This window comes from Tachypleus tridentatus, chromosome 13, assembly GCF_004210375.1.
Source record: "Tachypleus tridentatus isolate NWPU-2018 chromosome 13, ASM421037v1, whole genome shotgun sequence".
Lineage (NCBI taxonomy): Eukaryota > Metazoa > Arthropoda > Merostomata > Xiphosura > Limulidae > Tachypleus > Tachypleus tridentatus.
The window spans coordinates 135,974,426-136,083,361 of NC_134837.1; the positions used below are offsets into that span (position 1 = coordinate 135,974,426).

General features: G+C 32.4%; 1 protein-coding gene and 1 long non-coding RNA gene across 20 annotated transcripts; both read left to right on the forward strand.

Moving 5' to 3' along the window:
• The first annotated feature begins 7,151 nt into the window (after window positions 1-7,151).
• Window positions 7,152-107,598, forward strand: LOC143240284 (uncharacterized). 19 transcript variants are annotated; one of them, XR_013021693.1, is made up of 7 exons: window positions 7,152-7,377; window positions 8,266-9,126; window positions 9,227-9,413; window positions 9,531-9,713; window positions 63,692-64,015; window positions 73,824-74,029; window positions 76,992-78,394. XR_013021693.1 is itself a non-coding variant. In XM_076482482.1 (7 exons), exons 2-6 carry the CDS (start codon window positions 8,293-8,295, stop codon window positions 39,840-39,842), a joined length of 1,572 nt encoding a protein of 523 aa, XP_076338597.1. In that variant the 5' UTR covers window positions 7,152-7,377; window positions 8,266-8,292; the 3' UTR covers window positions 39,843-39,876; window positions 42,117-42,243. The 19 variants fall into 19 exon arrangements, 14 of the variants coding, with proteins under 14 accessions (XP_076338597.1, XP_076338608.1, XP_076338600.1 ...); XM_076482482.1 differs by lacking the exons at window positions 63,692-64,015; window positions 73,824-74,029; window positions 76,992-78,394 and adding exons at window positions 37,286-37,546; window positions 39,736-39,876; window positions 42,117-42,243; XR_013021692.1 differs by lacking the exons at window positions 73,824-74,029; window positions 76,992-78,394 and adding an exon at window positions 81,432-86,459.
• Window positions 20,941-32,945, forward strand: LOC143240286 (uncharacterized). Its single transcript, XR_013021697.1, has 2 exons — window positions 20,941-21,496; window positions 32,600-32,945. It is a non-coding gene; the product is annotated as an uncharacterized LOC143240286 (long non-coding RNA).
• Window positions 107,599-108,936: the final 1,338 nt, after the last annotated feature.

The window sequence follows — 108,936 nt, forward strand, 5'->3', positions numbered from 1 at the left end:
TGTGTTAGCCGTCCCTAATTTAGCAGTGTAAGACTAGAGGGAAGGCAGCTAGTCATCACCACCCACCGCCAACTCTTGGGCTACTCTTTTACCAACGAATAGTGGGATTGACCATCACATTATAACGCCCCCACGGCTGGGAGGGCGAGCATGTTTGGCGCGACACGGGCACGAACCCGCGACCCTCAGATTACGAAGCGCACGCCTTAACGCGCTAGGCCATGCCAGGCCCTACAGAATGTCATATTATAGGTCAATTTATAGTTACTTAGTCGCAATGTTTTCAACTTTCTAGAGTTGCTGTGCATTTTGTTTGTGTTGTGTTAATAATAACACGGAAATAACTCAATCATGTATTCATCATTTTTTACACTTCGCTGCGAACTAACAATTCTGAATTTTCTGGCCAATGTGACTCATAAACATTCAGAGGGGAATTAACGTTTAACAAGAGATATAAAAAAATAAAAAATAACAGTATTAGACGATAATCCGCTTTTATGTTGAAAGTTTTCTTGTTTTTTCTGTTGTATTCTATCTTCTTAAGTAACTAATTGTAATCCAACAAAGGTAAAACCTTGGGGCAGCCCAGACACGACACACAGGTCATTTTTTCTTTTGATAAACATCCCCCGCTGGAACAGCGGTAAGTCTTCGGATTTACAACACTAAAATTAGGAGTTCGATTCCCCTAGGTGGAACAGCAGATAGCCCGATGTGACTTTGTATTAAGAAACACATACCCTTTTGATAAAAAAAAGTACGTTCTGTTTTTGCTGTTGTTAATGCGTTGGACTATATTTCGAAAGATCCAGGGTTCGAGACATGATGCCCTGAACAAGTTCCTTAGCTAAATCTGTGGGTGCGAAACAAAAGTAACTCTCATTCCCTTTATTTGGTTCAAGACTTCACACAAAGCCATTATGGTGGTGAATCCTGCTATGTGGCAACCTTTCCTTAGGTCTTTAATTTTTAACTAGTGACCTGAGGAAAGATTGCCAGATAGCAGGACTCATCCATAGTGGTCTTTGGCTTGGCCATGTATTGTCTCGATCATAGACATGCTTACTATCTCTTTCGTATAAGTTCTTAGTGTCTCAGTCTTAAACTTGTTTACTGTCTAGATCCCAAATGTATTTACCGCCTCTTTTCCAAACTGTCGAACCAATTACCGTTTCAATCCTAGACTTATGTATCGTTTCTTTTCCAAACTTGTTTACTGTCTCGATCCCAGGGGTATTTACTGCTTTGATCCCAGACGTGAAGATTCTCTTTCTCTGATCCGGCATGGTTAGAGAGCTCGACTTGCAATATTAAGGTCGTAGGTTTAAATCCCTGTCCTATCAAATATCCCCACCCTTTCAGTTGTACGGATATTATAAAGCAGCGGTCAATCCTACAATTCGTTGAAAAAATAGTAGTTCAAGAGTCAGCAGTGAGTGTGATGACTAGCTGTCTTCCCTCTAGTCTTTCACTACTTAATTACGGATGGCTAGCACATAAAACTCTCGTGTAACTTTGCGCGAAATTCAAAACAAATCAAACCTCTCTTTCCCATGCTTGTTTACTGTTTCGATCACTGACTTGGTTACTGTCTCTTTGTCAAGTGTGTTTGATGTCTCTATGAAATTGACGTCTGGTGCGAAAAGTGTACTAGGATATTATAAAAACCCTTTAGTGAAAAGAAAGAAAAACATTTTATAACATGTCAACCACACTGCCATGTCTAGTGCTGAAAATGTGTTTCACCCAACAGTAGGACTCATTCTTTTTCTAATTCTTTATTACAAATCCTCCATATTTCATCAAGATAAATCTTAAACAAATAGGAAACCACAAAAACACGAAAGTGTCATGCAGAAATAAATTACAAATAAAACTTAAATTAAAACACACATGGAATTCGTAAATTTATGATGAAGGACGTATGACGTGTGGAAGAATGATGAACGAGAAATATAATAAATTAAAAACATGCTTCTTTGTCAAAAACACTCTTCGAATAGTTATGATATAATATTCGGCTTTAGTAACAAAATAACATATACTGCAACATTTTTATCTTGAGGCAAGCTATGAACATGGTCTTGTACAATAATTCACTTTTCCTTATCAAGTGATAATGTGCTTTGGTAGTAAAAACAATGTCTAAAACGGCTGAACCATTAGATAAAGACAATACAAGTGTCTTACGATTTCAGCTTCCTCATCACTTAAGTATATAAACCAGTGACATAAGGGAAAGTTTGTTATTATCATAATAAATCAATAATCGACATCAGCGAAAACAGAACCTTTAAATGAGTGGTAAATATATTTACACAAAACTTCCCAGTTTATTTTAATTAAAACATCCTTCCAAGCATTACTATATCTGGTAATAGAAGTTATTTAAAAAATAACGGAATTGGTTGTATTAACTTCTACTGTGAACTACATACTACGCTCTTAAACTTTTTTAAATTATTTCCACATGTTCCATTGAGTATCATTTTTAATGTATTTTAGTACATTTTAATTTTTCCCCATAAAATAAATAAAAAATGTAAACTGTTTGAATATTATCCACACTTTATTTACTAAATAAGGTAGGACTCATTGAACTATCTTGGGAAGCAGCCACACATGTTGATGTGCAAGTATTTTCAACTATTATATGAAGCATTAAAAGCTATGCGAAATTTGAGGGTTTGAACTTGCAGTAATAAAAATAATATATATTTCTCATCTGACCGTTATATCAGTTGACTTGTTGTGGTGACCTTTGGAAGCTTATCAGCATTCAGCCTGACAGTGTGTAATAAATCAAAGTTCATTGAAGTAAGATATACGTACATCTTCAAAAGTTAGAAGACTGACGGGATGGCAACAAGCAACAAAAATTAAGTCTTGAAAAAATAAAGAAAAACAAGGATATCACTAATCTTGTAAAATAACAAAAAAGGATAATAAACCTGAATTCTTTATTATTTTTTTTAAAGAGGGATTATAGTCGTTATTTTTGTAATGAGATGATAGATGTCCACCGCTAGGTCAGCGGTTTTGTTTGCTTGTTTTTGAATTTCACACAAAGCTACTAGAGGGCTTGTATCTCATCTTCACCCGGATATTTGTTTTTTATGTTTTTTATTGCTTCAAGAAGTCCATGAATGGATATTTCTTTCGTTAGTATCGTGTCTTCATAGTTTGTGAGATAGGATCTTCGAAGTTTCTGTTTGTTTGTTTTGAATTTCACGGAAAGCTACATGACGGCCATCTGCGCTAGCCGTTCCTAATTTAGCAGTGTAAGACTAGAGGGAAGGCAACTAGTAATCACCACCCACCGCCAACTTTTGGGCCACTGTTTTACCAACGAATAGTGGGATTGACCGTCACATTATAACGCCTCCACGGCATGTTTGGCGCACGGCTTAAAGGCTATACATACCAGTAGACGTAACCTTTAGATGTTTGATGCGACCGAGATTCGAATCAGGGACCCTCAGATTACGCGTCGAACGCATTAACCCATCTGGCTATGCCGGGGTAGGACAGCGGTAAGTCTACGGATTTACAACCCTAAAATCAGAGGTTCGATTCCCCTCGGTGAACATAGTAGATAATTCGATATGGCATTGTTATAAAAAGCACATACAGATGATAGATATTGCCTTGCGTTCTACTGCAACTTTAATTTTTGTACACTTTCTGATGAAAACACAGGTTAGAATTGCAAATTGGACTAATAAATAATGTTAACTTGGTATATCGGTCTAACTAGATCTAACTTGGGCAACGTTATAAAACCAAAATTTATAATGACTAAAAGCTGTTGATTCACCAGACGGATACGTACTTCACTGTTATCCATATTTCTGACCTATAAATATGAGATTTTAAGATTTCATGTTTATTCATGAAATGTAAAATAGTATTCTATTCCCCAACCAGTATCAGTTGTTCGCATAATATTCCACTTATAAATTCGACCTAGCTCAATACACACTATTTACTGAAAAGTGGACAGTATTTTCTTTTCGTTTAGTTTAAGAATAAAGAGAAACATTTCCTTACTGGCAAGAGAATCAATAGTTCACAATAAAATAATTTATTCTATGTCTGAAGTCTGTCAGCAGGATCTCTACTGAAAAATTCAAGTCAGTCAAAACAGAATATTCGACACGTTTAGGCACAACAATCAAATACATTAATGATGAAGCTGAGACCAATATGCATTAATACTTAGCGAAAGATGCGAAAATTCAACAGTTGTAGGTTATTGAAACCGCAACAAAGCAAGGTTAATAATTTTCCATCTTTAGCGCACAAACTTAAACACAATGATAAAGTTTGGCAGCCTGAAATACCTCATACGTTAGCGGTGTATTATTCATATTTGACGTAAGTAAAGCTGATGGTTTTTAGTTCATACTCGCTAAAATATCAATAGGAGAATTAAGTTGGATATGAGAAACTGTATAAGTAAGTGGTATATTACTGTGATTGTTTTTCTAATATCTAATGGACAAAATAAAATAAAATGGAGATGAACTGTTCAAAATTTATTTATTTGTTGTATTTCGCACGAACCTACATGAAGACTATCTGCATTAGCAGACCCTAATTTAGCAGCGTAAAATTAGAGGAAAGTCAGGTAGTCTTCACCACCAACCACGAACTTTTGGGCTACTCTTTTAGTGAGATTGACCGTAAATTATATAACACTCCAAGGCTGAAAGAGCGAGCATATTTTGGTGTAACGAGAATTCGAACCCGCGCCCCTCACATTACGAGTCGAGCGCCCTAAGCACCTGGCTTACTGTTGAAGGGAATTTAAAGTGGTTGAGTTGAGGTTTCCAACTAAATCACCTTTTTTGTTTCTGTTTGTTTTTTGGAATTTGGCGCAAAGCTACTCTAGAGCTATCTGCGCTAGTCGTCCCTAATTTAGCAGTGTAAGACAGCTAGTCATCACCACCCACCTTTTTTACCAACGAATAGTGGGATTGATTGTACATTATAATGCCACCACAGCTGAAAGGGCGAGCATGTTTGGTGCGACCGGGATTCGAACCCGCGACCCTCGGATTATGAGTCGAACGTCTTAACACACTTGGCCACACCGGGCCTTTTTTGTTTCTTATTCCTAGTATATAACAGCTTTTGGTATTTTTTAGTTTTAAAATTTCACAAGTGCAAAAAAAACGTTTTTTGTATAGACAACAATGAATTTTAAAACAAGAAAGTACGTCTATCTATGTTGTAAAACAATTTTTAAACAAATTAAGACAAAATATTTGAAATCAGTTTAAGCACTACCCCACGAATAATAATTTTCACTTCACTGCTTACATTATATACTAATAAGGTATTTTCTGCATCTATTTATATTGAAAAATATGGCGTCTTTCATAGTTCTTTGTAAACTATACTTCACTCTGGAAACAGACTCCTTTACAGAACGAATGCTGTTCACGTTCCCGCCACTGCAGCTGTAGGTTATTAACAGTCACAGTCTGTTCGAAAGCGTACTTGCCGCATGCTGGTTGAGTAAGTGTAAACCGGGCGTCAAGAGACTGGGCTATTCTTATTTTAAACGAATAGGGGGGCTGCGAAAGAAAATGTACGTTTTGATTGAAGAAAAACAGTTGTTTCTGTTCACTGTCTTTCAGCAAGTTATTGATATTAAGAAATTGTATGTAATCAAACTATTATTAGATAAATTATCAATAAAAAATATGGTGTTTGGAACTTTGATTTACAGTTTTTAATATTTGAAAGAAACCCCCTTTAAAATTGGCGTTTCCGTCTACTTATAGAAGGAACCAAACAACATGATACAGTAAAACGGCTAGTATTTTTTGGCGCATTTAGGTATCCTCTGTAATAAAATGGAAAAAAAAATATGGTTACGTGGTTGAAGCAAAATGATATTCGTTTAAATGGTTTACTTTTGACAAAAAATTGTACGTGTGTCATTGCAATTATGTTATCAAATACGATGATAAAAATATAGTAGGAAAACTAAAATGTTCAATATAAATACCTAATTTAATGCCCTTCGTTACTCTAGTAATAGTATTGAATATATCGATGACTGTAGTAGAATAACTTGTTCGCTGTATTATGGGCGTGTTAAAGTACATACAATGAAACAGCAAGATATGTACGCTTTATAGGATTTGATGTAAAGTCTCATTCGCCATTAATAATCAAATAGTTTAGTCTCAATGTCATTCATGGATTCTTTTCTTCACTGAAATTACGTATTTTGGTAAAGAAAGGAAAAAATCATAAGTGTTTACATTTTATTACATAATTAAAATTAAGTCGTTTTATTTTCCACTAAAATTAATTTTCAAGTGCTTAAATACACATGTGATAAGAATTCTAGAAAATATTCAAAATTCAGAAAGAGATCCTTAGCGTTTTAGCGCGTTTTGCATGGTACTAAACCAACTTCAGTGTTAGATTTGAGTAAGTTCCGTGCCGTACATAGCTGTTGTAGGATAGTTTATTCTTATTCAAAAAACATTTGTAAAATTTCCTCATTTATTACTCTGAGCTTGTGAGCATAGTTATTTTCATCTAATTCACAAAGAGATGTAATTACTAGTACAATAGATAATATGTAAAGAAGTCAGTATCATGAAGTAAAGTTTCACCACACTTTTGCCTGGGATACTATCCTTTTTCCCAGTCTACTCTGCGCATTCGACGCCATGTTTCCTTGCAAAGGCAGTTTCCGCGGCGAGATAAGAAAATATTAACTTTGATTGGACAGAGTAACGTTGTCGCCATTAATACTATAAGAGGCGATTAAAAATATAACTTCTGGGGTTAAAAATCAAATATATGTTATAAGTTCTTGTGATCGTGTTTAATTTTTATGTGTTAAGTAACATGAATATGAAAAAAGAAGATAATATGCTACTATTGCAAATGCAATAAATAAATCCACATGTGTTTTCTTACACACTTTATTTTTAATTTACAAAACTTGGTAGGACAGCTTTATAGTTGGAGTTTTTTATAACGTATATTACATTTGTAGAACTGATACTTCGTATTTTCTAGAATCTGCACACTGCAGCTAAAAGATATCCCTCTGGGGAAAAGGAAACTGGGGGGAGGGGATACTACTGCGAACAGAATCGCATATGCGTACTTGGGTTCTGTTGATAATAGGGCGTCGGCTGCGGGAACTGTAAGCTTTATGATTGGTTCATAAAGTGGACAGATTGCCCCTGTTAGAAGTACTGTAAACCCCTCTACTCAACCTGTGTAGGAAAACTACGAAGCGGTTGGCGTCTTGTCTTTGTTTCGGGGTAACGCTAGTGGAGAGGAGCGGTTGCTAAATCTCTTGTCAGTCAATTTGGCGTAATAACGCATAGTACGTAGGTAAGAGAAATATTTGAATATTTCCTCTGGCGCACTATTTATGTAAATTGTAACTAAGAGCTGTAATAATTTTACGAGTGTAATCTTGGCACAAGTTTTACAAAAGCTAAGCTTGTGCAACGATTGTTTTTTTGCCTATTCGTCTTGACGGCCATTATGGCTGTTGGTAGAAAGACAACGAACGCCGGATAACGCTATAACGCAAGTTATGCTGTGGTAGTTATTTTTATGCCGCCATCTTTAACAGTATTTATGACTGGGTCAATCGTAAAGCAATTTTAAATTAATAGTAACAAATTTTGATTTTCCTTTAGAACAATATTTATCTGATAAGTATTTTTTGAAAATAATTATGAGAAGACTAAACTTCAAAGGTAATTTTGTATTTTAAATAAATATCTTATTTCTCTGATCTGACATTAAAATGTGAATTGCGAAGTTAGGTGATGTTAAACCGACACTTCATAGTATCTGTTGTATCAAAAATTATACTTTTGTACGACCTTTGTTTTTCAGGGTATTGGTATAACCTGTCAACTCTAATTTTAAAAGAATTTGTGTAATGATATAATTATTAATTGGTTCAGAATAACTGCATATGTAACCTAAAAGCTGCGTGAATTCCAGTGCTTTGTTGATAAAGGTGATGCATTCAAATTGTTAACGGATGTTGCCTGCTACAGTTAACTTATCGAGAATAATGTTATTCAGCTAAACTGTCATTAGTCATAGCACTTTTCTTGATTAAATAAGTTATTCTACCTTTTTGAAACTGAAGTTTTTTTAACTACAAAGTGTATATCTATCAGTAAGTACACCCCCGTCATCTTTATATAATTGTGAAATTTCTTTATAAATCAATAAAGTTTGTTTTTTACTTTTACACAGCTCGAATTTTCCACAAAGTTAGTCAAAATGGGAACACAACAGTTTTGTTTGAAGTGGAACAACCACCACTCCAATATGCTGTCAGTATTTGAACAATTGCTGTCAAACGAGGCCCTAGTTGATGTGACTTTGGCCTGTGAAGGTGTCAGTATAAAGGCTCACAAAGTGGTTTTATCTGCGTGTAGCCCTTTCTTCCAAACTCTCTTTGTAGATAATCCTTGCAAACATCCCATTGTTATTATGAAAGATATGAGGTACGTTGACTTGAAGGCTATCATAGATTTCATATATCATGGTGAAGTGAATGTGTCTCAAGACCAGCTGTCTGCGTTACTAAAGACTGCAGAAACGTTGAAAGTGAAAGGACTTGCCGAAGTGGGGGGCGAGAAACAAGGAGATAAAGGTGGGTCGCAAGAGGTCGTTCAGCAGCCTATAAACAATTCCTCGGTACTACCATCGAGTAATCAACATCGAGCGGAAACGCCGCCAATTCATAAAAGAAAAAGAGGGAGGCCAAGGCGGCGATCGGGCTCCAGTCATAACAGTGACGTAGAAGACCAGGTGCCATCCAAGATAAAGCAGCCAGATTCTCCAGAAATTATTAGTGATATCAGTAGGGACGGTGTTGGGGACGTACCACAGGAAGTCAGTCAGAGGTTGTCTGTGACCCAATCCCGTGTTCCTCCCATCTCGTCAAGCCAAAGTGTTCACTCATCACACAAGTCATCCCATTCTATGTATTCTTCAGTTCCTTCTCAGCAGGATTCGGGTGCTACGATCGAGGAGCCAGCTGTCACCGATGCAAATTTTGATTTGGAGCCTTCCAGACTAATGGAGCAGTCCATGACAGCAGGCAGTGGTGTAAGTAATTGAGTCTTTTTGAGTATTCCGAATTGGTGTAGAGTTTTACCACTAGTGCTTTTAGAAGCTAAGTGCTAAGTTTGGAATCTTTCTTTGCTAGGTTTCTATGTACGAACCTTCAGCATTACCGTCGTCATCACCAGCATTAGCTCTTCCATCATCATCAGCTGTAAGAGAAGCACAGTCATCCAATTCTTTAGTTAGTAGTCAAGCAATCATTCCCACCTCATTACATTCTGCCTCAGACTCATCTGCCTCAGGACTTGGAACTCAGGACACACTAGAAGGTGAGGGTATTCTCCTGTTTAGGGGGTCAGAGGGCTACTTACCATCATTGAAGTAGGCTATTTTTCCTTGGCTCTGGATCCTGTTCTATAAACTGTATACATATTGTTTTCCCCCAGATATCAAGCCTTTTGTATCATTTGAAGAGCCTCCAGTCACAGCATCCGTCCAATCCCATGACAACAGTAATGCTATGATTCCGTATATGGACACATCGGGTGTTGCAGCGATACCAGGACCCAGTAGTTACCAGCCCGATATGAGTTTAACACAATCTCAAGTGTCCCAGCAGCCTTCTCAAGGTAGGTTCAGGTTTCAAACCTAGGATTCCTTGGATCCAAACTGGACGAAAGCCCCCCCCCTCCTGCATGAAACGTTAAGTAAATACTGTAATATAACAATAATGTAAGGGGGACATGTTTCTACTTTTATTATTGTAATTTTTGGTCTGTTATCTGTGGCTATCTGTATGGATTTCATAGGGAATTATGGGAAATTAATATTAAAAGTACGTTGGTAAAGATGTTTAACAGATTTAAACATTGTCAGTTATCCTTTCCTCCAGTTTGGTGTTTGCAAGTAATATGTTAGGTTTTTTTGTTTTTTTTAAATCCTTCCTGTTGATGTAGAGTAATGGGAGGGGAATATTTTTGGATGTTGTCAGCTGTTAATTGTATTTTTCAACAAGGAAGGCAGAGAAGATTTTGTCTTTGTTACAATTTGTTGTAGTGCACAGAAGCTGACCATGTCTGAAATATAAGCCCAAAGGCAGAAGTGTTTTAAACCCTTGATTTTGTAAGCTTCTGGACATATTAATATTTAGTATTAGGTAGTCCAGAAAGGTAAGTGTTTGAGATGTTTTAGGGAAGACATCAGCTTCTCTGGAAAATGTTTTTAAAAAACAAAGCTTTTCTCTTGCGGGGTAGACATGATGGAACATGGGGTTGGAAAAGATAAAAGCTTTTGTTATTAGTTCTATGTTGTCTTAACACAATGAAAGAAGTGAATTAAAATTTTTGAAGTTTTAAGATTGGATAGACTTCTGTGATAATCTCAGGACAAATTTAAAGTTTACTTCTTTCATTTTATTTTTTGTTAATATGGACTGGAATTTCAACATGGTGATTCAGATGTTTGTTGCTTGTGTAATGGTTTTTTTACACTTTTCAGTTGTATAAATATGTCCATTTGTTGTTAAAGTATTTTAAGTAGTGTTTGTAATTAACCAGTGAATAAAATAATTCTGATTTGTGTGTGAATTTTTTGAGATCTACCAAAAAAAGCAGCGAAGGTACGTACTTATTTGCGCGCAATGAAGAGTTGGCATTCGTTTTTGAAGGATGAAAGAAAGGGGGAAACAGGAGATTGTTATGGTAAATGTCTTTTTTTTCATGGTAAGTATGTAGGTAGGTAACTACAGTTTCAAGTGTGTAAATTATGATTAAGATCTGTTTATTTTGTGGTATTAATGATGTCCTAGTGGAATTGTTAAGGTGGGTATAAAAGTTAAGGTTGGCTTGGAGAACTAACCCAGAAAAGTAAGTATTTTATATTCTGGCTTAACCAGGAACTTCCTAGGCAACTTTCAGAATAGCCTATGGCTAGGGTATGGTAACACAAAAGGTGAGTGTGAAAGTTGTCTAGGTTTTTTTTTTTACATAATACCTTCCAGTTTTTTCCCTCTTCCCTGCCAAGAGTGAACATGGTATGTATTTAAAGGTAGTTTAAAACTGGTTTAATCTTTAGCATCCTGTAGTAAGTTCTGTCAGTTTTGAGAGATCCTGGCATAACCAGGAAGTTGTGTAGTAGTCCAGATTAGCCTAAAGGCTAAAGGTACAAGGTAATGTGGTAAGTATGGATTACCACACAACTGTTCTGCTTAACAGTCCCAGGTGAGTTTTGAGTTTTTTTTATATGCACTGTTGGATTGCCTTTTAAAAAAAAAAGGGGGGGTAGGTAATTTATGATTTGGAAGGTCCTCTATGCTCCGGTCTTACTCACTAGCCTTAGCTAAAGAGTGGACGAAGAATAGCTTCTCCAGCTATGCTATGGTCAAGGTAATAGGTATGTTTCTGGCATTGAGGATTTTCCAAAACTCGTTCTCTTATTTTCCATATTTATTACATTAATTTCATTTAGTTTATACTGGTGGAATTTAGCTAAATTTAAGATGATGTACCTGTACCCTAAAAGAATTTAGTTTTATTTAAAACATCAAATACTTGTATATTTTCTTTAATGTAAGCTAATAGTTTAAATTTTTGTATACACAATTCAGATGTATAGTTTTGTTTTTCATGTCACATTTTTAAGAAGATAGGTATTTAATTGGACGTGTGAATACAGAATTCTAAGAAACAACGGTACTTGACTCGGTTGAAAAGAAATTTGCAAAAAAAAAAAATAGTAATTGTCTCTTTAAAAATCAGTTCCCATACTTGATAGCTGTGTACAAATGCTACAGATGTGTGTGAATATGGACAAATTTTCATGTGGAATTAGCTTTGGAACAGAATTTAATGGAATAATTGGGACTATACTTTAGGCAAATATTCTCACTAAGTTATTAATGTTGTGAAAAAGAATATTACGTAACCTGAACAAAATTGCTTTCCCGCACATTTGAAGAAAGGGTGGATTGGACGGCTGTAAGGGGCGGAAGGAGGCCGTTAAATTGTACACTCTTGCTCAAAAAAAGGTTGTTACACGTTCGAAAAATGCGAGTTTTGGTTATTTCTATAATTTTATAACTAAACTAACTCTGTGTATTGCCCTTAAGTTTTATTTCTCTACTATTATCCCTTAAACATGGGAATATTTTGAGACTTGTCACAAACGCAGTGTCTGGGGTGAGGTATAAAAGCCAGGGACTTTGGTGTTATTTTTGTGCCCTACCTGTTGGCGAAGCGTTTTCAACTGTAAATATTTTAGACATTAGGTCAGGTCCTACAACTTAGGTTTGAGAAATCAGATGGTTACCTACGACGACGCTGGGCTGAAACAAGGCGATATTGTAAGATGACTAGGTGTATTCAGGCTGATCGTCAAATAGAGTTCGTAGAAGAAGAGCTGCAACCATAAGTCCCAGCAAAACCTACGGGCCGTCCATTTACCACTACAACACGCGATGATCGTCACCATTGCTCGTTGAAACCGTGCGCAACAACTGACCTGGATTTTGTGCCAAACGGGCTGTTGCTAGCTGGATACAGAGCAAGACGGGATTGTTAAGAAACCTAAACTGACAGCTAGACATAGCAACAAGCTGCAGTGGGCTCAGCGATACCACCATAATCTAAAGATCGCACATTGGAATCATGTAGATTTTGGTTACGAATCCAGATTTCTGCTCTACCCCATTGATGGACGGATACGAGTGCGCAGGCTTTCTGGAGAACAGCGGAATGATGAAAATGTCGTAGGAGGAGGAGGTTCAATGCACGTCTCGGGTGCAATTTGTTCTACAGTTGTCAGCCAGTTGGTCATTCTGGATCAAAACATCTGGTTCTGTGTATTAGGACATCCCGGATGCCCAGTGTATTTCCCAGGACAGCTTTTGGCTGCAGCTGGACAATGCACCGGTTCATAATGCTCGCAATGTTCAAGTTTTCTTTCAACAACGTAGTGCGTTGGCTCTTGAGCAACCACGTGTAAGCCCAGATACCAAACCGATAGAGCATCTCTGGGATGAATTTGGCCGTTTAGTAAGGAATAAGAACGATCCCCCAACAGCAGTTAACGCCAAGCATTGAAGAGTGGAACAGAATTCCAACTTAAAGACTTGGAACGTTGGTTGAGAGTATGTCACGTCATCTAGCTGATATTATTGCAGTCTAAGGGGGGGGCACACATTTTTTAGTTAATTATTATGTGTATATAGTTGTTGCTCGTATACTGGAAGAGTCAGACTGGTAATAAATATTTTCACAAAATGAAGGTCTTATTTGTTTTGACTTAGAAGCGGAGGGGAAACGTCCATTTCTAGTGGTACAGATCTAAGTTCTACAGAAATTTCCGTAAAAAAGACAAAAAACCACAGCACGCATTAAAAGCAACGCGGAGAAAAAATAAAGGGACAAACAAGCTCAAAATGTCACATGTAACAACCTTTTTGAGTAATAGTGTATATAATTGTCACAAAAAACTGAAAGGAAAAGCTATAATATTTAGGCGGCTACAATGAAATACTCCTTTTTAGTTGCAGAAAAACATGGTGGGAGAATGAATACCAAATCGCCAGGAAGACTCCAGAGCATCCAGTAGTTTAATTATGAAAGTGGGTTCAATTATGATTGTAAAAAGTAGATGACTTCAGAAAATTGGAGGGTACGATAAACATGGGCAATCATTTCAAATTACTTTGAAAACAAACTATTGTGTGTTAAAAATTTGTGGAACAGACGAGCATAATTTACAAAATATATCGAAGACTGGAAAACCAAGGAGCAACAGGTGGATTTTATTTATAGTACTTTGGAATCATTTTCAAAGTTTTAAAGGTAATGGATGATGTAAAAAGCATTAAACCTGAAAGTTAAATTTCCTGCTAAGACAGTTGCTTTCTGAAATAACGGATAATGTGAAATGATGTTAACATGCACTAACAGTGAATTTTTTTTAATGTATTGAAGTAGTGTGGTATTTGTTAGGCCTTTACGGAAAAAAAAGAAAAGTACCAAGTTATCAGTAGCCAAAACTTTGAGGCTCTTTTTATTTTGTTCGAGTAGTTCTCTTTTTACAAGGTCTCGAGATTTGAAGCTGTGTCAACGTAGACATAAAGTTGTTATTGAACACCTGGATGCTAGTATTGAATAAATTGCTTTGTAAACTGATTACAGGACGCTTCTTGATAAAAAAAAAAAAAAATCTGGTGAAAGTGGGTAGTATTAAAAGAATTTTTCGCGGGGTATGAGGTACAAGTCTGAGGAAAACGATGTAATAGCAGTTGTCATCGAAGGATGCTGTGTGTTGGATAGAGATCTTCGAGGAATGTTCTATGTACCAAAAAGATAATAAAATGTTTATTCTTAGTATTCTAATATATATAGATGTGTGTGAATATTGTAAAAATATTGGTTTTCAAAAGTTTTATTCGTACAATTACGCAACATACGTAACTTGCTTCATGTGGTTAATTACAACAACACTTAAGTTCCGAACGATAAATGATCGATTTGTTTTGGAGGGCGGACTGTTAACTAAACGTTTAATGATAGGGAGAATAATTAAAAAATAGCGTGTTAAGTGGGTGTTGACATTCCAATCAAAATGTCAAGATACATTTTTGTGTAATACGCTCTAGGAAAATTAGTGTTAGTGGATGATTTTTTCAGTTTGAAGTTGCCAGTATATGCATTTGATCTAGATAATGTTTAGCTTTAAATGAATAGCATGAGTCGTCTGTTTACACCCTTAAACTTGCGATTTAGGAATTCGCAGTAAAAATAGCTCAAATTTAATATCTACAAAAGTATACCATATGTGCTGAACTATTGTGTATACATATCGATCAATATAAAACAGATTTGTTTCACGAGTACAGTAGTGATTTATATAATACTAGCTTTCACTGTTTTATTAAGTGAATACGGAAATGCATCATCATTTAAGGCACAAAATTCCAATTATCGAGACTTTTTTCACGATTACACATGCATTCGTAAAGGGTTAAAGTAGTGTTCTAAGTTACCGGAATTAACCGTTCAGGTAAACTTGTTCGCAATTGTTTGGGACAGATGGCAGAAATTTGGAATGCAACGTTTGTGATTTCGTCAACATGTTAGTGATGTGCAGAACTAATACATAGTGCGAACACACAACATAAGATCCAAAGATAGAATTGTTAAGAATAGAGAATAAATGATTGCAAAAAATTTAGTATATAGTTTTCTGTCAGATGTAGTTCACGAGTGCTTGTGATATTGATGTTTGGTGGAATATCTGATGTATGCAATCGGATGCGTGTTCCTTGCGAGCTACGAGTGTAGAACAATTTGCTTTGGGAGCAAAATTGGTTAATTTTTGCCCTGAATCATAGCAAAGTTTATTTTAAAAAAGTGGGTAATACATTAGCACTGAATGATTGGACACTATCGATATAATATCAGAAAAAAGGTTTTAGGAGCCGGAAGTATAGTTTACTGAATTTGATTGTGCTTCAAGTGATCAATTACTTCACACCGAAACAGCTCTTCATGAGAGGTAGTGTAACTTAGGGCATCGTAAATATGTTTGTTTTGCTCGGCCTGATGAAGCTTGTTATTGGGCGAAAAACCTTGTTATCATTGAGTGCAGAGTACGTAATAACATACCTATAAAATCGTTTCTCTACCTTAAATCGTAATGATTACAATAACGTACACATATCGGGAGACAATTGCTCAGCGCAAAGAAATGATATAACGTGTAAATTTCAAAGAGAGTTTTCGTGATACGAGTTAAAATACACTCGTATGAAGTCAGTATCATATAGACTTTTCATATCTGAATATTATCATAATCATTCTGGTGTTGAGACCAATGTGCGTAATCGAGGCTGAAATGAAGGTTTTTTTTTTTTTTTAAATTTCACACAAATCTGCTAGCTGTTCTTAATTTAGGAGTGTAAGACTAGAGTGAAGGCAGCTGGTCATCACCGCCAACTCTTGGGCTTTTCTTTTTTACCAAGGAATAGTGGGATTGGCTGTGATATTATAACACCCCCATGGCTGAAAGGGCGACGGGGATGCAAACCCGCGACTCTTGAATTAGGAAATGCCGGGCCGCATGAAATGAAGGGGTAACATGCTTTATATTAAGAAAATATAGGTAAAATAATCGAGAAGATACTCTGTATTTTGAAAACTTATTAAGTTGTGTGTGTGTAGGATATGCAGGAAATACCAGAGTTCTTATAAAGAACCATTAATTTATGTCATAACGATGTAAACAGGTCATTTCTAATTTTGAATCAGTTACAACTTACAAAAAAGGAGGCCCAGCAAAGCCAGGTAATTAAGGTACCCGACTTGTAATCTTAGATTCGCGATTTCGAATCCCCGTCCCACCAAACATGCCCTTTCAGCAAGAGGGGGTGCTATAAGTTTTTGTCAATATTACTATTCGTTGCTAAAAGGGTATCCTAGGAATTGGCGGTGGGTGGTCACGATTAATTGTTTCCCTCCAGTCTTGCACTGCTAAATCAGAGAAGGATATCGCAGATAGCCCTCGAATAGCTTTACGCGAAATTCGAAACGTTAAGAAGAACGAATTATAAAAGTATTAGGAAAGTATACCATACAAGCGTATGTTAAGATATCTAAAATGTTTTTCTTTACAAAAACAAATAGTGTTGATTCATAATAATTTTTTTCTCCATATTTTAAGGATGAGAATGGTAGAAATAGGGAATGCAAGTATAAATTTTGGCAAAGTGGGAGGTACGTTTAGCTATTAGTGTTATTTTTCTAACAAGGTGATGAATTTTTAGAATGGGCTGCCATCAGATGTGGGGGAAATTGAATTCAAAGAAAGTCTATATAAATATTTAAATGATGAATTTAATTTAAGGTATGAAAACTTCATAGTTTTGTATTAATTTAAAGTAAAATATTTTTTTATACGTATGAAACAGGCAATGTAAATCTATAAATAATAAATTCAATAAAGAAATAAGGGTAGTGTTCTGTAATTCATAACTTGAATGAATTTTATATTGTGTGTAGTTATATTGGAAACATTTAAATCACAGCGAGGAAAAACTTTCTTTAATCACAACATAAAAAACTGCGTAGACGAGAGGACGATCACTTCTACTACTAGTGAATATGTTGCCAGCTGTGTTACTTGACCAAGTCTGCCAAACAAGTCACAATGAAAACAAAGTAACACTGAACGAAGAAATGTACCTGGATTTCGAGCATCACCTCGCTTTATTTATCTAGTGGAGGACATTATTCTGTACTTCTTTTTCCGGAAAACCTTGGCCATGTTTCAATTACTTGACATTGTAAATCGGTCAGCAATGGGTATTTCAGTTTTAATTGTTTAACTTTTATTCAAATACAACACTAAAATATTTGTGCGTAAAGAACATAATGTAACTATAACACACAAACATAAAGAGTTGAAATGGCTAGAACTAGGTAGCGATAACGCATCGTGAATCACTTATTGCTCTTGAACTTAGTGTATTATTTTAACAAATGCTGTACGACAGTCTCAAGAAAAGTATTTGCTTGAAATAATTTAGTAATTGTTTTAAAATTTTAGTTTAACAAAAGTTTTATTTTCATCTTTAATGGTTTATTTCCTTTTTTCTAATTAATATTATTTTAAGATTTTAAAAAATTAAATCGAGGTTTTTCAGGTGCTGGTCCTCCCTTTAGCTTGGGTAGGCCTCGTTGGAAAGTTCTGTCCCAAACAGCTTTTCATATGAGATATTAGAATTAGTCTTTTAAGATTCTGAAGAATTCCCGGCATTGTTAACTTTTCTGGAGGTGTGATATGAAGGTTTATAAAATGTATTCTACTTGGTTTAATAATATAAGGATTTTAAAATTCTCAAACAGCCGAGGCATATATTAATACTATATGTTTGGAATCGAAAGAAATATCTCTGAGGAGAGAAACTCATGGTGTGAATTTAAAACGATATCGGACCACCGCAAAGCTGTGCAAAGAGAATTTGATGTAATTTCGAGTTTTCGAAGTAGATAAAAAAATATATACAGGTTTTTTATGGACAAAAATTATTTTTATATTTAATAACACTTGACCACTCTTCTGCTTTCCCATCCCCCAACTAATTATCTGCCACCTTCTTTCCAAACAACAGATAAAGAATTCTAGACAGGACATTGGTTGTCCTTAGTGCTCTTGTTTCTGATTATTATTATTTTACTTTTTTAAAGGAGTACCACATATATCTAAAACATTAATTTTTTAATTGTCTTGGTTACCATTAATTCTGGCTCAGGTTTTGTATAACTTGAAAAAGCTCTCATTGATCGAGTTTTTAGGTTTCCACTGATTTAGTAAACAACTTTCATAAATTTAAGACTTTGTTTAATATTTTATATAACGTAGGTTGATCTAAGAAATTTCAACCTTTAAAAAAAAACTTGGTTACCAGAATCTGCGACTTCTCGTCATGGTTATGGTATGTTAATTTAAACGCATGAGTTTCGGCGACTTAAATCATTCATGCGATAAATTATTAAATTTGAGTTTATTGTGAATTGTTATTTTAGCGCAAAGCTACACAATAAACTATCTGTTCTCTTTAGATAACGAAAAATAGAACCACGTATTTTTTGTTTATTTGTGTGAATTTTGCACAAAGGTGTTTTTCTGTGTGTTTTTTCTTACAGCAAAGCCATATGTAGCTATTTGCTGAGCCCACCGAGGGGAATCGAACCCCTGATTTTAGCGTTGTAAATCCGTAGACATACCGTTGTACTAGCGGGGGCTGCACAAAGCAACACGAGGACTATCTGTACTAGCCATCTCTAATTTAATAGTGTAGGACTAAAGAGAAGGCAGTTAGTCATCACCACCGACCGCCAACTCTTGGACTGTTCTTTTACAAGCGAATATCAGGATCGGCCGTTACATATAACTCTCTCTGGCTGAACGGGTGAGCATGTTTGGTAGAACTGGGATTTGAATCCACGACTCTCATATTGCTAGTAGAACGTCCAAACAGCAGTAACTAACACCTTCAAACACTGCATGACTACGTAAGTGAAGGAAGGAGGACGAGGTCAAAGAACTCCTATCCTTCCAGGATACATATGATATCCAAACCCGAGAGACAGAGAGAGTAGAACGCCCATGGCGGGCCATTTAAAGCTTTAAGTCCATAGAGTTAACTGCCGATCCATCAAACATCAATTAGAAAACACATTTAAAACACATGCGATATCACACAATGATACCGACATGAACAGCTACTACTACAATAAAATAAACAACCACGTAACAGATAACATAATTATATAAACCACACTTTTCAGTCAACATTAAAACCAGCAACACTAACAAAACAAATGACCACAATACCCAACTACTCACCAAAAGAATCAAACTAAATGAACTTGAACAAGCAATAAAAAATGCAAAAAACAAAGCACCCGGAAATGATGGAATGCAAGCAATACTTCTCAAAAAAGGCACTTCAAAATTATTTGACCACCTATAAGCAATATTTAATCTATCTCTACACTCTGGATACATCCCAGTTTCTTGGAAGCAAGCAAATATCTTAATGTTCCACAAAGAAGGAAAACCAGCAAATAAACCAAACAGTTATCGACCGTCAGCCTGACCAGCTGTGTAGGCAAAATTCTCAAAATTACCAGAAGAACAAAACGGATTTAGAAAATATAGACAAACAACAGATCACTTAATTAGGTTAACTGAAACAATATTAAACAGCTTTAACAATAAAGAATGTACTGTTGCCGGCTTCCTCGATTTCGAGAAAGCATTTGACACTATATGGCACAATGGTCTTCGGTTCCGTATATATGAAATGGGACTATTCGCTGGTTATCAAACTTTTTGGAAAATACAAAATGTAGAGTAAACGTAGAGGGAACTTTCTCGGAGTTCTTCACTCCAGAAGCTGGAGTCCCTCAAGGAGGGGTGGTTAGCCCTATTCTCTTCATCATGTATGTAAGACGATTGTAAGTAATATGCCACTAAATGACCCAAGTAATGGATACGCGTCTCAGTTCGCTGATGATGTAGCAATTTGGAAAAGTGCCCCTACAGCAGAAATAGCAGCCACTAACTTACAACCACAACTAAATAGATTATGTGAATATTGTGAAAAATATAGAATCAAGATAAATACAGCGAAGACGCAACTAGTAATATTTTCAAAATGTACGAAATATCAAAAAGTTCGACCCCAAATCTACATGAATGGGGAACGCCTCCAGACTGCTACATTTGCAAAATTTTTAGGATTAACATATGATTCGAAGCTTACATGGGTAAAACATGTAAATAACATAAAATCTAATATTTGGCGAAGAATAAACTATGCTAGGAGTGTAACTGGTAAAAACTACGGAACAACACCAGAAAACATCATTAAAATATACAAGTCATACATTAGACCTGTAATAGACTATGTAGCTCCTGCATGGATCAATGTAAGTGTAAAACAAATTCAAACCAAACTTCAAACATTACAGAATACACTAATTACATCAGCATACAGAGTACCTAAAACCACTTCATCAAAGTTCATGCATAATTACTCAAACACACAAACAATACCAGATAGACTTCTACAGAGTACAATAAAATATTTTGATAAAAATTGGCGAAAAAATGAGTTGCTATGTGAACTAAACACGTATTGCATATATGATGAAGAGCGACCTAAACACCTTTCCCCGTTAAATCTATACATTAGATCATTAAGACAAAATCATGTAAAATAATAATAATAATAATAGTGGTATTAGAATATAGATAAAATAAAACAGGCCACCTACGTTCTAGACTTATTAAATAATATTAATAATTAAAAAAAAATCAAAGAAGAATATAAATGGACATTGCCCTGAAAAGGACTAGACTAAATTTATGATATCACTCCAGCCATTCTGTATTTAAATCGAAGTATATATTAATCTGGCCACTCCAACAAAGTCCTGGAAGGAGGAAGAGGTCGAGTGTACCTGACCTTCTTGGGTATACACATAAATATATCCAAACGCCAGAGAAACTAGACTAGACTAACTGCCGACCCTCTGGAGGAGTTCAATGTAAAACTGAAATTTATTGGGAATTTGTGTTTTCATTTTAATGTATTATTTTCTAAATGTTGTGTTTCAGGTATATACTATTAGGTTTAATTAAAATTTTCTAGTCCATATATCTACCGTTATAATACCTTATATTGTTACTTGAAGGTAGTGACAATGAAAATAGCTTCGAGAACAATAATCAGCGTCGTTGGAATGTTTAAAAAACAAAAGAATAATTACCATATTGCTGAAAAATTGTAAAGATTTACGCCATTTATCGGGTAGTAGTTTCACGCCACTTGCAAAATGCGTCGGCTGTAGGATTTTTGTATGGTGTTCAAGTAGGTTTACAGTTTTATCTTTTAAAAATAACAGTACTGCTATTGTGTATTAATGATTAAAACTTCTTAATATGAGTTTAGAAAATGGTTTCTTATAACACTAATTTCTTGGAATTATTTGAAAAGATCCTTGTGTATCTTGCTAAAAGCGACATTTGTACTCAACGTTTTCCATAATTTCTCGAGTGATAAGTTAGAGAAAAGCTGAGTGTTTTCGGCATTCTGGTTGTAAGTGTAACAATGTTACAACTTGTACACTTATAAAGTCGTAACAGCTATAGTACTATTAATAGTACTTTGCCGATACACAACAAAATTACTAAACATTTATAGTATACAACTTTAAAGTTATGAAAATAATATTTTGCAAGCAGTTGTTTCTTTTATCAGTTTATCAATACTAGTTTATAAGTATAGTCTATGTATAAGTTGTAAGTATCAATGTATATGATGAGTTTAAATTATACATGATCCAATTCAATAATTACAAAACTCTTTTTGAATGAGACCTTAAAAGAAATTAGAAGTTAAGAATTAATGAATATCATTATTTATAAACTTAGAAGTGGGAAGTTATATGCGTTTAAATATTTATTATTACTATAAGAAAGTAATACTATATCAACTGTACTGTTTCTGTTGTATCCAGTAACAGTGAGAAATTTTACCCAAATACTAAGGTTTATTAGGCTAGTTGGAATAGAACAGACACAGTAGAAGCTTATATGCTATTTATATTATTAATATTGTTAGCAAATCGTTTCAATAACTGTTACAATGTGAAATAGATAAAAATGGTGAAGTATAATTATTATGAATTTTATGTGTTGCTTAAAAATTAAAATTTGTTTGTTAGTTAGCCTGGCCTTAAGTTTTTATGTTCTTCTACAGTTACTTCATAGACTGATTATAACTTTTTTACAGTTATAAACATTGCTTTCTAAACATTTGTACAGTAAATGTCTATTTTAGTAATTATATTTATAAGTTTTACAAGTGTGCAATTTGTCAATTATTTCAAATTGAACTCTGAACTAATTGGTTTTCAAGTGTGGAGAATATAGTGGGAACTATTCACATTTTACATCAAGATGTATTTAGTGAACAATTTTTGTTGTTTTTCAATATCATGGTCTTATTTTATTTCATATATTTACAATCGATTGTACTTAGTAATTTATAGGTTGTCAAATTCAAGACTTCAGACCTGGTTCTACCACGTTGTTTACAAAACTTCATTGCTTGTGTTAATAGTATAACAAATATATCTAATTAACAATATATCTTTTAGAATTAACCAAATAAACTGTATGATATACATAACAACTCAATACATTCTGCAGATCATAAACCACCAGAAATATTGATACCAATATACTGTTTCATTCACCAACTACATATAATGAAGAAGAGGCTGTTTCAAAAGGGATTGAAGCTCCTCACTTAATGAGATTTATTATAAAACCTTGAAGAAGTTTACTAGTTAGTTAACTCTCAAATTACCTACTAGTTTTTATACTGTTCACTGCCAATGGAGGTATTTATAACATAAAACTTGTTTTTTTTGGTTTTTTTTCAGAATACAACACAATTAAGTTTGAGGTTTATATTTAGCTGATCCTCCATATCATATTGTTAACATAACTAAGATAAAATTTAACATTGTGATAAGCTCTGCTACAGTTTTTTTAAGCAGTTAAAATAGGACAGTATTAGTCATTAGGCTTATTATGAACAGTGATTAAAAATCTAGTTTCAAGTGATTTTGAATGGTTTTTGTAGCAACTCACAGACAAAAAAAAAACACCATTTTGTCCTTCCCTGCATACCCATCCTTGAACAAATAAAAACATAAACAGACCACCTTTATTTTCAACAAAGTCATTGATTTATCCCCTAAATCCTTTATCTTGCTATCAACTCCGAGGAGGACGTGATTAGTAATGTGCAAGAAACTGAGTATCAGTGATCATAATATCATTACTTTTGCTGTTCATTTTGAGAATTGAATCAAATTTCATGAAAACTTCTTAAGATGATTCAGTATTTAAGAATCTTAGAACCTAATTCTTAAGTTTCTGTGCAGAGCTCTTAGAAATTCCTTGGATAATAATTTAAGAGGTATATTGTGAAACAGTGTATTAGAAGCACATGGATCTTTTAAATGGAATCAAATGATCATTTATGTCATATTGAATTTGCAGAAAATGTATTAATTTTCTATTAATCATTTTCTTATTATTCATAACTGTAGTGTAATCTTATTCATTCTAATAGTATATATACATTTCTTCATTTAATTACAAAACATGATGATCTGAAACATTACATATTTTTATGAACCACAATTTTTTTGAATTTCAGTTCTATTTAACATTGAACAATTATGGAGGCATTTCATATAAGAATACATTCATGATGCACATTTAGGAAATAAAACTTTTGTTACGTTTTAAGGATGACTTCTTAAAATACTTTCATGAAATTGGCTCCAAGTGTACGTCTAGATTATATGATACACATATGCCCCTAATTTTAGAAGAGTTAATTTCAGAAGCTGACTAGTGTTATTAGAAAACTGGGAAAAGTCCTTATGTGGGATAAATGCGAGTATTTTTCTTATAAATTTCTGAATTCAATCCATAGTTGAAAAGAAATATTAAGTTCTTTGATACACAATACATTAATGTTTTTGAGAAATATGAAAATCACTGGAAGAACTTATTGAAAGGTAGGTAGTATAATATTTAATTTTGGCTTCAGTATAATATAATGGCTCTGAGTTTTTCAAGTACAACTTTTTAGTTTGTAGTTCTGTCATTTCACAACTGAGTTGAGATCTGATTATAATTTTGGTCTTTGGAGGTCAAATCCTTACAATTAATATATTTGACCATGCCAAAGGTTGCTTAGATGAATTTATTCTAATCCTGCATAGGTATGCAGGGTAGGCTGACAGAGATCTTTATGAATAATAAAACTGAATTGGGTGTACACGAGCCCCATTCATTGTATTGCTGGTGCACAAAAATATAGCTAAGAAAAAAAGATCTTATAGAATAATTTACTCTAATCCTATCTAAAAGAGTTTCAAGTGCCACAGCTGATAAGGAATACGTCTTGTTAAAATGAAGAGTTATAGGAAAAATCCAGGATGTTAAGTAAATAAGCTTGGTTTCTGTTTTTGGTAAGCCAGTGGAATCGCATGTAAAGGTGTCTTAAAGGTTAGAATTTTATTATAAATTCTAAATATGATCCCATGGGCTCAGGATCACTCTGCCCTCTCTTTACAAGGTGGACTGTCCATTGCTGAACCTACAATTGTTGGGTTCAGTTTTGCCTGTTTGAGGGGGGTGGGACTGAAACCTCCCATTTATCTTACCACTGTCCAGTATTCCAATCTTTTACTTACTCTGACAACTTTTCCAGTACTTCTCCTTGATCCATCTCCTGTCTGAGGCTCTTCACAGGAACCCTGAGGGGTGTTCTGGGGACATCCTCTTTTCCTACCTTCCACATTGGTGGCCTACCTGTCATTTTCAGCTCTTGCCCTATAAATGTATATTTTGTTCTTGGGACCTCTTAGGTTGTGATGCTATGTTGTCACAGATTCATCTCCTAGCTCCTTATTTATGGAATCTTCAGATGGCCCTGTTTTTAAAGGGATTCATTGGATCTTTGGAGTTGGGACTATCTTCAGTTTAACAACTATTTATCTTTTCTTGTCCAATGGCCCATTTGTCCCAGTCTAAGCTGAGTACAGAACTGATTCTTGTCTTTCAACTATCCCCTTCTCAGTCCTTGCATGTTCCTCCTTCCTTTGGTGCCACTGTTTGTGGTTTTTTCAATGTTGCATAGAATGCCAAAATGAGTTTTGGTGACTATCTAGTGGGAGCTTGCCTGGTGACTTTCATTTATTGGTGGAGCCACTTCATCTTTGATGTTTGGGTTCACCAAGTTTTGTCAGAAGGATTCATCATATTTTTTCTTACTTTCTTGTCATTGCTTCTATATCCAAGTTTTTACATGACTTTTTGAGATTTGATTTCCTTCAGTGCACTCAGCAGATAGCCCAATGTGGCTTTGCTATAAGAAACACACACTTTTTAAGAAGGGGTCTTTGGTGTTCTCAATATCAGGTTATTGGTCACCCCTATCCCATACTTTTTATTTTTCTAGTTACTGTAGGATTTTTCTTTTCCTTTTATTTAGCATTTTGATATGTTCTTTCTGGATAAATTGGCCTCCTGGGAGTCTGGTACTTCTGGATTTGGACATTACTTTAGAGTTCCAAATTTGTAATTGTATGATTATTTATTTTCAGGCACTCTTATACCCTGTACAATACTTATTTGGGACTTTATGATTATTAGGTTTTGACCAACAAGATAGAGAAATGTGCCTGTATTGCTTACTTGAGAGAAATCTTGGCCACTTTGCATTCCTGGTGAATCAACAGATGAGTACTGCTCACTTTAGTTATTCCATACTGCATGTCAAGCAAGTGCAGGTTAGGCCATCTAATCACAGCACTCCGTAACCTGTTGAGAGCTATGTTGTAAAGTACTCTATATGTTTTGATACTATTCAAATCTCAAGTATTTCCATTGATTGTAATCAATCTATAACTAGCCAGTTTACATAGATGGTTAATAAAATTAACCCCCTTGGTGTGGATTCATGTATGTGGTGAGAGGACCTCCCAGGGAAGGTTCTGTCCTTTCAGTTTACCTCCTCTGGGGTCAAGACATCCACCCACATGTTTGCCATGCATGGTGACCCATGAAAAGGAAGAGAGGATCCTGGTGGTTGAGGGGTCCAACCCTAACACATCACTTTGGCCTTGAATTCCTGTAGGCGGGCAGCCTTGGGGTGGCCCCCTTGGGTCAGTCAGCTGGTCCACTTGGGCTAGGATCAACCACGTACCAGTGTTGGATGTTCTCAACAGGTGTTGTGGACATTATATCTGATTTTGGTGTTTGGGTATAGTACTCACAAGATCCTGGCATTGCTGCAGTGTCCTTGTTTGACAGTGTAGTACATTCCCTTGTAGGGCTCCATGGTTGAGTGATGTCAGTGGGCACCAAAATTTCCTTTTTTTATTATGGACCATCCAAATAAAAACTTAAATAAAATAGTGAAAAAACAGTTCATAGGTAAACAACCATACCTTGAAGATTCTGAGCAGCAATCTTCAACATCTTTAACACCTCTTACACCACATTTACTTATCCTACATTCACTTTCAGAGAAACCTTTAGGGGGAATGTATTCCTTTTTTTATTCAGAAGAAACTAGAGGGACTTGCTGACTCTCCAGAGTCAGTAAAGAAGCTTTGATCTGGTGACATTGGTGAAAACATCCACATCTCAACACAGTGAACTCCTCTTGCATTCAAAGGCAATTGCAGACATGCCTATTGAGGTTACACCTCATGCTACTTTGAATTCATAACGAAGAGTTATTGTTGAGAGGGATTTAAAGAATATCTCCGAGTCAGAGATCTCGCTGGTTTCTCCATCGAAAGAGTTTCTGCAGTGAGGCGTGTCTACACTCGCAGAGATGGAATTATGATGCCGACTAATGTCTTCATTCTGACATTTACATCGCTACGTCCACCTGCCACCATCAAGGTAGGTTAACTTAATTGCATGGTACGGCCATACATTCCAAACTCTTTCCAATGTTTTCAGTATCAGTGGTTAGGTCACTCAAAGACGTCATATCATGGTTCCTTGATGTGTGTTCATTACGATGGCAAGGTTCATGATGCCTATGAGTGTGAAACAGACCCTCATTGCATCAGTTGCAATGGCTCTCACCCATCCTACATTTGTTCTTGTCCTAAATGGTTGGAAGAAAAAGAGGTGCAGCATTTGAAAACGATTCATAGCATTACTTATCCTGAGGCTCGAAAGTTGCTGTCCACCACTTCATCTCAGACTATGCTGTTGCACTTTATTCCACTACTACAGTGGGAGTGCAGACAGATCTCTCTCTGCTTCCAAAAGAATTGTTCTCAAAACAAATGAAAAGTATTTTGACCTTTATGGTTAAAAAAGTTAATGAATCAACTTCAACACCCATCTCTGTCCCTTTCATGCATTTCAACAAATCCCAAGATCCACTTCCTTTGTTTCAGGGTAGAAGAATTTCTTCAGATACCTTTTCTCCCACCCCAAGATGCAAAATGATTATTAGTTTATGTTCTCAGTCACTGGAATCCTCTTCCAACAGCAAAGACCTACTCAGTCAACCCAGGGAAAGATCTACGGAGGTCGATAGACCTCCCTCGAATAAAGACAGTAAAGAAATAAGACGTGGTCATAAACATAAGGGTTCTCCACCCAATTTGCCTACACATAAATAAAAATGGCCACCTTGATACAATGGAACTGTTGAGGTTTACGTTCTAATCTGGATGGCATCAAAACACTGATTGCTTCCTACCATCCTGTATTTCTTTCCTCACAGGAAACATTTCTGAAACCTGCCAATATACATTTTGGTAGTTTTTCTTTGTACAGAACTGACAGGCTGTGTGATGGACTAGTGCATGGAGGGGTGGTGCTGTTGCTGGATCAGCATGTGCCCACTCTGTCTTTGCCGCTTGACACATGCTTGGAACCTGTAGCCATCTGCTGTGTTTGTTTCATACATGGACTGTGGTCCTGTACTCAAGGCGTGGCTCTGTGCAAGTTGGCAGTCGACTTGGAGTGAGCAATGTGAAAACAAGCTTTTCCAAATAAAACCCTCTATTGGACTTTGGCTGCCTTGCTTCCATAAGGATCAGAAAGAGGAAGTTCTAACTGGACTACACATTAGTCACAGTTTTTTAACTCATTGTTTCCTTTTATCTGGGACTAACACACAGTGTGTTGTCTGTGTAACATTGAGGTCACAATAAGCCATATTTTACTGTCTTGCTGTCATTACGACTCTCAATGATGGCAGCATTTTAAACATGTTTTGCCCCAATGTTTGTCTATAACATTAGACATTGTTATTGGTGATGGTGACACTATCCACTTTAGGAATGTTTTTAGTTTTTTAAAGGCCATTAATATTTTTAATGCTATATAAGTTTGTTTTTTTTAATTTATACATTAGACCTTTTTATAATGATTCCCTTTTAAGAATCAAAGTACATCTAGTTCAATTTGAAATTAGAAAATGGCCGTAACATCAAATAACTAAAAACCAGGACTGGAAAAGTGAACATCGGGTGTTAAACAATGATGTTTGAACTACTTAATAGTCATCCTGGCAAGTTATAATAATTAAACTTATGCTGCAGAAAGTCTTTTAAAACTTGTATTACTTTACATTCTGAAAGTGGCCATGATGTCAAATAACTCAAAACCAGAACTGGAAAAGCCAACTTCAGGTGGCTAATGCTGATTTTTGAACTTACCCATTAATCATCCTTGCAATTTTGGTGATTACAGTTGTGTTATAGAAAGTTCTTTACAACTTGTATTACTGTTGTTTTTCTCTTTCCACTGTAGACTAGATGTAAAAATTGGATTTAATGCTATATGTGTTTTTAATTCAAAACTTAAACTTTGTTTTGTTTTACCTTAATTTCCTTTTATGAAGTTTAATAATTTTACTTTTTACTGGGTGTTTGGTGCAGATAGCCTAGTTGCTTTGCACCATAAAACACCAAACCAACCAACCTTTATCAGAGAAGATTCAGTTTAAAAAGTTTGTGCATGATTTTTATTCCCTTATATTTTGATAGCCAACTACTTGGTAGATCACAACATGAAGTATAGAGGATTTGCTTTGCAATTTGTCCATTCTGTACAATTATTGGTGGACCCTACTATTATTTGGAACTATATAGCATTGTGATACTCCATTCCCTTACTTTATCTCTGTTTGAACCCATTGCCTCATGCTCCTTATTTTACCTATCCCTTTAGGTATATATTCTTCTCCTCTTAACCTTTAGTCATTGTTGGTCAGATCTTGTTGCTCTCAACATCACTCACACATTGTACTACCAAACCTATATTGTTCTTTATCGGATCATTCCTGCCCTCTCTAGACCTCAGCAGTTTGTGAGGGTAACTCCTCCTTTTTGCCTATTTCTCTTTGTCATTTTTATCCTTGTTCTGATCCAGACAGACTTGTATGCCCAATGTGTGACCTTCTTTGTTATATTCCCTGTTGTGCTTCCTTCAGGGGTTCCCATTTCTCTATCCATTACAACCCTCTTCCTCTCAGGATCTCTCTTTACCCTTATTAATTAGTTTTGTTGCTTAATTCATTTGGATTATTCCTCCTTGTCTCCTTCCTAACATGCTTAGTTCTGCATTACTTCTCATAAAATCCTACACCTCACCTTTTCCTTTGCTTCTAATTTTTGGGGGAGATTCTTTGGCATGTGGTCTAACCCTTAGATGTTCATCTTCCACTTCTTGCATTATGTCTAAATTTCTTCTGCCTCGGGATATTGCCCACAATCTTTGGCCATACTTGAGGCTTCCATATGGCTATGAAACTAGGTAAGTCTGTTTTAATGCTTTATTTTTTTTTAAGGGGCTATTGCTTTGAATTTCTTCTCTTGGATCCCACTCTGTGGCAGTGGTTCCTGACCAGGTATTCTTTACAAACACAAATGTATCTGCACTGCATGGCAAGTTGAATCTCTTGCTCTTACCATGGCTCATGTTTGTTTCACAAGATCACTGGATGGTTAATAATGTTTAATATATAGGCCCAGACCATATCACCCACAGAGGGCAGGGGTAAAGCAAAGGGGATAGATGCCCATCCTCTGCCATGCCTCGATTAAGTAAATTAGTAGGTTCTGCTTTTTAAAATATGGTTTTGTGATCACTCATTGTACTGTATTGGGTGTAACCTTTCCTTCAGACTCTCCAATGCTCTCTCCCCCTTTCTTCAAGTGGATGGGAGTCCATACCACTTGCCAGTTGCAAGCCACTGTGTGGTTGACCATGGAGGTGTCCTGCTGGATGTATTCCACGTAAATGGCTATAACCATTTCATTTAGAGTAAGGTAATGGTGTTCTGCCAGTGTTAAAGGTGTACCATCCTCTGGACTGAATGACACATACACATGCCATGGAGTGAGGTGTTTCAATGCCATTCATCCCTTTGATTGAGCGTCCTCATTCTAACCTCACTGGTTTTTGACAGAGAGTAAACCAATTAATTTAAGTCCTCACATAGGTTTGGGATTGTTCATCTTCCTCCCTTGATTCTTCCTTCTGTGTAGCGGGTCACAGAGGGTATACATGGGGTTTCCATTTCTTTCCTGGGCATTTCCTTGTTCACTTTTGCAGTGGGAATGCTATTGATCTTTGAACATTTTACACTAGTCTTATGGTCATGGGAATTGATACTGGATGACATATTTCTGAATCTCTGGCTCAGTACTAATCCTCTGTCATGCTCTGGAGTCAGTGATTTCTTCATGCCCATGATTTAAGAGTTTGAGGTTAAGCCAGTATGATAATAATCTTGCTCTTGCATGGATGTCAGTACCCAGCAGGGAAGGAATTTATTATACATACTGAGTCATTTTACACTATGGGACACACTTCTGTGGGATTGAGTTTCCATATTTATCAGGTGGGGTACACTTTCCAGACTTATCCTTTTTCTCACTCAGATGTGCTCCCTTCTTTTTCTGCCATGTTTGCTCTTAGCTGGTCTTGGTAAGAAAACCCACCTGCTTCAGAAGTGGTGTAGTGTCCTTTCTTTGATCATCTGATTTGTTTCTCTCCTCTACAAAAATATTCTTCAGATACTTTCTGTTCTTCCCTTACACTGGTCCCTCCTCCAATTTGATGTGGGATACCTGTTAATCTGTTGGGCTGAGGGAAGTACTGTATTAGAAGTTATAACTTTCATATATTGAGAAATCTGTTTCTGATAAGTACTTCCCTCTTCTCAAACTTTCTGCCCCTTTCTTCACAATTTTGCAGTGCTTATATCTTCTGCCATACTTAGAAGTGATGGTTTGGTAGTGGCACAGTCACATGCATAATGTGATAGTAGTACTAACCTATTGGTGGAAAGATTATGTACGATGATTTGCATGAGAGACATGATGGCATCTTTGGTTCCAATAGGGGCGTGGGTGGGGTGGAAGAAATGTAGCATGCTTTATTTAAAAAAAAAAAGTTCTCATATAGAAGGCAGCACAAAATGGGAAAATCTAAGCTTGTGGGCAGGAGCAACTATTTACTGGAAACATATTTTCATTACAGAAAAATGAAAACTTTCTTATAAAGAGAAAGCTAGAGAAATTTGGTATTACAATCATAGTACTTTAGAATATATACAGGGTGTTTAGAAAGGCACTGTGCAGTTTTGTAATCATATACATATATAAGTGCACAGTGACTTTCCGAACACCCTGTAGAATTTCCACGTTTGCAGTAATTTGTGAAATGTTATGTTAATAATGTTTATAGTAGAAAGACAACTAGAAAATGAAATATCCTTATGGTTCTGAAATAGATCTTTACCATCACACTCCACAACTTATAAAGAGAGGATTATCTTTGGCTGTTATTGGATTTTATTTACAATAATCAATTCTAAACACAGAAGAATTGATGGTCTTGTGGAAAATGTGTCTACAGGAAGCTAACAAGCTTAGATATTTTATATTGGCTGTAATATAGTAGAATCACCTGATTTATCCTCATACCATTTTAATCATCTTTTTTTTTTTTTTTTTTTTTCTTGAAAAGTCAGCCTTTCAACTGCTGTACAAACTAGAGACATTAATAAAAGAAGATTGCATAGGTTCTTTTATAATTCTTTAACAGTTGAATTATTTTGTGACGACAAGAAACCCACTTGAAGTCAAAATATATCTAAGGACAGTTGGTATGGGTATTAATACTTTTACTAATGAAGCAGGGAACAACATTTCAATCCTTTCAGGTCATCTTTAGGTTAACAAAAAAATCTGAAGATGACTTGAGAAGGTCAAAACATTGCTCTCTGCTTTATTACTGAAAGTGTTAATACCCATACCAGCCATCTTGAGGTACAATTGAATTCTTTATGGAAATATTTTCAGAATTGTGGTTTAAACTATATCATATTCTTTTACAGGCGTGGATTTCATATCTGATCCATCTACCATAACAGAAAATATTTTAATGTAAAGAACTTGTTTCTTTGAAATTCTTTAAATTTGGTTATATCAAAACAATGGAGTATTTTCATTCCAGGGAAGTGTGTCCATGTGTTTTGACCATATTGTTTTGAGTATATCTGTAACTTTTAGAGATAAACTGTAATAAGATTTCTTTATTATGAAACGTGAAAAGTTTGTTTCAAAATTTTTGAAAGTGAAGAAATACATTGTAATTGTTCTATTCTTGATGTTCTATAAAATTGGAAGTTGTGTATTATGTTTGTATAAATATAACATGCATATTAAAATGTTTCATGTGTACATGATCTTGTGTGAATTTTATATTCATTAAATACATCTGAGTGATTACTGTAATGTGCTAATTAAGTTAATTACCCAGTTATACATTAAATATATTTTATAGACATATCTAAAACTGTAATAATTTTTTTTTGCTTTATATTAGCAACAACAACAAAAACTTAATCATATCTAACATTTCAGAGAATGACCAAACACATTTCATATTTTTAGGCAACTACATCACTTAAAGTGACCAATCATGTGTTGAGTGTAGTTAACACTGTAAGAGTGACCAATATTTGTTGTTAAGTAACTGTAACACTTTAATTGGATACAATATATAATAGTTTCTCTAGTTTATATGCTGCTTAAATGTTATATAATTTAAAAAAAGGATTCTTCAACATAGTTCATAACTTTCTCATTTCTTTGAATTATTTTAAGTAAGTTTTATTAAATTTTATCTGAAATCAGATCATTTATGACAAAAATAACTTGAGTTCTTAATTTTTACCATGCTGATGTAACTGGTAATCAAGGTTTCAAAGAAGAGCTGTCAAATGAGGGGAAGAACCCATGGGATGTGGGTGATGTTTTCATAAAAACAAATTTATGTATAGTAAGAGTACATCAGATAATTTATATTATCGAAACCTCAGACATGCCTCTAGCTAAGGCAGCATTATTCAGAGTAGGTGACTCATGGAATTGTTTTGTCTTCAGATGTGGTAGAAGTTGCAACACTGAAGGGGATTAAGTGAAGATTTGAGTATTTGATTCATGGATAAAAGAAAAATTTTTTTTGTAGTTTGACGTATAATGGTTACTAGAAAATAGGATGGCTTAGGTGGGCCAGATGTCCATGTTGTTACCCATTGAAAGTGAAACCAAATATCACTGTACTGTTCCTTACATCATAATTAGTTGTATGGTGAGTCTTGCTTAGTTTTCATTACTTTTTATTCACAGCATAATTGGCTGTTTAATGAGATATTGCAAAATATGCTCTACTATATACAAAATAGCAACTAAGTTAATATAACTGTGTATTTTAATTCTAATATGCACATAAAAATCATTGTTCAGCATATGAGATTAAAAAACAAATTGCAAGATCGTATGTGCACGTTAACAGAATTTAAGGGAAAAAAGACAATTGTATGTTTTACAACAACTTATGCAAGACCATGATTTTGTCAGTAAATGCAACATCAGTTACCTTTGTACTTTTCTTCACTTTTGTAATTATGGAGTTTTACCAAGTATCAATTATTTATGTTACCACACATACAAGTGGACTCAAAACAGCATAAAAATTGCATAATCATTTTATAGAAGATGCTAATAATATTATCTATGTACATTTTAAAATTAGAAACATATAGTTTTTGTGTTAAAACGTTTAATGATAAAGATGAAAATACTAATTTATATTCCTTGGTAAGTATGATCTCCACAGAGAGAAATGTAGAAGAAATCCATATCAGTATGTTTTTATTCAGTCCACAAAGAAGTCACAGAACATATCCTGGTCAGTTGATGGGTTTTTATGTCACTATTTAGAGAGAGACAAAAAATGGAAAGTATGCTGGTCAGCTCATGGTTGTTTGTGTCAGTATTCAAGAATAATGACACAGAACATATGCTAGTCAGTTCATGGTTGTTTATGTCAGTATTTATAAACAAAAACACCTAACATAATGTAGTTAGTGTTTTTTTCGTATCAGAAATGTGTCTTGGAAAAGTTTTGATAAAATGAACTATTTTTGTAATTCTAAATTTTTAAGGCTTTACTAATTATTTGTTTAAATACAGATGTTTAGCCATAAGAACACTATGCAAGGATTCTAATAATCGTGTATTTTTTATGAACATTTTATTTTTTCTGTTTGAAATTACTCTGAATGTTTCTGATACTATTTGGGAACATTCATTATTTTGCTAGCCCATGTAGGTCAAGTTAGTCAGTGCAAGTTTCCTTTCTTCGGGTGTATCTAAGTTGCATTACAATGCCAGCTTATAGTCAAATTGCTTATGAATATTAATGATGTTTTAGATATTTTAATATTTGCATAATGAAACAACTGATTTTGTATATGTGTGTGTACTTTCCAGGACGTACTTCAAGAAATTTCAACCCACTGTTTGAAGAAACCTCTTTTGCATTGGGTATCAAGGAGAATGAATGTCCAGTGTGCTTGAAGACATTTTTCAATAAATCCAATATGAAAAGACACATGGAAATGCACAAGCCTGCTCGTCACACATACCAGTGTTCCATTTGCCTAAGGTCATTTTCCTGGAAAGGAAACTTAAAAACCCACAAGCAGACAGTCCATGCAAACATAGAGCTACTTGGATTGCAGCTCACCGAGAAATGCCAGAAAAGATGATAGACTGTTTTTTATTATATACTCTTTTGTACATGCTATCCATGTTTGTGTGTCAAATACATCATTTAATTTTTTAATATTATTCAGCTGTAAGAGTGTTTTGCATTACTGCTATTTAATTGAAACTTTTAAGTGTTCTTGTAAATTTTAAACCAATTGGTTGAATAACTTCAAATTGTTATAAGGCCCATTCAAACATACTTTTGAGTTCTGTATGAAGTTCTTTCAATTTATTTAACTTTGACAGTCATTTGTTTTTTATCACAGGACATGTATAGTTCTTTTTATTTATTGAGAACAAAGTTTATATCTTATTTGTTTGAAATTTTCCTTGTTGCAGTTTTTGTATTTTGTTTTATGTGTTTTTGTGTAATTAATGATAAAATCAGATATTTAGTAGTCTTATTATAATTAACAACAGTCTGTTCTGTTTCAGTTATTAAGTCATATAAATCAACTAAAGATATATGTGACATAGGAAAACCCAAAGTCTATGGAAGAAAGTAGCCTTTATTCTGTAAAATCCATCTTCTCTGTTTTAATAGTAAAAACTGATTATTTTTGTTCCTTTTTAGATTTCTGTATCTTGTAATGATTTTTGCTTCATGTGTACAAATGTTGATAGGTGTTTAATGAAATGAACTCTGTATATTTCCAGGTTCATCTTAAAGATGTGTAGAATGTAAAGGCCTGTTAATAATTAAATAGATAATGAACCTTTATATGAAATTATGTTGCAGTGTTTTCTAATCATGAATGAAGGCCATAAACTGCAAAGTGTGGTTTTTTTGTCATACATGCTTACTCTAAAGTTGTTGTATTTTTTTACATTTTTCATGGAACTTGTTTAATTTCTGAATGATTTGTCTAACTGTTAGTACTTTCAAATATCTCAAGATTGTTACACAACATTAATTATTATTAACACTTAATTCTAGACATTTATTTTGGTTTACAAAAGTGTCTATATTTTTCTATGTATATTATGCACTGTGTTGTCCTGAATTTTGAGTTTCATATTATGAAGTGGGAGAGGTGAAGAGAAATTATTGTAACATTGGCCATATCAAGTTAAACCTTCAGCTCTGATATGATTATATTCTGTCAAGTAGCAGAAAAGTTTTCTATGAAGATTTTTGTCATGTTGCAAAGAGAAAATTAGCAGTCTGAGTTAGCATTAACTCTTCAAATACAATCTTAACAATATTTGATTCTGGTTTTCATTATTGAGTTTATGCTTTGTAAAAGAGTAAAGTCAAACAGATTTGTTACTTAGTGATATAAGTCACACAATCTGATTGAAAGAAATTGTGTAAAGGGTTTAATAAATTCTCTCCATTAGAAATGGATGAGTTGAGTACATACTTGTGCATGAAATTCATGGTTAATTTTGTTATTGAATGTAATTTCTTTAACCAAGTTTTTGTCAGCAACACTAACCTTATGAAATGACATAGTTTATGATTTGAGCATGACTTATTGCATAAATCATTATAGCAAGATGAAAGTGGATGTTATGTACAAAGCTATGTACTATACATATAAACAGAAGCAACAATCATACTTGAAATCACCTACAACATTATAGTATGAAAATAAACATGTCTGCGTAAAACATTTTCTCATTACTTTTGACTGTTCAATTATTTCAAATACTATGACTAGGGGCATCCATTTTCATTCTATTGCCAATAATTATTTGTCATTATTATCAACAAGATAATTATTTCATTTACAAGAACCACTGGCATATTCTGTGTATTTAGTTTTACATAATTGTGAATTAGAAATCTGTTTAGAGTAAGTTTAGTGTGTTACCCAAGTGTGTAAGTAAGAGTTTGAGACAACCAACTTTTCTTGTTTAACACTGAGAAAACTTGCCTGTTTGATAAAATAAATTTCGTGAGTACTGAATATGTTTTGGATATATATGCTGAAATCATTGTTTTTAACTTCTTCAAACAGGAAGCACATTGGCATATTGTTGGAAGGAAACTCATCTCAATAGTGAGAGAAGAAATCCACAGGAACTATCTTTTCTTTCTATAGCATGTCGTAAAAATCACACTGCAAACTTCAAGTGTGAAGTGTGTAGTAAACGTTTTACACGAAAATTTACTTTGCAAAGGCATAAGTTAATACATGGTCCAAACGCCCAAAGATTTCAATGTGATCTGTGTCATCGGAGTTTCAACTGGTATGACAATCTTCGGGCTCATGTTCAAGGTGTTCATCTGCTTCCTTTTCCATTAAAAAAGTGAAATTTGAAACATAAATATTCACACATTGAAGTCATTTTAGGAGGTGTATATATATACATAGTATACATGTGTGTGTAATCACCATGTAGTCTTTCATAAGGTATTGTTTTTGTATATTTAAAAGCTTCTTACTCACAGTGTAATTATTATTTGTTTTCTTCTTGAAGAATAAAGGAAATTGAAAAACAAAAATAGGAGTATGAAGACATTAATTAGTATTTCACAACAATGAGACACCATTTATATAACTTCCGACATATATGTGTATAATATGGTTTTATAGGAAGTAAATGCAGAGGGCCTATTTTTTGTAGTTACGACACTGGTGCTAGTCAAATGTTTCATTTGACTTTCAAAAAACGTTTATGTATGTTGTTGTTTTTGAAACTTGAAATTTATAATAAGCTCTTTTTCAATGTGTGAATAGTTTGTATTGTTTCACTGTTATTTGCATTTGTAACTTTTTTCACTCATTTTAATAAAAATGCTAACAATACATGAGTGGATGATATTTGTCACTCAGTCTCCTATGTGCGAGAGATTTGGTGGAAAGAAATGTGTAAAAGATTCAGTTATGAAAGTGTAAAATAATTTAAACAAAGAACATATGATTTACTCTTAGTGGAAGTTAATATTAAATAAATATTTATATATGTAATGTGTATTTGTTGAGACATTCTTTATCATACAAATAAAATACTTTATATGTGTTGAGAATAAAAAAAAACATTTTTTTTTACTATGTAAACTTTTATTTTTATTTCATTTCAAAGAGGCAACTTGGTACAGCTACTAACCTAGACTGCTACTATCAATCTTCAACACTACATGTTAAACCCACTTTTCTGACATCCATCCTTGGTATGTAAAAATTAGTTTCCCCATAAACTCCTCTAATATTGCAGAGTGTGTCACACTTAAAGGCAAACTATTTCATAGGTTGACCACCCTAATGGAAGTGTAATGCTGATTTAACCTTTTTTTTCTGATATCTACATTTGTGTCTTCTAATTTCAGTGCCTTTTGTCTTGTTGCAGGTGTTTTTTATTTAGTTAACTTATTCTGTAAAGAGAAATTGAAAAGTCATTAATTAGCATCAACCTCTTTGTTTTAGGCAAAGTTTGTGAGGTCATTATAAAGGTCTGTATTGTGATTGTATCTATGTATCATTTTTCTCAGATTGCTACAAAATAGGGTTCATCTCCTGTGCTTGTGTATATATAGTTAGAATAAAGAAAAACTTGTTATTCAAGATGAATTGGAAACCTCTAACAAGCTTTAAAATCTCAATCATTTATTCTCAAGCTTGTTTCCTCTCAAGCAAAAACATCAAAAGATTTCAACCTGTTGTCAGGAGATTACCCTTCTAAACCTGAAATCACAATAACTCTTTACTGAATCCTCAACAACAACTAAACTTTTTTAATAAAGTAGTCATAGTTTTCAAGTGAAATGAGACAGCAAGTCTTAAAAAATTTGGGTTATGAGGGAAGGTTTTTTGCAAAGTATAACCGTATTTATTTACTGTATTGGTTGTCCTTTTGGTTTGCAAAAGTGTTTGTATATCTATCTGTATATTTTGCATTGTGTTGTTCTGAATTTTGAGTTTCATATTATTAAGTGGAAAAGGTAAAGAGAAATTATTAATAAGGATATAATGAATAGATCTCTATTTTTTGGTTTAAATAAAGTACTTTCTTTCAAGAGACTGATGTGCTTTGCTATTTTAGACTTGGGAAAAGCATTTTGTTATCACAGAAGATTTTACTGCCTCTGTATGTGAAGGATAGGTTTTTGTCCTACGTCAAAAAACAACTTGCAGAGACTCTCTTAGTTGTTAAGTGTTGTGATGAATGTGTTAGTGTATTAGTGAACAAAGTATATCTAAATATACTCTAACAAGATGCAAAATATGTGTAGTTAGTTTTAGCATTATTCATATTAAAGCCATGCTATGTTTCTCTGTTTATGGTACTGCAATATCATATTATGTATGTAATGTAGGTCCTAACTTAGCATGACATCTTTTGCAGCAGAGATATAGGGCAGTAACTTTACTAAATGCTAATTAGGACACAACTTTTCCCAAAGTAATAGCTGGCAACAAATCAAGTGCAATTTAAGTAATACTAACTTGCCTTTTCCTGTTTCAAGGTAAAGAAAAAGTAAAGTCTCAGAAATGTTACCTCACCTTAGGAAAAACCATTACTGTGCTTCTGATCTTTGTGGTATTCCTGAAACATTGTTACACATGCTGGTAAATCATGGATGCAATGAACAGTAGATATGCTTAGGGTGAGTACTAAGGACATAACTAATGTTTTGCTCACATACAAATTTAAAAAAAGAAACCCAAACATGTACTTTGTAACACAGATTAAACATGGCAGATCTGTTATTAAGACCACAGCACTTTAAAAACTGTTTATGAAGTCTCACTCTGGATTGTTGCTGAATTCAGTGAAACTGAAGCAATCTTGAAACAGATGATGGGCACTTGTTTGACTTCCACTAATCACATAAAACATCTCCTCACACTAAAAAAGTGAAATGGTTAATTTTCAAGTTAAAGAGGCCAAGTAATCTATAAGTATGCAGAATAATATAAAATCAGTCATTATTCAGAAAATGCCACAATTTGTGGCACTGGCTTAAAGCAATCAAGGAGAGTGGGTCCAATATTCTCATACAATTAAATCCTGTTTAATTATTTCAAATTCCTACATTCACAAGATTTGAAATGTATTTAAAAATTAAATATCACAGTATTTTAAATGCAATTTAAACAAAATTTCATATGTTCTGCTCTTTTTGCATTAAATATATGTATTTACATCCAGTGCCATCTAGCGATTCAGCAGTATGTCTGAAGGCTTATAACACTACAAATCAGGATTTGTCACTTGTGGTGGGTACAGAACAGGTTGCCCATTGTGTAGTTTGCACTTAAGAACAAACAAACATAAAGAAATCAAGAAATGTAATTGACATAGAAGTAGACTTGGCAAGATACTGCATTGTTCTGTACTTTGTAATTCTCAGTGCAGTGTTTATTTATTATCATAATACATATATATATATATATATTTTCATATAAAACCCCAGCTAACCTAGAACTTAGTTTTTTAGGGTTAGTACAATTCTCTTAAGTTAATCCATTGAAAGCAATTTTATTGTGAAAGTTTAGTATAGTGTGTGGTATGTATTCCATAACAAGATCTATACAGACAGTACAGCTGTCTGACTGGTGTGACAACAATTTACATGTGTTTACATTAAATCTGTGAGTTCATTTTTTACAGTACAGTAAGTAATGACTGTGTATCATTTGAATGTATCTAAATATTGTCACTTGTTAAACTAATTAACCTTAACTTAAGTACAGCATTACTTATTTAATACTTTATTCAAATGTTTATGAATAAAAAATAGATTATTAGTTAATCTGTTTTAATAATGAATCATGTAAATATACTTGCTTATTAAATTATTTACTTGTTTTGGTTACTGTACATTTTTAGTATTGTATTATTTGAATGTAGTTTTTATTAAATAAACTATTTAATATTTTAATTCAGCATTATTTAATTATAGATACTTGTTTATTTTAATTAATTAATTATTTTTTACTTATCATTTTAATAATTTTATTCATTAAATTAATATATATATATATTTAATGGTATTAATTTGAATATGGTTACTTGTGAAATAAAAGCCATTGGCTTTAAATTGTGCAGTTCATTTATCAGACTCATAATTAACCGAACAATTTAACATTTTCAATGCCCCTATTTTCTATCATTTGATGCTTAACTCTGTAATGATCAATGATTCTGGAGATAATGATACTGTAATAAAGTATTTTCCTAACTTTACATTTCTGCTTTTAAATATTGTACTCATGAGTACCATAACACACAAGTAGAGTACAACATTCAGTTTTTTACAACACTAGCCAAAAATACTACTTAATGCTAAAATTTCAAAACGGCTAACATTACTGCCTGTATAAAACTTGTTGTGGCCTTTTGTGAAGATCTATACTGACTTCAAGTAAATTTGTTTTTAAATTATAAGCTTGAAAAATGCTTTGTAAATAGTGTATATTTTCATAAAATTAAAAGATCTGTGTAGTTGTACTGTGTTCTGCCTGTGTTATATTCTCTGTGATCACATTTTTGAGTGGAAGCTAGAATGGACGTTTTACTTGTATAAATAAATTTCTGTGAAGTATAAAATTAACATGCCCCAAGTATATGAGTTAAGGTTGATGTGTCTGATGTTTTCAGTTTTCATATATCTGTATATACTGGTATAACACAGATATTACTTGAGAAACTTGTGTCGTTTTGTTAATATCAGTACTGTTTTTTCAGCAGTACATGTATTTTATTAAACTTTTATATTATCAAGTACAATTCTCCTAGCTTCTACTGAGCTGTGAGAAGAAATCTATGATGTATTGCTTGTTTGCTTTATCTCTGAAGTAAAAAAAAAATGTGTTTCTTGAAGCTTTTAATTTTATCATTTAGCTCATTCAGTTCAGAGAAAATACCGAAATGACTGTGGACATGACTTCAGGTACCAGTGTGCAGTTTGTGGAAAGTGTTTCTCTCGGAAATACGATGTTAAAAGACATAGAAATTTTCACTGTCCAGAAGTTCCTGGAATATCCTTTGAGTGTGATATCTGCAAAAAGCTACTGAGCAGGAAAGATCACTTAATAACCCATTTGAGACGACACAAATTGGAAGATAGTTGAAATCTACAGAAAATTGCTAGTTATTCCGTTCCAGCTCAGTATATGAGTAGGCCAAGGAAGTGGTAATTCATTTAATGATATTTGGTAGTCAGTTTACCTTTTGTTTTTGATAAAAAGTAACTTAAAAGTTTTTTGAGGTGATTTTGTTTATTAACTTTGACATTCACATTGTTAATTTTCCTGGTATCTGTTTATTATTCTTTTGTATCTATCTGTTAAGGATTTAATGATGAAATAAAATATGTATTTACTTAAGCTAACATAAAAGGAAAATTTCATATATATTTTATTTAACACATCCCTCAAGAGCCATGGGATGTCTTTATGCTATAGTTTGTTCAATCCAGAAACTCTCATGGAGGGAGTTTCCTGGTTGAGGAGCAGTGGGAGAATGGATTTACAATGTTAAAATCAGGGGTTTGATTCCATTTAGTGGAATGGACACAGCAGGTAGTTCAGTGTGGCTTTGCTATAAGAAATCATACATTCAGAAGTTGGATTTGGATGTATCTTTGAAATAGGTTTTCATTTGTTGATAAATATTTAAGTGAAATACAGCATCCTTAAGTCTTCATACTAGCTAGTACTAAGTCCTACCCACTTTGAGTAAATTCAGTAAAGCCACATTAATTAAGTACTTATCAACTTTTCATACTATCACCTTTTTATGTTTAGCATTCAGTTGAGATATGAACAATTTTACCTGCAAGTCACTGGAGAAAGTTAAAGCATCACAATAGTCAGCAGTGGGATGAGCATATATGAACAGTTTGAAAGCAGCTATAGGCAAAATATTGTACTCAGCTTGCTGCAGAATATCTATCAAGATGGTTCTAAATTGTTCCTGAATACACCTGTTTGTCATTTGGAGACTTCCATGCTTCTTGTGATGTGCTTACAGTTTTAATTCATCTTATCTCTTTAAATCACTTTTCACAGCCCACATGCTAAAATAGTGTAGGAAATATCTTCTTTTTAGCCAATAGAAATGTTCAAGAATTTCAATTCAAATTAAGAAAATCCAGATTGGGTAGTTTGTTTGTTTTTTCAACAAAAATGTCCTCTACTGTCAGTAATAAATTTATAATCCATTTATTATTGTATGCATACTGGTGGATTTAAGTCACTTCTTGATAATACTGTAATTGTGATAGGTTACACTGTAAAGAAAGATATTTCTTAATATAAAGCCCCAAGACTTTGGGTTTGGAAGGTAGAATTGAAAAATCAAGCAGTTCATTAAGTATTGGTTGCAAATTGAGATTTACAATAAAACTTTTATCAGAGGACCATTAGTTCATTGGTTAGTATGTCAATTTAGATCTACAGGTATATTGTTGACATCCTATTAACAAAAAAATAAATAAAAATTGCACTGCACACTTTGGGGCTATGGGTGCATTATAAAGATGATAGTCAAATCCAGCTATATGGTTAGACAGGAGTTACCCAAGAGACATAGTTGTGGATACTGTTTCTTAATTATCTTATGGACTGCTAGTATAGATAACTCTTGAGTAGAGCTGCAGGTTCTCCTGAAAATAAAGAAAATCTTCTCAGTATTTTAAACATACCTAAACAATAAACTGTATTATGATACTGAGGTTGCAGATTTGAAAATTGTGTTATTTAGAAAATGTACCATTAAAACAAGATGTATACGTTGTCTACAAAGGTTTCTGAAATACTACGAACTTTTTCAGTGATGCTTAGGTCTTTTAAATTTATACATATATTGGGCATGAAAAATGTGTGGAAGCCTTTAAAACACATCTGCCCCAGTTCTGAGGAAACAAATTTTCAGTTAGAAGCATTTATTTGTAGCCTACATACATTATTAAGGTTTTCTCAATACATAAATGATGAAGTTCACAGAATTAAAGGGCATATTCCTGAAGGGTGACCTAAAGATGTGTTGCTTTGTAGTGAAGGCCACATTCAGAGGAGAAGTAACAAAAAGTGTGGTAGATGTGATGTTGCTTCATGAATGAATTTCAAAAGGAATTGTTAAGCTAAGTTTCACAAAATTAATTTTCATTTTTGTAATATATAAGATTGTCTGCTGTGAGTGGAACATTTTTAGTTATGCAAAAATAGTGAGATAAGTCATAGTAGATGAAGATTATTTAAGGTTATTTAAAGTATTTAGATTTTTTATTTGAAAGCTCATGTTTATTTGGTATGATGTGAAATTAAGCTGTTACCTAAAATATATGGTTAGCATTATAAACTCTGCACTTGAATTCCCATAGTTTGCTTCCCATTACTCAAAATAAAATCACTCCATTTTGGGGCCATGGGTACATTATTAGAATTATGCTCAAATCCAAAAATTTGATCTGTTAAGAGTAGCTCAAGAGTTAGCCATTGGTGACATTTAATGTCTGCTTTCCCTTGAGTATACCGTTTCAAAACTAGTGATGGGTAACGTGAAATCCAACAAACAAAAATGGTGGATGCAATACCTTAATGCTTTAAATTCTGTAATCCCCACATTTATGTAATGAGCTACCCTCAACGGTTGATAATATATTTATAGTACTAAGTGTGACTTAGTGATTAGCGTGCTGGACTGTGGACCTGAGGGACCAAGGTTTGTGTTCCATTACCACACAAAAAAAACACACCAAAAAAACGTACACCATACTTTGGAGTTACAAGTAGTTTATGAGAGTGACAGTTAAATATCACTATTCAATTACTTTAGGCTTTTTAAGAGGTGAAGGGGGGAAGTACTGTTGACTAGCTAGTTTTTTTTTAGTCTATCTGCACTCTGTCATTTCAAAATTAAATGTGGATGTGCACACATCCCAATTGTGTAGCTCTGCATGAATATCTAAGACAAGTGGAAGCATCTGTTTAAAGAGGAATACTTTTTGAAATATTTCATTAAATGATTTTTTTTTTATGCTATGCAAGTTTATCAAAATTTTATATCGAAAACTTGTTGGTGGTTATAAAAGAATAATTTTACCTTGAATAAATTCCCGTTAATAATATACATGTCGTTTGTAAATAATATAATTCAATAAAGATAACTTTTAATAATAGAAGTCTTAATTATTTTGTGGTTTCAAATAACATTTTTTACCTTATGAAGTTAAAAGTCAGGTTTCGGCTATTGTTTATAATAGATTAACACATGCGTATACACTGGCGGAGGCAAAAGTACAAATATATTTAGGCAAAGTTAAAAAAACATCTTTAGAGTAGCGTTTTCCATTTTCTTTCTTTCTTACCCTGAGGCCTGGCATGGCCTAGCGCGTAAGGCGTGCTACTCGTAATCCGAGGGTCGCGGGTTCGCGCCCGTGTCGCGCCAAACATGCTCGCACTCCCAGCCGTGGGGCGTTATAATGTGACGGTAAATCCCACTATTCGTTGGTAAAGAGTAGCCCAAGAGTTGGCGGTGGGTGGTGATGACTAGCTGCCTTCCCTCTAGTCTTACATTGCTGAATTAGGGACGGCTAGCATAGATAGCCCTCGAGTAGCTTTGTGCGAAATTCCAAAACAAACCAAACGTAATCAAATCTTTAAACCACCACGGGCCTTCTTAAGGTGAGGAGTGAAAGAGAATGTAAGCTCACGTTTGTGGGCTTCCATTCAAAATGCAGTTGAACTACTTACTATTTTATGAATGTATATCAATAAGTTTGTATCAAATTGTAGACTATAATTTGAATTTTAATATTATCCATTAGTTAACTTCTTAATTTAAAACGAAATATTAACAAAATCCTAAATATGCAGTACTGTGGAAAAATTTTAAGATAAAATATTATTTTGTTATTCTGTCCATTTTATAGGCTAATTCTACCATGACATTTTAGAATGTAATGGTAATGCCTCACTGATCCCTGTTTACAACTGAACGATCCAGGGTGAGAATACTTTTCATTATTTAGAATTCCCACATACTTGTACCAAGCGTATGTCATAAGGGTTTTTCTTGAATGAATATACTGATTACACTTAGAGTCTGAAATAATTGTCATAGTGTTCCATGCAGTGTTTTAAGGAAAAAGCTGGTATATATGATATAGATATATGCTACAAGAAATCAATTTAATAGCACTCTATAAATACAGCTTGATAAAACATTGTTTATTACTATATTTTAAGTTTTATTGTCATGTCACTGCCCAAAATGTGCAGAGAATTGTCAGAAGAGCAGAGAGTTCGCACACAAATTTTGCGTGATGTTAGTTAGACTCTCCAACAAATTGCCGCAGACTTGAAATGTTTTTTCAAATACTGTCAAGTACACATTAGATTATCAGACTAAGTCGGATAAATTTGAAAATAGGAAAGGAAAAGGCAGAACACCTAAACTTAATGAAACTTGTGTTAAATATCTTTGTTTATGCTGCCTTCGGGGCAGAGGAAAGACTGCCACTGATCTTAAAAATGAGATAAACAATTAAGTGCCAAATTACAGAAAAATGTTCAGATCTACTATTTCAATAAGACTCAATGAGAATGGAATATTTAGTTTTGTAGCAGTTAAAAAGCTTTACTATGATCTACAAATATTGTCAAGAGACTGAAATTTGCTTTAAAAATGCAAAACTGGAATGATTTGAAAATGGAGTTGTGGACAAATAAAGTCTGAATTCGAAATATTTGGTTTAAAGTATAGTTCGTACGTCGATAAAAGAAGGGAGAAAGACATTTACCTCAATGCATAGCACCTACCATGAAGCATCAAGGAGGCAGTGTAATGGTTTAGGGGTGTTTTTCAGCTGAGGCGTCATGAGATATCTGGAAAATAAATGGAATAACGGACCAGCACAAATATCATAAGAAACTGATCTACCATGATATACCCAGTGGTTTGCGTATTATTGGTAAAGGATTCTACTATCAAGACGATAATGACCCGAAACACTCACTCAAACTATACAGAAATTACTTAATTAAGAAAGAACCTGATGAAGTCATTCAAATGATGCAATGTCCCTCAAAGAGCCCAACTGAGCAGATCTGGGACTTAATAGATTAAATCAAAAGTTATTACCAAAGAAACTTTATGGGGATGTATCAGGTCATCCCTTAAGTAATGTCCGATTTTAGGTTCAGAAAAAAAAAGGATTTCAAACTTTTAAAATTATTTGATAAATAATGTGTGTTCTATTATTATTAATTTCTACCCACCAATGTTTTCACAAGCTTCTGAATGACACTTCTATAAAATTATTGGGGTTTAGAGTAGAAATGTAGAGAGGGTAGTTTTAACATATTAATGTGTTCCAAGCTTTTCTCAATCAAGATAATTTTGCAAACTTCGGAATAGATGACAATCAGATGGGGCAAGGCCTAGAGTATAAGGAGGATGTGGAAGTTTACCCAGTCTAGCTCTTCAATCTTTGCAGATGTGATTATTGCTGTATGGGGCCGTGCATTATCCTGGTGAAACACAACACCTTTACGATTGATCAAAGCAGGAATCTTTTCTTTCTGTGCAACATTCAAGCGCCCTAACTGTTGACAATAGAAGTCTGACGTAATCGTCACATTGAGTGGCAGCAACTCAGAGTGAATCACACCAAAAATATCCCACCAAATGCGGTACTTAACATTTTTATAATATATCCATTTCTCATCTCGAGTCACTAACCTGTCCAAAAACGGTGAGTTACGTTCACGAGAGTGCAGAGAAGCGCAAATGGCCTCTCTTGCTATAAGGTTAGCTTCTGTCAAACCATAGGGACCCGTTTTCCAAATTTTGACGCATTTTCAAGCTGTTGCAGATGACGGTGAACTGTTAAATAGGTTGAATTAAGCTTCTATGCTAGTTCTTCAACTGTTACAGCACAATTTTCATCAAGTAGTTCAGCCAGCAGCAAGTCATTATTAAACTCAACAGGACGACCTGAACGTGGCGCATCACTTAAGTTGTAATCACTTGATCTGAACTTCTGAAACCACCTTCGACATTTTCTTTCGTTGAGAGAGTCCAGACTATAAACACCTTGAATATTTCGTGTAGTTTCTGTTGCATTATTGTCTTTTTTAAATTTATAAAACATTATATGCCTAAAGTGCTCCTCAGACACATCCATCTTCATATGAGTTTATTGGATTAATTATGTGCAAAAGTGGAGTTGGGTTAGTGTCTTTTATTTATCTGAACATTTTTATATACATCCTACTACATATTTCAGTCATTAAAGCCTTCTACAAAGACAAAAATGATGATGCACTTTCTCTATTAAATTTTCGGACATTACTTATGGGATGACCTGACATTAGAGGCATTTGAAGTAAAATTTCAAAGGAAAGTTTCATTAAATACGTTTCAACAATGCCTGAAAGTCTGTCTACAGTTACGAAAACAGAAGGGGACACACACAAAATATTGACTATTTGCTGAACTCAAACACTTCCACTGAGTTTATGTTGTACTAGCCCCCTGCTAGTACAGTGGTAAGTCTACGGATTTACAACGCTAAAATCAGGGGGTTCGATTCACCTTGGTGGGCTCAGCAGATAGCTTGATGTGACTTTGGTATAAAAAAACACACACACACTGTTGTACTAAATTTGAAGATTAATAAATTTTTGATGTTTCACCTCTGATTGACCTTCCATTTTTCTTTGAAAATAGCCAGAAATATAATTTTGACTTTGTCTTATGAATTTCGCACGGTACTGTAGGTTTTCTGTGCCTGGTGATATGTTGAATGCATTTGGGTTCGAATTAGATGTTTGTGATGACGAAATACAAAGGCTGTAGTTTCTTACGAATTAAAAACTCAAATAGCCGATAATGACACACTAGAATATAAAATACGAATTTCCTTTTTTTCCTTCTATTTGTTGAGATGTTATTGTATTTAGTGAATCAAACACAGTACCCTAGGTCACTTCTTTCCATTTTTGGAAATACTTGATACGTTCAACTACTTCGTCCAGTAACGTGTGAATAACCAATAGAAAACAGAGAATGCCCCTCACGTGGTATTCTCAGCTAGTGTGAAGTGTTTACAAGAGAACCTTTTGTTTTCATGGTAGGTAAGATGAGATATTTTGAATCTTTTTTAAACCCAAATACAACTTAGTTACTGAACCTGATAAATTAGAGTGGAATTATATGGTATTAAGATAGTAATTTAAGGCTTGTTGTTGATTCAAAATGCATATAAAAATTTTATTTGATTTTACATCACCACGTAAAAGTTTGAGATCAGTATTGTCTATACTTCTTTATTTACTGTTCTGTTCTATTTTTTTTAAGAAAAATAACTGAAAGTCAAGAACTTATTTATAGATACCAATAGTATATATATACATATATATATGTAATGTATTATAACCTAAATGTAAGTATATGTTACAAAATACTGGTCCGCTAGTACAAAAAAGACCGATTCAGTGATGGGGAACTTATGGCACGCGGCACGCAGTGCCGCCTCTTCATCCTTTAAACCCTAATTCTAACCCATAACAAATAATTAGTAAATATATATATATATATGCTGATTATAATTACTGCTAAATGCAGCAGCAAATGATTTCTTTCAACCCAGGAGCAATGAGAAATGTTCACAGGAGACGTCTCACGCCCTCTTGGCGCTATCTGTGCGGTTGAGGTAACACGTGAGATCGGATGATACGTTTTAAATTCCTCGCAGACCCAGTATACATATCACTATTTGAGTTATACTAGAAGTAAGTTGTTGGTATTGGCTTCGCTCTGCTTATATTTTTCTTTTGTTGTTTGTGAGTCGATCCTGGATATTTAGTGGTAAAAACGGTAAATATTCATTTACATATATATATATATATATCGCAGTAAATATGTCAATTAAATTGTTAAAATTATGTTATTTGGCGTGGCATGCTTATATTTTTGATCAGTTAATTAATTATATATTTACTTTTGTATTGGTAACTTAAATTTTCACCTGCTGTTATGTTACGGTAAGTTAAATTATCATATTTAAGTTAATTGGTGAGATATTTTTAAACTGTATTTATCCTTTTTAGCTTGTCGGAATATCAGCTGAAAGAGCAAAGAAACAAAAACGTTTAAATGAAAAGAGCAGCAGCAGAGTTTTAAGGATTGTGGACTGAAATATTTGGCGTGATCATAAAGGGTGATAAAGCGCTATGCATCTTATGTTCTGAAACAGTGGTGTGAAGAACTTTCTCTGTAAAGCAGCATTATGAAACTGTTTATAAATAGCTTCGTGATAAGAGTGAACAAGAACAAAAAGAACTCATTTCTCGAGAACTCAGCAAAAACAACATGCAGTCAAATGTGTTGATGAAATTTGTTTCAGGAAGTTCCAACTTAGTTGCTGTTGGTTTTGAGATTTCAAAGATTGTTGCTCCACATGGAAAACTACTTAGTGATGGGGAGTTTATTATAAATTCATGGCTAAAATGTACTCCTTTCATCTTTGACGGTTTTTCAGGAAAAGAAAAATTATTTAGCGCATTAAGGAATTGTTAGTGAGTAAAAACACAATAAAAGATAGAATATTAAAGATGGAAACAAGTATAGCATAACAGCTAACAAAAGATATTCATTCATGCAAATTCCTTTCCATTTGTTTTGACGAGAGCGCTGATGTTACATCATCAGCTAGGCTAGCCATTATTGCTCGATTTTGTAAGAGTGTTGAAATCTGCGAAGAATTGGTAACTTGGTAACGATACCTGAACATACCATAGGGGCTGAAATATGTAAAGCGGTAGTAAACGAATTATCCAATCGACAGGTTGACCTTTCTAAAATAGTTTCGCATGATTGGTAAAGAAACGAGTTTTGTAAATCTATTTGCAAAATATCTAGGACATCCACTGGTATGCTTTCATTGTATTGTACACGAGGATGTTTTGTGTGCAAAAGCTGGCCTTGAAGAGCTTGAAAAAGTGATGGAAACAGTGACTAATGTAGCTAATTTTATTTCTGCTGATCCCTTGGAAAAAAAAAAGACAATTTAAAAATTTACTGAGAGAGACGAATTCGGTGTAGAAATTCTGTCCTCAAACGATTTGTTGAGTGTTTGGATGAAATTCGTCTGTTTTTGATAAATGAAAAATTTTCTTGTCAAGAATTATTTGATATTGTGTGGATTTGTATATTGATGTTTTCAACTGATTTCTCTTGACATTTAAATGATCTGAATACCAAATTGCAGGGATGTGGCAAAACACTTGATGTTAGGTTTGATAACATAAAGGCTTTTGAAATTAAACTAAAAATTTTTAAACTCGATGTTTACAATGGCACTTTTAACTATTTCTCAAACCTAAAAAAACACATGAGAAAATATACATTCGGAGTTTGCAAATGCAATTTTCAAGCATCATTAATTCAACTTTTGAACAATTTTCTTTCATATTTAATAAGTTCGTGTTATTTGAAGAAACTACAAAATTCATAAAGTTTGCAGACAGTGTAACGTTAGACAAACTGAATTTGGAAATGTTGCATAATTTTGAGATGCAACTGATTGATTTACAAAGCAGATCAATTTGGAGGCAAAAATTTGTCGACATGAGAGGTGAACTAGAATGTGTTGAAAGAGATCGGTTAGTGACTGGAATAAAGCAGAACACTGAAACTTTTGACTGTTTGGAAAATGTATGGCAGTATTAATGGTATTTTCATCAACATATTTATGCGAGTCATTATTTTCAGTGATGAACTTTGTAAAGTGTAATTATAGGAATATACTTGCTGATGAAATTAGTGCTACATACATAGCTCTCAAAACAACCAACTACAAGCCTGATATAAAATATCCATCATCGTTGGTGCAGCAGAAAAAGTCTCACTAAGAGTAAAATATGCTTATTTTCCTTTCCTTGTTTTTAAATTTGTTTATGTTATGTAACGTGGTCTTGGGCTGACTTGCAGGCAGGCCGAGTGGGTTGTTTCGGCTTAGCCATTGGAGTTTCGACTAATACTACCTGCTAATACATGAAACATTTATTTGAAGTGAGGATGCAGCGTGTAGATGGAGTACAGCACACAAATACTAACTCGAAGCTTTAAAGTTAAAACAAAGAGACTCGAGACTGATACTTCTCATAACACTTTTATTTAAGTCATCAAGGACTTAATATGTACACACAAACACACACATATATACATATACATACAACTTATCTTTATTCATGTTTACCATAGGCAATCACTTTAACTTTATTAACATGATGACTGATGTTTAAGAAAGAATGACATTAAAATACTTACAAAGAGCTTGGGCGAGAAATAGCGTTTCTACTAACGGTAAGACATATCTTCTCTCCTTCTTCTTGAATGATCAGATTAGTTCGAAGTGTTTGCTAGGTTTTTGAAGATTTTGTCTGACTGACTTACTGCTGCTGCTAACTCTGGCGTCTGTTCTAGAACCTTTTATGCTAGTGGAGAGGTGATCTGTCGGTCTACTTATAGTGCAAAGAACCAGCTTGCTTCCTGTTTATGTATTCCTAAGCTCGTTAGGATGCGTCTTCAAATGGTCAGTTTCCTTCATGTTTACGAACGTTTACATTTGTTGATTAATCATTCACCTGAAACAATAGCCCATTCTGTATATTAAATCCGCTATCCAAGATTCTTCCTGGTTCATCATCGCGGTTTGTTTAACCCCTTTCAACCTCGATAGCGTCAGTTCACTTCAACTCAAACATACAACGGACAGTTTATCATCTTCAGCTTATAGCTTAAATAACTTATTTTAACGTTAAGAGTGTCTGTCTGTTCCAATTTAAACAAATAGCGGATGTTTTTCAGCGGCTTTCTCTGAATCTCTGTGTTAAATAACTCCTCTATTGTCCTTGATAACGTCAGTTTATTTTAAACTAGTGATAGATTAATTACAATACAACAAGTTACTTGGTGTGTCTCCTTGCTGTCGTTATTCTATAATCATCATTGCTTCATAAACATATTTTCTTATATTTCATTACTTCCTGTTTATTAAAATAATTATTTAAGGCATTCAGATATCTAGTAATGCCTCAGTTACATAATCCGTTATGATGAGAAAACCCACTTGTAGAGAAAATTATATATGCGAAAATGGCTGGTATGGATAGAGAAAGCACAATGTAGAGGAACGAACAACGTTTCGACCTTCTTTGGTCATCGTCAGGTTATATAATATGAAACAAAGCTTATCATTTCACAAAAAGCTTTCTGTTAATAGTAAAACAATGAATAAACTAAATAAGCAAAAGGACATATTCGTTTTCATTTAAAATGTTCATTATTATTGTTGCTAATTCATTAATTTTATTTCTTATGAGTGATTATATTTATTAATAACATGTAATTCCTACTAAGCTGTTTCATTCAAAATAATTCAGAATAATAAGAAATGATAATCTGCTGCTACAAATTACCATGGGCACGCGAGAGAATTTTTTAGAAGATAATTCCTAATTTGGGCGCACACCCTCAAAAAGGTTCGCCATCCCTGGGCTAGTTTTATACTGTTGGGTACAATGATACGAATGCACCTGCTTTATTTGGGTCATTGTAACTTTTATAATATTAGTCAGACACGACTGAAAGTACAACAAAATAAAAATATAGAGAGGTGTACACATTTATGAGATTTAAACTATTTAGACTAAACATTTGTGGTTTATTATTATCATTTGTAGTTATTCTCGAATGAAAAAAATTGTAATATATATCAAATTTCTGATTTTTTTATAGTGTTGTGAGGTCAATCAAATCAACTAAATACGTACAAAGATAAAATAGTGAAAATAACAAATGAAATAAGTGTTTTTTTCCTAAATAAAAACGTTCAATAATTAGGTTTATAAAGTCACTTATACGTGTGCTGATATTATTGGTTTATGAGTCTTTGATCACAACCTTAAATATCAAGAACTTTTCCTATGCTAATTTTATGGCTTTCACACACTCTTTTCATTAGCGCAAGCTCTATTGAACTTCAGTAAAATTTCATTATCAATAACTGACTATGGACATTTTGGAAGTTTTAAACACTGTCATAGATCAAAGCAAAATGTTAAACATGATACAGTAGGGAAGGTGTTGATGACGAAGTCTTATCCAACAGAGGTCACCCTAAGTCCTAAGCTGGAGCGGTATTCCTTTTTCCCTTTATTTCGTGGGTTCGAATCCCCGTCACACCAAGCATGCTCGCCATTTCAGCCGTGGAGGCGTTATAATGTAACGGTCAATTCCATTATTCGTTGGTAAAAGAGTAGCCCAAGAGTTGGTGGTGGGTGGTGATGACTAGCTGCCTTCCCTTTCGTCTTTAAAATTCATTTCAAAATTTTAAGCAAAAATTAAAAATAACTTCAAAAGTTTAAAAACTTCCGAACTTAAAATTTAAATAATTGCGATATATTATTAATGCATGACGTGGTTCGAATCTAATATTTCGAACGCATGCCTTGGCCTTTCCATCTCAACGCTCCATGACCAACAATCATCATATCTTTTCATTGTTGCACGTCATCAGTCAGAGATAAAGAAGATCTTCAGCGCTAAAATTTTTATGACTATTTCGACTTTCTTCACAGATTTCTCTTAACATCTACTCGTCGATTTACTTAACCGTGTTTCTGGCCGTCGTAGTCAATTAATTTTACGTGCTACGTTGAAGGAAAATAATCGTTCCCGAGCATCCCTGTTGGGAAGAGCAAGCAGCTATCACATTGTTTTTTCTTCTTTCAACCAAAATTCCTGGCACGGGTTTTTGTTTTGGTAGAACAAGTATCACCACTACAGAATAATAAAAGAACAACGATTGATCTTTTGGAATTAAACACAACGTTGTACAATGGGCTATCTGGCCTTTGCACACCATGGGTATCGAAACCCGATTTCTAGTAGTGTGAGTTCACGAATATACCGCTGTGCCACCGGTGGGGCAAGAACAACGCAACGAAGTTAATGATTTTTTGATGACACATCATTATAAAACTACATACACTATCACAATCGAATTTTTTTGAATATTCTACACTACGATAAAAAGGGCATGAAAATGAATGTTAATATTTTATCTTACAATAAATTGTTTCTTGCAATACAAATAAAAGAATTTGGTCAACAATTACAATTTCTTGACTGAATGAGCTTAAATCGTGGTTCCTTAGAAACGAGTTAAAACCCCCTTTTTCAGTGGTATTAATATCACTTTTAGGACTATCTTTTAAATTCTCTTAGTTGGATTCATAGGATGGTTGATCAAGTACGTTTATGATTCGGTTCTTACGATCATAATATTCAAACGGTATTTAAAACTACGTGAGTAATTGGACGACCTCTGATATTTGGATGAACAAACACAGAGATTTTTGAACTTCTAACTAGCATTCTAACGTACAGGAATCTCTGTGTATCTTTCTGTACTGCAGCTCCCTTGATAAATGTTCACAACTGAGATGTTGGGAAATAAAGCTTTTTTTTACCGTAATTAAGGATCATCCGATTATTAATGTATCTTGAAAACAAAAAACAACCTGAGTTGCAACAACTATAATGGGAAAATATTTGCAAACCACTAGATGGCCGGAAACAGGTGAAGCATTTCTCCATAGTAAGATGACGCCGAAAAAAAAAAAAGAGAAAAGGATAAATTAATCATTACTATATTTTCATGAGAGAGATACATAGACTAAAAGTATTAAAATAAGAACTACTACGTAGGGAGGAGCGACGAAGAATGGTAAAACACTAGTTGTAGTTAAGCCTACTTCCTTTGTAATATGGACAGTTCTAAAAAAATATAAGCCTACTTTTTGAAACTCTCGTTGTATAATAATATATATTAATTACTGTGATTTATGAAATTACGCTATACTAGACTAGGTAACCGCGAAATTTTCAATGTTCCATTTATTTTTAATCAAGGTAATTAAGCATGCAGTATTTAACTTTTTGTTTCAAGTATCATTCCTGTTAAAAGTAAGTAGTATAAATAATGTTATTGATAATAATGTTGTTAAAAGAATTAATGTACAGTTTACAGAAGCCCAGTGTTTGAATTCTGAAAGATTTGAAATATGAAATGTTAGGCCTAAAATTAAAATTTGAACTGGCTAAAGTAAGAACAAGATTAAGTTTTTCATTTCTTTAGTTGTTTTGTTGCCTTTCAGTTTAAAAGCTCAAAATCTTGAAATAAGAGAAATAGTAACATTTCTACCTCTTACAGTTTACCAATCTCTGTACTGATAGGTTATTAATATAATAATCATAATATTGGTACAAGTAACTTTATCATCCTGAAAAAGAATAGAGAACTATTTGAAAGAGCTTGAGTTTTGTGTTTCATTTTAAAGCTATTACAGCTTCTGTATATGATCCTAAGTGCTAATTTCTCAATTACAAGAACTGCAAAATTTCAGTTCTAAGTTATAGTTGTGCACGTATATGGGGGTGGGTGTATAAAGTTCAGCTGAACTCCCTACTTTTGTGATGTAAAATAATTATGCTTGTAGTTATACCTGTAGCACATCTGCTTATGGTGTTTGTTGTTTTTCTACATATTAGTCATTCTTCTGATAAAGCATTAGCATTTTGTGGCTTGAAATTGTCATGTGCAGTGGCTTCTTTAACACTTCATAATTGAAAGGCCAAATCTGTATTGCAACTGTCAGGTTTTGGGGGCTAGATTCTTAATAATTACTCTGCATGTAGAAAGCACAGTACTTTCACAAAATATTTATGAATGAAGAATCAAACTTCTCATGCATTGTTACAACAGAAGGATGTTTGTTGACTTTTCATTGGATGTATGCAAATTTTACGTAAAATGTCATGTAATTGTTATCTCATTGCACCTATTTTTTACAAATTTTATGGGATGGGACTTGTTTTCAGATCCCTGTAGCATTAGCATGCTTTGCATATTGAATATGATTTGCAGAATGTGTTAATTTTTGATCTAACAAATTAGAACCCTCTCCCCTTTCAAATGTTCCGTGATCATTTATGGAAAGTAATAATAAAGAGTATCATCTGTTTTATTTTGGCATTAATGTGTATTCATGTTAGTGTATACATAGATGTCTTGTTGCTATTTCTATGTAATGACTGGACACAAATTATTGAGTTATTAGAACCTAAGATTTGTAGTATTTTGTAAAAAAGTAAATGAAATTGAAAGCTTATGACACCAGAACAAAGTAGTTAGATTAGGTTTTGAAAGTATATTATTAGATAGGTATTAAAACTTTTATACATATTAAATAGTTGTGTCCAAGGTATTTTGGTATTCTGTAGTTTATATGTGCTATGTGGCACAATATAGATTTTGTTTTTATTCTTTTGATTAATGAATGTTTTACACAGTGAACTCTACATTTTTTAACTCCACTTGAAGCACAGATATTTTTAATAGAATGTTAGGCCAGTGGAATATTTTACCTTCAGTTGTAGTAGAAGCTGCAACAGTGACGGATCTTAAGAGGAGATTGGATAAGTTTATAGAGAGCAGGGTTGGATGTAAAAAGAAATTTTTTTTTTATGTAATTTGGATTATGTTGGTAGCTGAAAATGGGAAGGTATGTACATTTGTAATACATGTAATACATTCCTGATCCCACAAGTATTCATCAGTTGTTTTCTTTAATTGTAGAAATTTGTAACCAATACAACTCTAGAAAGCATTTTTTAATAAAAGATTTACCACACTTTTAGAGAAATATAACTGCTTGAACCAGAAAAATCTGGTCTTTTTGTATTTTGAGTTTATGATCCTGTGTTCTACTTTCTTTATAATTAAATTTTCTTAGAAAAATGCAAAACAAAAATCAATGCATATATTATCAGTTCACTTAATTTCTTTTTCAATTAAATCACCATTGAACCTCCTCTTTTTTAGTAAGAAAAAGAACAAATCCTATATTTCAACCCATTTGTTTTTGGATTTATCTTATTTGCTTAGCTCTGAACCACCTTCAAATAAAAACAAACATCTTTTGATACCTATGGTAGGAATAGCACAGGCAGCCCATTGTATAGCTTTGTGTTTAACATCCAGTAAACAAAATACACAAACAATTAAAGTGCATTTTTTCATCAGTTAGGTTCTTTTGCTGAACATCTACATAAGGCCCATAAAACCTCATGAGGTTTGGTCAACTTAGATCTCTGTCAGTCATAAGTCCATCTATTAAACTAACAATACAAAATGGCCTGTGATAAAATATAATAAACAGATGAATTAAACATTCAATATTACTATTGACAGAAATAACAATAAAGAAAGAATAGAGTATAACTTACTTATGGAATGATTGACAACTACTTTCTTTCATCATGTACTATTGTAGATTCACAATTTTAGAATAACTTTGTAGAAAAAGTTTATAAAAATAATGGTTAGCAACTTCACCTCAGCTTCCAAGAAAAACAAAAAGTTCACACCTCCAACAGTAAGACCAATAAAACAAAATTCCTATTTCATATAAATAAGGTGAGAAATTTGCAAGGTTATGCCAAAAGTTTTAAGTAAAATTTTATTTAAAATCTGGAAGATTTTCCAAAACAGCCTAAAGAAGGTGAAATAACACATTAAAATGAATTTATTTACAAAATATTATGTTCCTGTGGAAATGCATACAGTGAACATCTTGACACATAGAACAAAGTCTAAAAGTATAGAGGGGTGCAGCTAGACTGACACATGGGAAAAATCAGCACAACAAAGCATAATTACAGGTCAGGTCATACCATATATTGGGGCCACCATCATAAAACTCTGGACATTGCTTACTCATGGATAAATTGGGAACATTTAAAGAATCTCTTTGTATCTAGTTTCATCAACCTACTTTGATCCAAGACCCTGGCTCTGACATAGCAGTCTCTGGACAACCTGTAACCAAACTCTACCCAGTGTGTATGACAATGTTACAACACAATTAAGAAACAGATATACAGAACCAGACTAACCAAGTAATAACACAACAAAGTGAACAACTTTGATCTTGATATGAAAAAGTTCTTGGTATAGAAACCAAAATATTGTCCCATTCTACAGAGTAGCAAGAGCAGTCTGTTTCAGTTAAAACTTTACAGAGCTCTAGCTGAAGTGTCCTGTTCCAGGTCAAACTTTACAGAGGTCTAGTTGGAGTGTCCTGTTCCAGCTCAAGCTTTACAGAGGTCTAGTTGGAGTGTCCTGTTCCAGCTCAAGCTTTACAGAAGTCTAGCTGGAGTGTCCTGTTCCAGCTCAAGCTTTACAGAGGTCTAGTTGGAGTGTCCTGTTCCAGCTCAAGCTTTACAGAGGTCTAGCTGGAGTGGCACATTACACACTAAACTTTAGAGGGCTAATTTGAGTGGTCTGTTGCAGCTAAAATTTTACAAAGTTGGGCCTGATTGGAGTACATGAAAAACTGTCATTGGAAAATAGTAAAATGTGTAAGTAAACTAAAACTCTGCTGCTGTAAATTAATTACTTCAGGCCTCTCTAGTAAAATATATTACAAGTCTCCCAGCAAAAATTGTAAAGAATTTAAAAAAGAACAACAACAAAAAATATAAACATGCACAGAAATTAGCCTGTGTAAGGATTTGTCTAGCTAAATTGTTCTTGTTAATTTTACTAAATATATTTTGGTTATTAATCTGAAGCCAAGGAGAATTCTATGTACTTGCTTGCTCGTCTGAGGGTTAGTGAACAAGCCTGAACCTTGTGTGTGCATGCACTGTGATAACTGGTGAGTTGGTTAGTAGTATTATTAAATATTTAGATATAATTGTATCCCACATTTAGATCAAGTGATGAATTTCAACAAATAACACAATAAATATTATAATTCAAACACTACAACAATACATTATATTGTGGGTTCATAATTAGAAAGGTTAGGAGTTTGTTATCTCTTATAATGTGAAATTAAGGTGTACAAAAAAATCACGGTTTTTATCACTTGAACATGTATGTGTTTAAAACCATCTCCAGCATGTTTCTTAATAAGTGTAACATTTTTTATTTTTAATGTTCTCTTAAAATTTCACTTTGCTGTAATTTGGATTCTTAATTGTTTGGTAACTGGTTGTAGGTTTAGAATATCAGTTAATTTTTAATCAACAAAAAAGCAAGGAAGATAGTTTTTGTTCTTATTCACTGAAATTGTGAAATGAAAAAAGCCTCAAATCTTTTATAAGCATTTCTGTAAACTGGAGGTTATAATAAGTTTGAATTCAAAGTCAAGACTTTCTAACTGCAGAAATTTGCATAGACAATATCCAAGATTGTTCCTCTGCTTTTGGTTGTTAAAAGTGAGCTTAAGACTGCATGTGTGAGAAGAAAAATTGGAAGAAGTAAACCAAAGTTGTAGGTAGTTTTATTGTTCTTGTTAAGTATTGTTTTATAGGTTTATAATAATAATAAAGATTAGCTTACTGGCTTACCAGCTGAATAATGGGTAGATTAATTAAATACTAACAATTTGTGGTGTTAAATAAACAATATTGTTAAGACATCCTTACCCAAAATCTGTTGTAACAGATAAAATTAATTACAAATGACACTTTTTCAATATAATATGGTAGACACCATAATAGTAATGTTAATATAAACAAGGTTCTCAACCATAAATGTTTTTTCTCCATCTTAACTGGTCTGAGAAGCTCTGCTCTGTTGGGTGAAAAGCCTCATTGGCACACTATAGAAGATATTAGATGGTTGGTTTATTGGTGTTGACTCTTGTTTTGACTTGTAAGTTATTAATAATTGTAGTGATCATAATAAAATAATATTTAGTATGAAGACAAGTAATATTTATTAAATAATTAAGTTTACATCTCATTATAAAAGTATGATTTACTGGTAAGTGGTTAAAAATTAGAACATCCATGAAGCAGATAAACCCACATATTACAGAAAGCAGTAAGAATATGTCTAATCCTTGTTTTCTTAATATGAAACATTTTTGAGTTCAAATTGTAGTGGTATCCACTATTTAATTACAAGATTTTATTGATTAATAAACTCAATTTAAGTAATAAAATGTTGCTTTAATTGTTTTATACATTAATATCTAAATCTACTTCTAAAATTTTATTGTTTTCTTACTTCAAAGAATCTACATTTGGTGTTTCATACAGTATTATAGACCTGTGCATTACAGATTTCCTTGGATGTATTATACAAAAATTAGGTTAATACAACAGTAAATTAGAATTCACTTGACTAACTAGAACTTAATTGGAATATTTGTGTATCTTCATTTAATTTTCTGGAATTTCAGAGTAGTCGTGTACAAGAAAGAAAAAACAAATAAAAAAACTCACAATATTTTTAGTTTAGAAGTCTAGCCAAAGGCTAGTATTTTTAACTTTTAGTGATTATTATAACTGTATAATAACTTTCAGCTTTGTTGTTCATGAAATTTTATGCTGGAAAACCTGATCTGCCTCATAGCTTGAATTCTGTAGTTAATTTAACACATGGATGTAACATAAATGTTATATCTTGCATAATCTCATTAAGAAAATGTTTGGAACTAACTGCCATATGTTTCAGTGTATAAGATGCACTTTTGTTTTTTCCAAAAAAGGGGTCTCAAAACCCTACTGCATCCTATACGTCAAAAAACAATTTTATGCCTTTACTACTTTTGAGGTATTCTAAAGAACAATAAAAAATTATGAACAAATAAATAAATAACTGTGAAAAATATTTTTTTTCATGAAGATAGCCTTGAAAATAGGGGTGTGTCTTGTACACCAAAAAATATGGTAAATATATTGGTTTGTGGCCTGGTTTGACAGAACTATCATTGTTGACTGATAAAGAGCATGTTGAAAGTAGTACAGTTTTATGTTTAACACAATTAGCAAATTAATTAAGCAATTTAGTTAGTTTCTATTTACTGTGAATGATACTCTGATATTTCCAAAGATGCTAAAGCTATGATAATAAAAGCAATATATTGTAAAACTATTACAATTAGGAAATTTTTGGGTCACTCTTGATGAAATACATACTTGTGTATCAATGTACAGTTAAGTTTGTATGGCACCTTTAATTATTTTTTTTCTATGAAGTATAATATTTGCAGAAAATAAACTTTTGTACTAAAAGCTATATCAAAAGTAAATTACTTTTTAACACTATTAAATTCTTAAATACAATGCTAATTTATTGTTATTCAGAAGTCATTAGTGAATACTGTAGGATAACCTGGTATAATCTAGTTTTATAAGTTTGAAGAATGTATAAAAGTACTGTTCTCAGATTGATGCCCATAAACAATATGTTAAATTTCTTCACAGTTTCAAACAATTATTAACTTTTTTTTGTTACTGCATCATAGAAATTGTTTTTCAAAAGTTAACTGTTCCTTATTCATGATAGTTTTATCTTTTTGTGAAGTTTATTTACTTACAATATCAAAGCTATAAAAGTATTAATGAAAAGGTAGTAACACTAACCAGTAAAAAGAAAAAGTATTTCAGGATTTATATATATTTAATCTTGAATAATCAGTGACTTTCTTTCAGAATGTTTGTATCAACAATATTCTATTTCAAGTCATACAATAAAATTAGTTTTCATTTGAAATGGAGACTGTACTGGTTGTTTCTTTATGCGTTTTACTTTTTGAAAAGGTGATAGGAGAGTTTATGCTTGGTTGAGTATATTTTTTTGCAAATGTCTTTTGTGTTGCCCATGCAATTGATATACATAACAAGTATGTCCATTTGATTACTTTTGCTAATTTTCTGTGTGTATGCTAAAAATATTCATGATATCTGTATTGAACATAATTTAAGATGTCATAACCAAATTTACTTTATATGCAGGTTGAAGTATTGTTAGCTGTAATCACTGAGAACAGTGCAGAAAATGAGGAGAAAATGATCATCTGTTTGTTGTTCTGATGAATATCAGTATTGTGATGATGATTTTTGTATTTCACCAGAGAAAATCTGCAACAGAGAGAGATTCTTACCTGTATTAGTTGTTAAAGTAAATTTGATTACATCAGAAGTATGCAGATAATTACCATTTGTTGTCAAAGTCATTGAAATATGAAGTTTGAAGACCTACTACTATGTGTCGACTATGAAACAGAATGAAAGATCCTACTAGTTAGTAAGGTTGTCCATCAGCTTGCTGTTTTACTGCATTCTTTTTTTTTTCACGTGTGTGACAGTTATGTCAGTAGTTTTTGTTGAAGTAGTAACTTTTGGTGTTATTTTGGAATAATTTTGTGTATTTCCTTCAGATTTTTCATGTTAGATGTGATCATGTTATACTCTATTATAGATATAAGTATTTAATTTTTTCTTAAGAGAAAAACAAATCTGTGTATACTCACATGCACAGTTAAGTGTATTTTTGGGTATTTTCTTTTTCTAGTTGACATCATGCTTAATGTTTTTTCTAGAAGCCAAGAAATTTTATCTCAAAAACAGCCTTTGGCTGCCTACATGTTCTAAACGGTCAAAACTGATTGGGACAGGATGCTACGAATGTGAAATCTGCCAGAGACGATTCACGGCCAAACCCAGTCTGAAGAGGCACAAGATCGTGATGCATTCAGATATTCGCCCATTATTCCAGTGTAACTTGTGCCCTAGATTTTTCTCATGGAAAGACAATTTAGAACGACACAAGCGTATCTCGCACAATCACATATCTGTGGGTTTTGATTGATAGAATAATCCTTGTATAGTATGGCAAATTGAGTGATGCCTCAGGTCTTTCTCAGGTAAGTTGAAGGTTTTAGTATGTTTGTAAATAACTGGCAGTTACATGTTTTGAAAATGGTTTAATCAAATGAACGACATATGGTTATTGTAATTAAGCTTATTAATGATAAAAAACAATTCATGAAGTGCTAAAATTATATCTTATTAGTTACATTTTGAAATTTCATACATGTAAAACTAAAATGCTAAAATTTAAATATATTTTTGATAAAACTTTTTGCAGAATATTTTTTATTGTGTATGTACAATTATATATACTGCTGGCCAAAATCCTAAGGCCAATGAACATAAAGAAAAAATATACATTTTGCATTGTTAGACTCAACCACTTATGTGAGTTGAGCTTCGAAAGATTAAAATAAAAAAAGGAATAATAAAAATAAAAAACTTTTTTAGCATTTAATAGGGAAAATGTGAACGCTTTGAAATTAGCCTAAATACTAGCTGGTCAATAGTTTAAGACCATACCAAAAAGAAGTCTTAAACAGGATAGGAAATTCCCAACAAGAGTTTCACAGCTGTCGTTGTGAATAACTTCAAAAATTCTCTTTGGCATGGTCAATATAAGCATTTGCAGAAGGCTGGCTGGAATGTTATTCCAAGTGGTGAAGATGGCTTCACAAAGATCATGCACTGTTTGGAATTGACGTCCATTTCTATAGACTTTCCTTGCCATCCATTCCCAAACATTTTCAGTGGGGTTCAGTTTGGGCGAACACGCTGGATGGTCCAAAAGAATCAAGTTATTTGCCATGAAAATGTCCTTTGTCCTGAGTGCATTGTAGATTGCAGTGTTGTTCTGCTGAAAAATCTAGTCATTTCCACACAAGCGAGAGCCTTCAGTCAATAAGAATACACTCTCCAACATGTCAGTGTAGCCAGCTGCTGTTTGATGCCCCTGTATAACCTGAAGCTCCATTATTCCATGGAAGGAGAAAGCACCCCAGATCATGATGGAACCTCCTCCACTGTGTTGCGTAGAAAATGTCTCCGGTGGGATATCTTTATTATGCTAGTAATGTTGGAAGCCATCTGGACCATCCAGGTTTAATATTTTTCTCATCAGAGAACAAAACCTTCGTCCACTTTTCTACGTCCCATGTTTGGTGCTTCTCAGCAAAGTTTAACCAAGCTGTTTTGTGGTGTGGAAGGAGGCGTGGCCTTTGAAGACGTTTACAGTTTTAAAAGCCTTTCTCTCGTAGATGCTGTCTTATTGTTCTTGAGCTGCATTCTGCATCCATGAGGGTCTTAATCTGGTTTGACGATTGGCTGGAGTCTTGGCGGACAACCCGTTGAATCCTCCTGTTCAATCCTGCCAAAATTATCTTGGGCCGACCACTTGATATTCTCGTTCCGTATCCCTCAGGGTCTTTTAAGAAATTTGCAACAGCAGATTTACTACGCTCAGTCTCACCAGCGATGGCACTTTTAGAGAGACCTAGCTTTTGCAGCTCGACAATTCTGCCACGTTCAAACTCTGTCAACTTGTAGGAGATGTTGACAACGCTAATGCTTCAACACAAATGACTAAGTTTCATTATGTGTTTACCGATTAATGCTTCGTTTCAGTATGGTCTTAAACTTTCGACTAGCTAGTATTTAGGCTAATTTCATAGTGTTCACATTTTCCATATTAAATGCTCAAAAAGTTTATTTTTATTTTCCTTTTCTTATTTTCATCTTTCAAAGCTCTACTCAAATAATTGGTTGAGTTTAACAATGCAAAATACATATTTTTTCTTTATATTCATTGGCCACAAGATTTTGTTGGGTTCATATTTTATTTCTAAGAGATAACTAGTCAACTGGCCCTACTGGACTATCCTATTTGCTACCATTATCCAGCTTTTGTAATAAATAAAAATGCATAATGTTTTCTGTTTGTGGTTTTCCTTTCATAACACAGATTCCTTAGGATATAACTTCTTAATGTGACAGTATTGGATATTCTGAACTTCCTTTTTATGTAAATGATTTTCTTGTGTCTGTTTTACCTTGGATTGAAAAAAAAGCTTTAATTGTAATTGGCTGTAGCTGTTTACTACTATAATTGTCACAGATATTAAACTTGTATTTGTTTGTAAACTTCTCATGTTACATTGTTAGAGGGAAGCTTTACCCCACCTCTTTGTAGATCCTCTGTTCCTTTGTTTGATTGTTTTTATCTATCATGTTTTGTGTAGTGTATAACATGAAAAAAGAACTTTTTTGCAAAAAAAAAAGTATAAATTAAATATACACAAAAGAGGAAAACCACCAATCACAAGTATAGTTTTAACCACAAAATTCTTTATTAATTACCATAGTGTTCTGTTAGCAAAATTGGCTGAGATCTTCCTGTATTGTTTAGCTTCTACAAAACAAGATTAAAATCAAGGGATCAAAGAAAACAAGTACAAGAGACATAAAGTTGTAAGTACTTAAATGTCATTAAAGATGTCACATTTCATTCTATATCTGTCAGTTTTTTTTAGTGAGGTGGTGGAGTTCTAACTTTTGGCAACCTTTGGGTCAGATGGTTTCCTTTGGCATGAAGGCCTAAGATTCCATTCAGTCCAAGGCTTGGATTGGCAGCGCTTGCACCATCATTCCACTGTGGCTCATTTGATCCCTTCTGGAATTGATTTTGGTGCTGTTGTTGGAGCAGTAGTAGAGGATTTCAGGTTTGGAAGAAGAGGATTTTGGTGTCTCCTTGTTGGCTTCTTTTGATGTTACTGTGGCCTTCCACACAGATTGTATGGAATTCTTCTCTTGTCAGCAAGGTTTCTTCCCTTCATCTTTTCAGTTTAGACAGTCCTGCTTCTGGGTTTTTTTCCCACTGTTCTCTAATAAATTGGTCTGTTACAAAAAAAATAAATAAATAAATATATATATATATATATATAGAGCTTTCTATTGTAAAAATAAGTATTAAAAAATCCAAAGTAATCCATCTTTCTTTGTTTCATTTTTTTTAATTCACCCTTTTCAACCTGCTCAATCTGTGTATTATGTGTAGAAAATGTGTGACTTAAAATTGAGAAAAATTGTGATTTTATTGCAACAACTTTCCTCCAAAAATAAAAAAGTAACTGAAATGTTGAGATTTTAAACTTTTTTAATACAAGTTTTATTAACATTTGTTTTAAATGAAATAAAGAAAAACAACTTTAGCCTTAATTCAGATTGTGGAAATAAATTTCTCATGAACACAAGAAAACTTGTCAATGGATGATATAAAGCCAGCAATGCATAGATCTATTACAGTTGTGGGACAACTTTCTTCCTACAGTAGGTTTAAAGAAGTCAATTTTTAACAATGCTTCCACAGGCCAGGCATGCAGGATTTGGATTATATGGCAAACCTCAATGTATAACATCATTATGAAATGAACTAAAACTATTTTTAGCATTTTCAGGTTGAACTAAAATTCCACACAAGGCTGTACAAAAAATTGCTGATTTAGTGACACTATCACAAGTTTTTGTCTCGTATAGTATATAGTAGTAAACTTAGAAGATGTATATGTTGTGGTGTATTGTGGACTTACCCTCTGGGCATTTTGGCAGAATGCAAGCAATTGATTGTTCTTGTCAATAGTACTGAAACTTGATGGCATCTATCACACCTTTTCATTTGGAATGTTTGATGTCACTGTGGATATGATGCCAAAGAACTGTCAAGTTGCACAGAAATCATTCCCATGCCTTACTGGAGTACTACAAACAATGTCTTGAATCCACTACTTTCACATTTGAGTTTTTGGATGATCTGCATTGTTTCTTTGGTGTTACGAAATCCAAGGGATTCTCAGAAGTACTACTGATAATCAGTTCTTCTTTTATACGTTATTCCACTTTTAATTTGCTCTGTGGCTATTTCTCACCTACCTTTTGTGCCATTTTGACTTCTGGGTCTAAACTGTTGTATCTCCATTGACATTGAGAGCATTTATCACAAGTACCACACATATGCATTTTGCACTTACAAGCAATTTTCTTTTTCTGTATTAACATTGCATTATCAATACCAGATCAGTACACTTGTTGACTGAATGTTGATATCTGTTTTGTGGCCAGCTGTGGATCCAGTTTTCACAAAGGGTGCAACAATTGCCTGCTTTTTTTTTCTAATCAGGTTTTGGGAAAATGTTAGCCAATCAACAAATGATCTATAATGACCTGAAAAATTAGGTTTTCTAAATTCCTGGGTGCCTGTTAAAGCACTGTTAAAATTTTGATATTAAAAACTGTAAAACACCAACTCTCTCTGCATTTTTGTTTATAAATTTCTCTTTTCTTCTTAAGTTTTAAAATTGTACATATATCAACTCAAGCCTGTGGTTATTTTCTTTTTCGGGCTATTTACTGTGGAACTTTTTTTTTCCTGTTATAAGTACACAAGAAGGAAAAGCCACAAAGTTGAGGTAGTCAATTTTAAGGCTGAGTTTGATGTTTTGTTGTCATTTAGTATTGGTACTCTGTTATTTGTAAACCATTGAAAGGTAATAAATTAGCTTAACCCTTTTGCAACATGGAGGGTATCAGACAAATTGTTTTTTAGTTTATATATATATTTGAATAACCAAAAAAATTATAAGTAACTACACTGATACCGTATAATTCCACTATAATTTGTTAAGCTTACTAAGATTTATTTAGGTTTTATAAAGTATGAAACTTTGAGCAGACTAAAGACACAACCTACCTCATTGAAATCTTGGATCAAAAGAATATGGAAATTTTTCAAAGATTAAAATGGCAGTAAAAATGACTGGAGACATTCTAAGTTATTGACTGGTTATTCACATGTGGTATATTGAAGTAAGTGTATATAAAGGATCATTTTAAAAAATGGGAAAAGTTGAACAAGGCCACCATATTTGATTCAGAACATATCCCAGCAAAATGAAAAGATACAAGTTTCTTATTTTATATTCTAGTTTGTCATTATTAGTAATTTGTACAAAATTATAGTAGTAGTTTTTGACATCACAAACATCTAATGTTAAACAGTGCTGTATTCAACATATCACTTGACTCACTAAAATCTATATTTAGATGTGTTTCTTTGATAATTACTTTTAAATTAAGAAATTAACTCACAAAAAAAAAGTTTGAAATTATAACCTACAGTTTGATTCTAGACTTACTGACATAAATTCATAAAATAATACAATAAAATTTTGAATGCAAGTCAACAAATGCAATGACATGACCTTTGACCCCTGACCTGTTGGAAAAGGGTTAATTTGTCTCTGTGTTTTTGTCACTGAAGTCATTGCTTTTAGAGTTAATTTTTTGCAAACAGTTTCTTTGGTCTTGTAATATTTTCCTTAAGTGGACCAGTAAGTCACATTATACTTTTGTACTTGTTTAAGCATAACTGTGCTATCTCCATTACATTTTTTAACACACAATTTTATGTAAACAGTGAGCTAAACAATATAATTTATCTTAATTTTAATACTTTAGAAGATTATTTTACTGAACAATGGCCCAACATGTATGTTCTTAAGCAAACTGTTGACTTCCAGTTGGCTAGTACACAATATATTTGTAAAGGTGTAGTAAATGGCTATGTTATGTTTTTATTATGTTATAAATTATAAGTTAACAAAAATATCAAATGTTTGTTTTAAAATGCGTAATAAGTATCATGTCATGTATTTGAAATGTTGCCTTTCACTTTTGGTGGTATTTATGACTTGTTAATGCTTGTTCATAAAAATGTAAAGCAGGCATACTATTGTACACCAGTAAAAAAAAGGTTAAAATTTCACATAAATGGTCAAGTTGACTTGGATTTCTTGCCTTTAAACTTTGAACTTGGCCTTATAGATTGTTTGGCTCTCCACAAAGTCAAATCTTTGGCTCATGCTGGTAAGAAATGTATTACAGTCATTAAATCTTAACTCACACTTCATCCAAATGCTGTAATGACAGCAAATTCTGGACTGTATACATTCAGTATCAAGTATAGCACCATCTCTCTTCCTAAGTCCATTAGCTCTAAGCATCAAGCTATTTGAAATATCTGATAATGGTTCTGATCATTCTTTATCTTTTATCTCACTATCATACAGTTTATGTAGTCTCAAACTGTCAGTTTCTTTTACAACAGTTTTGACCAAAACATTCTTGGAAGCTTTATAGATTCTTCATGAAGTCCAGAAGTTTGTGCATTATGATGAATGTAGCTCAATTGTCAGTTGGATGAGTTGGAAATTATAACACCTACCATTATTACAATGGTAATGATGTGATTTATGAAACTGTGTTTTGTTGTGACATCCCATATTGTCATTGTTCTGTGGGCATAGTTTTGGAGTGTACCTTTCTCACCATGAAGGCTTCTGAGTAACTCTTGATGCTGCTGTGTTGTAACAAATTGCCACTTGGTGCCATTACTGTAAAACATGCCTAACTGCATCTAGTCACTCTTTTAGGACAATGGTGATTCAACACAATTCCCTATGATGCTAGAACTTGTAAATAAGCAACTTGGAGTCTTATAATGTTCAGGTCACTCACTGTTAACAAAACCCTTCACTGTTGTACTCTACTTCTGTGCATGGGGTGTAACCAGTTGAGGTTATCCAGTGAATTGCTCAACCTCTTTGTCCCAAAGATGGCTGAAATTGCTTGATCCTCAATACCACCACAGCTTGCTTGTCTCTGCTGTAAGTTTCATTTGGTTTCAAAAATTTACATATCATGAAAAAATTATTTACAAACTTTATTGTAACACAGTCAATAGAAAAATAAGTATGTTCATATTGATCTTCATAGAAACAAACTCCTGGTCTGGCACTAAAATGTAAACTTTTAACTAGCTTAAGGTTCTCATGTTTACTCATGTCCAGTAGAAAAGCTAAAAGTTTCAACAAAATGCAGGCTCAGGACTTTTAAAGAGTGAATTAAACACAGAAAGTTAATGAAAACAAGCAAACACAAGTGTATGTCAAAACACAGTTATTTATTAACAACCAAAGTGTTCTGTTACCAAATTTAACCAGGCTTCTTCTGTGTCATCTGGTTTTTTAAGTTGAAAAGCTTAAGAGGTGAAAATCAAGACCAAAAGGCAGAACTCTAAAAATACTTGACTTAAATACCCTGGAAAAACATAGAAATGTTGATATTTCGTAAGTCCCCAGGTTATATATTTTAACCATATCTTATGTCAAGCTATCAATACAGGTTTTTATATTGTGTTTGTTATTAGGTTGCATTCCAGAAATTCAATTGTGTTAACTTGACACTTAAGAACAAAGGTTACATCACATATGCTTCACCTGTTAGAAAAGATTAGCACATGTTTATGGATGCAAGATTCTGGTCAATGAGAATGTCCTAACTACACATAGAAACTGCAAGGAAATTAAAAAAAAGTTATGTGAATATACCTGAAGAGAGATGTTCATTACCAGTTATGGAAGGGTGAATTTCATGACTATTGAGGCCATTACAAATATTTACCACTGTCTAACAGATCATTAATATTTTCAACTTGCATTTTCTTTTGTAACTTGAAATGAATTTGTATACTTTGTAAGATTGTTCAAAGTGTAATCCATCATGTGCAAACTGAAGAGGAAGTAAAATGTTTTTACTGCTGTATATTATGTGTAAAACTTGCTATTTTATTTAGCTGATATGAAGTAATACAGTGATGTCAGTTTTTGTAAGAGTATTAAATTGTTAGTTTTTCTTTGAACTCGTTTATATTCTACATGGTTCTATCTTGCACAGTAAGAAAATATTTTGGAATTCAGCCATATTATATTTAGTACTAATATTTGAATAGCATCCCTGTATACTTGTATCTGACCAGCTATATTTTGTTTGAAAATCAGCACTGTCCATCTTATGATTATGCTTGATATTAATTATGTTGTAACCTTTCCAACATTGGACTTAATGTATAAAACCAAATGCTGCCAGGTGTTGGTTGTATATGTTCATTCTGTTGTTATCTATGCCAAAACTGTTATGTCACATGATTGGGTTATGCACACTTTAGAGATAGGGTGTTGTGTAGGACTGCTGGTAGTTCTCTCTAGTGTTTTTTGTTTCATAAATAGATTCATCTTGTTTTTTACACCAATGGATTAACATGATTAAAGCAGACAGATTGCTGCTCATCTCTGATGGTCTGTGATGTTAAGACTCTTCTTTTTGCAGACTTGATGTACAGTTTCAGATGCCAACAGGTTTTGGTTGAACATCTTCTTTTATGTGGTGTTTCTGCTTTTGATAATAGGGGGTCATGGTCACCCACTGCATTGTTGCTAGTGATGTGTTCCTCTGGACTCTCCAATGCATTTTCCCTCCTTTCTACTTGTGGAGTATGGGAGTTCTTACCATTAACCAGTTTCTATTTACTGGGGTGGTGGACCATAGAGGCCTGTTCTCTTGAGTGATGAATTGTACCACTCAGTTGGGTGGGAGTGTACTTCAGGTGTTGATTATGTGTAGCACTTCCTACAGTGAACCTGATGTTGTATTTCAGATGTCACTAGGTTTTGGTTGTAACACTACATTGTATTATTCTGCTATCTGATTGTATTTCTTTTTCTTGTAATGGCATTCTTTCTTTCTATCATGCATCAGAGGTACAGTCACTGTATGTCAGGTGCTGGTTGGAGATATCCTGGTCATGGTTAACATTATGTGTTGATGGTGTGATGCCTTTCCTGCTATGGATCTAATGTACAATACCAGATACTGTCAGGTTTTGGCTGAAATACTCCATCACTTCATGACAATATATTTATAATTGCAGTTTGCCCATCTGGCTGAGACCTTCCTCCATATGTACATTTTCAGTGGGTCCTGTGTTGTTGGAGATGGTCCAGCTAAGTATTCTCTCACATGTGTGGTGGTTGGTATCCCTTTTTCTACTGCAGAATGGTTGACAAATGCCCACTGCTACCAGGTTTTGACCTGGAGATGCACCCCAGGTTTGTACTCCGTTTTCCTACTGTCTGCTTGATTCTGCCAGATCTGCTGTTGGCTTTAGCTGGATGCATCATGATTTCCTGCTTGTGTACAGCTAGGTATCTTCCTTCTGCAGACTGGATGTACCATGCCAATTATGATGAGGTTTTGGACAAGTTATTTTATACTGCTGGGGCTTTCCACCTCTTTGTCTACTGGATGTCAGTACCTACAGAGATCTGGTGTTGGTTATTTTGGAAGTGGGGTTGAATTTTTGTACAGAAACTTGTCTCCCCTACTAATTCCCATTTTGAGGTGAAGAGTTAGGTGATTCTCTACCTACTGCAGGCCTAACATACCATTCCAGAAACTGCCTGAAGTTGGATGAACTCAAACTACCACTGTGATCTGTGAGTGTCTTAACCACTCAACACCCAGATGTTCTATTAATTGGTCATACATATTCAGGGCTGCTACATGGTCATTTGCATATGGATACGCAGAAGCAAGATGTGGAAGATTAGTGGAAAGTATTTAAATTTGCACCAATAGAGGACAATACTAGTTAAGAAAATCTATTTTATGAGATGGTGAGTATCTATAGTAAATATATCTTCAGTATGGAAAGATGCTAACTATAAAGAATTTTCACTTATACATGCAGCTGCTGATATTTTCTTCCTATCAAATAACTTTTATGTAATTATGATAACTTTGTAGCACCTAAAAGGCTCATTTTATTTACATGAATTAGGAAGTCATAGCCAATGTCAGGGAAGTTGATGAATAGATTAAGAAAACTTACCTATAAAAAGCCAAGTAGTGAAAGATAACTGTCTTTTTTTTTTCACTATCAAAAACAAAATTGAATGATGTAAATATATGTAGATGTCACTGTCAACAACAAAATGGATTGTAAGATGCCTATCACGAACAGAATGGAATGAAGACTGAGTATCATGTACTTATGTCATTATGATCAACATAATTTAATAATGGATGGCTACACCATGTAGATGTCATTGTGAACAACAGAACTGAATGAAGGATGACTACCACCTAGATTTCACTGTCAACTGTAGAATAAAATAAAGGTTTGTTTGTTTGTTTTTTGAATTTCACACAAAGCTACTCGAGGGCTATCTGTGCTAGCCGTCCCTGATTTAGCAGTGTAAGACTAGAGGGAAGGCAGCTAGTCATCACCACCCACTGCCAACTCTTAGGCTACTCTTTTACCAACGAATAGTGGGTTTGACCGTCACATTATAATGCTTCCATGGCTGAAAGGGCGAGCATGTTTGGCGCAACGGGGATGTGAACCCGCGACCCTCAGATTACGAGTTGCACACCTTAACATGCTTGGCCATGCCGGGCCAATAAAATGAAGGATAAGTAACACCCATAGATGTCACTGTTAACAGCAGAATGGAATGAAGGATGACTAACATGTGTAGATATTTGGTAGAATCAATTGTAAGACAACTCTGTAGCTCTGTGGTAACTTTTAGTAATAATTGTAATACATGACTTTACAACATCTTACATGAGGGTCTGCAAATATAAATGAGGTATAATATCTGTCATTTTTCCCCCCATTGTCTTTATTATCTAGATTCATGAAATAATACTTGATATAAAATTATTATCAATCTTATAAGTGCAGCTGTCAGTTTGACTGCCAATTTTGAGTTTATTCCTTTATGTTGCAAGCTCGGTACTTTTTGGCTGCATTTTGGTTTTTCACAGCTAAGGTGTTTTTGACTAGATGTCTTGACTATTTCTGAATGCACACCAACAAACTACAGCAAGTAGGAAAGTGATACTCATTAGTAATCAACATTAGTTTCAATACTGCAACCCTATTGTTTGGAACAGACATTATTTACAGAACCAACCAGATTTTTAAAAAAAATGTGGTAGTTTTCCTCTCTAAAACTGTTAACAACTTCCTTTATTGTTACATTATATAAATTACATTTAATAGTTTCTTGTCATCACCTGCATGCACTCAGTACAACAATATCAAGCATCATTATTTATGTTAACTGATTAAGCTAATATCTTTAGGTTTACTGATCTAAATCAGCCATCTTTAATCCAAACAACCAAAAATTAAGAAATGGATTAACTTTATTATTAAGTGAAGCTGTAGTAAACATTTTACATCAATAGCCTTTATGTGTAGCATGTACAAAAATTTTGGTCAAATTGAGTGGTTTTTGTTGAATAACTTTGGAAATATGGCTTATTTAGATCAAATTTGCAACCACATTGTAGGTTATAAAGATATATCAATGTACGATATCAGAAAGAAATATATGAAAGTTAAGTGTGCTTTTCACTCAAGTAAAGTTTAATGTATTTTGGTGAAAAGAAAATCAAGAAGTAGAAAGAAATTCAGTAAAAATTGGAGATCTTATATCTAGTGTATTTCTTAATGAATTTCCTTGAAATTTGGAATTTGAAATAAGGTTCTAGTAGAGCACATACACTGAAAATATGTGACAGTTACTACAGATTAGTGCAGTCAGAGTTACAGTGTGTGGAAAGTTTCTCAGCTGTTACTCCTGTTAACATCAAACTTTGTGCCCAACAGGTTTTGTTTTCACAACACATTACCTTATGTATTGATGTGTAATGAAATGGGATGAGCAATAATATATGTTATGTATATTAAAAAAAAAAAGAGATGTATAGCTTTCTAAAGAAAGAATACAGCTTTTCTGTTGAATAATCTAGTATAATAAAAGCATTGTCTATATAATCTTCAAATACATGGATCAATACAAGTTACTCCAGTTTTCTGAAGGAAAATTTCAGAATAAAAAAAAAAAGGTAATTAAGCTGCACCAAAAGAATATCTCTATTGATGGATGTTGGTGCTCTGATTTTTATGTATAGTTTTTTTCTTTAATCCTGAAAATGTGCAATGTGATTTAAAACCGATTTTCACACTGTTTGACAATTATTATAGCCATATGATTTTCACTTTATTTTTCTATTTGATGGTAATTTGCTCTGCTGGTGAAATGGAAGGAAAATATGAATGTAAGGCCATGATGCAACTATCATTTTTGAATTATGGGAGGGGTGTGTGAAATAATTAAGTCAAACACTTTACACACTCTTCAGGAATCAGGTGTTTTTAGAGATTTGTTCAGGGAATCTGTGAGTGATGAGCAGTTGTACTTTAATGCTGATGTTGTATGCCATATCTGATGGTAAATCAGATGGTTTGTTTTTGTTGTTGTTAGTCCAACTGGAAAGATGTCTCCAAGTTCAAAATTCGGTGTCAAATATATGAAATATTCTGGGACAAGATCAGAAGAACAGGGTACATCTACCTCTTGAGTTAATGGTAGAGATTAAAAAAAAGTCTTTTAGTACTGTAATGCAAACAATAAAATTGTATAAGCATTTTAAAAATTAAAAAACTTTTTAATGACAGTTTTGCTTACTCTCCCTTATTGTATTTTTTGTCCAGAAATCTGTATATCAAGTGTTTTATTGTTTTTTTTCTTTGTTGTGGCTTTATTAGAAATAATTTCATTCTTTTGCTTTGAAATTTATAACTTTGTAGAGACTGCTTTAAGTTTTATGTAGGTAGATGTAGCAGTGTAAATTTAAATCTTACTCATGCTGTGATAGAAGTGTAAGTTACCCATGCTTATGATAAAGTGATGTCAAGCTGAGTTTATTCTTCTTGCTGAGCTTTTCAAGCTGAAATAAAGCATATATGATGAAACTGTCAAGTCATGGTCATTTTGTCAGAGACATAGGTTATTCTTAACAACAGGACTTTTTTTCCTTACCCTGTTGTAGCTTTGACATCAACTTTATTTTGATTGAAGGTTATTCAGGTATGTTATCATTGTTGTGAAGTTAAAGTAATCATGGAACTGAAATGTGAACTACTTATACATTTTAGTATTCTTTTAATGATTTGGTAATAATTTTTCACTTGAATATATTTGCATGCAATCCATGTGTTAATTCTTCTACTTGTAGGATTATTGTTGACTACTTACTAACATGTAACATCTTCTTCCACATTAGAAACCTTTTTTTCCACAGAAGTATGGATCACAGGTTGTGTTGATGAATAGCAGAGGCTACAGAAGAAGGAGAATATTCAACATATATTTAGAGCGTATTGTCCATTTTCAAGACTGATATTTAAGAAAAATATTTCACGTGTATTTCAGTGATGTTACAAATGTTTACATTATTTAATGTCGCATACTACTGAAACAGTTTCTGATTTGTGCTGGAATGTAAAATACTTGATCTGTTGTTTATAAATTCTGATATGATCATTTTCACAACCAATACTTCATAGTACTTGTGATACATTTCAGTATAAACTTCAGCAACAGATAAGTTGAAAAAAGGTTTTTTAAGGCAGTGGTTTCTAACCTGTGAGGGTGGCCCCCCCCCCACACCATAGGAGTTAAAGTGTTGCTGAATTGGGAGACAGAATATGTATAAAACAGCCTAGAAATAAATATCACTGGGGACAACTAGAATTTTAAGGTGGCCAATAATGATTGAGGAAATTGTGAATATTTTATTGGCATATATTCTTAGACTAAGTTGGGGGGTGTATATTTTTCAGGGGATTGAGAATACAAATGGTGGGTGTTGCTGGCTTAAGGATTATGTTCAGTATAAAATATTAGTAAAAAAGAATTCTTATGGTCATACGTTATCATATGTACTGAACTTTTTTATACATCGTGATTTTTTTTGTATATTTTATATTTTTTTCTTTTATAAAAGGTTGTATACTTAAGGAAGACTTTTCTTTTTAAGTACTTGAATAATTGTTCTGGACACTGGAAGTTTTAATGCATATCTGACAGGCTTTGGTGATGTTCTTTTGTTGTTTTATTTGTGTTAACTATGCTAAATATAGCAACCATGGTTATGAAGTAAATTGTTTTCTTTTTTTACATCTCTTTAGTAATACAATCTCTAGCATTTTATCTGATGAATAAAAATTAAGAGGTGTACCAGTCTGTTGTTATGTAAAGCATGCTTCTGTACTACTGTATTACCTACAATTTTAAAAATATAGTGAAGTGATTGGATGTGTCTGCTAGGCATTTGAATATAAAACCTATCCAAGGAATTTGTATTTATTTTGCTACAAACTCAAATTTGTAGGTGATAATATAAAATCAGAAATATAGCATTTGCTTATTTGTCAGGTGAAATGTTTTTTACATTTTTGAAAAATCATTGTGTTTTTAAGAAACTTCTCTCAGATGTAAGTTGGGATATCAGGGTTTGGCATCAGTGAACTATGGGTGTGTTTGATAATCTTTTAGTTTTACTATACAGTTTGTAGTGAAATATAAAACAGATGTAAAAGATGTATTGTGATTGTTAAAGATCAGAAAGAAATGCAGATTTTGATTGTAATATTTGGATATTAAAAATGACTTGCATTATGAAAAGGAAAACTATAATAGTGTTTTAAATTTATTGAGCCCTTCCACACTTTCTCATCATCCTTAAAAGAGGGGTAAATGTTAAGAAAATTTGAAAATATTAAACATAAAAGGTTAAAGATATTATGTTAAAATGACTTTGGAGCATTTTTACAAAACAGACCATGTTGCCATAATAGTCATGCTTTATTAGATTACTATATATCTTGACAATAGCCCTATAGCATTGTTTCTATTTCTATTTCTAAAGATCCATTTTAAGGCTGTTGTGTCTAAATCACACAATTCCTCCCTTTAGGCTTTCCATAATCCACCTGTTATACAAGGAAGATGATTTTCCAGAGTTTATTTCAACAGTTGAATGATACAAAAAAATCCATAAGTACTGCATTCATTGACTTGACCAGAGTAGAAATATTTATTAGTAGTGTCTGTTACATGTTACATACCATTCCAAAAGCCACTAGTTTTGAATGGCATTACACTACTACACAACTTGTGAAATATCAGACAGTATCAGATCAAGTGTTATGCTATGTGTAGTTTTACTGCAACCTTGTATCACCTGTGGTTGTCAAGTGATTTTCTGTTTGGTTTATTCAAAATCACTTTAACACAAGAGACTCAACCTTGAGTAGAATGCATGAAACTGCATTATTTCCAATTTTTAAGCAGTGTATAATTTTCATGTAATTTGTAAAATGTGAGTATATCAGTACTTTCTGATTAGACTGTTTTGAGGTATTCAGTAATGGTTTCATTCTTGTAATACTTTGGTGTTGCATGATACCACATTATGAACAGATAATACATAGGTTGTGTATTATTATATAATAAAAGATAAAATATTAAAGTAAATCACAGAGAAATGATTCTAAAGTAATCAAAACTGGGTGTTTGCATGAAATTAATTATGTGGTTTGTTTGGATTTATTAAACATTTGTGAACAGTTTGGTCATAAGAGGTAACATTTGTAGGTGCATATTTGCTAGAAATAAACAGCTAAGGATGAGGCACAGATAATTCGAGCTGTATACCACCAGTAGGTAATGTATACGGTCTGATGGTAATAAAGAAAATTGATAAGGACAATAGTGAAACATTTCATATGGTGTGTTTTCAGTTATGTATCTGCTAAAAATAAGCTGATAAGGATAACAGAAACAAATAAACTAAGCATTAAGGTTAAAAGATGCCAACTTTTCTAGGCATTCTCTTTAACATGTCTCATGTAGAAGTGTTTCTTGAGTGAGTGTGTAAGATGGGGAAGAAAAGAAATTATTTCTTTGCCAGGTGTTTTTATTATGTCTTCATTCAAGTTGTCAAAAGAGTGAATTTATTATATAGAGTAAAAACTGTTATTTATACTTGTATAAACATATGACTGAGCAAAATCAAATGAACTGTGATTTGAGGAGTGTGCTTTGTATATTCACTAATAGTTTGGTTGAAAAAGCAAAAAATGTATTTATGAAACAGTTTTGGAGTTGTTTATGGAATAGGAGTTTTTTCTTGATGGTTCTACAACAAGGTAAAAAGGTAGTTGTGTTTTATTGAAAAAAAATTATTAAAAGTGACATTTTTTTCAGACTTCTGAGAAAACAATTTATAGGCATCATGTATAGCAGAACTAAGTATATTGGTCATAATGTTTTAGTGTGTGATGGTAGTTCTAAGTGTGTTAAACTAAAAAAAGTTGTAATTTTGCGTATTGTAGTGGTTTTATGAACAATTTCAAATATCTGTAATGCTGATAAATAAATAATAAGGCAAAGTTATTTTACAGAAAGTATTAACTGTTAGGGGAATATAAGTAGGTAAAGATGGATTTCATGAACTGTTGTTACTACTGGGTCAGTTGTGATAACATTTTTTTATACTTTAACATACTTGATGTATGTTTCTTATTTTTATCACCAGCAGTTCTTCTCTCTTTTGCTGTTTATCACTTGTGTTACCACTAATTGTTATATATTAACATAATGGAGGGATGTTTATCAATTGTGTTACCACTAATTGTTATATCTTAACATAATGAAGAGATGTTTGTCAGTTGTGTCACCATTAATTGTTATATATTAACATAAGGAAGGGTTGTTTGTCAGTTGTGTCACCAATAATTGGTATGTATTAACAAGGTAGAGGGATGTTTGTCACTTATGTCACCACAAATAAATTGGTGTATATAAACAAGTATTAGTTGTGTCATCACTAATTGTTGTATTTCTTGATGAAATAAAGAGATGTTTGTTACATGTGTTACCACAAGTAGCTTTATATTAACAGTATAGGAGGGATATGTTCATCATTTGTGTTTGACAATAGGTATTTATGTGCTTTTATGAAATGGAGTAATGTGTGTTAGTTCCTTAACAGTAATTGTTTGTTTTGTAGGTTCTTTAACATGCTACAGTATATAAATCTGATACACTCTAAGGCTGGTTGTAAAAATTGTGCTTTTATGTATTATAAAAGTTAAAGATTTTCATGCTTGTGCAAATGAGTTATCTTTTAACCTTGTTTTTGTTTAAACCCAGAAATATAATCTTCTGAGATACATTTAAATGAGTTTTAGGTAAAACACCCACATTTGTTTCAAATGTTATCCATATGTTTCTGAGTGCTTGTCTTTCTCCTTTTCTTGTAGTGGCTGAAAAGTCAACATGTTGTTAATAAATAACAGTTGTCCCATGGTTTGAGTAAACAATCCCATTAAAAGTTTTTGGTGGGTAGTTAAGAGTTTTCCTAAAAATATTTCTAAAAGTCAGAAGTAGATTTAACAATTTTGCCACAAAGTAAATCAAAATAATAGCATTTTTTTTTCTGATATCACAAGAATCATTCTATCAATATACAGTACCTTTTAAACAGTAGGTTTTATTTATATATCAATAAAAATGATTAGTAATGTGTTTATGATAGAAATCACAAGTTTTAAAGTTAGCTGGTGCATATTCCTTAATTTTTGTTGAAGCTACTAGTTTCTGAGTTACACGATTGTTTGTTTCATTGTAAACCATGTTTACAATATTTGGTTTTCAGATTTTTCACCACAGTCAAAATCTTCAAAGATTTGGAAATGTGAGGCATGCACTAGGACATTTTCATTTGCTGCAGGATTAAAGCAACACATGGAGATGCACAATGATTTGACCCACCGCTGCCCATTGTGCCCTCAGACGTTCAAGTGGAAAAACAGCATCTATCAGCACATAAGAATCAAGCATAGAACTCCTTCTTCTGATTGAAGTGTGTGTGGGTTTAAAAAAGACAAGCATAAGTAACCAATTTCTATTATTTTACTGTTTCTTTCTTCATTTTCTTGATGTAACAAATAGAATCATGTAGTGCTCCATTATGAAAAGCGTTATGTGGTGAGATAACTTGTGAATTTTTACATTGATCTTTATATAGTATGTCCAGTCACTGAGTGGAATGTAATTCCTGTAGTTTAGGTCTGACTAGATTTGCACTTTTTTCATTTGTCCCTGCATAGTTGTTAGAACTTGTTGTGTCACTACTACATTCTTTGTAGGGTGAAGAGCATTGTCTTTTAACGAACCATCAGCATGAAGGTTATATAAAATTCATTTTATATTTTTGATTTAATTGTACGTGTAAAAGTGTGTAGCTTTTATTAGAATAAGTTTTTGGTGTAGCAGGGTAACCCTGTTACTTAGAAGTGTACTATTGTATGTGAAAAGGTGTTGGTTCTAATTCATTGTAACATGGAATTTTGCTCATAAAGATATGTTCAACAGTTAGGTTTATTCTGCAGGTAGTCTCAGTGTAAGTGTATCTTACAAGGCAAAAAAGAAAAAAAATCTTAAACTATTTATTCAAGTAGGTGTAGTGTTGATCTGTTCTAATTTGCACCAGCTTATTAAATTATATTAAAAAAACAGAATCTATTTTGGTTGTTTCTGTTCATTCATAAAGTGTCCCAAAGAGGTTTTCCATTAATTTGTATCTGTGTGCAAGGGCCTTTGGAAATGTGTATTATGTTATTGGTATACTCTGTGTTTCTCTTGAACGCAATAAAAAAAAACAAAGAATGAGTGTGCTTCAGTTTCAAGATTCAAGTAATGTGTAGTTATGCTACAAGATAGAAATTTCTCTAACATGATCCGAAATGTTTGTTGCGGGGAAAATAAATTATTTTCATCGTGGATAATCTTTAAAATGTGATCTTGCACAATATTACAAAGTAGAGTAGAGTTTGTTTTCTGTGTTTACATTTATATGTAGCTATATCATTAAAAGACTTCTTTTATTATTATTATTATGGGTTGTCCTCCATGTCAAAGTTCTCCATTCAGTTATAAGGTTAACTTCCCACATTCTACAGCCTACAGAGCACTGCTCAAGTTAGTCAGAACCTACACATTGTAAAAATAAGTCATCAAAGGTCTACGCAGTACAAGTCATTCAGGTTAATAAAAAAGTGTAAAAGCAATTAATTCAGGTCATTATTCAGAGAACAGTGGTAAGTCATTGGTGAATTTTCAGAATGGAAAGTTGTTTCCAGCACTAGAGAATATAAGGACATGTCACTGAGGGATTTAGAGTTGTGTTACCACCAATTGTACATGTTTTTGAAGGACATTAGTAGAGTACAAAAACAAATGAAAACTTAAACCTGTGCTTGCCACAAGGACATGTAAACATGGACAATTTTTTTTTTATGAGAGATATTAAAATGTATGTACAGGTGGTGGTTGTTGGGAGATGAAATTATCAGAGTAGAACCAGACTGGTTAACCCCTTGTTAACTGTAACAAGAAGTGGTTTTGGTTAACTTGTTCTGGCAGTAATTGTGTGGGGTATATCGGGTGTTTTTCCATGGATGAAAGTTTTGTGTTTGTAGATAGAACTCCATCAAGTGCCCTTTCTCAATAATGATTACAATGCATAATTTAACTTTAATGTGAAATAAGCATTTTACCAATTATCCTAATCTTTAGTGGTCAAAACTTCCAGATATTTTCATTTATACAAGAAAGGGGTCATAGCTGATTAATTTAGTGATACATTTTTCACTATCAACTGATGCTCTAAAAATTAATTGGGCTTACATGTAAAAGATTTACTCAATTTAATTAGCTTCATCTAATTATTAGGTTTGTCCAGCTGGTAACATAAAAAGTTGTAATTTCTGAATATCTTTTTTTTTCTACAAAGTGAAATTGAAATTGGAATCTGAAAGTTGAACATAATGAATTAAAATACATCTGAGAAGATGTACAATCCCATAGCTATTGGAGACAGAGCCCCAGCCAGTAGATTTGTTTTACTCCAAATTATCATTATACACTTGTGCTTATATTTACAGTAACATTTACTTAGTGTTTGAGCAAAGTTATGGAGTTATGCAAAGTTATCCATTAACCAGTATAATGTAACTGATGTACAGTAACAAGATTTACCTTATTTACAGACTTAATTGATTTACTTAAGTGTAATTACAAACCAGAGGTAAATGATGACAAAGTTAACCATTGGTGTTTATTCTTGCAGTAATAACAAATAAACAAATAAGATTTGTTATCTATCTGTGCATTTACACTGATGTAATTTAATTTTTAATTTCTTCTGAGGTCATTTTTACAAAAAGCTAATTTGGTTAAGTCAGTTTTAGGGTTTGAAACACATTTTAAAACTCAGATTTTAAATTTTGCTTATGTCTTTCTTACTGTGTAAAATATTTTAAAAAAGTCACATAGGAAATAGTATGCTTGGATGAAACAGTCCTATATTGGTTTTAGTATTACAAAATTTTTTAGATGTTCTACAGTTACTCCTGTATCTTAAATTCACAAATGATATAAATGTTTCTATATCACATACAGATTTTTCACAAAATGTCAGAACACAATACAGTATACAGTTTTAAGACTAAAAGATGTAGATTTCACACAAAAATATCAGGATGAATAAGGATGCATTATTGTTTTGATACCATTGTTCTCTTTTCTTCGTTTTGTATTTTTTGTTAACAGGCATAATGATAATAATATAAAATATTCATTGTGGTAAATGAAATAATACTTTGATCTAAGTAAGTTTTTTTTTCTTCCCAATTTACAAAAAGTCATTATGTGATAGAAAAATTAATATGGTTTTCAAAATCTGCATAACTGATTTATTAGAAACACATTATTAAAACTAAATCAACTTTGATGAATTGTAAATTTGCAGGTCTTTGTTATTAATTCAATTATTCCTTTTTTTGGCACATTGTTGCAAAATTATGCTGTATTTTAGGACTGTAGGTATGTGTACTGAAGGTTCAGTAACACATTTTAATTAGAGTAACTTATAATGGTGGGTGCTATTCACTTGCTGTAATCTATTTGTTCAGAATCAGAGATAGCTAGAGCATGTAGCTTTGTTATGTATATCTGAAATAAATTGTGAATGTCATGAAATATTAAAAATGAAATGTGGAGATTTTAGTAAAGAAAGGGAGTGAATTGTTTCTTTGATAACAGTCTGCCTGTGAAATATGTATATATATATCAAATGAAATTTAAATAATGAAACCATAATAACCAAGAAGCAGGTACTGTATTAGAGGTTTATAAGGATTGAGTATGTTCAAATAGGAAAATAAGAAAACTCAATAAAAAATTCATTTTTTATATATACAAAGCAGATTTTAAATTTTAATACATAAAAAAATTTGTTAATGGAAAAATTGATTGAGTTGGTAGCTAGAAATCTTACTATTCAGTTGTTTTAAAAGTTACAGTTATTGAATATTTAAATCTTGTAAATCATTGTAAAATGTTAGAAATTTATTAAACTTCATAAATGTAAGAAATCAACCAGATACAGTTTTTCTAACTTGATTGATAAAGATTTATAATTCTGATAGTAAAACTTATCATCCTGGAAATATTTTGTTACTAAAACAAATATAACCTTGTTAGTCACAGTAGGACTTTTAAAGTCTGTGGGAAGACACAGAAACATATGATAATTGTTTCTTCATGCAAGTTTACTGAATAATTTTGTTAATGTGTAGCCATACGTTACAGAAATAGTAGAAATAACAGTTCAGGGATACAGGTTAGGTTTTTTTGTAATGTCCACATGATTTGGTTTTTAATTCATCATAAGCATAACTTGTGATTTTTTAAGATTCTACAGTATATTTTTAATTGGGGTTTTCTTTTCAGGTGTTTCTACACTTAACTTTTTTATCACATACAGTATATTTTTTTGTTGTAGTTGTGTTTACATATTAATGGTAGTAAGAAATGTTAAGAGGTTTCCTTGTGCCAACTTCGTAATGTTTTTGTGTTTATATTGATTAGCTGAGTTGATGATTGAGTAACAGAACAACTCTTTCTAAGCTAGCAGTTGTGTTAAAAAATGTTTCAGTAACTTAAGTTATTATGATTGTATATACATTATCTGCAATTGAACAATGAATGTAATTTGTAGTTTAAATTGTTTAATGTAACCAATCCAAATGTTTGGAAGTTAAGTTTGGTATAACTGTCCTGTTTAGAAGCTGGCAATTTGAATTGTATGGTTTTACTTAAATACTGTTAGATTACATCAAGAACTGATCCACAAAGTTGGAAATAGTTTAAGAGTGGATAATGTAAAGTACAGCTGTTCAACTTAGTTTAAAATGAGAAACAGGTATTAGTTTTCTTCATTTCTAAGTCAACTTGTGAAAGTGGATTCATCTAGGTGTTTTTATGAATATTATGTGGTGATTTTAGTATATTCATGTGATAGTAGCATCGTTTGTGTAACATTTCTAGTGTTAATTTTTTTCTTAAGATGTTGCTTTTCTGGAAGTTACTGATGATGTATACTTAAAAATGTGTTTGCATAGTTTCAGAATGAAATTAAAATTAGAGAACTCAGTAACTTGTGTGAGTTTTGTAAAAACTGTATCATGTGTATGGTACTGAGTTTCTTAAGATAAAATTGACATTGTTATGGTTGAAAGTTAAACTCATCTGCAGATCAGAAACTGTAGTGAACAAATTTTTTCAGTTTATGTGATGTACTGAGATGTGACTAACTGATGTGTAATAAATCACTTTATTGTATTTAGTGTTGAATGTATTCGTGGGCATCAACAGATCTCATTGTTGCTGGTGTTAAAGTTGTTTTCAAAGAGTTTATGAATGTGTGAAATATGTCTGAAATAACAGTTAGTGAAACCACTTATAATAGCATTTAAGCCTCTGACATTTTATATATTTTGGTGGTTTATGAATATTGATAACAGAACTGCATTTTATAGAAGTTCTATGTTAGATAGTGAAGGTTGCTGTTTGTGTTTGAAATTTCATACAGTAAGCAGTACAGGATAACATTTTCTTTTCACCAGTATTGTGCTTAATGTTGCCACCATTGCTATAAAAGTGGATACATTAACATTGACAGTTATTTTGTATATAAGTGAATTGTGTACATATAACAAATATATATGTTTATTAACTTCAGTGGTACATTGACTGTGAAGAATCAATATAAATGTGAATAGAGACTAAGCAGTGATTATTTAAATATACCTATGGTGATTTGCTTGTAATTCTCAAGATTAACACTACATGAAAAAAAGATGTTTCTTTTACAGATACCAAGATGAGTGGGATTACTAATGTGGAAGAATTTGTCAAAAGATATTCTTCATGTCTGAAACAGCTGCAACAGCATATAGTTGGAGTCTCGTCAAATGCTGATAGTGTATGCCCAATTTGTTTTAAAATGTACTCCACAAAGCACAGTATGAAGAGGCATTTGTTGATGCACATGCCCTTTAGTCAGCGATTTGAATGTGAAATCTGTCACAAGCTCTTCAATTGGCCTGGAAATCTAAAAACTCACCTACAGACTATACACCATCAGCTGAAGGCTCATGTTCAAACAGGAACTAGTACAAAAGACTGTGCCACAGGCAGTGCTAAAAGCTAAACATTTGGTTTTCTGTGGAAGATTCAAGCTGTCTTTTAGTAATGCAAACTTTGTTTTTGTGCCAAAAGTCTGTATAATCAATCTAGGAATTGGTATTTTATCTGCCTAAAATTATTGTAAAGAATTAATTTATTACCAAAACATTTGTATAATGTGTTATTTGTGTTGTTAATTCAAAAGATTTGAGTACACTATTGGAATAATTTTTATTTTTTAAGTTCCATCTTTTCTTCAATTTTTTTTCCAGTCAATTGCTTGACAGCTAATACTGCTATGTATTTTTTCTCTGTGCAAATGTATATACATATAATTGGTAGGAGTGTCTCATATTGTTCTTTAGCGTATACTGCAGCTGTTATGAACTTTTAAATTTTCATGTTTTGTAGTCATAGTTTTTTATTATTAATGTGTTTAACATATTTTGTAGTCTGTGCTCATGTTTAACATTAGTATTAAAAACATTTGTCTTTTAAAGTGGAAGTGTAGTTGCTAATAAGTGTCAAGTATTAGAAATGTTCAGAAATTAATTACTATTAACCACTAATGTTGTTCAATGGATAAGTGTGACTAATAACTGTAACTTGTTTAGGAACACTGTCTTCCTCTCTGGTGGTTGTGTAAACCACATTCGTAGTTAATGTGTATAGCCCTAGTTTTGTTAAGGTTGTTCTCAGTGAGAGATTGTATGTGATAGTTTTTAACCATTGTTTTCATAGTAAAGGTGTTCTGTAAATTGATGCCAACTAGTGTGTGCTATATTTTGATTCATTAAAACTGCTGGGTTATTTTACATTGTATATCGGTGAGTTTTTGTCTAAACATATGTGGTTACTAACTTGAAAAATTCAATAGTGTATCTCTGTGTGTTTATTTTAAACATGACCTCGCAATTTACCTTCAAAGTATACAGTTTTTAATATTACACACACACACACACACACACACACACACACACATAACAAAAAACATACACTAAAGTTCCAAAAATAGGTTTTTACTTGACTTATGCTTTGTGTGTATGTTTGTTAGTTATTCACCACTGAAGACATTGTTTAAATGAGCTTAGTAACTGGGAGAGGTTTAATTGTATTGCTAAATATCAAAGAATTAAGAGTTATAGAATAATAAAATATGAGGTTCTAACAAAGTTGTATGGTTAAAAACATTGACAGCATAGTCCTTGCTGTATTATAGTGATCTAGCTATTTTTGTGTAATTTCAAATTCTGCTTGATAGTTGTTTTTAAATTAGTGAAGTATTTTTAATTATTTTATGGTTGTTATATCTTAATTCTCAGCTGATACTTGTCTTTATTAATGTTGGATCATACTTTTAGTAATTAATTCTTGTGGTCAGTTCAAGTTTATAGTTAGTTGATTGTGCAAGTTTTTATAGCCATTTGAGTTTTAATTAACTGATAGTTGATTAATTCTTGTAGTCAAATTTTAATTTATAGTGTAGTTCAGGCTTAATCAGTTGATAGTTAACATCAACTTACATGCTAATAACCTTGTGATTAATGCATACTGACCTGTTCTTTTAAAATTATTTTGGTAATACATAATGTATTTGATGGTCATTATTTGTGTATAATTATCTACATTGGTTTAATGGTTAACTTTTGGGTGTGATGTTGATTCTTGTTCCATTTTTTATTTACTTGAGTTTTCTACCAAATTCTGGTACATAATGTAGATGTCATAGTTAAATACTGTAAAGCAGTTGAACTTGAGTGTTACAAAATGAAAATTTAGTTGCATTTTGGTCAAGAAATGGGCATGAGTTTATTGGTTTGTTTCTTTGCCAGCTGATTGATAAAAGGTAATACAAGGCCATTCTCAGGCTGCTTTGTGATATTTATCCTCTTGTTGTGAAACTTGGATAAGTAAGATGATCTTTGTGGATAATTTAATCTGATTCTGACAATTTTCCTTTAACCTTTTAATAACAAACTTGTTTATATACCTTTCAGTAATTGTAGATTTGACATTTTGAATTACACTGAATAACTTTTATATTTGCACCTTTTACTGTACATACTATTAAAATATGACAGAAATAATTATGATTCTGTATCTGAAGCAGTAATTGTCATTAAAAAGTACATTACTGGAAACTGGTCGGTTGACCCCTTACCTTGGTTGGAAGAGATTTTACTTGTTGTGTGAGCATTTCTGAGTTCAAAACCTACACACATGAGTTGAAAATGTTTACATTACTATACAATTAATATGATAAATGTAACTGAAGTGTTTTTATTGTGAATTTTATGGCTATTGCAGACTGAACCATTAGTTATCACTCCTTTTGTTATGTAATGAATGTTGTCTATTCAGATAATGGTTACTTTTAGTTACGTATTTGTGAGGTTGAATTGGTTTATTACTCACTCATTAGTTTTTAGGATTTCATTAGCTAGTTATTATTTACTTATACATTTATATGGTTTCATTCGCTGATTTATGGGGATTTAATTAGTTTCTTATCATGTACTGATTAATGGAGATTCATCAGTGTTTTTTTAGTGGTTTATAGAGGTATGATGGACTGGTTATTACTTATTGTTTTATAGGGATTTGATTGACTGGTTTATGAGGATTTCATATATTTTTATACTTGGTTTGTGGGAATTGTATTAGTTGGTTATCGGTTACTGATTGAGAGAGTTTGATTGGTGGTTATTACTGGTTTAATTGCCTAGTGTGATTGCCTGGTTATTACTTACTGTGTTATAGAGGTTTGTTTGGCTGGTTTATGAGAATTTCATTGGCTAATTATTTTCTTACTCATAGTTTCATCAGCTGGTTACATACTTGGTTCATAGGATTTGTTTGGCTGATTATCACATACTTGGTTTCTGAGGATTTAATTGGCTAGTTATCATGCCCTTGTTGATAGAGTTTGATTAGTGTTTATTACTTACTGGTTTATGGGAATGTGATTGGCTGGTTATGACTTTGGATTTATAGGGTTTGATTGACTGATTATTCCTTGATGGTTTATTGGCTGGTTATTATGTACCAGCTTGTGGGATTTTATTTACTGTTTTACTGGATGTCATGATGGGTGTGTGTGTGTGTATTGGTTGCTTATTCGAGAGGATTTGATTAACTGGTTATTACTTGTTAATGAATGTTTAACTGACTGTTATATCTGTTCATTAATGGAAGGTGATTAATAATAGAACAGTATTTAATTGTTTTCTGTTTTGTATTACAGTTTTATAGTTAAGGCAATTGCATAGATCTTGTTAGTAACTGAGAATTTTATTAATATGTTTTGTAAAACTGTCACATGACCCAATAAATGCCAATCTTTACATTCAACATTTTAAAATTTCAGAACAGGTTAGAAAAGTCTTATAATTGGTTAGTAAAATATGATCTTGTGTTTCATGAAGACGATAAATCCACTTAAGTAAAAATGTATTCTAAAGAAAGCTGGTATGGGTATTAAAATATTAATTAAAATAAAGTACAGAACAACATTTTGACTTTCTCAGGTCATCTTCTTTGTTAATCTGAAAATGGCCTAAGAAGGTCAAAACATTGTTCTGTACTTTATTTTAATTAGAGTTTTAATACCCCTACTACCCAACTGTCTTGAGAATTCATGATCTTGTGTTTACTAGGATAGTGTAGCATTAATTAATAGGGTAAGAGTATCTAGCAGTTAACTTTTCATTAAGCGTGGTTCATAGTGTGTATTGGTTAAATTATAATACCTTATTTTATTATTACTTCATTTCTCTTCTTCATTTTGTAGGTGAATTTCTGAGTAAGGGAAGTGTCAATAGCATGCTTGAAGATAATATCATATGTACTGTATGCCACAAGATCTTCTCTAGTAAATCATCATTGTTTAGCCACAGGTATTTTCAACATAGAACTCCTCGAAATTATCCTTGCCCTGTGTGCATGAAACAGTTCACCAGAAAGCATGACATGGAAAGACACCAGCAGAAAATTCATGGCCTCTCCTCGTGGATCTAAACATCTGTAAAATAAACCCTTTTTTAATTATAATTTCATTGTCTTACTCTGTTAATATAGACACATAAAACAACAACAACATGATTATCTTTCCTGGATAAATCTATTATCTGTATGTTCATATAAACACATTGAAAATAACCATGATGCCCTTTTATAGATAAATCCATGATCTGTATGTTCATATAGATATGCTGTAAATAACCACAATGCTCTTTCCTAGATAATTTCACGAACTCTGTGTTCATGTAGGCTCATTGAAAATAACCACAATGTTCTTTTCTGTATAAATCCATGATTTCTATGTTCATATAGACATGCTGAAAATAACCATGATCTTTTCTGGATACATTTATGATTTCTGCTCATAAAGGAACATAAAAAGAAAACTGTGTTCTTTCCTGGTCATAGTCTGTGTTCATATAAATAACAATGATGCTTTTTTCTGAATAAATCCATGATCACTCTTTGTGGATATGAACAATTGCACACAAACACAAAACACACACACACACACACACACAAAAGAGAAAGAGAGAGAAATACTTATGTTCGAGCTATTTCATATTTGTATCTTTCGTTGTGCAGTTATTGAAGGTATTCCAAAATTTGTGATATTAACGAATTTAATAGCAATTCTGTGTGAGTTATTTACTGTAATATTGCAAAGATGTTTCTATGTTATCTGCAGACATTAAATTGGATATGGACAATGTATCACCCAAATATTTTATTTATTTTCTTCTCTTTAAGACATCTTGAAAGTTTGTTTGTTTGCAATTTTATGTTTGTTTGTTTGTTTTAAAATGAGAACTTAATTACATCAAGAAAATTACTTGAAAAGGGTGTTCAAGTTGAGAAATTACACACTGGTACATAAAATTTGCACCTCATTACAAAGAAATGGTTATATTTCAATAAAACAATTGTCAAACATATTTTTCAGTCAAATACAAGAAACTAAACATTTTCAAAATATGATTGGGAAATATAAAAGATGTACTTGTATGAGAAAAAAAACAATTCTGTCTGAATAAAAAATATATAAGAATTCATGTAAAAAATTGAGAAATTTCTAACATTTGAAACATTATTCAAAAAGGTTTTTGAATATTTATAAAATTAGAGAAATTTTGATGCTTGACTTCATTTGATTACTGCATTCAAATCTTAGTTATAACCTTTCATAAAGTAATGTCCAATTTTTGCAACAAAGTACAGATTTTGCAAAAATCTGTTTATGAATAGGAATGCAACATCAACAGTTAGTTTGTTAGTGATCAAAGAGGTGAGACATTGTCTTAGATTCATATTAAATATATATGTTTGTTCTTTTGTTCTCACGTCAGAGAACTCAGGAGCAATACTTCAAGGAAAAGTTATAATTAAATGTTTATTTTTTGTTCCTTATAATAAATGTTTTATTCTCAATGAGACTTGTAAACATTCATAAAATAGGAATTAAGATATAGTACATGAATGTGTGTAGTAACAAATGCTGCCTGTTACTATTTTGATATAAAGTAAAACATATAAATGCTATGCCAATAAATAGTTATATATTCACTTTTGTTTCCTTCAAGTTAATTTACCATAAAAGTAAAGTTTCTTAACTACCTTGTAAGATGATGTAACTGTTGTCACTGTTAACATCAAGGGTATTTAGCTAAAAGCTTTTTATCAGCTTGGGTAAGTGGCATAGTTAGAAATCTTTCCAGGAAGACATAGACATTTTTGAATTTCTGGGTACATGAAATATTCATAATTAAATTTTTTAAACAATACTCTTTGCTGTATTAACATTGTGTTTCATGCTGGTCTAATCAGGCAGTTTTGTAATTAAGAGTTTTGATTTTACTTGCTTAAAAGTTTCCACAGGAGCAGTATCCCCCACCCCTTCTCCATTGCTATGCCACTGGATTGGATGTGCTTCATGATAATTTCCTCTTGGTTTGATATTGGATCATGAAGCCATAGTTTATTATATGACACTATGTTTTAACTGTTTTTTATACATACCACTTTTAGTTTGACACTTTTCTGTTCTTTATTTTTAAATTGGACACATTTGTACAGAAAATAAATACTGTATTGTAACTTTTAATGGTGGTTGTAAGTTAATTTTTATGTGTTTTTCTTCCTTAACTATAGGGTTAATATACTTGTAAAGTTCTTCATTTATTGGTAACCACATTAGCTTTTTATGAGAATTCTTTTAAGATCTCGATTTTGGTAGAAAATTTTGTTTATTGGATTGCTTGAAACTAATTCAGTGGTTTAATGTGTGTAGTTAATGGTAAGTAGAATCATGGAAAACTATAAAGTCATTAGAGGTAAAATAGTCAACACTTTTCACAGATTAAAATTAACATTTTATGTAAATAGTGAAATAGTTTCTAAAATTATTTGGTGTACTTCAAATAAGCTTTAATCAGCTTAGAACTTTGTAACAATTAATCTTCTGGTGCTTGAATTAATCCTATGGAAATGGGGCAATATCCAATAATCATAGTTTGTACGAAGAATGATACAGTGTGCAATGATATTCATGACAACTCTGAGCTTTCTTAACTTATCTTCACAACAATTGATAAGATTTTGTAAAAACTTTACTAGTATTTTGTACGTAAAGAATGAAGTTATCAATGTATTCGGTAGTGAAATGCTTAAAATTAAAAAATACAGACCTTTTAATTTTCATCAGATAATCTTGAAATTTTTTGGTTATTTTCTTATCTACTTTCTCACTTAGTTTCTTTTTGATGTTTTATTTTGCTTATCCAACCTTCAGTATTATTACTTATGGGACAACACCACAAAGGTGTTTTTATAGTATATGTCCTTGGCAATGACATTTTAGCATTTGTCAGAATGTTGGGATATTTTCCTACTACACTAAGCCTGATGAACTGAGGTAGTTTGACATGTATTTAAAAAAACAAAAATAATTAAATCTTTAAAATGTAGGTGAAACATTTAACTATTGTAAATATAAAACAAAAACAAATAAAATTTAATATTTCTATCTAAATAATATACTTATAGGTGAGAAACAATATTAAGTGGTAGTAAGGACAAAAACAGCAACATTGTTAAGAGCATTTGAAAAGTCATCCCAATTTTAAAAGCATTTTTCAGTTAGTTACAAACATCTAGCTCAACTGAGTATAATTGGCTGAGAAGTCTTACATCTATGTACATGTGACATCTGTGAAATTCCAGGAAATTTCTCTTCTTCCCCTAACTAGCTTGAAAGAAGAATTATAAAAAGATAAATTAACCAAGATTTTTTTTACATATGAAAGGCTTAGTATAGTTGTTTTTAAGTTACAAAGTCCAAAAATTAAACCTTTATGAAGTTGTGTGTCAAACTGAAGTTTAAGAACAGTCTTTTGAAATAAAGAAATTAAAACTTAGATAACATAACTTGTAACTGTATTGTAAATTTTAGTGCTAATTTCATTGACCTACATTCATAGTAAGATTGTTTAATTAAATTTTAAGTGTAACAAGTTAAATTTTTGTGACATGCTACATAGAGGTGACCAGAATTATAGGGTTATGATTATATTTTTATGTACTAGGTGTTTCAAAATTCACTTCCATGCCCAAATGATTGAGTTAATGAAACCAGTGGATGGGGTTGATAAACTTGACCATAAAGAAAACAGTGTACACTGTTTAGTGGTTTGTTATGAGGACATTGTGATCACTCTGTGTGGTACCAATTTTGACGTATTTATTGGTTTCTGCCTGGTCAGTTTGGTTAACACACTAACCTCCTCAGTATTATGTCCATCAGTTTTCTTAATATTGGTAATATAATTCACTGTGACAGAATCACAAATGTATACTAACAGTTTTACAGAAAATGAAATTTGACACTTTAACTTTCTTTAGTTCTGTTAAGCCAGGTCAGTTGCAGTATGTACAACTTGTTATGAACAGTTGAATAATTATAAAAGCAGAAAATAGGACAGTTGATGAAAAATATCCTGCATAAAAACTAATTTCCAAATACCATACTAGTTTCTATAATGGATAACTCTTCTTAATCATGATTGTTTTGAAATTAGTTTTTATGCAGGATATTTCTCACCAACTGTGTTCAAAATTTTCTGCTTAACATCTCAATTTTGAACACAGAGAATAAAGAATTAAACAGAAATAAACAAAATGTTTATTTATAATAATAAATTTCAACTCTTCTGGCCTGCTTATAAATTTTATGACTTCAGGTTACATGGACAAAAGGTAGATTTCTCTACTGTACTGGACAGAGACAAGAATTAAAATAATGGTATATAGCATTCATGACAGAACAAAAGTTTCTTCTGATATCCCATAATGCTGGATTACCTTCATCAGTGATCATTTCTGTTATAGAATTTTAAAATATCAAAACTATGAAAATTGTATAGGGAAAAAAACTGTTAAACACAATTTTCCAACAGTTTTTGATTGTATTTTTATTTCTTTTGTATATTAATAGATTTTTAACATTATCCAAGTTTTACATAAAATGAATAATTTTTATGATTTAAGAGAAATTCCAACTTTTTTCACTCTATGCATATGATTATAAAAGAAAAATTACAAATGTAACTTGCCCATTGGAAATGCTGTTTTAGTCTTGTGAGACATTAGTTCATTAGTCTAATGTACTTGTTAATGAATGAATTTAACATGATTACGAAGTGTCTTTATGAGCTTGCTGATGAAGTTTTTCTTTTGTATAGATAGTGTCTCTCACACAGTATATGTGAATTAACATATTTTAAATATAATTTTTCTTTTATTCTTAGGATGTGAGTAACTTAAGTCTTGTTTTGTTATTATTCTAAAAAAAAAAAAAGAAATACTTTTATGCATAGTGATGGAGTTGTAAAACTAAAATCGGGTTTTGATTTCTGTGGTGGGCAGGCAAGGATAGCCCATTGTGGAACTTTATGCTTAACTTTACATAAACAAAGCTAAAATATCTGTTAGTTACTGAAGAATGTTATGAAGTCGATTAAGTATTTGTGTTGTAGGAGGTAAACGATTTTAAATCTGACAAATTGTGCTAGGCCCAAAACTGAGACAAGCTGACCAGTTTCTATAATGATGGGAGTGACTTCAATATGAATTTAGCTTAAAGCTGGGACTCACTTAAGTTGAATCATCTCAGTCATTGGTGGTTAGCAAGTACCAACAAGATTCAGCATAGTGTTGTATGTTTGAATGTTGTATTTTAATTTAATGTTTCAGGACAACATGGGACCTTTTGGTCTTTATTGGCTGTTCAACAATTTAAACTAACTTAAAAAACAAGACCCAGCATGGCCAGGTGGTTAATAAACCTGACTCATAATATGAGGGTCATGGGTTCAAATTTGAATTAAAACTAGAGCTACAAAAAAATATATAAAAATGTTACTGGTAAGGATGATTGCATAAAAAATGTGTTAATATTGTTTGATCTTGGCCTCACCCACTCAGCCTTGACTACATCATTAGTAACTACTGTAATGAATTAAAAAGCAGCCTTGTAATTGCTAACTAAAAAACAGTCTAAGTGAGGGCATGAAAATGTATTTGTTCATCATATTATCTGGAATATACTGATTTAAACTTGTGTAATCTAAAATTGTGTATCTTAGAGTGGTAAATTTGAACTCTTGGCAGGAGGCCTGTATTGTGTAACCTTTTTTTTTACAAATGAAAATGTGCATTTTATTGATATTGTCTTTTAGTTTGTGTGTTTGTTTAGTTTTCAGTAACATCAACCATCACATTTATCTACTAAGTTAAGGTAAACAATGAAAATGTGTGTTAACTGGAAGAAACAGCAGGAGCAGCTTGTACACTATGAAGGTGAAATACTTCACAACAGAACAGTCTTGCATAAATATCAGTCTTCATTAGAATATCATAATTAATTTTTCAGTGATCTTAGTTGTTAAATATGTTTCTCCTGATAAAACCTTTGTATGGTATGAAATATATTATTATCTTGGAGTGCAATAAAGTTAAGGTGTATAGTAAGAAAACCCATATAATTCTGTGTTTACCAACTATGATGTCCATACTAATATGTCAAAATTTTGTTTTTACAATTCTTGGCATTTTGTTCATTAAATTTATCAAGAATATTTATGCTTTTTGTTTGATTTGGTTATTTTGTAAAACTAGATTTTTCATCATTTTAAATGCTCACAGTAAATTACCAAAGGTTTGTTAAATATTTTTATATATTGAACATAAAATGATTAATTCACTCAATTTCTAATTGCAGTCTGTTTATTGATGCTGTAACATTTTGAAGCACTTGCTAATTAATGCTACCATTTTGTGTTTAAAATTCATAGAATTTTATACACTAATTCATGTATGAACCCAATGTTGTTATGGTCAAGTGATACCAAATAAAATTTTAGTTTTTATCATTACAGACACACTAATTAATTATTTTTTGCTTGTTTACCGACTCTCAATCTGTGGGTGCCAACAGATATTCATTTTGCTTTCAGTATTTGCTTTTAATTTTTAAATACATTGTGACATGTTATAGTTGATTATTAACTTGGAGTAATTGAAAGTAATGCCAGTTTCATTAGCTTTTTCTAATATTTATGTACACCTGATCATTAGTCTGTTTGAATTATCAAGTCTTACATAGAGATGAACTATATTAAAAGATCACTAAGTTTGAGCATTTTTCTTCAGGGTTTTTATTTCCTCTGAAGTTTTTCTTATGAATTATTAAATAAATGTACCACCAAGGTTGCTTCCAACAGATAGTAGTACAAAAAAATACTCATTCTAGAACATTGCAGGTAAACACTTAATACACTGTGATCATATGATCAGATAGATATTTTGTATTACAAAATTAATAATCACTAACTGGCATTTCTTGTACTTCTAGAGTGGGGAAACCGCTGTCCTGTTTGTCAGAGAATATTCACTACAAGCTCCAACATGTCTAGGCACCTTCGTGATGTCCATGGAAAAGAAAATCGATACAATTGCCCAATTTGTCTGAAATCATGGACAAGACCAGATGCCTTCAAGAAACACATTGGAAGAGCTCACCCAGAATCAATATAAATGATTGTTGATCAAAACTTGCATAATGTTGATAGTGCTCACTATACAAGATATTTCTGTGAGAACTTGTATTACAGATGACATGATAGGTTTTGCATAACAGTCAGTTGACCAGTTACTACAGATGTGTAGGGTAAACTAAGTCAAGGAGTTAAAATGTACGTGTTAACAGTTCCACTTAATTTAAAAGAGGTAATTGGCTGTTGTTGCACACAAAGTACAAAAAACTCATAGAATATTGTAAATGTTGCAAAACTTGAGAAGTTTAATTAATTTGCATACTAAAGTGTTAAAAAAAACAAAAAACTTTTGAAACAAAACTGCTTTGGAACCCAGGTACAGTTCTACAGACTACAATGGTTATAATCTTGTTTAATAAAAGAAAGAAGAAAAAGATTGCTCGCCATTCTAAACTATTTCAACACACTAAATATGGTTAATGATATTCTATATATGTGTGTCTGATGTAACATAGAAGGTATTGCACTAAAAGTGAAATGGTTTTGTAACATCAAAAATAGATATGTAGCTCTACAAAATATGGACTGTACAAGCTAGACAGTGGCAGTGCCAGGATATTTTCGTTGGGGGGGGGGTTGAAGTAAACTGTGGAGGGCCTTCCCAAAATGCCATCAATATGAAGTATAGGTGGTAAATTATTATAATATAAATTATAGCCCCCCTTGGTGCTGCCACTGAAGCTAGATTATCACACCATTGTTGTAAGTATCAGCATCACAGTGATGATGTGTAGGTATCAGGGTTTTGTTGCAACTTTTTTGTAAGGTTAAAGTTCATACAGAGCCTTTGCTGTAGAAGTTCTCCATACATATTTGAAATGTTTATATTATGTAATTCTTCAAGTTAAAGCTTCTCTATTAAATTCAGATTTATCTTTTTTCGTTGTTTTAATAATTTTATAATTTTGACACCTACTACTAAGCATAAAACACCATAATTCTACTTTTCTTCTCCAATGCTCATATTACATATACTTTATGGTTTATAAGAAAGATGATAAAAGATAACACAATAAGAAATCTTGTTAAGGATTTGTAGTCTATAGGTAAAAGCTCTGAAATATATAAAACAGAATATTCTGATATCTGTACTAATATATTGGACTAATTATTTACATGAGTCTAATTCAGCCTTGTGATTAGTGTGCAGGAGTGTAGATCTCTGTTTTCTATGGTTTCCTTGTCATCCACACTTGGGACTAAGTACATTATAAGAGTGATGGTTAAATTTAAGTGTTTTGTCTGGTAAGAGTAGCTGGTGGGTAGTGTTGACCTGCTGTCTTTCCCATAGTTTATAACTTCAAAATTAGGTATGGCAAGCATAGATAATTCCTAAGTAGGTTTACGTGAAATTCAAGAAACAAACATGTTAACTTAGAAGTACATAGTTAATGAAACATGATTATATATAGATGTAGACTTACCGTGGTGTATAAAAACCATGAGTTTAAGAAATGTTCCCTTATGTGTTTGTCTAACCATGAGACACACATTCATTCTTTGATGTCTGAAGGCTGATTGAACAGTTTTCAGACTGGATGCCCCTGACATAATTCATATTGCTAACTTACTTTATTAACTGTTGATGACAACAATAAAAATAACCATAAAGTGATCACTTGTAGAATTTGGCCAATTAACTCATTTGATTGATGTTACATAAAATAATTAATTGAATTAATGTTTTTGGTTCAGGGGTGTAGATTTTTTACACCCGATGGGAGGGGGATGATTTTTGCAACCACTTATGTGGACTGTTCAATTTGCAAATTGGTAATCTCTAATTATGTGAACCTGAAAGCTGTAAACATGCAGTCACGGAGTAATTTTGTTGCCACGATACTTGCATGTATACTTAGGCATACTGACTGATACTTACAAACTATCACTTAGATTGAAATACTTAGAAGCACGCCTATATTAAAGATGTACATTTTGGCACGAAGAATCACATGAACAAACACACAATTTGTAGGCCTGTGATGCAATAAAACAATTCAACAGACCAAACTGTAGGGGGAGATGATTGTATACACCATACCCCCACCTAAAATGAAGGAGGGGATGCATACCCCCTATACCCCCAGGATCTACACCCCTGTTTTGGTTATTACTGTTTTTCACTATTTCAACAAGCCTCTAAATTGAAATAATGTCACTATGATTTTTCTTTGTTGTTTATTAACTCAAATTTGTTTAGTTTAATCAGTTACTGTCATGACTTAAAAATAATCAACTGATCAAAATCAAGAGAATATATTGTTTCTTATTATTTCTATTTTCACTTATCTATCCAAGTCTGATGTGTGAATAATTGATTAATGATTCCAATGATTAATCAGTTATCATATTCCACAAGTTGACCATCTGTAGCATATATTCAATGTCCCTAGAAATTTACTATTTTTTTATTGTTTATTTTTTACAACAACAATATGGAAGGTCAATATCATTTCTTATTTGACATTTGTGTCATTACTTTTTTAATTTGTAAGTTTCATGTAGTCTATCATACCACAAGTAAATTTTAGTGTGAACCTTGTAAGGATATACCAGTGTTGTGAGTACAAGAATAATGGTAAATAAAGAAATTGTGTAACAGCTTGAGCTGAAGCACTTTGATTTGTAATCTTTATAAAATAGTCATTATAATAGAAAATGTAGCTGCAGACATCCAAATTTGAGTGCTTTCGTTTTCCTCTGGTACATTTATGTTACTCATTGTTTTTCTTCTTTACCCTAATGTTCCAATGGTAAAGAGTAAGCCCTGTGGTAGCAATTTAATCATGTACTTAAGCAATTAACAAAAAAATAGACAACCAGTGTGTAGCAGTGTATGGTTTTTAAATCTAAACCGTACACGAATCTTGTATTCAGTATCTAGAAGTTAGTGATATAATACTAAAGTATGTGATTATTACTAGTTAATGTCATGGTTAGTCTGAAATATATTTCATAAACTATTGGTAAACATTTTTATTTCTAGCATGGTGCAGTAATTACATGAAAATATATTTGAAATGTAAAGTAATAGATTACTTGAGATAGTTTGATGTTGATTATATGCAGTTGTTAAAAACCTTTATGCAATTGTATTTACTTTTAACATAATTTGGTTAAATAATAAATTCATTTTGATAAATACAGTTCATTTTTTTTGTTCTTTGTTATTGGAGTTTCTGATACACCTGTTTTTGTTTCTAATTTCATAATTTTAAATATTGTATTGCCTGTACATTATACAGTACCTAAAAAAAACAACAGCATATAAATGGTTGTATAAAATGACTACACATTATCAAGTTGGACCTTTCTGCTGAGTGTACTAATGTTAGAGTTGTGTTTTCATAATGTTACAACACTTTTCTTTTACAATTTAAATAGTGAAAAATAGAAGACAAAATTATGTTTATATACTTGGTGCATCCTGGTCTCATAGTGGTGCTGAGAGCAAGCACTTATTCTTTGGCAAAACTAAAAGAGTTAAACTTGAAAGTTGTTTGTGGGTTTGTGCATGCCTTATCCTGATTCTGTGGTGGATCTGTGAGCCAATCACCCATCTGTTGGAAGAACTAAAGGGTTCAACTATGAATCTATGTTTGTTCAATAGAAATATGGGATAAGTTCACTGTTTGGTTTTTTTTTTGTGTTTTTTTTTTACAAGTGTAGCATAAAATGTTCTAGTAATGTCATTGTGTCAAGGCTTGTATTACTTTTAAAATGTTATTTTGGGTTTGTTTTAGGTAATTGTAAGTTATGTAAGTATTAGATTGTTGAGTTTTCACTGCTGCAGTGAGATACAAATTCTCCAGTGATGGTTACTTACTTCTAGGTTTTGTATTTAGTATTGCTTTCATTCTTCACACTTACCACCTATATCTGCTGCATTGCTAGTTAAATATACTACTGTATTGGCTAAATATGCCTATGTGTAGTATATTTGATATTATGTTGGCTAGTGCTGGGCAATTAGTAGAACCTTTTAATTAGTTAATCATTCAGTACATTAATAAATTATGTTCAAGTAATCATTTATTCTTGCATGAGACTTGGAGAGTTGCAATAACCAAAAATAGTGAAATCATGAACATAATTTTGGTTCGTCGATTATTTTTAATGAGTCATCACACTAGTCAGTTAGGCTGTACAACTTTGGATTAATCAGTAATAAAAATGGAATTTAGTAAAAGAGTATTTTGATTTCTTAGAAATATGAAGTAATGAAAAACAGTAGTAATCAAAACATTAATTTTGATTAGTTGGTTATGATTTAAATACTCCTACATTTTGTATTTGTTACTACAGTGGCTAATTACTCCTTGATTTTGTATTTGCTATTGCAGTTTATTAACTAATATTTTTATCTGCAATTATGGGGCTTAATTCCTTTTACATTTTGTGTGTAACAAGATAAAAGTGTGCCTTAGTTAAATAATTTTGTGCATTAACGATACCAAGGCAATTTCACCAAAACAGCCACTGTATTAAAATGTGTTTACATTAGGCCTAAGTAACTGCTTGAGTGGGCAAAAAAACCTTAGAAGAAAAATGTAAGAAATACACTTTTGTATAAAAATATAAAAGAGGCTTAAACTATTACAAACATTAAATGAAAATAAAAATCTTGTAAAATTATTTTTATCATACATAATTATTGTACACAGTGAACAATATGTGATGTTTTTTTTCAGTCAAAACAAAAAAAATTACAATTGTTTATATGAAACTTTTTCAGAAGAATGTAGAAAGATATAATATTCAGTTAATTAAGATCTACAGCAAAGGTAAGCAATTTGAATTTAAAAATATATTACTATGAAATTGTTTCCCCACTCTTATCCAAAAAATGGACTAAATCATGATAAAGAATCAGAGGAGAGAAATTGTTTCAATTTTTCAAGGCTGCAATTTCACTTAAATATCACATGTAAAAATAAGGTATTTGCAGAAGTTACATAGTCCATAGAAAATTTATCTATATTATTTCATCCAGTTTTTTTACTCGAAATTTAAATTCATCAGATACATTGCTTTTACACCCAGGGCTTTTCAGAGTTAATATTTAGGGTAATCAGGTATTTATTGTTGTGGGTAATTTGTAAAGAATGTATAGCTGCTTTCTCTACTGCTTATAGCAATTTTGTAAGTGTTTGAAGTAATTTGTAAGAGTTCCAACCCTCGAAATCCATGTGATGAAATTCATCACAAGGGGTTTCTTTTACATGTTAAGAGTGCAGTGAGAATGTACTTTTATGTATATGGTGTTACTAATAATGAAAAACTGAATTTATAAGTAATTGTACATAATTAAACATACTGTTGTTCAAATCTTGAAAGAAAAAGAACAAAGTTGGTAGGATATACAGTAAGTTGGTTTCATTTATCTTGAAGGCTTTAGTTGTGTTTTGTTTAGAAACAGGGGATACTTCGTAATTAAGTTATTTTTTCAGTTTCAGTAAGATACCAGTGTATATGGTGTTGCTCCACTTTCTCAAGAAATACCCACTTGTTAAGACATCAGCAGTACCACTGTAAGAAGCGCCCACAATCTTTCAGGATGAAGTTTGTGTGTGAACTCTGTCATAAAGGGTACAGCAGATTGGAAGTGCTGAAGAACCACAAGATGTTTTGTCAACACAGCAATGATGTTACGGGCTTTGGGGAATTAGCAGAGGATGACCCGTTTCACCTAAGTCAGACCTGATTCAGTTTGTGTAACCTTGAAGTATTTTTTATATTGTCTGTACTTTTTAACTCTATAACAAACAGTTCCATGAATGATCTGCAGAATACTTAGTTTTCAATCAATGTTTTTTTTTAAATATTCAAATTAAGTGATACAATAAATTTTTCTGCGTGTGATCATGTTCCTGATGTTGTCAGTCTTGTGTTTCTTGTTACTTTCCTGTTTTCTATGTTATTAATCCTGCATTCATAATATTTTCAATCTTCTGTCCTTGTCTGTTTCCTGTTCTCTGTGTTTTCAGTCCTGTGCCCTTATTGTTAATGGTCTTCTGTTCATATCTCATCAGTTTCTTGATCTCTGTGTTCTCTATTTTTCTTTCTTTATATTATCATTCTTTATCTTGATCTGTGTGTTTTCTTTTTCCTGTTCTGTGTGCTGTCAGTATTCTCTTTTTTTAAGTTTTAGCCTTTTTCTCTCTGTGTTGTTTGTTCTCTGCCTTCTGTTTTTCATGTTTTTTATTCACCAAATATCGTATATATTTGTATCTGCTACTTGAAAGTTTTAGAATGTCTAAACCTTTCTTAAAAAATTAATTTTTTGACAAGTGATACGTACCTTTTGATTGACTTTTGTGGTTATATTGACAAAAATTTAGAATTGTGTCTCACATATAAAAAGGAAACATTTTCCTTTTTATATGTGAGACACAATTCTAAATTTGGATTTCAAAGAAATTTATATTTACCTTTTTATGTTCATTTTCTTAATATATTATTTTTAGAGTTTGAGCAGCACTTGTTGGAAATGTTTTTTATGGGGTGATTATCTATGGATTGAAACTTTTCTGTTTATTATTTTAAACTATATCCTATTTTGAGAGCAAAGACAATTTATTTTGTATAGACAAAGACTTAGTAGTCTAAAGACCTTGTTTCATTCTTTTATGGCAAACTAACAGTGGTGCAATCTGTTGGAGAAGCATGCAGAGTCAGCAATCACATCACTGGCTTTTTCCAGTTTTCTGTTTGAAACTGAAAGGTCTTTCTAGTAAGCAGTGAAACTGCAAGTTAACAAACAAGCAGAATATACAAGGAAAATTGTTGTTGTTTCTTAATTCTCTATTGTTTAAGCCAGTAACATGAATTAAATATTAAATTGTTGCAGATGCACCCATGATCAGTTGATATTGGAATCAAATTTGACAATCTATATTTATGTGTTCTTGACATATCTAATGAACATGTACTAGAGATGTGCATCAAGCTTCAAAATTTGTCTTCATATAAGTTGCACACTTATCAGACTACAAAAAGAACACATTTTCATCACAATATAAAACATTACATTGCCTGGACATATTACACATTTTCATAGGTAAACAAACTTTTTGGTCTATTCTTCTTAAAAGTGGGATCAGAAAACATTGGAGAATTCTTTAAATTGGATTGGCATCAGTGGCTGGTACAGAGATCGGTTGCAGGCTTACTAGTGTTATTGTTTCAAGTTTTAATTGTATTGTAAAATTGTTGTTATTTAGTGATGTTGGTTCCAGTTTTAACTGTTATATTTCTCTAGTGATGTGTGTTCCACTTTTAACTGTATTGTAAAATTGTTATTGTTCTCTAATAATGTTGGTTCCAGTTTTAACTGTATTGTAAAACTGTTACTGTTATTTAGTGATGGTGGTTTCAATTTAACTGTACTCTTTTAATTTATTGTTTAATTTCACAAACTGAAAAATCACTGCTTTAAAAACTAGATGAAATGTTTTATTGGAACACCAGTTTTTAATTAATTGTTACTTGGCCTCTTGAGGTCTTACTGTTTCAGTCTTGGGCTTGAGAATTAACTCAGCTTCATGGTTTGGGATTTTCTGGGGAAAAAATTGGAAAGTCTTAAAAACAGTGCATTTTAATTAGTGATTATTCTGAATGATCCACAAATTCTCTGTAGAAATGTATTATATAGCAATTAATTATATTTTAAAAATGTAAAGTAGCCCATTAATGAAATGTTTTACTTGAAATTTGTTGTCTTTTTTTTTAATTGTTTTGAGATTAATAAGTATGGGAATATATATACATATATCAAGAGAATCTTTTTATTTCTGTAGTAGCTTAACAAGAGTGATGTAAATAATGTCTTTAATACTGGGTTATGTAAATGTGAAAGTTTGATAGATTAATATACATTATGAATTCTGTACAATTTTTAACTATAAGATGTGTTTGTTAGGTAAAAATACACATTATTTGGGAGAGCATCATAAATCTGCTGTTACTTTTCCAACAATGCTGTGTTGGTAGACACCATGGTGATGGAGTTTAACCCTCCAGATAACCATAACTTCATCAGAGAGTTCTAAGTATTTTAATACTATTTAGTAGATATACTGTAACATTAACAGTGTTATTTTCATGTATATAATTGCAGATTTTGATAGACTTTGTATTCAAAGTATCTTCTACAAACTGGAGTTATGTTAAGTGAGTTCCTTGGGTTTACAGATGTATGAGTAATTGTAAGATGTTAACTAATGACCTTTGGCTATGTTACAAGATGAACTAGAAAAGTGGTGCTTAGTCTGGTTTTATACACCTTTGACCAGCATTTCTTAGATGGTAGGGGTCAAGTATTTTTCCAGGAGGGTCATGACCCATCTGCACTCAGTCAACATTTTGTTTTAGTTCTCAAGATGTCTCAGAGATGCATGTGTCATCTTTGTTATGAACTATGACAAACTATTTTTCATCCTTATAGAGATAATGAGAGGTTGGTATAACCAAACCCCAGCTGTGGAGTTCTAAGAAAACTTGATTGGGCAACTGCTTTAGACTTATTATCACTCTGTTACTTGGTGGGTCAACAAACTGCAGTTATATGCTGTCCACAAGACTTACAGCAGTGTCTCTCAAGATAACATATTCTAAATGAGATTTCTGAACTGATAATTGTTTTATTAGGCATTCTATATATTGCTTCTGTTTCATACTTTAAACAGAGCAGAATAACTAGAGGGACTACAGTTTTGGGGCAATGTTAATTTGCTGGCTCAAGTCACAGTTGCTATTTTTTATACATTCAAAAAGTATATATTAAGGCTAACAAGTTGTCAGTGAAAAGGATTTGTTAAAAATTCTATTTGTATGAGTGTTTTGTTTCTCATAGTTTCTTCACAATACAAAATTTGCCTTATCAATTTTAATTGGAATTTTCTTATGCTTATATTTTTGGTAACTGATATGTAAGTTTTTATTTACTTGTAGTTTGGTGTTTTAGTAAAGGTTAGGTATGCAGTGATCTTTGAGTAACATGTATTATTTAAGTTTCTTTTATTGCATTGGACATGTGATTTTGTTAATAAAATAAAGTTGATTTGGTGATTTTTTATCTTGTTACTTTAGTAATGTAAGGTTTTGTAAAACTTGACTTTGTAATCCTAACCTTATGATTGATTAAAGATACTTGTATTCATTCTCTAGTGCATTTTTGTCACTATAAGGTTAATAATGATTTGCTTTTCAAGTGAAATTTGTTAAAAGTACTTTTTAATCGTTGACTGTCCCAGATTTATTCAGTAATCTCTAGTAACAAATAAAAGATATTTTCTCTTACAGACAGGAATATATACAGACACATTCCAGAAGAAGGAAGGTTTTGTAAGTGTCCTTTGTGTGGCATCTATGGGTTACTAGCCAAAGTTTCCTATTCGTCATGATAGGAGTCAGACTTTCTCTAAATGTGAATCACCATTACAAGTTAATATGAATAGCATTCTAAAGTAAAATACAATGAATTAAAAGCAGGCCACTTTAATACATTTTTTGACAAACGTATTTTACATTTTTTTAAAATCAGTAATTCTATGGATGTTGATTTTATGGTGTTGAAAGTGATTGTATGTTTTTCTTATCCTTTGTGTGTGTGTGGTGGGGGTAGTATTACTTGGCTGTTTTGACATGTTCAAAACAAGATTGGAAACACAACAGACTTATTGAGGTGGTTATTTGGATTTGAACTTGTGATTCTTTTACAGCTGTAACATCTTTAACCATAACATGAGATGAACATTGATGCTTCTTTAAACCTAATTCATTGTAAGTAATTTTCTTGGTTTTTCAGGGATGTAGCATCTTATGATCTCATTGACCATTTGTTCCAAACATGTTTTTGACTTTGCATTTTTATTCTGATCATTTAACTGTTTGTTGATACTATATTGCAGGGATCTAGTTATTAGACTGTATCTGTGATAGGAAATTAATAATTTGATTACATTGTACAAAAATCCAACCAAATTGCTAATTATAGAAAAAAAGATTGTGATTTAAGAACAAACATGAGTATGAATGAAAAATTGTGAACGAGTAGAGTTACTTGATGATTAGTTTCTGTAAAACTAGTGTAAGTTCTTAAAATATGTTTTCTGAAGGCTACTCTTGCATTTTCATAACAAAATGTGTATATATTCTCTCACACACATTGGATTTTACTTATAGTTTTTATCCATGTTGCCTGTGTTGCCTTTTTATTAAATAATTTTTAGATTAATGAAGGGGAGTGTTAGATTATAGGTAGATAGAACTGAATGTAGACTTCACTTACAAATGTTTGTCAAGATATTATTAGCAGTTTGTGTTTTCACTTGTATTTTTAAGGGAGTCACTTGGCTCATGTACAGATCATGGTTCTAACATAATACTACTGACAACCTATTCGTTGCCACGTTTCTTTGTTATACAAGTTATATAATTACATATCTGTGTGTGTGTGTGTGTATGTATATATATATATAATGTGTAATTTTTATTTTT

Bases quoted from the DNA above. Each gene is read 5' to 3' on its own strand.
- LOC143240284 (XM_076482482.1), top strand. From the start codon at position 8,293: ATGGGAACACAACAGTTTTGTTTGAAGTGGAACAACCACCACTCCAAT. The intron at 9,127-9,226 runs GTAAGTAATTGA...TTTCTTTGCTAG, and splicing joins CCATGACAGCAGGCAGTGGT to GTTTCTATGTACGAACCTTC. The intron at 9,414-9,530 runs GTGAGGGTATTC...GTTTTCCCCCAG, and splicing joins AACTCAGGACACACTAGAAG to ATATCAAGCCTTTTGTATCA.